This window comes from Choloepus didactylus, chromosome 19 (assembly GCF_015220235.1).
Source record: "Choloepus didactylus isolate mChoDid1 chromosome 19, mChoDid1.pri, whole genome shotgun sequence".
Lineage (NCBI taxonomy): Eukaryota > Metazoa > Chordata > Mammalia > Pilosa > Megalonychidae > Choloepus > Choloepus didactylus.
In genome coordinates, this window is record NC_051325.1 from 12,951,285 (window position 1) to 13,095,463 (window position 144,179).

General features: G+C 42.1%; 1 protein-coding gene across 4 annotated transcripts; it reads right to left on the reverse strand.

The window, feature by feature from the left end:
• Window positions 1-7,011: 7,011 nt before the first annotated feature.
• On the reverse strand, window positions 7,012-116,004 carry KIZ (kizuna centrosomal protein). 4 transcript variants are annotated; one of them, XM_037811476.1, is made up of 13 exons: window positions 115,810-116,004; window positions 111,359-111,421; window positions 110,560-110,722; window positions 97,399-97,491; window positions 87,480-88,125; window positions 86,731-87,046; window positions 45,186-45,327; window positions 34,656-34,821; window positions 33,705-33,770; window positions 23,355-23,459; window positions 20,068-20,164; window positions 9,098-9,141; window positions 7,012-7,169 (listed from the first exon to the last, which is right to left on the reverse strand). In XM_037811476.1, the coding sequence occupies exons 1-13, from the start codon at window positions 115,977-115,979 to the stop codon at window positions 7,066-7,068; spliced, it is 2,175 nt and encodes a 724-aa protein (XP_037667404.1). In that variant the 5' UTR covers window positions 115,980-116,004; the 3' UTR covers window positions 7,012-7,065. The 4 variants fall into 4 exon arrangements, 3 of the variants coding, with proteins under 3 accessions (XP_037667404.1, XP_037667406.1, XP_037667405.1); XM_037811478.1 differs by lacking the exon at window positions 97,399-97,491; XM_037811477.1 differs by lacking the exon at window positions 33,705-33,770.
• Window positions 116,005-144,179: the final 28,175 nt, after the last annotated feature.

The window sequence follows — 144,179 nt, forward strand, 5'->3', positions numbered from 1 at the left end:
CTCCCTTGGAATGAGCAAATTCTAATTGCTCACTTGTTTCCTAGAAGGATTACCTGGCCACGCACTTCCCTTAGCACAACTGTGGCCCATACCCAGAATGACTGAACTCCCAGCTGTCCACTTGCTGAACTTTTACTGGTCCTTTGAGACTGGCCCAAAGTTTACTTCCTTATCTAAGCCTAATGGGACCCTCATAGGCAGTGTGTTTCCATGCAATAGCAAATAATAATAATACTGTTAGCTAATATTTATCGAATATTTACTATGTGTGTATGACACTATGTTAAGTGCTGGGATTCAAATACAGGCTTGTCTGACTCCTGAACCTGAGTGTTTAACCCTTGCATGGCTCTGCCTCTTTGGGGAACGTTCCTCTGTCAATATTTAGCACATAGCATTGTGTGGTAAAAACTGCCAGTTTTCCATTAAAATCCATTTTCCACTTCTTCCTGGAAATACAGTTGCTAAGTTGGCAATTGTTTCCCAACCTACTCAATGGTTAAGTGTGGTCATGTAACTAAATTCTCACCAATGGAATGTGAGAAATTCCAGGACACTCCTTAAAAGGAAATCCCTTTCCTAGGATTTCCACTCCTTACTTCCTCCAGTGTCTGCAGACAAGGATGAAATCCTAGGGATGATGAAGGAACACAGTGGAAGGGACCTGGATTTCTGAACAACTGTATGGCGTGGAGCCTCCTGCCAAACTTGGGGCTGTTCATGAGAGCAAAATGAACTTCCGAATTCTCCAAGCCACTGTATTTTTGAGCCTATTTGTCACAGCAGCTGAAACATCACCCTAAGCAACTTGTATTGAGACTGACTTTTTCTTCCCCATTAGACAGAGAAATTCATCTGTGTATGTTCAGCCAGCACAGTGCCTGGAACATAGCAAATACTCCAGAATGAATTGTCTTATTTAGTGAATGATTGAATAAATTGCTGTATCTTATATGGTTGCAAAAATGCCTATGAAAAAGTTTGAGCTTTGAGACTGGACACAGGTTTATCTGAAAAGGGAGAAAGAACTGGCCTTTGGTAAGAATTGGATCCGGGATACAGGACTGACCGCATTCTCATTGGACCGGTGGGAGGGATACAGCCTGATTTTAGCCATACAGTTGCCATAGTGTGCTTGCAAGTGCTAGGAAGTCCTGGCCAGAGGACCCTACAAACACCATTTCGTGAATGTCCATGGTGATTAAACCACAGGATGCCACAGAGTGGCTTCTTAGCTCTTTTCTCTAGCACGTTCCCTCAGTCGAGTAGCATCGGGCTTTAAATTTGGGCAGGCAGGAGATGGCAGTCGTACTGTCCATCAGCATCATCTGTTGTCATCTTTGAGCTGCCAGCGTGACAGCTGGGGAAGAGCAGGATCAAGTTGACTGGCAGAATGTTTTACATCTAATGAGTCTGTGCACAATAATGGTATAATAAATAAGGCTCTAGAGAACTCAGTTATCACTTGCATTCCAAAAGTGAGATATGGCCTTACCAGAAGCTCACAGAGCCATCTGTCATCAAATATTAGTCTTCTTGTCAATGGCTGGACTGGCCTGAGGAAATGGAAAACATCAGCGGATAGAGGCAAACGACAACACCATGTTATTTAAAGAGATTTACAGGGAGCTACCTCAAGGAGCCAAAGATCTCAAGATGATGTTGAAATAAATATATAAAACCACTACCAAAAGCAGTTAGACTGGAAATCTTGGCTGCTGAATGCTAATGAGTATTTCAATGGATGAGTCCAGTTTCTGTCACTCGGGGTAAGTTCTTGAGTAATATAATCTTTATCTGCTTGGATTTGGGGCTCGAATTATTGCAATCTTCTTTAATGTGTTTTTGCCCAGTTTGATACATCAAAATCTGATCATCATCAAAGCACTCTGCTGATGACACAACGACTAGTGAGAGGAAAATTGAAAGTGAACGAAAGCTTGAAAACTGGATAAAAGCTGTCAGGATTTGTAGTTGTTTGGATTCCTCATTTTGGTTGAGGAAAAGGAAGAGGGAGCTCAAAAGCTGTCACAAATAGAGAACTAGGGCTAAACAAAATTTATCAGCCAATAACATTAAACTCTGGTATCAAACCACATGGTAATGGGAAAAGTCAGGGAGGAAAGAGTAGCATATTGACCAATTATAAAAAAAAAAAAGCACAATTAGAAAAGCAATTAATTGAAAGTTCAAGGATAAACAAGTCCCAGTGAGAACAAAGGAAGAGATTTTATGGGCTTTATCTGTGTTAGGTTTTCAGCCAAGACTTGCTCTGGTAGGGTTTATGCCAGGAGAATGTGTGATGGGACACCCAGGATTGGTCTTAGCTGGGAGTTACAGGATGGATCCCTAGGTACAGGATTCAGTGAGGTTGATTTTAGTGGTTCAAACTCACAGAATTTGCACCTCTAGACTTGGTTTCCCGGTTCAGATCTATCCCTCCTAAATGTATTCCAGGAGCAGTAATGGTAGATATTTACAATGGATACGGTAGAATAGTGTTTCAGGATCTAGAAACTAGAGAGCTAAAAAGTGACATTTCCTAGACTCCCTTGCAGCTCTCGACTCCATTTGAAATCTCTCAGCCACTGAAACTTTATTTTGTTTCATTTCGTTACCCCCTTTTGGTCAAGAACATGTTCTCAATCCCCGGATGTCGGGTCCAGGCTCATTTCCAGGAGTCATGGCCCATGTTGCCAGGGAGATCCACACCCCTGGAAGTCAAGTCCCATGTAGGGGGGAGGGCAGTGAGTTCATCTGTAAAAGACCTGGTTTTTTTTATTGTTGTTTTTCTCAGTGGGTATAAATTTTTTTAAAACTGGTTTAGAATTAAATCTAGAAATGTTTAGGGGAATAAAAGGATGTATGTATGTATGTATGTATGTATATGCAAAGAAAAAGTCTGAAAGGGTACCACTGAACTGTCAAATAACATTTATTGTTGGGAGGTTAGATTTTGTGTGTGTGGAATAATTTTAGATTTACAAGAAGTTGCAAAGATAACAGAGACAGTTCCTGAATCTCTCTCATCCAGTTTCAGTTTTTCCTCATGTTCTCATCTTATGCTACTGTGGAACATTTGTCAAAACTAAAAAACCACCACTGGTACATTACTATTAACTAAACTCTAGGCTTTATTTGGATTTCACCAGTTTTCCCATTAATGTCCCTTTCCTTTATTTGAAGAGGCTGCATTACATTTAGTGGTCAGGTCTCTGTCTCCTGTGGGCTGTGACTGTTTCTCAGTCGTTCATTGCTTTTCACGACCTGGACAGTTTTGAGGAGTACTGACCAGGTTTTGTCAAAAGAGCTCAATTTGAGTTTGTCTGATGTTTTTTTTGTTCATGATTAGACTGTGGTTATGAGACTTTGGAAAGCATACTACAGAGGCCTCATATCAGGGGGACCCAAGACCCCCACGAATGACCACTGGTGATGCTAATCTCAATCACTTGGTTAAGGTGGTGTCTACTGGAGTTCGCCACTGAGGTGTTCACTAATTTTTCCTCTCTGTGCCAGTCTGGATATATTATGTCTCCCAGAAAAAGTCATGTTCTTTGATGCAATCTTGTGGGGGCTGACACATTAGTGTTGATTAGATTGGAATCCTTTGATTGTTTCCATGGAGATGTGACTCAATCAACTGTGAGTAAAGCGTTTGATTGGATAATTTCCAGAGAGGTGTTACCCCGCCCATTCAGGGCGGGTGTTAATTGGATCACCGGAGTCATATAAAGGACCTCAGAGCAGCTAAGAGCGCACAGGAGCTGACAGAGAAGCTGCAGCTGAGAGACATTTTGAAGACAGCTGTTAAAGCTGACACTGATATTTTGAAGAATGCCATTTTGAAATGCAACCTGGGAACAAGTGGACACCAGCCACGTGCCTTTCCAGCTAACAGAAGTTTTCTGGATGCCATTGGCCATCCTTCAGCAAAGGTACCCTATTGTTGATGACTTAGCTTGGACACTATTTGTAACCAAATAAACCCTCTTTATAAAAGCCAATCCATTTCTGGTGTTTTGCAAAATGGCAGCATTAGCAAACTGGAACACTCTCCATACTCTGTTCTTTGGAGGTGAGTCACTAAATCCAGTCCACACTCAAGGGGAAGGGGAAAGAATTAAGTTCCACCTCCTGCAGTGGGGAGTATCTGCATAGGTTATTCGGAATTCTGTAAAAAGATTAGTCTCTTTGGAGGTTTGAATTTAAATGCATTTGCCTCTTCTTTCTACTTCTCTAGATTATTTTCCAACAAATATGCATGAATTGATTAATGAAAAGCAAGGCTAGAGATCTTCGTCTTCTGTTACTATTAGGGTTTTTTTTTTCTTTCACTCTTCAGAATTTGCTTTAATAAAATCCCAAACTCAAAGGTCCATTGGATGGGAAATGCAGTTCATCTGCCATTTTCCAGATGAGATATATACAAATACCCAGAGAAATGCAGCAGAAACTGTGCCTGCTGTCCTAGAACCCCACTGGGCCTCACAAGGGGGTGGGGTTACCTGGGGGATTTCCTTGCTAACCAACTCCTGTTGACTTCCATCCATTCTGTTCCATTGCTCAGCTCTGTAAACAAACCACCCCATCCGGGGCTTGGCAATTCTACTCGTCCCTCCCCATTCCCACCCCCCCAAATGCCAGCAGTCACATACACTTCATTTAGAAATAGTCCAAGTACATACTTGATGTTCTCAACTGGAAAAAAAATTTTTTTATTGAGGATGCAATTTAGGGTTTTTGTTTTTTTTTTTTTAAATTTCAAAGGCTTAATGTTTATTCAATGAGCATGTGGTAAGGGACAGTCCTGGTGTGGCCTGCCACCTTTCCCTGGAACCCACAAATATATCCTGTGCTCAGGACCGGGTGTGTCCACCTGGTGATAAGAGGACTGCCAGTACATTCCTTCCCCTATTGTCCTGAGCATTTGTAAATATTCACTGGAGACGGCCTGGTTCTTGTGGGCATGTTTCATGACATCCAGCTCACACCCTGATGGTGTTAACTGTCCCTGGTGGAGAGGGAGCGGGGCTCCTCCACGACAGCACACAAACACAAGAAGGGGGGGCTGCACTAGGATGTCTCTCTGCATCAACCATGGATTGAGACCCCTGGCTATGGGGAACCAGTGCCTGCTAGCGAAGCTGTCCTTGCTCTGTTTCTTCTCTCTGTGAGTCAATTTGTTCCACCCAGTGCTGTATGAATCGTGATTCTGTTGGTGACCCTGACACCTGTACTGGAGTGAGCTGACATCTCTTTAGGCATCTCTCCTTCTGACTGGCAGAGCATTTAGAAGAACCTGTGAGTTTCACCTCCCCAAAATTAAATCGCACATGGCATAGTGAGACTATCCATGATCCTTCTAAGTCATTACAATTCTGGAAAATCTGAGGATTCAAAGGAAGCCAGAGCAATCAGATGATTCTTCATGACCCCCAGGCTCCTGGGATACACGGCTAACTTTTGACACTGACTAATGACAGTGATCACTTAAAGGGAAGAGCGTGCTGCACCAAGAGTCACCCACAGTTCCTCTCGAGTAGCTAGATCCCAAAATTGTATGTGTCAATTTCCCTTTTATTGAAAACATTTTTTGATATAAAATTCACATACCATACAATTCACCTATTTAAAGTGTACATTTCAATGGATGTTGGTATATGCACAGTTGTGCAACCATCTCCACGATCAATTTTAGAACATTTTTATTATCCCCACAAAACAAAACTCTGTACCTATTAGCAGTCACTCCCCTTCCTTACTCTCCCTGACCCCACCCCTCACCCCACTCCTTCCAGGCCTAGGCAACAACTAATCTACTTTCTGTCTCTAAGGACTTTCCTATCTTGGACATTTCATATAAATGAATCATACAATATTTGGTCTTAGTGACTGGCTTCTTTTACTTAGCATCACATTTTCAAGGTGCATCTGTGTTGTAGCGTGTCTCAGTGCTCCATTTTTACTGAGGAATGATGTTCCATTGCATGTTATACCGCATTTCACATACTTATTCATAAGTTGATGGACAACTGGGTTGTTTCCACCTTTTGGCTATTATGAATAATGCTGCTATGAACATTTGTGTACAAGTTTTTATGCAGACATGTGTTTTCATGTCTCTTGGGAATACACCTAATAGTGGAATTGCCGAGTCACGTGGCAGCTCTATGTCTAACCTTTCAAGAAACCCCTAATCTGCCTTCTGAAGTGGCTGCACCATTTTACATTCCTACCAACAAAGTATGAGGGTTCCAACTTCCATACATCCTTCCCAACACTCTCTATTTTCAGTTTTTTTAAATATTGTTATAAGCATCCTGGTGGGTGTGAAGTGGTATCTTGTTGTGGTTTTGATTTGTATTTCCCTGATGGCCAATGAGATTGAGCATCTTTCCATTTGCTTATTGGTCATTTGTATAAATTATCTTTGGAGAAATGTCTATTCAACTTTGGCCCATTTTTTAATTGGGTTGTTTGCTTTTTTCTTGTTCAGTTATAAGAGCTCTTTATATATATTCTATATACAAAGCCCTTATTAGATATACGGATTACAAATATTTCTCCTATTCTGTGGTTTGTCTTTTCTTGATGGTGTTCTTTGCAGCACAAAAGTTTTAACTTTGATGAAGTCCAATTTATCCACTTTTTCTTTTGTTCTTAGTGCTTTTGGTGTCATTTCTAAGAAATCATTGGCTAATCCAAGGTCATGAAGAGCTGACTTTTAGGATTAGCTTGTCAATTTCTGCAAAGAAGTCAAATGGAATTTTGACGAGGATTGTGTTCATCACTTTACTTTAATAACACTTAAAAATGCAAATGCTAAATTAAATTTCACAATAAAAATGTATAAAAATAAAAGAATTAAATTTCACAATAAAAATGTCTTAAAAATGAATATGCTAGTTCATATTTATGCATGGAATTTCACCTGAACAGTAAGGTAGGTCCCAAGTTTTCATATTAAACAATTTAAAAGGACATGCTTATTTTGGACCTCACAAAGGGTTTCAATTTGTTTAAAGACTTTTTATTTTTCTTTCCAACAGATGTTACAGCTTATTAATCATAAAAATCATCAAAATCATCAGTGGATGTGTTATGGTTTTTAGGACGTAAAGCAGCTTCAATTTCTGAGTTACTGTCGTCAGACTCACCCCAGAAGGCTGCAAGACAAAACCAGACAGCTGTTTAACATCTTTGCACTCTGATGAGTTCAGTTTAAGAGTTTAGGGAAGAGCTCAGCAGGACTGATCAACTTGAACACTGGCCTGCACAAGGCCTGCCAGGGATTCCACATGACGTACCTGACCAGGCCACCTGGGTTGCCTGCCAGCACTGTACACCCACACACTTCACAATGCCTTCCACGCATTGTTTTGGGAAATACTTTGCTGAATACTTCCTTTTCAGGTCTGCTGTACCCAGCTCTTTACTGGAGGATGGGGGATTTAAAATCACGGGCCACATGGAAACAAGGTTACCTGGGGTGTTTTATCAGGCCCTGTCACCACCTCACCTCAGCCTCTCCTTCAATTTTATCTCCCTTGATTCTTTACAAGAGCAGAGAGGAGAAGGGAAAGGCACAGTGAGGGAATAAGTGATGATATCTACCCTGACACAGGACTTGGGCACATGTTGCTTATTTGGGAGGTGACCGCAGGAACCATGGGGAGGGCTGTGGGGAGAGGTGTGTAAGCAGGTGCAGGCAGTGGACACCTGGGGCTCAATCCTGCTGGGGACCCTCTGAGACAGTGTGTGGAACACACCTCAATGGCCCCACCCCCACCTCTTGTTGGCTGAGGATTGTTTGGGGCATCAGCTCCTTGGCACTCCAGGCTGCCCAGCGAGGGCTGGGCATGCACCAGTGGCCAGAGAAAGCCCCGAGCAGAGCTATGCAGCCATTTGATGTAGGGGCTGCAGGCATGGGCTTCATGAACTGTGGCCTCCAGGGTGGTTGGACAGGATGTGGTGGGGGCACCAGTAGCATCTGCCACCGTGACCATCTTCCATGACTACTAATGTCTGTATAGCACAATCATGGGCTGACTTCATTGTAAACCCATTAGTTCTTGCACCAACTTGGTAAGGCAAGTCTTAATATCCACTTTACTGAATAAACTGAGGCTTAGAGAGGATAAGTGGCCACAACCACAGTGTTAGTGGGTGGTCAAGCCAGGAAACTCTTCTCCCCCAGGTCATCTGACTCAAACCCATGCTCTCAATTACAACCCACTGGGGATGGAGTTTAAGGAGACAGGAGTAGAGAGGGCCCAAGCTCAGCCAGGGATATGCCACAGATAGGGAAGGAGGGATAGATTCCTCCCATGAGCTGGACCTGGAAGGATGAATAGGAGTTCACTGGGCTGAGGAGAAGGGAAAGGAAATTTACACAGAAGGAACAGCATGGGCAAAGGCACAGAGGCACGAGTGCGCTGTATCTGGAGAAAGCTGATTGTGGCTAGACCCAAAGAGGGCACTTGGGAGGAACTGAGCTGGAAAAGTGGGGATGGGGTCAGACCATAGATAAAGCTTAGATTCATCCTGCAGGTCGTGGGGAGGAATCAGCAATTCTGAAGTAGGAAGGAAAGAAGGTTAAGTCAGGTTTGGGATCCTGCTGGCCAGGTAGAGGACAGTGAGGAGTCAGGAAGGGGCTGATGTGAGGAAGCCAGTTCGAGTCTTCTGCAAGAGCCATGTTCATCAGGAGCAATAGGTATTTGGGGGGAACTGGCAGTGAGAATGGGGAGAGAGGCAAGAAGCATCTTCTAAGAGGAATATGCCGGTTTTGGTAATCAATTAGACATGCAGGATCTGCAACTTCATCCTTACAAATTAAAATGCTATGCAGTGTGGCCCACCACACACGTGCGCAGGTCCCAGATCTTTGCTACTGCAGAATGAGGTCGGAGGTTGTGAGAAGCAGAAAGCAGACCCCCTCAGAGAAGAAATCACCCCTGAATAGGGTTGCAAGAACTAGGCCATTAATCACAAACCCACTTCCCATTCCTTCACTATGGGCACAGAAAACAAATACACGTCACGTCTTTTGGTTAAAATACAAAATGAAAATCTGGTTTCTGTTTATTTCTCTTACCTTTAATCTTTAAATTAGCAGTTAGTTTCCTTTTGTTTTCATGTCTGTAAAACAAAGAAATAGCCTAAGTGTTACGGGGAAAAAAAGGCACTCAGACTAATATTTTCGCAACATATCCAGTGGAGTAGGAAGTACGTGCTAGTAGTCACTGAAAGGCCAGACACTTTTCATTGACTCCCACTGTTTCAAAAGCAAAAGGCAAGTGGCAAGCATCAGGACTAGCTAGCATCAAAGGACTTGCTGACACAAGAATCGGGAAGTCCCTATCGTGACGGTGGCCCCTGCCCCATTCACCCAGCAGACCCTGCGGAGACCTCGTTGGGACTCTACCACCGGGTCCCCAGCTGCCCAGAACTCATGGTGTCCTCAGCTCGTTCTGCTTCTCTGCAGACTGCATGTCCCCGGTTGTTGCCAGCAAATGGCACTATAGGGCAGGGAGGCAGAGGCCTGATTCCCAGTTAGGGATCCTCTGGAAAACATTAATGTATAAAGAGAAGCTAGACATGAGCTCTCTGAAGTAGGAAGTTCAAGATGTTTGAATACAAGGACAGGCTGGCTAGGAACTTAAAATATTTCTCACAGTCAAGCCATTGATACCAACACCAACCGTTTAGCAAAGGAGTTCCAAACAAACTCTCAATTTTCTTAATTAAAAATATTAACAGGAGGGAGAGAAAAAAGACAAGCATCATGGGCACCTGTGTTGAGGTTTCTGTGCACCAAATACATAAAATGCTAATGTCTACGGCATCTGGGACCCAGCAACGTCTTCACTAAAGCCAAGAAACAAGAAAGCGGTCTCTGGTAGATACGATTTCTCAGTGTGTCTTTTCAGGTTTTGCAATTTTAATTAATTTGAAAATTACTTCTGAAAACATCATTAGAATTTATTATACTTAAATTCTTTAAGGTTTATGCTGTATGGTCAAAGGAGATATTAAAAAAGAAACTCTCTGTATATAGCGCAACATTTTGATTTGTTTGTGGTTTTGCCAAAGCATTAGCTTGCAGTCATGTTTACAGATTATTTCATTAAAACAGAGTCCACGCTTTGAGATGAAGAATGCCTAAAAAAAGACACCCCCTACCCTCCACCACATGTGCTGTGACAGCTTTTCAACTCGGTGTGAGTAACCCCATGAACTTATCTTTTCCTTCCCTATTCCCCTAATTTGGTTAACCTATGGCTTAAAAATCTGCCATTTGCTAGAGTTGTCATAATTTACATTTTATTTTAAGCTTTTTTTTCCCAGTAAAATAAGCTTAAGATATCATTTTCTTGGTTCAATATCTGTCACAGCTCCTTTTAAACTCAGGTCCTGTTTATTTGCTGTGGTGGAGTAGAGAGTGGTCCACGGACATTTCACCACCAAGAGGGGAGGGTCCCTGGGATCGCATGAGAGAGTCCAGCACCAGATGACAGTCACAGAAGCTGCCAGTGAGGTGGACATGAACATCGGCCCACCGGAAACTATCTTACAAGTGCATACACACACACACACATGCACATGTGCACTCACAAAACAAACACAATCATGAGTTGGGTCTGTAAGAAAGGGTTAAGTTTAGCTTTCACATAAAGGCAACGTGGAGCAGGAAAAATGGAAACTAGACAAGACTGGCTCAAACAGGCTCCGAAGTTAAAGGGAAGGAGAGGGCTCCTGACGTAAGCCCAGAGTTGGCGCTAGCTATAATCAAAGGCAGGAACTCTCGGCGGAAAATTTAAACTGGATGAGCTCTCTCAGATAGGCTGTACCCTCTGGAGCATCCAGCCAATGGAGAAACAGGGGAGGGACTTGCATGTTAGGCATAGGATATAAATATTGCTGTGTGCCTGCCACGTTTTTGGTTGTGTGCCTGTTCTTGAAAGATCGTGAATAAATTCTTTTCTCCTCCACAATCGTGTGAGCGTTTGTTACAGCGTTCTTTCCAACAGGTCTGCTAGTCACCCTCCTCTTGTTACATGGGACACAGATCTGTGTTGGAGGAGAGAGGTGATCATAAAAATGCTGGGCCAAGAGAGGCCAACTTGCCAGCTGTGGTCCAAATAAGCAGAGCCACAGAATTTGGGGAGTAGGCACGATCCATGCTGGCTGGGATAAGTGGGAGTGTGGAGGTGGGTGATGGGGGTGGCTGCAGAAACCCTGAGAACTCTGCTTTGAAACACGGAGAGGATTTCACAGGCTGGAACTGAGGAGCAGGATGTGGAGGGATGTGACAGTGGGAGACCTAGATGTGACCAGAGGCACGGAGGCAGGTGAGTTCTGGACACGTCCCCATGCCTGGGTCACTCCTCTGAGCTCCAAAATCATGCCCAAAGCCCAGCGGACAGTTCCACTTGGCTGCCTCAAAGGCACCCCACAGTCAACCTGACCACCCACCACCAAACTCACGAACCGCTGCCTCCCACCAAAAGGCAAATGGCACTCTAGTCCCTCCCAGTCCCTGTCTCATTCCTCTCCCCTCCACCACCCAGTCAGCCAGCACCTGGGTCATGGTAGGTTTACCTCCCAACACCTCCCCGTGTCCTCTACTTTTACATATGCACTGTCACCACTCTGGTCAACAAAACCAGCATCTCTTGCCTCCTAATGAGTGACCCCACGTCCATCTTGCCCCTGCTACGATCTAGTTTCCATGTGGCAGCAAGAGTGAGCTTTTCAAAACATAAACCTGATCATTCCACTTCCTTGCTTAAAAATTTTCGATGCCTTCTCATTGCTTTTGGCACAAAAACCTAAATCCTGAACAGGACCTACAAGGTGGATTCCCCCCCCCCACCCTGGGTGGGCCCTCCTGCAGTAGCCCACCTTCCCCATTTCCTATCCCTGCCCCTCCCCTCACTCAGTCCTTATCAAAGTTGTCACACCTGTTTCAGCTCACCTGGGTAACCCACTGCTCAGCACTTAGTGCTCAATGAATATGTGTGGAATGGATGGACAAACCTCACGAAACAGGGCCTTGCTTAAAGGCACTCAATCAATAGTCAATGAGGGATTATTTGATTTACATATTTCTACTAAACATGTGGCTTTAGAATCAAGCTGTTCAACTTCTGACTTCCCTACTGGCAAAGAAAAAAAAGAAAAAAAACACCAAAAAGAAAAAGCCAAAGGAGGAGATTAAAAAAAAAAAAAAAAAAAAAAACAAAATCATAAATGATGCTGCAAACATTTTCATATGAAAACCACCTATGCAAGCGTTTGGCAGTCACACAACTTGTCAAGAGCAAGCCAGGCGGCGACGCTGAGTCCACTGTGGAGGTGACCTTCCGGGCTGCACCGGGCATGCTAGGCAAGAGCGAATTCCTGAGCCACATCTCCATGAGGCCACTTGAACTTGCTTCTGTTTGTCCTGTGGTTGCACAGCGTGCCTTTGAGAACATTTAAGCCACAGGAGTCAGTAAACATCCCACTGAAATGTGAATTAATTGTGTAATGGGTTCTTAATTGTCTGTTTACTAGTTTTCTTAAAGAAATGTGAGCTAAATGCAGGCAGTTCACCCACTGAGAAAGTGTTTCCTGCCCATCGCCTAACCCTTCCACATCTCAGGGTCAATTATTTTTCCCTTTGGAAACCATCTCTGAAACTCAAATGAAAGTCCATGTGACATTGCAATTCAAAACTGATTTTTATTACACACAATTCATCAGGTCACCATTTCTTTCTCTAGGTTAAACTAATGTGTAAAGAAAGCTAAGGCATAGCCAGAGATGGCGTGAAGACTTTTCTTGGAGAGCTGGATGTAACCAGCAAACTTGTTTAGCTGTTCTCATAAATGAGAGAAAAATAAAAACAAATACTCTTTTGAAAGTATAAGACAAGAAGAAGTTAAAGTTATAGGTCTATGGAATATGGCGACCATACTCTGTCAAATGTGTGTGAAATCTATGAGAGTGTGAAAATAACATTTCTATCTTGTAAAGCAGGGGTTGGCAAACTTTTTCTGTAAAGAATTAGCCAGTAAATATTTTAGATTTTTGTGGGTCAGATGGTTTCTGTCCCAACCATGCAACTCCGCCATCATAGTACAAAAGCAGCCGTGGACAATATGGAAACTGATGGACGTGGCTATACTCCAATTAAGCCTTTTTTTAATGGATACCTTAATTTGAAGTTCATATAACTTTCATATGTGATGAAACATTATTCTTGTTTGGATTTTTTCCTGACCACCTAAAAATGTAAAAACCATCCTTCACTCGTGAGTCTACAAACACGAGCAGTGGCTGGATTTGGCCTGTGTGCCACCCTGTTGTAAAGGCACGATGTGCTTGCAGCAAACCAAAGGGTTTGTCCCCTGCCTCGTCTTTTCCAGGTAACTCTTTGAACCCAAGTAGCAGACTTGGTATTTCTTTCCTCAAAGTTTACGATTAGACAGGACGTCCTACTTCAAACTAAATCATTTTCAGGGAAGATATCACAGACAACTGATTGAGTAAATTACATGCAGCCATTCTGCTGCTCTTATGACAATGAGACAATGATCTCTGCAGAATCTCCAGTTATATTTGGTAGGATTTTTCCTAACTATACCGTGAATTACCATGTACCCACCATGGAGAAGCTCAATTGTTAACACACTGGCTTTATCACATTTCTTCTCTCTGTCCACCAAGATACCTTATTTTTAGAGGCATGTTGGTAACTGTCTATAAGTTCTCCTGCTATTGATAAATCAGATTAAGATAATTCTTATCAAAGTCACTTCTGTTCTCATCTTTGTTAAACTTAAGACATGTTAAGGTTGGCCAAGCAGCATGTACATAATCATGATGTCACAGCAGAGCAACAACAACAGTAAATACTAGGAACGCCAACTAACTGTCCACTTTATATGAGCAAAAGGCCAATGCAGCCATAAATGGCCTCTTGTGAACTTTGCTTAGGTAGCAATTGCCGAATTTTGTTAATCAAGAGGGCATGGAACATTCATGAAGAACTCTTTATAAACAACAAAAAGCCAGGTAAGTACAAAACTAGGTGGGAAGGACTACTGCAAGTATTAAGTTTTGCTTTGTGAAGCCAGCAAATAGAGACAAAAATGAGACTCGGAAGACCTATAGCTAAGAAACCCATTATTAAATGATAGCAGAGAATCTATGGATTATCAATACAGTGCCTTCACTGAAAGGGTGGTAGAGCCCAGGGATGTTGAGGGATGTGTCCTAAGACACACAGGGCAGGCAGGTGGTGGAGCAGGGTGGGAGGAGATGCGTCTCCCGACACACTAACTTCTGAAATGCACATGCTGCAAATACCTGTCTCCACAGGGCCTTCTGAGAAGCGGTATATAGCGCAGGGGCAGGGAGAACCCAGGGTGAGAAGAATCAGGTCCCTAACGTAGCGTTTGCCTGGCTGGCCATGTGAGTTGGAGAAGAGATGGCTTTTAGAAGCTGAGACAGTATCAGTTTAGTGGGCAGACAGACCCTACTCCCAATGCCCAACTCTGCTCACTGGGTGGCCCTGGGCACATTTCCTCCCTTTATGAGCATCAGTTTTCTTGTCTGTAGGGTGGGGAGAGTACTGCCTTCCTTGAAGTGTTCTGAGGTGTCCAGAGATCATCTTGAGCGAGAGCCTGTACACAGCAGGCCTTTGGGGAGTGGTGGTGCTGCACTATCATCACATTTGGAGGGCAGCCTGAGAGCAGACACGGAACGGGTGATGAGAACTCAGGCAAAGGGGCCAAGGAACAGTGAGGTCTAGGGACAGACTGAGAGAAAACAGGCCTGGGATGCATGATGTGTCTTCCTCAAGGGGCAGCAGAGTCTGATGGGATGAGAGCACTCAGATCAGGGAAGAAACAGGGAAACAGGCTTAGCCAGGCTTCCCATGAGCGGGTGGTCAGAGCATCCAGTCTGAAGTGGCCCATTCATCCACACTCACATTCGTTCACTCACTCACTCACTCACTCAGCAAATAATATACAGGCAACACCATGAGTCAGACTTGGTGGTGGGGCTGCAGCAGCAACCAAGACAGACTGGATCTGCCCAGGAGGCACCCACATGCCAGTGGGGGACACAGACACCAAAATGGTAATGGTTACGTAAGGCATGCCAAAAAGTGCAACTGCAGGGTGGGCTGAGAACCGATCATAGTGGAATTGGGGGGATGACATCCAGACCCTCAACACGCAAGGGCCTGCACTCCCTCATCAAGTTCAGGGCCAGTAGCCAGAAACCCTTTCATTGACAGACAGGACAGCAGTCAGGAAAGGACCCCAATAAGACACTTTATAAAGTACTCACCCAGAGGCCTGCTTCCTGAAAACTGGGAATGCAGAGCGCATGAGCAGAGAGGACAGAATCTAAAATCTACTGTGAGACTCTCCCTTTGACCACATGCCAGAGTCTCCTCACCACAATGCACACAAACATGTGAGTAACTAAAGAAATGCACAATGCCTTGCAGCTCAGGTACAAAATGGCACGGAAAGGTGAGGACACCTGTGCAACTGACTTTTGTAAAGAAAAATGCTTGAGCGAATGGTGGGACTATATAAAGATGCTCACGCACTCAGCAAGTTCAACAATTATTTAGCACTGGTGATTAAGACACTGCCTCCCTTCCCAACCCCAGTGAGGAGCTAACGTGGGGTAGGAGACCCCTGTGAATGGCTTTCACCCCTGGGCTACAGATGAGGATGGAAGTAGCCTCAGGGGCCACAAAAGGGGCATCTTGTATAGCCAGATCCTCCACTTAGGACACTTCTAGGAGAGGGTGAGGAGTTAAGCCTTGAAAATCAGGTAGGAGCCAGCTGGCTGAAGGAGTGGGGCAGGAGCACGCCCAGAAGAGAAAAGAGAGGGAAGAAAAGTCAGGGGACATGAAACAGCATGTTGCATCTGGGAATGCCAAGCAGCTGGTGCTGCCCAGAGGGCTGAGGGAGCACAGGTTTGTGGGGGTGACGGCTGGCAGTGGGCACAGAGTGCGGGCCGTGGCCCACTCCAGGGCAGCCCTGGAGGATTTGCAGCAGCAGAGGTGAAGCAGTGGTCCTGGGTGGAGGTCAATTTGGAAAGACCAGACCTAGGGGATGTCTTTCCTGTTAGTAATACACTGACTCTCAACCTCATGAGCAAAATAATTTTTTTGAAAGAAAATATAGTCACAGCTCCGTATCAAACATATCCAAGTTGAGACTCTGAGGCCGCGTCAGTCGAATTGGCAAGGACCCTGAGGGTAGGGTCATGCCACAAGCTCAATCTAGGACTCCCGGCGACAAGTGTACTTCCAGGCCCAGGGCCGTACAATAAGCCCGAAAATAACTAACTTGTGAAAAGCTGTGGTCTCTAGAATCTGAATTCTATAATTTTTAATGATTTTGACTGCCAGTGGAAAGAAGTATTAAAATTCCTCAAACAGCACCTTCAACTAGAATTTTCCTCAAAACGGACATATGTGTCTGAGAAATAAAAGACAAGAAAATAATACAAAAAGAAAAAAAAAAACCCAATGAGTGTGCCAACAAATCTCTGAAAACACTAATTTTAATTTTTAAAGGCAAACCAGGCTGAAACGGTTTTAATTTGACAAAGTTTGAGCGCCCCCTGATGGTCAAGCAGGGACGCTACAAGCAGATGCCATTTTTAACTGCCTGGGATCAATTTGTTCAAATAATCAAGTAATTGTTCTTCCCTGCTCTGTAGAGAAAAAAATTAAGTATGTAGCTTTATGATAAGAAACATGTGGATTATTTAGAAAGCTGCTGATTCAGGAGCATTTAAGGGGAATGCAGATTTTGCTAAGCTAGAGACGGAGAAGACCTAAAAGGACTTCTGGGAACAATTCATTTTTATTTTACCGTACTGTTAATTTCTTATGATCTTTCTATTATTCTGGGGGAGAGTGGCACAGCAACCAGACTGGAAGACGCGATGTCACCATCTCCACCAGAACATCGGCTGCAGGCTGGAGCCCCCCGCTGGCCACTCTCGTAGCTGCAGGGCTGGCAGGGAATACCACCCACGGAGGGCGGGGGGCTGCCAGGGGGCCGGGGCTCGGTGACTTCTGCTACCTTTCCCTGGGCAAATTATGTTGCAAGCATACATTCTTTCCTCTTGGTAAAATGTTATCTCCATCCAACTAGTGAGCCGACATAACATGGCAAAAGCTGTTAAAATACACTCTCCATTGAACAAATGGATCCGGGAGAGTGAAAACCGCTTCCTGGGGAAGGTAAAGCGAGACAATGTTTGCAGAGAGAGGAAGCTCTGGCATGCACCCCCGAACAAAAGGGAACAAGTGGTCTTTACTCTGAGAACAGCTTCCTATTAGAACTCACTCCTTCGTACATTATGCCTTTCATCCCCACTCAACCACAAAATGATTTTGCTGAAGCAAATACAATGGTAGAAAAAGATTTACACTGAAAGAATCTTTAATAATAAACTGTTGCCGATCTGCCTACTTGCCCTTGATTTATAATACAATAAACATCGGATTCTATTACGGCTCATGCACTGAATCCGTTGCTCTGAAAAACAGAATATGAAAGCACGCAGACCCCACCACCATCACAATGAAATGAGCATGTATAAATGTGCTAAGAGTATCTCTTTGCATCTTTTATAGTTTGTGTGTATTAATCTGTAACGCTTATTAAGAAAGTCATTGCTATGCAAAGCAGCACCCAATCCCTTTCTCTGGCTTTTCAACAGAGTGCACTGTTTAGCCAATAGGACGGACCCTCTGGCCCTCATTCTGCATTCATCACAGGCAACATTTGCACAATGTATCTCTCAAAGGCGGCTGAAAAGAAGGCCTTAATACTCATGTAAACAACTGCAAACCAATTACTTAATGAATCAGGCCCACACATAATGAGGTGCAGACAAAGAGCTATAAATGCATTTTTGCGCCCAAGCCACTGCTTTAAAGTAAAATCCCTCAGCTGTAGTTTGGGCTTAACTAGCACATCATAATTACTGTCTCTAGGACATCAGAGGAAGCCATTTTTTTATTTTTTATTTTTTTATTTTTTTAGGTCCAGCGGGGTCTTTTTTTGAGGTTGCTCATCAGCTCACTGACAAAGTAGAGCAAAGAAGAATTTTTAAAAGTGCTACAGCAGCAGTGCACTGTTATGTTTATTCTCAAGTACTGGGTTTCGAGACCACTTGTAAAAGCAATAAAGCACAAGGAGTGACTGCAGTAAGTGGCTTCCTTAAATGTAAGCCTCTAAGAAATTTCAGTGAATCCAGGCACAAACAGCAAAATCACAGCTCTCCAAAGCCCAGGGTGGCGAACGAACACCACCAAACCCAGCCCAAGAACCAAACCCAAAAAACACTACCCCAGACCGTCTCGCTCAATGTCCAGACCTGTTCTTATCACTGAATTATTCTCAAGCACCTAGAACCCAGGGTTTCATGAAGACCTTTTTTTTTTTTCCCCAAAGAGGCATTGAAATTACTTGTGTTTTATTTAGGAAATTAATTTCATGAAGAAACAACAGTGGTAACAAAAGGCCCCTTCCTTAAATTGAAGGGGAAAAAAATGTTTCATTCTAGGTAGTGAAATACACAGTTGAAATCACCAGGCTGAGAAAATGTTCTGTAAGATCCAATTGCTTTCTGAATGTATTTTAAAATTGCCTGAAGAACATGCATAAAGAAAAAGTTAAGAAGAATTGGGCTTATTAATGTCTCTAAAATATAATAGAAACGGAACACTCCTAACAATCTTAGGGATGAACTAGGCCAAATGATAACACTAAACCTTATAGGATTTACTGTCTTTAAAAATTTCTTTTAGAAGACCTAGGAATTGAATTTGATTGAATATAATCATAAAAATATAATACTTTAAAACTCTTCCTGTCTTATAATTCATTACCTCCCACTTCCTTTAATAATATGGATGAAAACCCAGCCATTAAAGATAATTTCTGATAATTAAATGAGTACTTTCCTAAAATTGAAGTTGTTCGGTTTCTAAAAAGCAAGAATTTAGTTTAAAAAATCAATCCCACTTTAATGTATTTCCAGGTCTTAAAAATATTCTCATGTTTCTACAAAATATAAATGAAAATAGGATTTTTTTTTTTTTTTTAACAATACTACACTTTTGGATCAAATCATTTTATCTTATGGGACATTATTTGTGATGTTAGAAATGTTTCTGTTTTAAAATTTCATCCAATTTAAGCACTTAATCCAAATGTAACAAAGTCATCTTAAGGACATTTTTCTAATGAGAAATGCTATTACAAAAGGAAACTTGCTGTGGCGTTTAGACAATATTTAGACCAAAGCAAAAAGGCAGTTATTTCATCAGACAATTGCTTGTATTTCCATAAACTCCTTCTAAGGGATATGATGCTACTGCATGATTAGTACTTAATACTGATGACAAATTCAATACACAGCTCACTTGTCATTGCTCAAAAAACTTACAAAAAGTGCTACAGTTTAACAAATGCAAGAAGATAAATTTTGTTCTTTAGGGAAAAGCAGCACATTTCTTCAATGTGTTGGCTCTAAAAACAAGGATGGATTAGAAAAAGGAAAGAATTATCTAGCCTAAATCCTCGGTTAAAAAAAAAAAAAGAATAAAAAAATGAATATCCCTCAATTGCTAGTTTATATATCATCCGTTTCAGGAAGAAGAAACATGCCACTTTATTTCTTTTAAGGCCTGATGGTTTCTCTCTGCCCTTATCCTGACAACTTCCATTGTGTGGTCTCTAAGCAGTCCTGCTGTGAGCAGCTGTAGACGCTAATTTGTGGTTCACTGAGGTGTCAATTGAGTCTTAAACCAAGGAAACCACAGCTGCAAAACAATACTTGGCTCTGGTGCAAATATTTTCAAAGGTAGACCAAAGTTTCAACTGTTATTTTAGATAAACAAAAACCCAAACCATAGTCCTCCATCAAGTCACACAGCAAAATAACATGTAGCCAGAGTTTAATTCAGTGCAAAGTGACACTTCTCATCTTTGTTGCTGCCATTCAGAAAAGCTTTCACGACTTTACCTTGACAAAGGACTTCCTTCCCTAGATGAAAAACTCCCTTCCGACGTGATTTTGTTAGTTGTCTTTGTCTTGAACGCACCTTGGCCAATATCCAAACCTGCGATAAGCACAGACATGGAGAGTGAGCCCAAGATGCCACACAGCAATGAGACACAGGGAAGGAAGATGTGGTCTCACAGTAACTTTGGTCAAACAGAGGAAGATGCTATTCAAGCCACAGAAGGCAAAGGAGCTTCTGAGGCAAGGAGTGAGATGTCGGTAGAATACTGAAAGGAACTGGGGTGTACTGTGATACTGAAACAGAAGCCACGAAAAGTGGCTTACCCAAAGATCTCTACTGTAAATACCCCATGGGTCATCACACTGGTATGGCACACTGGCAGTGACAGATCACCAGGATAACAGGTTCCCAGAGCCAGATGACGGAAATAATTGACACCTGGATAACAGTTACCCACCTCACCCACCCTTAAGCCCCTCTGCCAAATCCCCTATTTTTCCATAATGCAGAGGAGACTGAATCCCCATGGAATCCCATCAAGACCACTCTTTAACCAGTCTGGAAAGGTCGGTGAGGCAGATACACAACACGCCTCTTTCCCTGGAGCTGGGGGGCAGCAGAGTGTCCCCAGAATGCTCTTAGCCTGCAGGGGAATCCCTGACCTCTGCTTCCTCAGCATCTTCAGCCTTGGTCATTTCCGCCACAATTTTGGTTCTTAACTGGCAGTTGCCTGAGATCACAAATAAAGAGTGCATGGCTATCTTTGCAAAAGGCATTTGCTGAATTTCTAACTCATCTGCTTGCCAGCATGTAACCTCTGCAGCAAAATGATTCTCTTAACTGTGTCTGTATTCAGCTCTAAAAGGGTCTCCATGAGTTTATCAGGACAAGGTCTTTACAGACGTGAAAACGAAGGCACAAGGTTTAAGTGGCCTTCCTTAGCATCAGGTCCAGAGACCCAGACCTAAGACATTGGATGCAGAAAGTAACTGAAAAATGCACTTCAATAGTTGGATTCGGGGGTGGGCTTCTGAGTTCAGAGCACACATCCCCAACAATATGCCTGGGATAGTGCTGTGAAGTTTAGCCTGGGGTATGTGCTACCATTTCCCTCTGCTCTCCCAGCCTGTTTTCTGCTTCTCCTGGGGGCTCAGAAGTCCCTGAGAGCAGAGAGAGAGTGGGGGTGAAAAAGCAATGTGTGCCCAGGTACAAGGCAATATCTAACTGCAGTGACAGCCAGCACTATCAGAAGCACTTCTATGATCCTAATGCAGGAAAATACGAATCTTGCAAAGCACACAGAGTGATTTTTTAAATTAAATTCAGTTTTATTGAGATATATTCACATACTATACAATCATCCATGGTGTACAATCAACTATTCATATTACCATCCTATAGGTGTATTCATCACCCCAATCTATTTTTGAACATTCTCCTTACACCAGAAAGAATAAAAAATAAAAGTAAAAAAGAACACCCAAATCATCCCCCACCACCCTATTTCTCATTTAGTTTTTGTCCCCATTTTTCTACTCATCCATCCATACACTGGTTAAGGGAGTGGGATCCACAAGGTTTTCACAATCACACTGTCACCCCTTGTAATCCACATTGCTATACAATCATCTTTAAGAGTCAAGCCTATTGGACTGGATTTTGATAGTTTCATGTATTTACTTCCAGCTATTCTAATACATTAAAACCTAAAAAGGGTTATCTATATAGTGATTAAGAATGTCCACCAGAGTGACCCCTTGACTCCATTTGAAATCTCTCAGCTAGTGAAACTTTATTTTGTTTCATTTCACATCCCCTTTTTGGTCAAGAAGATGTCCACACAGTGATTTTGAGTGTGGAGTGAGGGAACTGAATCTAGGGGGGTGCTTGATTACATAATCTCTAAATAGTCACTTCACTTATGAATAGATCAATCGGCAAACACATTAATTATTAGCATATTAATAGTATCATACTTTCTGATGCACATCCAAGAGAATACAACTTATGTCAAATTTACTTATCCCTGAACCTGTCCAATTAACTATGCAATATCTTCTTACCAGAACTAGATTTGTGGAGTTGCCTTCCAAACTACATGTGCCTACTAACCAGCTGCAATGCTCTAGGCACAGCATTACTCTCTTGGGACCTCATGTGTAAAATGAAGGGGTTCAATAAATATTTTCTAAGTTCCCTCTAGATTCTAATTCCGTGACTCAAATGTGAAGGTGATGAAATGCAAACAGTTAAGGTTTCACCAGTGTAATGTCTTTCCAAAGAGATGACAACGTCCATTAGGGCAGAGGGCCTGTTCTATGCCTCAACAAACTACAATGTCTTACATTTGCGGAGTTCAAGTTAACAACCACCACCTCAAGGGCCAACTCCTGGGGCTTCGATTTCCAGGCACTCACTGGGTACTTAACCCACAGTAGCTCACAGAATCCTCAGAACAACCCAAATAGCTGGATTTTGTAGAAACTAACTCTAACACCAATATTATCTGGGAAACAGCTCTCCAAAAGCAGGCAGCTAAGTCCGATGCACTGTAAGTATGTCCCTTTAATAAACGTCTATCTGAAGAAGACATCTTTGAGACTATTGGGAAATCTGAATACAGACTGGGCATTATGTGATATTTAGAAATCACTCTTAATTCTGATAGAAATTATGGCATGGTGGTTATATAAAAACATGAAAGTCATTAAAAATGTATTTAATCCATTTACTTCAAAAAGGGGGTTGAGTTGATTTATCTTAAAAAAAAAAACAAAAAAACCAGGTGTAACAGAATGAAAACTATGGAAAATAAAAAAATACAGTAATAAAATATTAAAAAACAAGGAAAGTTACAATTGAAATAAAGATTCTAGATTGAAAGAACTACATTTAAGCTTAAAATTTAGCTTTTTGGGGATTGATAGTCTTTTCACTTAAAGAATTCAAAACCCTCCAACATTCCAGTAAGGGAAGGAGGCCCAGCATGGTGCTCCCCATTTGGTGACTAAGAAACTGGGGGATGGGGAGAGGAGTTTGGGGTGTCTCCTGTGGCACCGAATGATAAGCTGCTATGGCAGCATGCCAGGCGGCCTCGAGGGGCTTGTATGGGCTGCCCGTCCTGCCTGGTGCCAGCAGACATCCAGGGGAGGCTCTTTCACACCCTGGTGTGTGAGTTAAGTGTGAGTTAATGCTCCCTCACTCAAACAGGGGCAGCTCCTTACAAAGCAAGCTCTAGAGAATGACCACTGGCCCGATGACCTGGGCCGCCTCTGCCCTTGCTTACCTGACAACTGGGATGCAGGAACATCTGTCTTTTGAAACCTGTCTTCGGTTTGATTTGTACTGTCCTGAAAGGCAGACTGCTTCAGCAACTGGTAGGCTTTTGTTTCTGCAGAGGAAAAAAAAGCATAGAAATTCTGAATTGTCTACTGCCAGAGAGAAGTTTCTTAAACTCTTCTTCTACTAGATTAACACTTTTCAAATGCATGCAGATTATTATTTTTTGAACTGTCAAATGTTAGAAATTGTGAAAACAAACAAAAAACAATTCAGTTGAACCCAGGCTTCAAGACTCAAAGACAAGTTGTACAAGTTCATGTGAGGTAGCCCAATTCTAGCCATTATCTCAAGTGGGTCTGCGGATAGGTTCAACATCACAAGGACTCCTGCCCTTGCAGAAGCAACTACAGAAATGAATCAGAAGAGGCAGCACCGATGCTGGAAATCTTGATCAGGTCACTCTGGACTGCTCCACGCTGGGACTCCTGTAGTGCTCGCATGTGCGGGCGGGGGCTCTGGGAGAGGGCTGGGTGAGTGGTGGAAGGTTTATGAAGAGTAGTGGCAGCAAAATGAACTTAGAATCTCCCAGCTGAGAAAACCTAAGCAAGGCTAGTGGTGGGGAGGAGAGAGAGAGTCTGCAGGGAGCAGAGCCAGGTGCCCAGAGGAATCGGCAGCAGCCTGAACCTGGCTCTGTTTCACAGTGCGTCCTTGGCCATGCAGGGCTTCCAGGAATGTCTGCTGTAAGCTGAATTGGGAAAGACTGTTGGGAAAAACAAGAGATAAAAAGTGCAAAAAGGGCCCAAGTTTCGAGGGCACTTGGATGAAACAGAGGACAGAGAATTAGAGCTCCAGCACAGACTTACTCCAACAGCTTCATGGGCTGCCCATGGCCCTCCAGGACCTACCATCCACATCTTCCACTCAGCTACAAAAGGATTCCTGCAGTCAGCTCAGGGGCTGGCAAATGGATTCATTCCTGCTTTTTGTTGGCTCAATTTAAGGACTTAACCATGAGTCCTTTATTACTGGATTAAAACTAACATCACACCAAAGAATAAAAATATAACTTATCTTGCCCTACTGAGAATCACTAAGATAAAAATGAGTACTTAAAATAAGCATCATAATTTGGAATATAATTAAAATATGTATAGATCAGGGACTCTTACTTTGGAAGATAACAGATCCTAAGGCAAGAGTTTTGTGTTGTTTTTTTTAAATGATTGCTGGATTGTGAAATCAGTTTGGTGGGATGGAACTAGTATTTTGAAAAATTTCGTAAAGAAAATATCAGATGCGGTGCACGCAGCAGGAGAAAGTATTGTTTTGTGTAACTTGTATACCAAGTACTGGACTGGGGAATCAAAAGTGTTTCCCACTATCCTAGGGTGGCTCCAATAGGATGGCATCATAGCACTCTCCAAATAACCTTAATGCCCATATTAATCAGATTTTCTTTATTCCAATGTTATCTGTTGTGTGGCAATTTCAGGAAGGGGAAGATGTTGATAAAATCAAAGACAGTTCTGAATTCTAAAAAGGTAAGAGATTAAGATGCCCTGTTATGCTTTTATTTTATAAAGATCAACCAAAAAGTCTTTCAGCTTTTAGGATACAAGTCCAGATCTTAATGACCATATGCTACTTCTACGTTCAATTAAATTTATTTGGTCAAGGAAAAGATAGCAAAGACAGAAAATTTTCTTAAAAAGGGGTAGGGGTGGGGGACAGCCCACTTCTTGATCAACAGACTCCTGGAGTAAGGGTTTTCAATTCTTCTGTTGTTTTAAGGTAAATCATTTGACTGCAATGAGCCAGCTCTCCTGCTTCTCAGAAACCAGAAAAAACATGCAGCATTTACTTTCAGGAGAGGATTTCTGTGAGAAATATCAAATTAGTAGTTGTGGGGTAATTCCAGAGTTGGGGGGATTAAGTATTCCACAAGACAGTACTGATATTATTACCTGCAGGAGTCTAGCAAGGGAAGAAATTACCAATGTGAAGCGGATTCACTCTTAGAAGCAAGGGACCATTTTAATCCTCTGTAAAAGACAGGCTAGTTCCCTGTTCAATACTCTACACTTTGGTTTCCTTCCCTTCACTCTGGAAGGACTTAGAATCCGGAATTGGGCTGTGTGCATGCCACAAGGCTGCCTTTGGCCGTATGAAGATTATAGACGGAGAAGACTCATGTCTTCTGTCCCCTTCAACCAGAGCCAAGTCCCCTCCCAACCATGGCTCCTCACTGGTGTTTGACCCCTCAGCCACTGTGGCCTTTTCCAAACATAGAGCCCCAGAAGCCCACCTGGATGGATTTTTAGGTGGGCAGCAGCTGCCCTAACCAGAGTAACAAAGGGCTGGCAAAATCAAGCTGAGGACTGCTAGGCACATCGCCTTCCCCGAGCCCCACCTGTGCTTCCTCCAATGGCTTGCAGCAAAGTGAAGCTTAAAAGGTAAAAGGGTTAAGTACATCCCCCTGGAGGAACAACCTAGGCAGGCCAAGAGACAGCAAACCGACCACGGGGTTGGAAGAGGCAGTGCATGCTGCTAACAGTGGTCTGTATCAGGGATCAGAATGCACCGCAACTGGGGCCATTCTCCCATGGTATGTATCACTCCTTATTTACCTTATTCTAGTCCAAGGGCTACATAAAACAACATACAGAGGGCTGGGAGGTGGTCCAAACAGGAGAAACAAAATCAGTAAAGTTTGGTTAAAATAATTAGGAAAAATTAGAGGATACACAGCTTGCACAGAAACAAGGCTGAAGAAGGGAATGTGTGGTTCCAGGATACAGACACTGAAAATAAAGACCAGCCAGGTTGGCAACTGTGAATGCAGAAACACTCTGGGGCTAAGCAGGTCCCACAAATAAGTGACTCCAGCTAGGTGGAGCCAGTGGAAGGGTGAGCCTGTAGCAGGCTGGAGAACACGTGTCCAGTCTTTATGGGACACCTGTTCCTTGACTACAGCCTATTGCCACTAGGTGGAATGTTTTTTTTGTTGTTGTTGTTAAATACAACACTGCACAGGCCAAACAGAATATACCTGCAACAGCAAAACTAGGTGGTGGTGGGTGTTTTTCTTCTGTGTTTACTAAAAGTGGCAAAAGAACACTTAAACAAGGGAGTAAAAGCAACACATCTAGAGGTTCAAGTTAGCCTGATATAAAGCAAAGTAGGGGCAAGATTCGTATCAGTCCAAGATGGAAAGAGTTGTCTTCTCAATTGTGAGTAAACCATAGTCTGAAAACTTGAGGACCAGGCTGTCCCTTAAGGCTTCACTTTGTAGCCTGTGACTTAATACTCTGAACTCCTGAGAAACGCTTCCTCCCATCAGTAATGCCAAACTCTCAGAAGATAATCAGATAAAACTGACATTTCTAAAGAATAACAATGTTTTCAATTGGAATGTTCTGATACATGCAGAAACAAATATGCAAGCATGCTCAAGCTTTCAGTTCTAGATTTTTCCGTCACTATATACTCAAATCTAAGTCAAGACTTAAGTTTAAAAAGTGGAAAATATTGCCATATACAACATAAAGCAAGGCACGGGGTCTCATCTCACACAATATCCAACTCCAAGGGGTTAAAATCTATCCCCGCCTATTAAATCCTGACTGATGACACGAGATGAATATATTTTTCCCTACTTTGTTACATAAGCAGCTAAATCATCTATTTTCCTGCAAAGTAGTGAAGGCTCACTGAGAGTGTTTTTTTCTTTTTTGATATACATTTTGGGTCTAGAAATTGGAAGAAGCTGGAGAAAAAAAGTGAAAACATGCTGAATAAAGGGAGGTAGAAGAGAGAGACGATGGTGAGGGGAGGAGAAGGAGAGAGCTTCAACTTCTTATCCTTTATTCTCTTTTATATGCAAATGTACACCTGCCAAAATACTTCTAAACCTACAAATAAAAAAGAAAAAGAAAATATCTGATGAACAAGTGCTTTTAACAACCCATTACAAGAGCCAGATGAACGCGGGGGTTCAGCAGGCCTCTCAGGGGCGGCTCAGAGGCAGAGGGTCTGTCCCCTGCTTTCTCAGAAATCCGGACTGAAAACAGAAGAGTTGAGCCCGGAAAGGGAATAACAAAGGGAGATGCAAACAATCCTATCACTACAGCTAAAAAAACGACCTTGAACTGACACAGAACTGGGAGTCTTCAGCCAAGGAAGGATAAGCACTATTCTCATAGGAAATATGTAGACATTTTAAAAATTAAATAAATTTGAGAAATATTTTCTCAGCAGTGAGTTTCCCTCAGTGCCATTACTTTTCATGTATTTCTACACCCATACAGTTTTTTTTTCCCACACTGCACAGGATGCACAGCTGATTCAGCAGACTCAGTCATTTTTGCGTAACAAAATAAAAATGATGGGGCATATTTCTTAAGCTAATTTGAAAGATAAATGTTGTCACTTCAAACCAAGAAATAATTTGTCCAGTAATCTGCTTACCTAAAAACGAGAAAATATTGGGATATGGACTCATTCATAATTCTGAAAATGCAGAAAACTGATGTGTTTAGGAATTTTTTTAAGGCCATGAGTCTAAGTGAATGTGAGATGCAGAGGTCTGGATCCACAATAAGAATCACTTCTATGTCCAAAAAACTACTTTACCAGTCATCCTGGGTCTGTACATTTATTGCCAACATTCTCACCCAGAGGGCAGAGACTGAGCAGAAAAACTCCTAATTTGCATGAGTTGCCTGGGGCTGTCTCAGGAAACAGGTATTTATATCACATGCTTAATTTCTTTGGAGCAGTCCAACAATTAAACTGAAAATAAATCCAAGGCTTGCAACAAGTTCCTAAATGGAACTGAAACTGTTTCGTCTGCCTCTCAATTGTGGGGGATGGATTTTCAACTGGCAAAGATCTGGAAACTTTAATGTGTCAAAGTTTTAGTAATCTTAATCAGGTATTTTACTGGTATAGTTAATCAGTTTTTTAAGAAAGGAATTTTTAGCAATTTGTACTCAGTGACATAAAATGAGAAGAATCAGAAATAATGACAGTAATAGTGATAACAGTAATATTATCATTCATCTATGGTAGGGCCAGGAATAATCACTGTATAATGTGAACTGAAGGCTAGAAACTCCCCAAGTTCATACCCATCCAGAACCTCTGAATATGACCTTATTTGGAAATAGGGTCTTTGCAGATGCAATCAGTTTAGGATCTCGAGGTGAAATCACCCTGGATTTAGGATGGGCCCTAACTCCAATGACTGGTGTTGAGGAGAGGACAGAGACCCAGACGAGGCCCCGGGAAGTCGGAGGCCTCTGCCATAAGCCACGGAACACCTGGAACCACCAGGAACTGGACAAGGCAAGGGCGGATTCTGCCCTAGAGTCTTCGGGGGGAGCACAGTCCTTCTGGCACCTGATCTTGGACTTCTGGCCTCTAGAGCAGTGAGAACACGAATTTCTGTTGCAGTCTTTTCTCCCAGGATAAATCCGGTCCCCACTGACAACCTGACCATTGTGTGCTTCCAGCCCTTTTCCAACTTGATGTAAAACTGAAGCAATAACGTTTAGGGAAGCACTGCCCAGAACCCCAAGTGGCCCCCTCAAAATCCATGCTAACCTCTCGGAAAGCTTCTAAATGTATGTACCTTAATCTGACCTTGAATATTCCAGCTGGCCAAAGAATATCAATGAGGAACGGCACAGTCAGGCAACCACTTTCAACACAGCTTGACCAAGAGAATTGGTGTCAAAAGAATGAGAGGCTGAATGGACATTCTCAGAGGCTTAATCCTCTTGAGATAAAAGCTGAGAGCCCTTTTCACATGGCGCTTAAGGAGATGAGCTTTGCCAGGATGGGCACGTGGGGTGGGAAAAGTGTTGGTAGAGTGAATGACTGAAAGAGATAGTATTCTGGCCTGAATCAATGAGCATTTAAGAAAACTCCTTACCTCCCACTTTTAGTCATTCATTTGATACACCGAGTGCCTACCATGTGCCAGAGACTGTTATTAGGTGCTAAGTTTTTAAGAAGTTTAGCATAAGCTGCCTCTTTACTAAACTAAAACTCAACGCTAAAAGGTAAATTTAGTGTGAATACAAATAAAATTGCCAATGTGAGAAACTTTGGGTGGGGGGTATGAAGTAGCTCTCCTTTCATCCTGGCCCAAGTGTTTCAGGGACACCCTGACCTGATTACTATACCACCTGCACGTAGCCCCAGAGCCGGGATGCACTCAGGTTTGCCCCATTTTATAGAGGGCACATCTCTCAGTGCAGTCCACACTCAGAAACCCTTACAAGCTGCCCAGCTCTCTTGGTTGCACTCAAAAGAACCGAAAGGTATGACTTTGTTCATCACTGCTCTCTAAAGAATCCTGTGGAGTCCACCTTTTGTTAATGATATCCACTGACATTTATTGACTCAGACATCCTGATGCAGCTGCTTTTCTGGTAAAATGAGAGAGACAAGTGGTGGAATGGAAAGAGTTCAGGGTTGAATGCTGAAGTTTGGGTTCTAGGCCCACCCCACTAGCTGTGCGGCCTTGAGCAGGACACGTAACCTTTCTAGACTCTGGGTAGAGTGAGAATCACAGTCTCTCAGCATTAGAGGAATGTCAGAGCTCCTAGAAATAAGAATTCCTTCCACAGTGCCCCTCTAGAGAGTGGGTTCTCTCCATGGTCCAAGACCCCAGCGCAGAACCTCACACCTGAAAGACACTAAGATAGGTGTTGTCCCAATGAATAGCTAAAAAGTTCTGTTACTTAGCTGTGACTACCTTCCCTAGAAGACTCACAAAAACAGGTTCCTTGAGTGGCTTTCTGTAGTTATGCTGGATAAATGTTCTTCCTTGTACATGGCAGCCCCTCAAATATCTAAAGCTAGCTTTGGTACCTTTCCGGGTTAAACGTCCCCAGGACCCCCATCATTTTGAACATGGAATGACTTCAAAGCTTCCCACCCATCCTGCCCAACCTGCCAGCTCTGCCCCTGGATTTGTCCTCGGCCTCCACCTCTACCACATCCCTTCTGAAATGGCTGCAAAGCAAATACATGCCCACAGAAGGACCCCACACTGAAGAAGAGTGCTTCTGGACTGTCAAAAGTCAGTATCATAACCTTCTGGTCTCCAATTAGAGGAACAACTTCAACAAGTTGCTTTCCATCATAACATCTGGGTTTAGCTACACTATAGTAGCCCAGAGGCTTATTATAAAATAATAACATCCATGAGGGAGGATACCACAAAAAAGAAACCACAGGGAAAGGTTGAAGATAATCTTAGCGTATTGAGAAAGCTGGTGCTCCCATTAGACCCATGGTTTTAAAAAGTGTTCCACATACATGCATACATATTTCCCAAAACATGGTCCACAGAACATTAATTCTGGCAGCTGTTAATAGCAAGGGTTCCATTTTCAACTAGATGACGTTTATTTGAAACTCTAGGCTCACACCTTTAAACAGTTCATTTGCTGAAAGTCTTTGAAAAGTCTTCAACATACTCTTGTGCACCATGAAAACTGCAGAGGGAAAGAGATCACTCAGGCTTTAGCCACAAAATGTTTTCCATGAAACATTTTCTGGGACAAGCATTGCACATAACACATTTTGAAAAATGCTACATCAGCCCATCGATATTTGTGAGGCAACGCCTCAAGGGAGGACTGCGGCCTGGTGATCAAGTGCCCTGCAGTGCCCTCAGCTGGGAGCACTATGAGTGATGGGCACCTAGGAACCCACGGGCAGAGACATCTGTACCTGGACCAACAAGATTCCCAGGAGCCACCTCATCAGCTTTTTAGGATTCTTCTTTGAGGTTTTCCTTATGGGACAAATTAGCAGTTATGAAAGTATCAGGAAGCTCTCCTCAAAATTCCTTTTCAGCAAGGTAAACATTCTTCCAGATTCAGACCATCACCTGTGCTTTTCAGTGGAAATGTCCTGCAGAAACCAATCAGCAGTCCTGCAGGGAAGTACGCTCTTTGAAGAACTACAGCGAGACAGCGCTTGGGTGGATCTTAGTTCCAAGATCCACCCAAGTTGTGTGGATCTCACAACTCAGGGAAGGTGAGCAGCTGCCAGAACAGCAGACTGGAGGTGACCAGGCACCGTTTCAGGGACTCGTCTCTGTATGTGACATGACACCTCATCCCCATTCCTCCCCTACTTCCTTTCCTCTTTGCTTTGTGAGGTTTCCTTTAACTAGATGTCACTGGTTTGCAAGTGCTGGAGACTGTTATTATAAATAACAGCTGCCATGCATTGAGTGCCTAGTATATGCTTGACATATTCACATATCCAACCTCATTTGTACTGACAATCCTACCAGGTATTATGCCTGCTTTTGCAACGAGAGAACAGAGATTCAGAGAGGTGGAGAAACAGAAGAGCAAGTGACCGGGCTGACAGTGGTGGCTGATGCCAAAGCCCAGGCTCAAGGGCCACACCCCTCAACCCCCAGGGGACAGCCTCTGGAACATTCCTTTGTTTGGGGATATTCTAGAAGAATGTAGCCCTTACAAACACGACCAGCACACACCTACACAAACAGAAAAGCCTCGACAATAACAAAAGGGGCAGGCCGATTCCATCTTAAGTCAAACTCTTTACTGGCCTTCCTCTACCAAATGCCAAATCTCTAAATAATTATGCCAAAAGATACAAAAATTTAATAAAGGGATGATGGTCAAGAACTTGGAGATCAAAGTAGCTGCAATAACAGACACCACAACAGGACTAAGCAGAGTCAAGTATCAGGTGCAGGAGGCATCAGCCAGCAGCATCCTGGGGGCCAGGTGGGGGGGGGGGGTTGGGGAGCAATGGGAGGGAGTGTAGTGGCAAGGACAGAGCCTCAGCCCTCCAACAAGGCAAATGGTTTTGAGGTTGTTTTCTCATATTTCCCAAGTTACTGTATATGTCTAACACACTGGCATACTCATAACAGGCACAAAGCATTTTTTTAACTGCCAACTACTGATGAACCAATGGGAGGTTGCTAGAATTACAGTTTCTTTTAAAATCTTACTGGTAAATAGCCCTTATTAATTCTAGGCACAATGCATCTCTTTCTGCATGAAAAGAAAAAGAATTTGAAACCCTGGTACTCACCTATGTCTTCTTTTATAAAGACAGTGCACAAGAAATGATTATAAAGAATACTTGAGAAGAATGGGCAGCTAGGTCATTTCCTGGTTTCTTCACAATAAGGCTTTTATAATTTTAACTGAAATAAATTCAAAGGCCATTAGATACTTTTTCATTCAAAGGTAAATGCAAGGGAAAAGCATCCGGATGACTTTTTGATTATCTACAGTTTGGGATCATCTATACTTGACCAATTAATGGAAATAATCAAGAAGGGACTCTACCATGTTTTCTAAAAATGAAGAATAAAAATCCAATGAAAATATCACTGTGACAAATGTTTAAAAGAAAAGAAAATCTCTGCATTTTGGAGTGAAATATTACCTGATGCAGAATACATACAGTAATTGCTCTACCATACACTCCTTTTTCAAAACCAGAGCTCATCACAGAAACATGGGTTTAAAAAATTAATCATCATGTCACAAATTGTGCTGCCATAAAAGAAAGCCATTCTCTTCTGCTTAGAAACAACAACAAAATAGCCTATATGCAGATGCATGCCTCGGCACCTCAGTGAGAGGGCGTATTTACTTGTATAAATATTTAATGTCAGACCTCTGAATTTCTAATGAAGTAGTACACCACTTTACAAAATAAGGTACTAGTAAATTTACATGTACAACAAACAGAACTCTGTTCAGAATACTAATGGCTGCTGTTGATATTCTAAAACTAAAAAAAGGAATAACATCTTTCAGATTCCATCTAAACAATTCTAATACGCCTGTTTCAAAGAAATCTTAACAGGCCTTGATGAAACCTTATTGCTAAAATTTTTGAATTATTAGACTGGCTTTGTAACTGAGGTGCTAGCAAGTTTCCTGTCTGGTACTTTTTTTTCCCTGCTCTCATTCTAATGATACACATTCAATAACTATAGGAAAGAAAAGAATCAAATCAGAAACATCTGTAGTTTGCCATATAATGACTGGGTGTTCCCCATGGAGACTGGCCTTTTCACACCGATGCGGGAGCTGAAAGGCTGTGTGGAGGAGGATGCACACGTGTGAATGGAGAACTCAACGGACATGGCCATTTTCCACCTTAGTTTATAGTAACATAAGCTCCGACCTTAGGATCTTACGATTAATCTGCTCTAGCATGAAGTGGTTGAACATACTTGCTCCTAGAGGGGCCCACAAACCAATGACGTAGAATGCTTGGATTCTAGAATAAGGTTGGATCTTGTGTTTGACACTTAGGCAACCATAACTTCTACCTATGATTGGAATCTCTGCTGCCACACTTTTTTCCTTGTTGTCATCTCCGCAGCTGCTTGAAACGTCTAAAAACCAAACACATGATAGTCAAATGGTATTTCAAAGTTCCACTGAAGAACAGGTCTCGGTTTTCTTGTAACCACCATTCCTTTTATTTTCACTGCCTCCCTCCCCTTTTTGGTTAGTTTATTTCTTTCTGAAATAGCACTGTTCCTAAAAAGGACACCAATTCTAAAACTAAGGTATCTTGGTGTTGCTTTCATACAAAATAATTTAGCCTGACATCTATTAAATTTGAGTGGGATTTAAAACAAGTGAGCCTCAAATACCGCACATGTGTCTCAACTTCTGAATCCATCCTGAGAAACTCATGGCTGTCTTGGAAATATGATAATAGTTTACTGGTATGTCTAACAGTAATGCTAAAATAATCACAATTTCTGAATACTAAAAATTGGTTATTAAATTTTGAGGTATAAATTTATTGCTTCTTAATCATCTGTTCAGATTTTGATGACACACTATTGTAATTATAATATAAAAATAAATGTAATGAAAAATATGAATAAATTCTATTAAGTGACATCAAAAACATCACAGGACTCTATGAGATCATCTTCATCTGTGTGGGAAGATCAAAATAATGCCAAGGGATTAGTTTTGTTAGGATTTCACAATTTATAAAAACCTCCCATTTTATTAGGAATTCAGCACAACTACAGACCTACAGACCTACAGTTAGGTTTCCCATTCCTGTAAGACTAAACAAGAACATACATATTTATTAGAAGGTGGTACCAAAAAATAACCTATTATGCATATTTTTATTTTTTAAAAATCAGAGGTCTTCTCTAGTCAGTTTTATTTTTTCGGTGGACTTTGAGAAACAGGATATCAGGGGTGACTCTGAATGCATTTTTGCTATGGAGTGACCCTTTAACAATACTTACCTTGTTCCCTTGTAAGAACACTGTTGAGCTGCAGCCAGGGTTTTGCTTCCTTTACTCCACTATTGTCATTCAGAATAGAGGGCAAGCGGCAGGATGATTCATTACTGTGAATGGATGACCTATCATCACACTCTTCTGGAAGGACCTTTTTCAATAATGCTGTTGCCTACAGGGTTTAAAAGAAAGCACAAAGAAATGAAAACAAACTGTAGCTATATTCCCCTTGGTCTCAAAGTCCCAGCCTTTAAACATAATTTTAGGTTAAGCTTTACTTAGGATTTAATTCGCTTCCCTGACATTTAATTGAAATTAAAATGTCTTCAAGATAAATTAACATCTGATTATTTCCCAACATCATTTATGACAATTTAGAGTCACGATACCTTTTTTTTTTTTTTTTTTTTTTTTGAAGGACTGAATCTTAGGGAATGCAGAAGTGTCCTTCTGCTTGTGAAGTATGTGCACGAGATGTAAACCCCTCAAAGTTTTCCACCTTAATCTGGGCTGGTTTATCCTCCCTGGTATGCAGACCAAAGTTAAGGGCCCTAGACCTCCTTTCTTAAGGAAAGATTTTACTCTTTTGCTGCATGAATGCTGTTTTCTAGGTTAATAACACAGAGTTGGTTTAGATTGAGAAAAACATCTGGGAAAATGTGATCCCATGGTAGCCCCTTCCTTCTAGTAAGGACCCTTGAACTTCCCCCAAATGGGGAAGATTGCAGAAAAACTTTGTGACTGAGGAGGATGAGCTGAGCAAAAAGATTATTCTAAAACGTAACCTTCAGTCAAGGATAAAGGTGGTCTGCACACTGCCTCCAAGTCTGCAGGTGAGCTTGGGGCACCCTCCCCAGGCACTGTCTCTCTTTGTCCAACAAGCACTAACTTGTCTTACCCATTTCACCTCATGTGTCCGGAGCAAGGAGGTGGGTAGAGATTTTGATCATAGCCAGCTTCAGAGGGGTTTAAAAAGTGGCAATTAATGGGACCTGGGTTAGCCCCTGTGTTTCTTTATTTCCAGGTCTGCACTCTTCCCTCAAAAAATAAAAACACGTAGGTGACAAGAGTTAAACTTTTAGTAGGCAACCAGCCATCACATCATCATGCTGTCAAGCACGTTCCTCTCTCACCTCCTGCTGGGAGCAGCACTGTGCCCAGGTGACTGGGAGAGGAAACCTGGGTGGGTGGGTGGGGGGGGTTGAACATTCACTGGTACCTGACAATGACGTGGATGTGGGGCTGGTCCAATCCAACCTGGGGGAAATGGACATGAGACTTCACAGGTTATTATGAAGAGTCGAATTGGACAAACCTCACTGGCCATCTTTAGCCAAGAGCTAAGAGGTAACAATATAATTATCCTTTGAAGGAGGGGAAAACAATAATCTTCCTTTGTGGTTTACATGAAAGAAGGTGAAGTGATCCCAGAGGGGGAATCCCTGAGGCATGGCACAGAGCCTGGGAAGTCCAGCCTAGCAGCCTTTGGCTCTGACACACTTCAAGGCCACTGCCTTTGGCCTCTGCATCCCTGCAGGGCTCTTGCCCTCTGCCCTCCCCAGGACTGGATGGCCTCCTGGACCCACCAGGAGCCACAGCCTACCCTAGGAGCTGGGGGAACTGAAGTTGGGGGGTGGTGGTGGTGTTTAAGGAGTTCTAATCTCCCTGACCAAAGGACTTGGCAACAAGTGAGTTTTGTAGCCAGGACATGTTTGTGTCTGGTTCTAGTAACCACGGATTTTTCCTCTCTTTGTACAAACTAGCTTCTGGATTTTATTCCAGTTGTGGTAACTCTCTGCTGGGATGCCTGCTCAGTCTCCCTGTTTCTACTGACTGAGGTTTAGGTACAGAATCTTGCCCTTAAAGCTCAGGTCAAGGCTGGTTCCCATCCTTGGTTCCACACTGCCCTACTCCCAGCTGCCTAAATGGAACATTGTGCCGCACCTGCTTCCAGAATCTGTCCAGGAAGAGAGTGACAAAATGTGGGGACCCAGGGCCCGGGCTCCCCCTCCATACTGGCAGTAAGCAACTGTACATAGCTGCCTACTTGACCGGGACAGATGTTAAAGGTCAACAGATCTCCTCAAGGAGGAAAGAATGTACAGATGGCATCATAAACCCACCTATCTTGTAAAACATTAAAACTCCTCTCTCCTGAGGTATATGTTGATAACAAATCTCCAGACCCCTGTGTCAGGATACTTTGCTGAAACTCTGTTCTCATAGCCTATGGAACATCTTTGTCCTCTGCAGAGCGCTACTTCCATTCTCTAGAAGGCCATCACCAGAGACACTCCTGTCTGTAAGTCCTAATAGAACTCATGTCTGACTCTGTGCCTGGCGTGTTCTCTGGTCTTGTGGCTGCCCTGATTTGAGCCCTCCAAGAGCTGGGCTGGAACACAAGGAGCGGACACCACTCCTTGAACTGCCTTCTTTCAACTGTCAGTATGCTTACTCACTGGACCATCCTAGGGTATCTCATTTCCAGGTCTTCAGCCCTCCTGATTTAGTCTGTCTGTAGCCATAGAGGGCTAAGCTCCTGTTCTGTGTGTCCAATACTCCTAGGTATATGATTTAAAAAAAGCATTTCAAAATATGAACAAGAAAAACTGGCCCAAATTCTGTAGTGAAAGCTATCATTTTCTCTTTCTGATATTTAAAATAATCCAGACATTCTGAGAAAGCCTCAAATATGTATTTCCACCTTATATTACCTTATACAACAGCTATAAATGAATAATTTCTTGGTATGATCTCATAATGGCCATTGTCCTAACATACTTTAAATATAAAACTGTTAAAGGACTCCTGAAGCTCCCTATACTTTCTACTATTTGTAGATAAGGGAAAGATTCATAGGTTTTTAGGCAATTTAAAATAAATTATGTCATTCCTCTCCTACCCTAAATGCTGAAACTGTTTTGCATTGTCAATTACTCAGATTGCTTCTCATTGGTCCCTCAATGATAACACACAATTCATCTCACTTTCATATTAAGAAGACCCTCTTTTGCTCTGGCTAGGTTCCAACTAGTGGCTTCAAAACAACACAGAGGGACTCCCAGGGGTGTAAATCTCCCTGGCAACATAGGACATGACTCCCGGGGATGAGCCTGGACCTGGCATCATGGGATTGAGAAAGCCTTCCTGACCAAAAGGGGGAAGAGAAATGAAACAAAATAAAGTTTTAGTGGCTGAGAGATTTCAAATGGAGTTGAGAGGTCATTCTGGAGGTTACTCTTATGTGTTATACATAAGAGTATATTTATATATTTATATATAATTATATTATATATAATAATTATAAATATATATAATTATAAATTATATATTATTTATTAATAATATTTAATATTAATATTAATAATATTTAATATTATTTAATATATATTATTATATATTATATATTAATATATTTAATAATATTTAATATTATTTGTATAATATAATTATATAAATATATATTTATATATTTAGTGTATTAGAATAGCTAGAGGGAAATACCTGAAACTGTTGAACTGCAACCCAGTAGCCTTGATTCTTAAAGATGATCATATAACTATAAAGCTTACATGGTACGACTGTGTGAATGTGAAAACCCTGTGGCTCACACTCCCTTTATCCAGTTTATGAACAGATGAGTAGAAAAATAGGGACAAAAATTAAACGAATAATAGGGAGGGATGGGATGTTTTCGGTGTTCTTTTTTACTTTAATTTTTATTCGTATTTTTATTTATTTATTTTTTGAGTAAAGAAAATGTTCAAAAATTGATTGTAGTGATGAATGCACAACTATATGATGGTACTAAGAACAACTGTACAATTTGGATGACTGTATGGTGTATGAATATATCTCAATAAAATTGAATAAAAAAAAAACACAGAAGAAAATGCTATAATATTGCAAACGTCTTTCCAGTAAGTCCTTGTAGGCTTGAAAAGAACACCACCATTATCCTGCTCTGCATAAAGCCCTCTTTTTTACAGGAAGGTAAGTAAATATAAATGATGTTTATGCTACAGAGTTTCATTTATTTAATATACTTTATCCCATTTACCTTCACTACTCAGCACTCATCTCAACTATTTCTTTTTAGATAGAGATGTTTACAAAAGGACTCATTCATCTTGTAAGATAATTCTAAAGACAATTTCTCAAAGATGAGTACCTTACATCTATAAGGATTTTGGTGGATGGTCAAATGACAACTTGAGAATGACTGGCTTGAGAGCTACGGATTTGCCCAGTGGGCCATTTGTAGAGGAATCTATAATATAAGTCCATAACCAGCACTCAATAATGATAAACACGGACAGAAACAAAAGTCAGCCTCAGTCAAGGGACAATCATCAGGTTTCTAGTCAAAAATAACTTCTGCAGAGTCAGGAAAAACATCTGAAATACATTCTCAAGATATACTGTTTGCAGACCTTTTAGAAAGGGGTATTTCCCAGGAAGCCCCCAATTTGAAGGAACTTGCAGTCTGAGAGTGACAACACTGACCCATACCTACAAAGGAACAAAAGCCCAGAGAAGATTTAACAATCTGCTTTATACATCTCATGCAGGGACTGAATGGACTCAGCAAACTGGAGCTCATTATCTGAAAAAATGCCACCAGAAAACAATTTTACCACGGGCCTTTCTAATAATGTTTATGAATGGGTTTCTACTTATCTGTTAGCTGCTAAAGGCTCCCTTTGAGTTACATACATTTGGGGCCCAGGAGGGAAGACTGAAAAGTCTTCCACTGTTTGGAGATGCCCAATAGCCTGAAGGCTAAGCCAGTAACAACCAGTTACTCCTTTACTTTTCTCTTTCCCAGGAACCAGGAGAAAGGGCTTGGAAATTACAAGCTGAGGCACACACTATTTGCCGAACAACTTATATTGATACCTCCATGTTTCAGATTTTAGAGAAGATAAAATCATCCTATGAATTACACTTGGCAGTATTCCTTTAATTTTGGCTCAGTTCTACTAGAATTTGTCAGGGTTCAGTTTAATTATGGATCTTGCTATGTCTAGAACCCCAAGAGTCATCTAGGCTGATGCTTAATTTATATCCAGAAAATTATCAATTATGATATTTATGGAAAATACATTCTGCCCAAAATACCATCAAGAAAATTGAAGGGCAAAAATCTAACTGCTCAAGATATTGCAACAAATTGTATACATTTATATAAAAAGAGTTCTTAAAAGTGAACAAGAAAAATATTAACTTAATATTAAAAATGAGCAAAGAACATAAACTGGCAAATTATAACAGAACAGAAATGGCTAACAAATGAGTAGGGAAAAGTCTGACCCCAATTTTAATAAAAAATCAAATAGACAAAAAAAAATGGATACCATTTTCACCTCTCAAATAGGCATTTAAAAAAAAAAAACACAAAAAAAACCAAAAACTTTGATAATCTCCAGTTTCTTAAAGAGTTTAGAAAAATGACATTTTCATTCATTACTGGTAAATCTGAAGACCCTTCCAGAGTGAGATCTGGCAATGCATAGCAAAAGCCTGAAAGATATATGAACCTTTTAACCTAATAATTTTACATCTAGGAATTCATTCTAAGGATATTTGTAAAAATTGAGCCCACAGATGGTCTCTGAAACTTTTTTACTATGGGAAAAATGAGAAACAACTTTAACATTCCAACAATAGGACACCAGTTCAAGAGATAATGGAGCATCCATATAGGGGACCACTGTGTAGCCATCTGAAATGACATAGAAGACCATGTACTAGTAGGGAAGGAGGTCCACTCTGTGACAATTGGGGAGAAAAGAGGTTATGTACACAAGCAGTACAACCCATGTTTGTAAATATATTAAATCAAAAACCATACCCCACAATGTCAATAGGATTATATATGGATAGTAAGATAATAGGCAATTTTTCTTTTCTTCTTTTTATTTTAATATTCCAAGTTTTCTTTCTGAAGGAATCTGAATTCTGTGATGGGTGGTACAAATACAAAGAGAAAATGAATGTGAAAGCACTTTGTAAAATTAAATTCCCTTCCATATGTAAACTAGCACATTTATTACAGATATAGAAAGCAAGGAAATTAATTACCATGGATGTGGCCAGCAGATGATATTTCCCCTAATAAACAGGTTTAACTGTCTCCTCAAGAACTTTCCTCTTTCCCCTACATGGGACATGACTCCCTGGATGAGCCTGGCCCTGGCATCGTGGAATTCAGAATGCCTCTTGACCAAAAGGGGGAAAAGAAATGGAACAAAATAAAGTCAGTGGCTAAGAGATTTCAAAGAGTCGAGAGGTCATTTTGAAGGTTACTCTTATGCAAACTTCAGCCAGATACTGCAAATTGCCACAGTATGCCAAGCCCCAACCAACAGTATTCCTAAAAACTCTAAAAAATACCCAGGGCTCTATCTAAGACTTCACAAATGTTTTACTCAGCAAGTTTATTTTTTCAGAAACTTAAGGCCTCCAGATTGTTCCTATGCCAGATAAGCCCTGAAACCCAGAGGAACCAGGCTCTCTAAGAACATCAACCTGTTCCAGCAAGAAGAAGTTAAAATGGCCATTGCCCAGATATGCCTGAAGATTGAGAGAATGCTCAAATGAGAGGAAGGAGGTGCAAATGAGAAATCGGGATTTGATAAATGATTATGACTATGTACTCATTATACAGATATTTCTTTTTTGTTTCCAATGTATTAGAATAGCCAAAAGGAAACACCTGAAATTGCTGAACTGTAATCCAGCAGACTTGATCTTTGATAATGTTTGTATAACTATATAGCTGTTATCATGTGACCACGTGATTGTAAAATCATTGTGACTGACACTCCCTTTATCCAGTGTATGGGGTAGATGAGCAATAAAATAAAGACACACATAAAAAAAAATAATAGGTTGGGAATACGGGGAAAAAATACCCCTACATAAACTATGGACAACAGTTATAGTATTACTTTAATAATCTTTCATTAATTGTAACAATGTGCTACTATTAAAAGGTAGAATTACAAAAAAAGTGTTATCAATTGTAACAAATCTTCCAAACCAATGCAAGTGTTGGTGGTGGGGTGGTGTATGGGAATCCTGTACTTTATGCATGATTGTTCTGGAAACCCACTTTTCTAATAAAAAATTAAAAAAAAAAAAAAAAGAACTTTCCTCTTGAACAGAAGTAATTTTTCAGAGAAATGCAAACATCATCACTTAAATTATACCTAAGTTATAGGAGAGGAAGGATTTTACATAGCAATTTAAAGAAAAAAGAAAGTACTCATGTGAACCAGCAAATGAGTATTCAAGAGATAAGAACAAGAAAACAGTCCATCATTTTAGGGAAAGAGGTGTAAAGGTTTCCATGATCAATCACAGTCTTTCTGATAAAAAAGGCTCGGGTGCATGTGGCGGGGAACAGAGTCCAAGCCACTCTATGGGCGACGGCAGCAGTGCGCTGCTCTGCCGGGCCAGGCTGAGGAAGTTCTCCTAGGGGGAAACAGACATCACTTGGGAGAAAAGGAAAATGAGGGCACTTTGTATTATAATGAAGCACTCAACTCATTTTTTCTCACCAAGTAATTACAAATTTTTCTGATTTAAAAGCATGCAGCTCAATTATGTAATTGCCTAATAGATTACGCAAACGCTGTGGATCTTATCTGGTTTTGAGGGGACATAATCTGAGTTTCTGCTGCTTTAATGGTGTGTTTACTCAAGAGACGGGATTGACTCGGCTGACAGCACAGGGACCCACAGGTAAACATCATTTACATGTGGCTGTTTAATTAGCCATTTACCCAAGAGATCAAGGCAAATATTTCTGAGCCTCATTAGACTCTTAACCAAGTAATTTCTAGTACGGCTTTCTTAAATTTTGAAAAATCACTTAGTTTTTAAGATTTTATCTGAAGAGAGATAATTAACCCTTAATAGACACTAAATGTGTATACTGTTTCAATACAAAGAAACAACTTGAAGACATTTTATTTTGCTAATTGTAAAAGGAAAGTGCATAAAACAGTCTTAGAACCCACAAAAGCACTTAGTCTTAAAGTTCAGAAGGCTTGCCTTGCCACTTTCACTTTGGTAACATTCTTTGGGGCTGTGTATTTCCGCGGTCACAACCTAACCATTTGGGAAACCTGCTTACTTCCATTTTTAAGGAATGATTTCATCATTAATTTATTGCTAATTTTTATAAGTCACTAAGATGAGATCACGATGATTTAAAAAGGAACAAAAACATCTGGGGGAGGCTATTCTTTGATTCATTAAGTTATTAGCTGCACAGTCCTCAATGAATAGTGGAGTCTCATTATTTGAAAAATTATGAGTGAGTTGGTTGTTTGGGACTTGGAATATGTTTTCTTACGTAAACCATAGCAATGGGCAGTCAACCTACACTTGGCTGCTCATTATCTGAAAAATAATGTTCACCCTGGACATGGCTGAGATGTGACATACTTGTGGTGAAAAACAATGGAAAACAATGTTATCACAAAATAGTACTTAAGAAAATGGAAAATAAAACCTAAAAACAAAAATCCTTCTTAAGATCTATATTTATCAACAGAGATGGATCTAAAGAACACAGGTTCTGTTTTTCTCAAAGCACACTGTTTTAAAAATCCACACAAATGGTATCCATCTCAAACAAAACAAAATAAAACTACAGGTTGTTTACTGAGCCACATATAATGCAATGAAATGAAAACGCGTGCAGGAAGGACATGCAAAGGTTCCCTCTGCAAAGAAGCATGGATCCGTGAGAGGCATGCAAGGGCTCTACCTGTATCTGTAACGATTTATTTCAGAAGAGGGAAGTGGATTGAGGAGGGAGGAGAGAAGGAGAAAAGGTAGGGGGAAGAGAAGGAGAGAAAGAGCAGGAGGAGGGAGGTGAGAGTGAAGTGGGTGAGGTGGGAGGGGAGAAAAGAGAGTGGGGTAGGGGAAGGGAGAGAAGGGGGTAGCAATGGCGGGGAGAGAAGGAAGAGGATGAGGAGGTGTTCTGAAACAAACATGGGGCAATGGGAACAACACGTGGGAACCTGGGTTGGTGGGAATGCGATTGGTGGCTTCATTATGTCACTGATGTATGCATGTTTAAAATGCTTTTTAAAAAGCCTTTCTACTCTCTTTTAATTGGAGGGGTGGGGAACAGGGGGCTTGAGATGGTCTTCAGGTGCTCTGAAAGGTTTGAGAGGTTCTGGATCACACAACAACACAGGTACATGAGAGGGCAAGGCACAGAGCTCTAGGAGGGGAGAATGAACTACATGCATCATAAAAATAAAAACTTAAAAAAAAAAATCAAAGGCGGAAAACCTGGCATTTAATATGCATAAGAATGAAAAATCAGTCTTTGGAACTAGACAAATTCACAACACATTAAACTTCAGAAGAAAGGTCAGGTGTCTGAACTTGGCTTTTCTAGAGAATGAACAGGAGAAGCTCTAAACCTGGGCTGCTGAGTCCTCCCCTCACGTTCTCCTTGGGAATCTGCACAATCCGTTTTCCACTTTCCATTCAGCACCTATCTTCAAGCTCTGCCTCTGTTCCACCTCCTAGGCCAGGCCTCTCCTTCCTCTTTCCTGAACCTTCCAGGGCTTCCTCCTCCACTGTCTCCCTCCCCATCCAAACAGATGGAATTCCCTGAGGCGCTGCAGAAATCACCTTTTGGCCCTGTTCAGAGAGCTCCAACAGCTTTCCAAAATCTATTAAATGAAACACAGACTCCCTAGCCTGGGGCGGAACACTCTGCACACCATGCCCCCTGCTACCTGTGGCCTTATTTCCACCATTCGCAAACGAGCCCCACCCTTTGGCCTCAGAGGAGGGCTCCCTGTTTCCCTGATATGCATTGGGTTTCTTTCGGCTTTCTGCTCACACCAGGTCTCTCCTGTCGCTGCTGCCCCCCACCCCGTACTCCTACAACCTGTCAAAATCCTGTCTACCTTTTAAGGGTCACCTTGAATGCCCCGTAGCTTCCCCTATCTTAAAGCCTATCCTCATTGCTCCTTCCAAAGGGCTGGCTCCTTTGCTAAAGGTCCAAATACTTTGACATTTTCTTATTACACTCATCCCTCTGTGCCAAATGATATTTAGCTATTTCCAGAAGGTGAGGGCCACATTTTATTAACTCTTTCCCCCCAGTGGATCTGGGCTGGTGCCTGTGTACAGCAATGGGTCAACAGATATTTCCCAAGTTGATATGAATGACTGTATAGTATTTTTGAAGTATGGAGTAGAGATAGAAAACTAGAATGTTACAAGATGCCACTAAGTTCCTTGAACCGTGATGTGGTAGATATGCTTAAATTTAGTTACCTCAGGGATCTGAATTAACATTAAATCGGGAGTTGGGATTCCTACAGGAAACACATTATACAAAGGGCCTGAGATCAGAAAAATAAAAAATAAAAACACTTCATTTATCATTATTTTTTTCTTTCAAATGTGTTAATCATTCTCAAGAACATAATTATTTCCCCAACTGAATAACTTGTACAACTTGAAATTTATTTTTTAAAAATAAAAATTACGAACCCTCATCCTCTGATCCATGTTTCTGACTGTGAAAACATCAAACAGCTTCTCTTCTTTGAGAGAATCATCTTGTTCCTTCAAGCTGGTACCACGCTGGCCCCACGGTGGCCTCAATAAGCCTGGCTCTGGTAGTTGAACAGATCTATCAAACAGAAACAGGGGATGCATCTCAAATTTGTAGTATTTGGTTACTTATAAGACCCCCACATTTTTGAAGGGCCCCATAATCAAGTTAGTAGAAAACAGTTGATCCAGAAATGTCTGGAATCTAACATTTTCTGCCCAAAGGGATTTTCAGTGTCCAGGTATCTTTTTTTTTTTCTTACTTTTATTTTGAAATAATTATAAATTCACAAGAAGTTACAAAAATAGTATAAAAGACACCACATTCTTAGCTTCTCCCACTAGAAACATCTTCAATGGCACATTATCAACACCTAGAAAGGGACACTGCCATGATACAATGAATTAGACTACACACCTTATTTGGGCTTCACCAGTTTTAACATGTACTCATTTGTGTGTGTGAATGTGTGTGTGTGTATACACAGTCCTATTAAATTTTATCATGAGTCTACTTATCTTAAACTAAAAGAACACAATGATTAAAATTAAGATTTGAGCCAGCCCCACCATATTCTGTATTCTCTGGGCTTTTATTTCTATTCTGTGGATTGAGAAATTTTTAATTTTAAATTCTTTTGGTTATATACCTAGAAGTGGAATTGCAGAGTCATATGGTAATTCTTTGTTTAACTTTTTAAGGAATCACCCAACTGCTGCACCATTTTACATTCCCACCAGCAATGCACAAGGGTTCCAGTTTTTTTACATCTTCACCAACATGTTATTTTCTTTTTTAAAAAATTTTATTATAGCTATCTTTGTGAATGCAAACTGGTATCTCTTTTGTGGATTTGATTTGCATTTCCCTAATGACTAATGATGTTATGCATCTTTTCATGTCCTTATTGGCCATTTGTATATCTTCTTTGGAGAAATGTTCATTCAAATCCTTTGCCCATTTTTTCATTGAGTTCTTTGTTGTTGCTTCTGGTTGCAAGAATTTTTAAATATTCTGGATATTCTTATACACACATATAATCTTTATATATTCTGGATATCAATAAGATATATGATTTACAAATATTTTCTCCCATTCTGTAGATTGTCTTTTCACTTTCTTGATAATGTCTTTTGATGCACAAAAGTTAATTTTGATGAAGTCCAATTTATTTATTTTTTCTTGTTCATTCTTTTGCTGTCATATTTGGCAATGGTGCCAAATATAAGGTCAAAAAGAATTATCTCTCCATTTTCTTCTAAAACTTTTATGGCTTTAGCTCTTTTGTTTAGGTCATTGATTTGTTTTAATTAAGTTTTGTGTGTGGTATAAAGTAGGTGTCTAATTTTATTCTCTTGCACATGGATATCCAGTTTTCCTAGAATCATCCGTTGAAAAGACTCTTCTTTCCCATATTAAATGGTTTTGACACCCTTGTTGAAAATCAATTAACCATATGCGCCGGTTTGAATGTATTGTGTCCCCCAAATGCCATTATCTTTGTGGTCTTGTGGGACAGACGTTTTGGTGCTGGTTAGATTTGCTTGGAATGTGCCCCACCCAGCTGTGGGTGGTGACTTTGGTGGGATACTCCCATGGAGGCATGACCCCACCCATTCAGGGTGGGCCTTGATCAGTGGAGCCATATAAAACATGCTGACTCAAAAAGACTGGATGGAGTGCAGCTGTGAGTGATGTTTTGAAGAAGAGCAAGCTTGCTAGAGAGGAATGTCCTGGGAGAAAGCCATTTTGAAACCAGAACTTTGGAGCAGACGCCAGCCACGTGCCTTCCCAGCTAACAGAGGTTTTCCGGACGCCATTTGCCATCCTCCAGTGAAGGTACTTGATTACTGATGTTTTACCTTGGACACTTTATGGCCTTAAGACTGTAACTGTAAAGCCAAATAAACCCCCTTTTTATAAAAGCCAGTCCATCTCTGGTGTTTTGCATTCTGCAGCATTAGCAAACTAGAACACCATAGATATGTGGGTTTATTTCTGGACTCCCAATTCTATTCTGTTAGTTTATATGTCTGTCCTTGTGTCAGTACCTGACTGTTTTGATTAGCATTGCTTTATAGTAAGTTTTGAAACCAGGAAGCATGAATCCTTCTACTATGTTCTTTTTCAAGATTGTTTTGGCTATTAGATATCTACTTTTTAAATAAGCATATTTTTCACCTAACCATCATTCTATGTCAGCTGTTGTGCTTCAATGATTAGTATAGCTAGCACCCAAAAGAATCCTTTTTATAGTTATTTGCTTTGCCATTAGAATTTCATGCCTTAAAGTAAGTGGCAATGTCTTGGTTATGACTTCATTGCCTGAGGAGCATTCTGAAGCTTGGCTGCATACTGGAACCTCCTGGGGAGCTTTGTAAAATCTGCCACCTGGTCCCATCTAAACAGGATCTGTAGGAATTGGTCTGGGATGTGGCATGGCCATTGGATTTTTGAAGGCTTACAGGGTGATTCTAATACTCAGCCATGGATGAGAATCACTGAATAGATAGCCAGGCTCCTCCTAAATGTGGTTGAGTGAAACAGATCACCTTTTCATCTCAACAACAGTTTCTTTGTTATATTTTTACTATGGCCTACTTACAACTTAAAAAGTAAAGATATCATTAAGAAAGAGATAAAGTAAACCTATACTATAGTCTAGACTGTGGTATCTAAATACAAAAAGGAACCAGGGCCCCTTAGAGAAATGCCCTATTCTAGGTCTGGGGCAAGAAATGTGCAAGATGAGGCTTTGTCATTCCAGAAAGTAAGGAAGCTATCAAAGATTACTGAGTCATGTCCAAAGAATTGAGGGGCCACCTTGGAAGGGCTTCCATTGGCTAAAGATGGGACAATTTGAGCACCAAAAAGAATAATGACTACAATAGATTGAAACAAGGAAAATATGTAAAAACCCATGAGCTCATTTTTAAAACAACAAATAAAAATATTTAAATAGATAAAATAAAATGAAAAATAAAGACACTGTCGGAGGTTGTTAGAGCATCAACTCATTATTCTGAATAATGGTAAATAAAGGGATAGAATCAAGCATTTATCCTGCCTTGTGATAAATAATGCATTTCGGAGTTACTAAGTAGTTGACGAGGAAAAGTTCTTCCAATTAATAAATGCAGATGAAATTATCAAATTAGAAAAGTGACCACTTTATAAGTCCAAATTAATGAATTAATCTGGGAAATGATCATAATTGTGTGACAACTGCATAACAGCAACCTTTATACTGGAGGCTTCAGTCTGACAACCCCTGAACACAGAGCTCAGTCTGGACATCACTAACAGTGGGATGACCAGACACCTCCTGCTTTCTGAGGAAGTTATCTTGCCAAAATAGCTGGCCTGGAATACAATCACTTATCTGGCTCTAACCACCAGTTTACAATAAATAAAGGCGACAGAGGAACAGGACCATGAGGATATAATAAGCCAAATCCAGAAATGTAAACTTTTCAGGTCAAATGATTGAATTTCATGAAAAAACGAAGAGAGGAAATGTTATAAAATTAAAAGAGATTTAAGAGGCATATGAACCAATTGTAACATGCAGACCTTATTTGGATCCCAATCCAAACAAAGAAAATGTAAAAAGACATTTTTGAGATAGGGAAAACAGACAAAGACTAGATATTAGCGAAGTACCACAAAAAACTTCAAGTTTTTTCCTCTTTTGTCTATTTTACAGTGGAAAACTTGATAACATCAATGCCACACAGGAAAAGAAAAACATAGTTTGATGACAGCTAATGTATACGTTCCTCTAATTAAAATTATAACAAATATACTTTAGTCTATAGTTAGTTTCATGTACTTTAAATGGCTTCTCATCAGAAAGCTGCAATTTAAACACATGTGCCAGCATTTCCTACCTATGACTTATCTACAACAGACTGTAATTTACCTGAAGTTTAAATTGCAAGGTAATAAAATACCCAAATGCTATTCTGAACATTGGCAGAATGAAAAAGCAAACAAGTTTTTACATACTGACATTCAAACAATATAAAGCTGACTCAATTTTTCAGCCTGAGTTTGAAAGCACAAACGGGTAATTGTATCTGCAAGTTGCCACTTACAGAGACAATTAATTGCACCCGGGAAAAAAAATACAATAAATAATAGATCATCTCATTATGGTTTTCATATAAAATAAAACTGCTTGGTATGTAATCATGTTTATGTTAAAATGTGCTTTTCACAAGGCAGCAATGAGCAAAAATTGTTTATCAATTACCCTAAATGACAAGAATCATTTTAAAAATTCACGATTGTTTAAAATAATGACTTCGCCCTCCACCTAACAACAATACACCTTTCAAATGAAGGTCTTTGGACACTTAATACATGTTACAACATACATCAATAATGTAAGCAGTGTTTCTTTAATTTTTTCTTTTAAGGTGCTTCCCGTTGTCCGTGGAACTTCAGAGCATATATTTTAGAATATGTTCTGGGGCAGATTCCCATTTTACAGATGAGGGGATGACAGAGACAGATGTTGACTGCATGGCTCTATTCAACAGGATCCAGGGATTCCATAACCCAGTAGAACCTTTCCACTCTGCCTGGCTCAGAATTCTGTGGCACAGAATCAGTAACAAAAGATGAATAAAAGTAGATGACCCTCTTCAAACCTGGGTTTCTAGAATGGTTTCTCCAAATCGGCCAGTTGACTGCTTGGGTCTGGGGAGATCACAAAGCAAACAGCAGCATTTCGATTAGGGCAGTAATTGTAAAACCCACTAGACCCCCCATCACGGTTTACTGAAGCGGGACAAGAAGGAAAGAGCGGCTTTCTTGTGATGGGGCAGCTTCAGACTTCAAAAGTGGTGGGGATATAGTTGCTTTCCTGTTTATATCCACTCATGGTCATCAGGAAGCTACTCGAGAGGTCAAACCCCATCTGTATTTCCAAGTGGGTGGAGCTCTTGATTTTGATACCTGTCCCAAATCCGCTTACTCCCTCAAAAATCCAGACCACAAGGGGGGAAAAAACAAACAAAACAAAACTCTACTGGGCTCTCTTCTACCCTGCTCTCATCTTTTCTCTTTCTCTTTTTTCTTTCTTTCTTTTTTTTTTTTTTTTTAACTCTTTAGAACCCAGTGAAAAATACCAGGGAACTGGGGTTGCAACCCTTTCTTAACATAGGTCATTAGTACTTTAAGCACTAATGCTTTGACTGCAGCTGTAGCAACCAGGAAAAAAAAAAAAAAAGTTCCCTGCAGACATGTAACTTTGCCATCAGTTTTGATGTGGAAACACTGTGATATATAACTGCTGTTGGACAGCAGTGGTTTTAAAAATAAAATACGAAAGGTTTAAAAAGTTCAAAAAAAGCTGGCTCTGTTCTTTACTTATTGAGATCCTTGAATTTTATCCTTTGTATTTGTATTAGATAAATAAATGTGAATATAAAATTGAAAAAACAACAAACAAACAAACAAAACACCCATTATAAAGAATATGAAGTCTCTCAAAGTTCATATAAAACTCTATACCTTTTCCAAGGTCAGAGAGCAAACAACTGATAATCAATGTGCACTAAACAGTCTACCCACAGTCACAACACACACAGCAATTCATTGAACTGTAACAGAACATAACACTGACATTAGTAACTATTCCTGACTTCTTTATCTGGCTTTAAAAAAATGAATGTGGTAAAGAAATAGTCTTGAAAGCTCCAGATATTAATTTTAAAATTTGTGTTAGTAATAAAGAAGGATCGTTTCTTATGGAAGGCTGATTTATACATAACTGTAGATCAAAAGTCACGTAAAACTCAACCTTTCACAATAGAAATCAATGCTCTACTATGAATGTTGAGAAACGATAACCGACATTAGTCTAGTAGATGTAGACAGCGTATCTTATCACCCACAATCAAGTTTGGCAGCCCAGGTTAACAGAGTCACACAATGAATCATTTAGTATTGTAAGATGGTTTACACAAAGAATTACAAATGCATAGATGTTTTCTATGCCATAAACCAAAACTGTAGTTTATTCCTAATTGTATATCAACAGATATAAAAGACAGGGATAAAAGAACAGGAGATTGGTTAAAGAGCTCTGCAACATATAATCCCCAAACGACCTAAGTGTTCGGAAAGACTCCTCCCAAGCCAGCTCCTTCCACCACTTGTAAAGAAGCATTTTAAGACTGCCATTTTTATTCCACATGATAAAAAAACATCAAAGAGGATTTTCTGGCATGCCCTTAGATTGAAAAACTACTGACTGGGAAGGTCATTTCCAGCATTTTCCATAGTTTGGTGCTCATGAGCACGGATGCACTCAGGACTTGTGAACCTCGTCTGGTGGTCTGTGAAACAGAACCACCTGAATGGTGAAGTTTTCTTGGGACAAGGTCCTTTTAGAGTCTGTTATCCTGACTTCTACCTCACTCCTCGACTGGATCCAAAATATACTAGATTTATGCAGCATTCTACTCTAAAGAAAATTACATCCTTCCTATTTATATATTTAACATAAAACAATCTAGGTCACACATTAAAGGTAGAGAAAATGATGTCAGATGTAAGTTAAACCAGATCCAAAACCACTCTTACTACTTCAGCCAAATAGTGTATCCTCTAGAAGAGCTTTCACAGATTTCCATCTACTTGCCATGCCTGTGTGAGACTTTGTTCCCTGACAGTAAGTGGTGGGGATATATTTTAATAAAAGGAAATAGAATCAGACCCCAAAATAAAAATCAGACATAGGACACTGGCAACATTTTTCAACATGAATTAGGCATCTACCAAATGCCAGCACTGGACAAACTATTATGTATATTCTATTAACTAAAAGCATAGTCCAAGTGCCACACAGCTTCTGAGGCCATGGAGACAGACATGGAATACCTAAAAGGTGGGCAGAGGCATGGAATAGATTCCTGATCCATTTATGAAGGATTTCCAAGAATTAAGGTTCATATATGCCAACTTCCCTGGAATCAACTAACCCTCTCTCATCCCAGCTTTATGACCATTTAAGCCATATCTGCGAGTGGTGGTTCTCAAGCATGACGGTGCATCAGCATACCCTTGAAGGCTTGTTAAAGCCCAGATGCCATGCCCCACCCAAAGAGTTCCTGATTCGGTGGATTTGGGGAGGGGCCTGAGAACATGAGTTTCTAACAAGATCCCAGGTGGTGTTGGTGTGCCTGCTCCAGGGACCTCACTTGGAGGACCAACTCTAGACTGGGGGCCTGTATCACTAGGATGGTCTGGGGAATTTAAGAACCATCTGGTTTTTAGCCAGTGGCTAAACTGGAATATATCCTGGGTTGTTCACCAAGACATGCTAATGTACCATCTGAAGGCTACCACCCCCCACCCAACCCCCAATTAATCCGTTACGTGCCCTTTAGTTCACGTAGAAACCCACTGCTACCAGCAGACATGGAGTGGATAAATTAGAAGTACTTTTACTAAAAAGTAGATACTGAAGCACATAACGTTAAATGGACTAAAAGTGCCCACCCCTGTGCTGACAGAGTGGATTCGTGTTTTGCAACTTTGCTAGCCTCTCCATTTCGAAGCAATTGGGAACAAGAATGGCTGTGGCACCACAGCATCCATTTCCTGACAGTAATATCTGACTCGCTTTTCATTGCTGCCACCCCCAGGAAAGAGTCTCTGAAGCTGGTGAAGGACAGCTGCTCCGCAGGCTTCAAGGTCTTCTTCTTTCAGAATGTCAATGTGATTACAGAGCCTATAAAATAAAACAGGTGCTGCAGGGGATGTTTATTCAAGCACAGAACGCCAGCTTCTAGAAGCTATGGTAGTTCTTCATGGTTTACTGAAATATATCTGTAATATAATCTAGACATAAAAATGCAGCAACTATACTATCTCTCGACAAAGATGTAAAATGGGGCAGTTTGAAAAACTTGCTTGTGTGCATGTGGCAGTTTAAAACCCATCAGAGGAAGTAACTTTTAACCCTTTGATGACTTTAATGATGTTCAAATCCACAGCTGTGCAATCTCATTCCACATTCCATCTGACTGATAGGAATGCTAGATAATCTTAACAGCAGAAAAGACTAATTTTACATTGTCAATCATGACAAAGTTAGATCTTCACAACTCATGAAATTTACTCAAATTGTCACTGCTAAGAAATTGAAAACTGCTAGCTGAAATATAGGTTATGTCCTCTATTTCTGAATACAGAAAAAATGACTATTATTTCTTTATTCAGTTCCCACTGCAGTAATATTTTCTTTATTCTTAATAAAACAGGAAGGCACAGAAGAAGGGATGTATCATTCATTATCTATTTACAGTTAACTGAGTGACTTGAAGAGCCTAACAATGTGGCCACTGTTTTAGTTGGGTCTATATCCGTATCACAGAAGCCTCCAGATTGGTTAGTTACTTCCCTTAAAAATAAAGTCTATTTTGGGGGAGGCATGATTCTAAAAAGCTGTGGAAAAAATATCAAAGACCATACTCTGTTTCTGCTTTAAAGGAACTTGCCACGTATGGAGTTGAGAATATCCAACACACATCCCCCAAAGAAAAAGAAGACAGGGGAGGGAGGAAGACTGCAGATTAGGAGAGACAGGATAAAAAAAAAAATACTAGATAAAAAACAAGAATGCGCTCCAGAATACCAGTTCCAGCGATGCACTGGCTGGACAAGGTCTGCTAAATCCACAGTGACCATGCATTTGGTGAAATCGAGAGTCTGCGTTCTGAAACGAGTGAGCCTGCTGGAGAACCGGCAGCCACGCCGTGATCAAGAGAAACCAGAGGTTGGTGTTTGGAGATGGATTAGTTTAAAAACCCAAAAGTGCCTGTGGATCTGGCGTAAGAGTAGCGCAGTCCAGTGCGGCAGGAAGTGCTTCCCACAACCTGTCCACACGCCTCAGTATCTGGCATGGACGACAGCCTTTCGCATACCCGCAGCCAACTGTCCTGAGCTATAGGAAGGCAGTGGCCTGCAAAAAGGGGGAAATTACCATGCCCCATACAGCCATCTATTCAGCGGGCTGGGAACGCCCCTGCACAGCCCCATGACCCAGAGCTTCCCTTGGGGACCGCGCTCACGTGTGATGTAGCACAGCCTTTTCTCAGCAGAGGCCCTAGGACATGGCTTGGAAGAGGGACCTGCACGGAAGTCCCAGGGACCCTACACCAGTACCAGGGACTTGTGGGTCCACGGCAGAGACAAACTGTGGCAAGACGGAACGAAAGGTCTGGACTCCTGCAACAGCTTTAAGTCTCCAGGAACACCTGGGAGATTTGATCATTAAAGCTGCCCTCCCTCCTAACCACTCAGACACACCCCCCACATTCAGGGCGGGCAGCACCAACTACACACGGAAATTTGGTGCACCAATTGGACCCCCACAAGATTCAGACCCCCACTCGCCACAAAGACAAAATTGGGGACAACTGGCTTGAGGGGAATAGGTGGCTCGCAGACGCTGGTTAGTCAGAGAAAGTGTACTCCACCAAGCTGTAGCTCTGACAAATTAGAGATAATTGTTTAAATAAGCCTGCATATCCTAAAAGAACTCTATCAAGAGAAGCAAATGCCAAGAGGCCAAAAACAACAGAAAATTTTAAAGCATATGAAGAAACCAGAAGATAAGGATAACCCAAATCCAAACACCCAAACCAAAAGATCAGAGGAGACACAGTACTTTGAGCAATTAATCAAAGAACTAAAGACAAACAATGAGATCATGGCACAGGATATAAAGGACATGAAGAAGACCCTAGAAGAGCATAAAGAAGAATTTGCAAGAGTAAATAAAAAAATCGACAATCTTATGGAAAGAAGATAATTTACAAAGCAATTTATAAAGCAATATGTTAACTAGCAAAGTACCATTACTTGGTAATTGGTGCTACAGTTTAGTTATACACTGGCCCTATTTGAGGGTCACATGTCAGATACCAGTGATACGAGGATGAAGGAGACATGGAAATACAAATGGGCCCGCTGGAATGAAGCTCTGTGGTTGATTTGTGCCCACTCTCTCATTCTCCAGGCTCCTTGCCAAGTCCAGATCTCTTGCCTAACTCTAAACCTGGATTCTTAATCCCTGGGGCCAAACCCTATATTGGGGCCTTCACACCTAAGCGCTGCTGCCCCAAACCTTCCGGACTGGCCTACCTGACTCGCAGCACCTATGGATACCTCTTTTTGCCAAGGCAAAGTCTGGGTCCTAATTCCTCCTGGACAGCTTTACCATGTAGCCACTCAATTCCCAGAATAGCATCCGCCCTTCAGAAGAGGAAGATAAACCCACTAGAGATGAACCTATCTCAGAGCAGCACAGGAGAGCACAAAATCAGTGGTAAGAGGGACGAAGCAGGTCAGACAGTAAGGAATTATAAGATGGTAAAGGGAGAGACCCCTAAGTCCCAGAGGCTTGACTAAGGAGGAGGAATTTCAGGCAGGCAGGATTCAGACATAGGGGGAGATGACATTGCAAGTTGAGGAGTGGCACAGGCAAAGGTGACAGGAAATGCAGACTAAGGGGGTATGGGGGCAGTGGCAGAGACAGGTTTGCTTGGGTGGGGCCTGCCAGTGGTGGTAATAGGATAGTAATGGGAAATAAAACTCAATGTGAAAGTTTGGAGAGAACCCAGTGATAAACCTTGTGAGTTTCTGAGCTGTGGTAGATTCAATCATGTCCCCCACAAAGGCATGTTCAAGTCCTAACCTCAGTCCTGTGGGTGTGGACCCATTTGCAAATAAGACCTTTGAAAACATTATCAGTTAAGGTGTAGCCACATTGAATGAAAGTGGTAGGCCTTAATCCCATATGGCTGAAGTCCTTATAAACAAAGGAAACTGGACACTGGAGAAGAAGCCAGAGAAGGAGAGAGGGATCACCATGTGACAGAGGAGGAAGAAGTGCATCTACAAGCCAAGGAATCCCAAGGACTGCGGCAAGCCAGCATCAGAACACCACAGACTCCTGGGAGAAGGTATGGCCTGGCGATACCTTGATCTTGGACTTCCAATCTCTGAAACTGTGGGACAATAAACTTCTGTTGTTTAAGGCAACAAGTCTGTGGTATTCGTCATAGCAGCCCTGGAAAATTAAGACACGAGCGATCACTGGTTTCTTGAAAGCAGTGTTTTCGGGAGGGTCACTCTGGCAGCCATGTATAGACAAAGTCAGTGATGACAGAGACCAGAGAACCTGAGACCAGGCAGGAGACTTGTGCCCCGGGAGGCAGGTAAAGAGCGTGTAAGTGTGAGGAGCAGTGGTGGGGACCCAACTCAAGTGCCGGGAGAGAAGCTGAGGGACAGTTCTGGCTGGCTACTGGTGGGCGGGGCTGCAGAGGGCCGAGATGCACCCCTTCAAATGTCCAGTCACTCCCTGGCTCCCATGGAGCAATGTGTGTCCCAGTGATGCTAGATTCCTCCATTTTTGAGAGAAGCCTGGAAATTCACAATTTCACATTTTATTTTTATGTGACATCTCCCAATTTTTAAAATACTGCAACCCATTCAAAAGAAGGTTAAACACTGTACTGGACAAAACCCATCTGTGGGCTATGCCAGGCCTGTGGGCCACTAGCCTGTGCTCTCCAGCTTAGCCTACCTCAGTCTCACTTCCCAGACAGTAAACCCTAAGCAAGGCCCATATCTTAATGTTCTTGGATGTCCTCTACAACACCAGTTCAGTAATGGAGCTTAGCAGACACTCAAAAACAGTGGTGTTCTGAGATGGGGTGGGGGTGAAGGGTGGGGAGTTTTGTGGTGGGGTATGTTATCACTAACATTTTTAAGAATCGTCATTAGAGAAAGACTGACTGTCAGTGGTTTTATTATTGTTTTCAAAGTCTCTACAGCAATGTACCCCTTTACTACCTGCACCTGGGGGGTCACTCCTCACACCCACCCCCACCCCCGTCTCCCACTACTACCTTGATATGCCCTTACTCAGTCCTGATTGTCCAGCCAGACAAATACCCAATCTGATCAGTCCGAAGGTCAGACTTCTTTGGATAAGCTCACACCATACCCCTCTAGAAACTTCCCTGACTACCCCATTTACAGTGACCTTTCTTATCCCTGAATCCCTTCAGCGCAATACAGACAATAGCCTACGTTGTATTGGTCTCTAGTGATGCCATGTACACTGAGCCCTCAACAAGACCAAAGGCCTGTTGAGAACAGCAATGGAACTTCAGAATTTTTATATTACTTTAAGTTTTGCAAAGCACTCAGCACAATGCCAAGCACACACTTAATGATACTATCTGTTGAATGACAGGTCAAGATTTAAACCTAGATTAAAGAAATTCACATGACATGCCTATTTTTACAGTATATTTTTGTATGGTTGTTGTCACACTGTACATACATTTTGCCAGTCCAAGGCTTCCCACTGGGTGAACAAGAAGACGGCTGCAGCCTCTGTCCTCACAGAGCAGAGGGTCTATTCTAGGTGAACTCAGAAGCTTCTGGGCTAAAAGACGAGTGGACCTGTGCTGAGGATTGATAACAACGATCTCAAGAGATACCAGACTGTAGTCTGTAAATATCCATTGCTGAAAATAGCTCTACTAAAGAATTCACACCCTGGAGCTAAAGATTAAAGATCATGTGTTATGAAAACACTATAAATATTTTAAAATTCAGGACCTCAATTTCTTTCCTTTCTCCTATTTACATCCCTACCAAAATAAGTTCAAGGGCCTGGCTCCCAGGGGTATAAATCTCCCTGGCAACGCAGGATATGACTCCCAGGGATGAATCTGGACCCGGCATCATGGGATTGAGAACATCTTCTTGACCAAAAGGAGGATGCAAAATGAAACAAAATAAATTTTCAGTGGCTGAGAGATTTCAAATGGAGTCGAGAGGTCACTCTGGTGGACATTCTTACATACTATATAGATAACACTTTTTAGGTTTTAATGCATTGGAATAGCTAGAAGTAAATACCTGAAACTACCAAATTCCAATCCAGTAGCCTTGACTCTAGAAGACGATTATATAACAATGTAGCTTACAAGGGGTAACAGTATGATTGTGAAAACCTTGTGGATCCCATTCCCTTTATCCAGTGTATGGATGGATGAGTAGAAAAATGGGGACAAAACCTAAATGAAAAATAGGGTGCGATGTGGGGGATGATTTGGGTATTCTTTTTTATTTTTTATTCTTATTCTGATTCTTTCTGGTGTAAGGAAAGTGTTCAAAAATAGATTGAGGTGATGAATGCACAACTATATGGTGGTACTCTGAACAGCTGATTGTACACCATGGATGACTGTATGGTATGTGAATATATTTGAATAAAACTGAATTTAATTAAAAAAAAATAAGTCCAAGGGGAAGGGCAGCAACCTGAGGAGCTGGGTCCAGTCTTCCCTAGAACATGGGAGGCCTGGCCCAGCACGAAGACACCAGGGTCTTACCTGTACCTTGACCTCCAGGGAGCCCAGAAGGTGGACAAAACTGCTGAGAGACAAGTAACCCCCAGAAACACAAATGGCATTTCATAGAGGCATATTTTATGTAACCAGAGTTAAGATGTACAATAAATAAATTGTTTGTGGGGAGGGGAACAAATTGAAAATAATTGCTTTCTAGCTTCATTTTCATTTTTCAGTCACACATGATTTAGGAGATAATTGAAAAGAAAACTCCACTCCAGGTTAATGTGAACACTCAAAATTAAGGTATGGTTTTTTTTTAAAGTGAGTAAGAGAGAAAAGGTGCTATATTTTTTTTCTTTCAGTATCACAAACTGAGAATTACTTCTTGGCAAAAATCACCCTGTAGGAGGGCTACAGAAAATAAACTTTCCCTCAACTCTGCCAGATGCCATTCACACATTGCTGTGAGCTTTAGTTTTGCACACACAGCTTTGGCTAACAGGCTCACTATCCTATAATTAGAACTCACTGCAGGCAAATGCTGAGCATCTGAACATCTGACATGTAGCTCCAGCTTTACATTAGTGAAAAGACAAGTTCATCTATTTGCAGTAGGGCAATGCTAAACATAAGACTTTGATCTTCAAACTAAGAACACATGGTCTGGACAGAAAAGATTGCTTTTAAAACCATCAGTTTATCGGGTATGTTTCTGGTCTTTCACCATTTAATTCCCAAGGAAATCTGGTGATTAGAATTAAGGTTCTTAAGTTTTTAACTGCTACAAATTATAACTAACAAACTGAAGTGGTTTGACTGTTGTCAGTCAAAACCTGGGCTGCTAATTCAATCTGTGTAGCCTACAGGTCATCCTGAAGCAATTTAGCATCACCTTAACCAGTAAGAGAAAACGGTGAGTGACCTCCCAGCGACAGGTACACAACTACAACTGAGAACCACACAGGTCTGTTGAAAGGCTTCCTCCATAAGGATGCAAATTAAGATTTATAAAAACAGTGTGGCAATGGGCTCCAGCTAATCCTTTTACAGAGGCATAAATGGCTACTGAGAACTGAATATTGAGGCTGCTAGTTAGCTTTTGTTAAGTCGCATTACAGACAAGTTTCACCCAAGAGCAACGCCAAGACACAAACTCTGAGGACTATTGCTAAAATAGTTTAATAAGGCCAGCATAATTTGTTTCCTTTGCTATCAAATCTCCTGATCATAAATCCAAGCATCGAGAATTAGAACTCTGGGAAAATAATCTAGAAGTGACTTATCTCGAGCCCAAGACCCAACGGCTGGAACAGCTGTACATGGGGCCACAGTGAAGTTTGTGTACAGGGGTTTTGTTTGCCACACAAAACAGTTGTAGAAAGGACAAACACATACATAGTTAAACAGCATTTTTCTTTTAACGGAGCTGTCTTACAAAACCTATGTTTTGGTGGCTACCTCGTCCCATTGTGTGGTTCCCTGGGTGGTCCCTTCCAGGGGGCCACTTGAAAGGAGCACAATGCCCAAAAGGGGGGAGGAAGGGACGGGACACAAAGGCAGGCTGAGCGGGCGGTCTGCAGCAGACTGCGGATCCGGGTCAGCAAACCGTGCTCCTTCTCTTTACCCAGGAAACAAGGGCTCCTTCTCTTTACCTGGAAACAGCGTGATTAAGCTGACAGCTTGAATTATGGTCTACATTTAGCAGGGTGCCGTCTGTCTGTGCTTAGGTCCTCTTCATTGTAGTGGACGTGGCACAAGCAAAAACCCTTGCCTTTTTCCCCCTTTGGCTTCAAAATAGACCTCATCATTCTGTTACATTTTAATTCTTGGAACTAACCCCAACCCAACCCACCACTTTTTTTTTTTCCCCAAAGTTCCTTAATGAGGCACTGGAAAGCCTGGGAGAATTTATAATAGGTGTTTCCCTCCACCCTTAAACAGAGATGAACGCACACAGGTCTTGAGCAGCAAAGCATCTTAGTGATGGCTGCAGATGCCCTTTAGGAAATGGATGTGTTCTCAGTCCATAACTCTATGGATTCTAAAACTCATGCCCCAGGTTGATAAAAATCCTCCCTGCTGGGAGGGAGAAAATTGAAAAAATGTATTCTTGCTTCCCTGGGTTTCTTTTAAAAAAGCAATGACATGTCAGCAGAGATCTCACAGTACAGACACTAGGCGCTAGCTCCATTCTCCAGTCCAAGATGGACAAAACTGATTCCCAGGGTTTATGGAGCCAGTCACCTAAGGTGACCTTGTTCTAAACACCTGCTGCAAAAAAGAATGTGAAAGGCAAATGTCTTATTATCATACAACATCAGGTCTTCTAAAAATTTAATAGCGCCAGATTACATTTTGGGAAGGTTTAAAAAATACTATGAACATACTAAAATTTTTAAAAATTATTAGACATTACTGTAATAAATTCTACAATTAAACTCTAGGAGGAGTTCTGGTAAAAGCATCTGAAATTGTCGTAGCAGATTCACCTTTGCTGGAGCTTAATGACTGATGTAGGACCTTAAAACAAACATCAGACTTTGCTGTGCTATTTCAGGTCTGTCTGTCTGTCTCTCCATACCCATATATATATGTGTGTGTTCACATATATGAGTGCGTCTGTGTGTGTTTGTGTGTGTGTGTGTGTAACAGAGAGGAGATAAGGGGGGTCATATTAGGCTTTTGCAAGCTACGCTAGGCGAGGAGATCCAGGGAGAAGGGAAACCAGAGGGCACGGCTTAGTGAGGGCCCAGGCAGCACTCGAACCCTGAGGTAAACTAGCAGGTCACTTCTCTAGGATAAGTGACTGTCCTCAGAGGCCAATTGAGATGAATGGGAATGGAGACCAGCGCAGAGTCACCCTCCACTGGGGCTCACGTGAAGAGGGAGGCCCCTCCTGGACTCTGACTCAGTTTCTAGGACCACCCCCACGATGGCAATGACATGGGAGTGGCAGTACTCCCCAGGGAGGGTACCTGTAGGACAAGGACTAAGCACTTGACTATCAACGTTTGCCTCCTGCCGTATGAGTACAGCAGAAATGAAACATACGCAGCTGTAAAGACTGAACAAGTTTGCTGCTGGGCCCTTTGGAGGTTAAATACTGTAGTAAAGTGAAGCAGCTGAATTACTTTATTATTCAAATACTCATTTATCTAAGAAGCAGCTAAAAGGAAGCTAAAGACAAAAAGAAGAAACAGGAAAGTGAGCAATAACAAATCATCATTATGAATGAATGGTTCTGATTAACTTGTGGAGAAAGGCAGGTGGGATATAGGTAAGACAATGATAAGACTAATGGCCCTCTGGTCAGGGTCAGAGTGCAGGGAATGTCAGACAAGCACATTCCCAATTCTGGGTAAGTCCACTTCTCAAAACAGTAGAAACCAGTTCCAAGCATGCTCATGATTACAGATATAATAAGGTTCTGGAAACAACCAGATCCTCTATGTGTCCATGTAATGTATAATGCAGCTGATCAGTAAAGACCGTTAGCCCTATGACCCAATACCAGAAATTCTTTTAGGGGCTGGTTGTCCTGGAAAATAATGGTTTCAATGTTTAAGGTAGCTGCAGAACTTTCTGCAAAATACTATGAAATACTGATATATTTTATTTCATTACACAAATTAGAAAAATTTTTACTAGCAGACCATAACTATATGCATACAATATACAAATCAAACCAACTTGTACATGTCCATGATAAAAACAATGTCAATGACTCCCAGGGGTGTAAGTTTCCCTGGCAACATGTGGGACATGATTCCCAGGGATGAGCCTGGCCCTGGCATCTAGGATTGAGAATGCCTTCTTCACCAAAGTGGGGGAAGAGAAATGAAACAAAATTAAGTTTCAGTAGCTAAGAGATTTCAAATACAGTTGAGAGGTCATTCTGGAGGTTATTCTTATGCATTATACAGACATTACTTTTTAGTTTCTTGTGTATTAGAATTGCTAGAAGGAAACACCTGAATCTGTACAACTGTAATGCAGTAGCCTTGATTCTAGATGATGACTGTATAACTATATAGCTTTTATCATGTGACTGTGTGTTTGTGAAAACCTTGTGACTAACACTCCCTTTAACCAGAGTATGGGAGGATGAGTAATAAAATAAAGACAAAATATATATAAATAATAGGGGGAAATAAGGGGTATGGGATGTTTTGGGTGTTCTTTTCTATTTTTAATGAAAATGTTCTAAAATTGATTGTGAGGATGAACGCACTATATAGCAATGCTCTGAACCACTGATTGTATACTTTGAATGGATTACAGAGTATGTGAATTTATCTCAATAAAACTGCATTTAAAAAAAACAATGTCAAAGTTAACAAGATTGGTTGCTTCCACATTTTTCATTATTATTCATGTAGTATTCTTTCATTATTTTGTTATCCTCTAGTTAGCTAGAGAAGATACCCAAGTTTTAGTAAATGATTTTGAGAAAGTTTGCAAAATTACAAAGATTCATTTTCCTACAAATTTGGAAAAGACCACCTTAGTCAACTACAAAATAATTCTACTGGGATATATCTGAGAATCACTGCAGTAAAGAAAGCAAACTCAAATATAGCATTGTTTTAAGCAGCAGATTCAGACACACTTTCAGTCCATAAAAATGACAAGCAAATAAAAATGAACTGACAGTGACAAAGGAAAATAGAAAAAAAGTTAGACAACTAACTGGAAGCCATAAGAGCCAGGGGATTCAGAATTGCCCCTCAGTCTCCCAAACAGGACTCAAAATAGTGAGATTCAGTATAAAATAAATATAAGAAAACATTTTAAGGCTCATTTTTTGCCTAAATTTCAAGTTTCAGCTGGAATTACCCCTTCATCAGCCTGCACATTCCCTACTGCTCCCAACCAAAAAAACAAAAAAACCCACAAAAGTTCTCATTGAATAGACGCTCTCCCACTCAGTTAGCAAGCTCAAATGTTCTTTTCCAAATCCTACCTTAAAACAAATTGGTTTTTTCCAGAAGCCTGACCAAGAGCTCAAAGACTTCTCAAAGACAAGGCACACAAGATAAAAAGAATAAAAGAAAAGATGAGCCATAAGGAACTGAAGGAGGAGGAATAAAATGGGCAATGAAAAGGAGAAGTGAAGTCAGGGATGGAGAGAAGGAAAGTGATGGGGTTTACTACCCAGCAACTGGTAACAGACTCTGATTTTCCTCTGATGAAACACCACTCCCCCCTCCTAATCCATAAACCGTGAGTGGGGCTCGAGGTGAAGCATGGGGTCCAGGGGTAAGACAGCAATGCTCTCCCCTTGCTACAGTGAGTGGGAGGGAGTGGGCACATGATGTCATCAGACCCTATAAGAGACTCGGATGCAGCATGCCAGGACAAAGACCTGAGATCTGAGCCAATCTAGGGGAAACAGAATCAAGGGAGAACTGGGAGCTCAAGAGCATCACCTCAGCCTTGGGTGTAGCCAGCCTGAAGACCATCTACCACTGGACTTCACTACCATGCACTAGCAGATGCCACTCTGACTTAAATCAGTTTAAATCAGGACCTCCATTGCTTATAACAGAAAGAGTACTAATGGGTAAGAAGATGTAAAAAAAAGAAAGAAAGAAAAATCCAGTAATTCCTACTTCTGCATCAGTTTTATTTTCATTGTAAGCATACCAAACATTTGATTACAAAATATAAGATATTTTGTACAGCATGAAGAATATTTACTATGAATGTAAAGAAAAAAAAAAGGGTCATTAAAAATATCCCCAGTAATAGAAAAATTTCCAAGGCCATCTATGAAAGCTGTGAAACCAGCGCCACACATTCAAAAGTACCCTTGCCTCCATAGGACAGCCACCAAAGAGCTGCAGTAAAAATGTTTTCAAAGCTCTGAAGTTCAGAAGATTTTGTTTTGTTTTGATAAAACAGCTTTATTGATATATAATTCACATATCGTAAAGTTCACTCATTTAAAGTATACAAGTCAGTGACTTCTATTAGCCTATTCACAGAAGAGTACAAACCATTATCACAATCTAATTCTAGAATATTTTTAAAAGATGGTTTTGAGGGTTTGTTTTCAGTTTACTTGTTTTTCTGATTATAAAAGTAATACCTATTCATTATGGAAAATGTGGATGTGGCATTTCACATGTCAGTACTCTTGCTGGGGTGGAGTTCAGTCTCCAAACATAGCTCCTGTGCTGTTTCTGCATCCACAAACTTTTCTTTCAACCAAACATAGCAATACTGCACTTGCCTATTCAATGTCCGTCTCCCTTCCTTTGAATGGAACCCCAATTTTGTTCAGGAATCAACCTCTCCTATGTGTGACTTGGGGAGAGGTAACCCCTTGCCTGATTCAGGAGTAGATCATGATTCATCTAAGTCAGGAGTCAGCAAACCATCACCCAAGAGCCAAATCCAGCCATGGTCTACTTGTGTACAGCCCTTGGGCTTAGATTTAAAGGGAGGAAAAGGAAGAAGGTGGATAGGGAGGAGTGGGAAGAGGGGCGTGAGGGAAGAGAAAAAGGAAAGGGAGGAGAAAGAGGGGGAGGTGGAGAGGAGACTGTATATAGCCTGCAAAGCCTAAAATATTTACTATCTGGTTCTTTGGAGAAGAAGTTTGCCAACCTCTTGTCCAAGACAAGTATAATAATCCTCCCCAATGATTAGCTGAAGAATAGGCTTGAGATTGAATTTCAGCCAATGAGATATAAGGAAAACTCTACTGAGGGCTTTCCTTGCTCCTAACAAAGAGACCCAAGGAGAGGATGTCTTTCGGTCTCTGAAGCTGTAGATTCTAGATGAGGCTCCTGGCACTGCTGCCGCCATCTTGCCCCTGGCCTTAGGAGGAGGCCGTCACTGAGCATAACAGAGCAGAAAAGGAAAGAACCTGAGTGTCTGATGACAAACGTGAAGGGCAGTATCAACCTACACAAGGGCTGCTCTATCTCTGGACTTCCAGAAATAAGAAACAACAAATATTCTTACTGTTTAAGCCAGTCTGAGACAGTTTTCTGTTATTTGCAGTCAGCAGCATCCTGATACTTCAAGATAATTAAGAGTTGAATGTTCTACAAGGTCAAAAAGCTAAGTTTGAATAAAGAACTCTGAGGGATGACTTTTCAGTAATTCAAATTCACATTTCATTGAAAAGAATTCAAGGAGGCATCTTAAAATGACAAACGTGCATCCAACTTCTGTCCTGCCTCTCCTCCATGTCTTTTCCTCTTTTTAAAAAACTGTTACCAGAGAATCCTTGTCCTTGGTGTAGCTGGGCCAGTACCAAGCAGGGCTGGTAACTGCTCACGTATGGACTGGAGAGAGGAAAAGACCCTGCGGCCCTCTCATGGTGACAGTAGCAATATATGCTGCCAGAGAAGCCACTACTTTGGGGGGAGTAGCCATGTCTTCACCAGAACAGCCCTCAGACATGGGCCAAGCTGGCTTGTCTCCAGTCCTCTGTAGTCAGGAACAACCAATCCCCTTCAACTAGCAAATAAATCATCATTGCTATTCTCGTTATCAATCGTGGGGTAAAAAATGAACCCAAATTTAGTCATGTGAAACAACCAACATGCCTTTTGTTAACATTTTACTACTATGCTCACGGCTTCTGGGGGTCAGGAATTTGGATGGGGCATATTGCAGATGGCTTGTCTCTACTCCACAATGGCAGTGCCTTAGCTTGGATGTCTGGAGATGACATGAAGGCTGGGGACTGGGATTATTTGGCAACTCCTACACTCCATGTCTGCTGCCTGGGCTGCGATAACTGCAGTCTCAGCTGGGATCACTGACTGAAGTCCCTGCACATGGCCCTTCCCTGAGGCTGTCTGCCCTTAGCCTGATTTCTTGGAAAATGGGCCATGCTCCAGTCTTCCTGACCTTCCCTGGGTCTTGAGTGACCAGAGTCTGATTTCCAGAGTTGCCTCTCCACATTCTGAAATTATAGGTAAACCCTGTTCCACTCAGAATAAACTACTAAGATCTCATATTTCTACTCAAGGAGTGAGTCTGTTGGTTCCCTCCCTGACAGAATTAGAAGTCTGCTCCACTTTCTCACTAGCTTTCCCAAGCCTTTCTCCCTGGCTCCACCACTTGTTGGTTTCCAGAGTGCTGGGGCAGGGCACCTTAACACTCCACTGGGACAGCTCCCCATAAATGTTTTAAATATTGAATATCAAATGGCAAAAGGAATTCCAGGAAAACAGCTACAGCATAGTTTTGTTTTGTTTTGTTTTTAAAAAAAAACAAAACAAAACACTTGCCTTATGAAAAAAGACAGAGCAACCAGGAGAATAAACCAAAACTCATGGATAATATCCATTAAAAACTCAGTGACAAAGTACAAGTGGGTGAGGACAACCCACTGATGGTGACCAGACTCCTGCTGTGTGCCTGTATAGAAGGAAGGAAACAGACGGCAAAAGGACACGTGCTTTCCCTGAGAGCGTGAGAACCTCCAAGTGGTACTCATCTGACAGGCTGCTGGGCCAAGGTGGGAGAAGCAGCCTAACTGGAAGGGGGTCTGCAGGTCCCCTGCAAGGGTGAGAACAAGGGGATTACAGCAGGATAGGCAATGCAAGAGCAATCTGGGCCCTACAAATCCAGAACCTTCCCCGACTAAGTGCCCTTCCAGCAGATAGGTCTGCACGGGGGAAAACCTACAGGGAGTAAACACTAAACTGAGTTGAACTGAGAAAATAAGGGCAGAAGAAAGAATCAGCTACAAGTGGAGAGGAAAAAAGCCAAAAGCTCTAAAGGAAGAAGCCACACTTTCAAACATTCTGTGAGAACAACAGAAGAGGGAGCTCTGGAGCCACAAAACCAGGAAAATTGGCTGGGCCCACAGTCCTCCTGAGCGCAGAACTCATCTCACTTGAACATGGCCCCAGAAAGGACTCCAGGGTCCCTCACCAGCAAAATGAAGATAATGACACTTCTACTGCCAAGGGTTATTAGAGTAAAGGAGATAATGCATGTACACACTCCCTGGCACAGCACTCAAAGACAACAGAAATTATCGTTATTGCAAATAATATTGCATATCAAGTTTACATAATAAACCTAACCCTAACAATATTAAAGATTTCATGTAGGCCAAGGTGAAGGCAGGCAAAACACCACTGTCCCACTACAGCTGTCCACCCCTGGACTCAGTGCCTCTCCCCCCAGAAGGGTACTAGCTATACTGACCCCACTTCTGGCCCTCTGGCTTTCCTTTCCTGGGCTGCATGCTGGCCTGGCTCCATCCACTCACACACTCTTCTTCAGAACAACTCTTCCAGTGGATTAATCTAAACATTTCCATTATGATCAGAGAAGCCAAGGTAAATGTTTAGCCCTGATTTTCTTGTTTCTGGAAAGTATCCCATTTTTTAGGAAAACTCCTGCTCACATTCATTTGGATGATGGTTTCTTAGTTGAAATCTCAGAATTCTGGGGTCTTACTGTTGACCTCATACACTGATGCAAAGTGTAAGCTATATTTACATTGCATCAAACACAAAAGTCCTCAATGAAAAAGTCTATGTAAAATAAAATGTCCATTTTGTGATGATTTTGATTCTTTGATGCTAGAAATTAAACTGACCAAATTGCCAAGAGTCAGAAGTAGGAGAGACAGAAGCCAAGTTCATTTCCGACTTAAAAAAAAATGGTTGGCCATTCTTGTTCTGCCCCATGTATGTCCCTGCATCTTTTTTTTTATTCTTTGTTTTATTTAATTCAGTTTTATTGAGATATATTCACATACCGTGCAATCATTTGTGGTGTACAATCAACTGTTCATAGTACCATCATACAGTTGTGCATTCATCACCCCAATCTATTTTTGGAACATTTTCTTCATACCAGAAAAAGTAAAAACAAGAATAAAAATTACAAGTAAAAAAGAACACCCAAATCATCCCCCTCATCCTATTTTTCATTTAGTTTTTGTCCTTATTTTTCTACTCATCCATCCTCACACTGGATAAAGGGAGTGTGATCCACAAGGTTTTCACAATCACACTGTCATTGCTTGTAAGCTACATTGTTATACAATCGTCTTCAAGAGTCAAGGCAACTGGGTTGGAGTTTGATAGTTGCAGGTATTTACTTCTAGCTATTCCAGTACATTAAAATCTAAAATTGGTTATCTATATAGTACATAAGAATGCCCACCCAAGTGACCTCTCAACTCCATTTGGAATCTTTCAGCCACTGAAACTTTATTTCGTTTCATTTTGCATCCCCCTTTTGATCAAGATGTTCTCAATCCCACGATGTTGGGTCCAGATTCATCCTCAGGAGCCATATTCTGCATTGCCAGGGAGATTTACACCCCTGGGAGTCAGGTCCCACATAGAGAGGAGGGCAGTGAGTTCACCTGCCAAGTAGGGTTAACTGGAGAGAGAGGGCCACATCTGAGCAACAAAGAGGTACTCAGGGGGAGACTCTTAGGCACAAGTATAAGCAGGTTTAGCCTCTCCTTTGCAGTAACAAGCTCCATGATGCCCCTGCATTTTGACTTCTAAAACCACCATATCAGAGTACCTTTAATTAATTAATTAATCAAACACCAACAGATGCCAGTTACTGTACCAGGGGCTAGAGCTGAAAAAATAGATGATGTAGGAGATAATGAGAACTTAGAAATCGAGTTCAATTGTGACACTAGTCAAAAGGAGATTCAAGACCATGATCACAAAAGGTCACGGCTCTGCCATTCTTCCTGTGATTTCACACTATGATCTACAGCAGGAAGAGGCCAAGAGAACATTCTAAACCAAACGAATACATTCTTGCTTTATTTCTTGCAATCATGTCTAGTTTAAGAAAGGGAGTTGGTGGCAGGCATAACCTGATATGAGAAGAAAAAATAATGGAACAGGGTTCATAATCTGGATAATTTTACACAAATGTCTATATAATACAACAATAACATTCTGAAGTAGCATTATCTACAGGTCAACAAACAGCATGAGCTTGGAAGTTTTCTAACAACTACACAGAGCAAAACAAAATATTGTGCATGATGAAAAGGGACAAATCCTTGAAAGCCTTGAGGGGACTGATCACAAGGGAAGAGAAATGAAAAGGAGGGGAAAGGGGAAAGCCATCCCTAGTGATTTAAAGATTTAAAGAGGAAAAGGCAAATCACAATAGAAATGATTTGGCCAAGGCCATGCATTTAATAATTAAAATGGAAAGGGGCCAAATGATATCTGGTTTCCTCAGTCTTCAGAAAGGAAGGATTATGGATGGGGTGGGCAGGAGAGACACGGGGCAGCCTCCTGGGATACTGACACTATTTCCTGACCAGTTGGGGGTTACTGGGTGTCTTCTCTCTATAGCGGTTAATCAAGTGGTAGACTCATGCTTTGTTTACTTTTCTGTATGTATGCTTTGCTTCAATCATAAAATTGATTTTTAAAAAAATGAATATGATGGGGACTTCTGCACTAAGACCAACAAAAAAAGCTGCACAAAGTATAAAAAAAATCAGTTTGAAAGCATTAGAGTGCTTATAAGACAGTGAAGAATTACAGGATCAAAGTTCAGAAGAAAAAGGAAACTCAGAGAGATGAGCCTAACATCTGGGGCAACTTTTCTTTGGGGCTCACATGTCAATTCCAGAAAAGGCAGCTGAGAGTCTGAGAAGCTGAGCAGAGCTCTGGACAACCCCACAGGGTTGGGGAATAAAAACTGAAGTCCAGGCCTACCAAGAAAAGGGAACATAATAAATCACCCACATTTTGAGGTAGAACCTCAAAGGTCTACTCCCTACAGATAAGAGCGAAACAGAAATAGTCCAGCCTTTAAGGGATCAAAGCCTAGCTTCCAATCATCTCGATCCTCATAAGTGCATAAAGATGTCCATGACTGCTTTGTCCTTAGGAGGAGCCTGCCAGAAGCAAATGTAAATCCTCTTTACAGGGGGATAACTTTCTTTGGAGGCTTCAAATCACTTCTAAAATGCTTCTATACAATTTCCATTCAAAATTTACCAGAGACATGAGAAAAACAAGAGCAAGCCATTAAGAATCAAGAGAAACAAAAGAAAATAGAAATAGACCTGCAGGGAGTAAACAGAGATAGAGTATCTAAGGTACTTACATTGTTCAGGAAAAATGTAAAAATAGTAATTAACAATGGATTTTGAAAATTCAGGAGCTTATAGCTCAACCAAACCAAAATTAGCAAAGATAAATGTGACTTTAACTATACAAGTAACAAGTTTGAATGAACAGAGACATATAGAAACCCACATCCAACAAAGAATGAATACATATTCTTTTCAAGCATACTGTGGGCATTTATAAAAACTGGTTACTCAATAAAGATCAATCAACAAAGACCAAAGAACAGATATTGTTTCAAGAACATTCCTGGCAAAAAAAAAAAAAAAAAAAGTAACTAAATTAGAAATCTGTAATTATAAGATAGGTATTTCCCCCCAACATGTTTAGCAACTAAAAAATTTCATTTCTAAATAAGTCATTTATCAAAAAAGAAAGTATAAAATTATAAACAAATAATCAAAATATTTTAAACTAAATTATAGTGATAGTGTTGATGAAACCAGAGGTGCAACAAAGGGAAATTTAAAGCCTCAAAAGCATGTTAGACAAAAAAAAAGACTGAAAATTAATGAAGTAGGCATTCAACTCAAGTTAGAGAAAGAACCACATTGTAAAACTAAGGAAAGGAAAAAGAAGGGAATAATAAAGGTAATAACAGAAACTAATGAAATTTTTAAAAGTACAATAGGAGCAAATCTGATTATTTGAAGAAATAAATCTCATGCAGAATTGATTAATGAAAAAATATGGCAGACATAAATATTACGAATAAAAGTGGGAATATATATATTGGCACAGTAGAAATTCTAAAAAAATGCCCACAAATCTGGACATACAGAAAACGGATCTTTTTCTAGAACACTATACATTTTCAAAATTGACTCAAGATGAACAAAAACCTGCATATATAAGAGCATTTAAGAATTGGAATAAATCATCAAATACCTCACCACAAAAAATGTTCCATATGGTTTTACAAGTGAACATTAGGGAATAGATAACCTCTATCTTTTATGAACTCTTTTACAGAATACAAGTAAGGGAAGTTCTTCATCTATTGATTCAGGCATATATAAACTAATAAAAGAGATAGCAATGTTGACGTATACAAGATCAATCTATTAAAAAATGAATAGCAATCCTATATATCAGCAACAAACAAAAAGAAAATATTCCCTTTACAAGAACCATAAGATGGTAAGAATAAATGTAGCAAAATATTTAATTACATAAAATAAGATGAAAATAAATAACGAGATATGCCATGTTAATGAATAGGAAGACTCAACATTGTAAGGATGACAATTTCTCCCAAATTAATCTATAAATTGCATGCAAATCCAATCAATATCCCAACAGGGATTTTCATCTTGATTCTTAATTTTATATGGAAGAGAAAAGGACCAAGAAGAGCAAAGTCAGTTCTAAAGACTAAGGAAAAAGACCTTGCTCTACCAGACATCCGGGTTCCTTGCTAAAATAATTAAAACAGTATGGTATTGATGCAAAGATGACAAAGGGTCCAGTGCAAGAAAGCGAGAGGTCAGACCGAGACCTATTCCCATATGGAGACCTGAGGTGATGGGCAGAGCAATGCAGGGGAAAGGGAGAGAAATGACTGTTCAACAAGACTGCTAGAACAATAGCCAGAACCTAAGGAAACTGATACCATTGAAAGCCTACATCTCACCTAACACAAAAGTATTTTCTCATTTAGGTTCTTACTCAGATGAGAAGAAAACTATTTAAAATTATTAGAGGAAAGGTTAGAATATACTCTACCTTTAGGAAATGAGGGTAAGGGTAGGTTTTCTTAAATATCACCAAAAAAGCACATCCATGAAAGAAAAAAAATGGTACATTTTGCTACATTAAAATAACCCCAAAGTTATCAAACAAGCCAACCATCTAGGAAAAGATAGTTGCAATTCATATAACTGAGTTAGTATTTGGAAAATATTAACAATTCTTACAAATTAGAAAGAAAATAGAAATAATGTAAGTTTTTTATATGGGCAAAGGATATGAACAAACGTGTCACAGAAGAGAAAAACCCAGTAGTCAACAAAAATACAGAAATAATCTGGGGACTGCAAATCCATGGAGATACCCTGAAGTGCCCACCAGGACTGGCAAACAATGAACGTATCTGACATGAATAATGAATGTCAGCAGAAGTGTAGTGACATGGGAATTCTCACACACTGATGGTCAGGGTATAAACCAATGAAAGAGCATGGGAGAGCAACAGGACCATAACTGGGAAAATGCCAGGCCTAGCGATATCCTAGGGGAGAGGAAATGGATAGCAGGATGGTGTTGTGATACTGATGGCCCCACCTGGAGCCTTAGCAAGGTCTGTGCTGGTCACCTCACTGTGCAGTCCACTCACCCCACTGTGCCCAGACAACACAGCCATATGCTGTGTGTGCTCAGATATGAAAGGCACAGGATATATAAGTAAGCATTTTCATAGCGTGGAGGTCGAGGAGGAGCTCTCGGAGGATGGGACCTGCTGCTGAGACTAGAATGAAGAGAGGAGGGGAAGGGTTAATCCAGGCGAGTCTTCTCTCCTTGAGATCCTTAAGAACTGCAGACATGTGCATTTGCCTTTCATTGTTTCTTGCATTTTCATGTTTCTGTCTTGAATGATTTACCTTCTGCCAGAAGTACCTTTATTATTTATTTTAGTTCAGGTCCACTGGTACAAATACCCTCTCTTTAAGCTCCTATTTATTTCATCTTTATTTTTGAAGGAAATTTTTGCTGGGTAAAGAATTCTGAACTGTTTTAGCAAGAGACTCAGCTTCTCATACACTGGTCCTAAGGACATATGCCACAATTGAATGATTTTGCTTTGGCCCTGTGAGAAGTATAACATGGTGCTGCACACTAATCTGCTGTTGAAATCAGTGTGTCAGACAGTTACGTCTACACAGTAAAGGGGAATAATTGTTTCTAAATTTCTTTGAGGTGATGCAAAAAGGACGGATTTTTTTTTTTTTCACTCTGATCTGATTATATAGTTTACCACTGTTGGGTATTTTGGATAATTCTTGGTTTAATTCCTTAACTTCTTGAAGGTTAATTTGCAAGACTTCTAGTAACCTTAAAAAATTTTAAGTTTCAAAAATTATCAACATTAGGGTATGGCAATGGGGGTGAGCAATGGGGGCAGAAGGAGGCAGTCACGTTTATATTGCAGGTGAAATTTTCCCTACTTTTAGAAGGAAAAGCATCCCTAAATTTATCATTTTTTAGCAAAACTAGACATCCTTGATTAGGTACACAAAAATTCACCTTTAACTGTTTGAGAAAAGCACAATACAAATCTGTATAGAAGAATCATCATTTCTTGGTGATAAAAATTCTGGGTATGTCTTCAGAATTCCTCTTTCTCTGTGAAATAAAAGAATCACTAAAGGAAAAGGTAGTTGAATTCAAGGAAATTCCTATGCAATGACAGATGCTGCAAAATTTATATTTGTTACAGAATATTCACAAAAGAAATATTAGCACAAGCCTTGAGAGGTAGCCAAGTGAATTCTTTTGGAAGCCTACAGTACTACTTCAATGTGTTAACAATGTCTTGTTGTAAAGTAGTATTTTAAGTCTAGAATTCATGATTTTACTGATATTTTTCATTATGACATATACTTGTGTACTGTTGTATTAATTTCATTAAATGCTTGCATGTTAATCAAAAAAAAAAAAAAAAAAAAAAAAAAAAAGAAAGGCACAGGAGGCCTTGGAGGAAGTCCTATGCCTGCACACAGAGTGGCTTGGCTAAGACACTCCCTGTCAAATTATTTGTAATAGGCATGATTTATAAATAACCTACATAGCTGTTCTAGTTTGCTAATGCTGCTGGAATGCAAAACACCAAAAATGGACTGGCTTTTATAAAGGGGGCTTATTTGGTTACACAGTTACAGTCTTAAGGCCAAAAAGTGTCCAAGGTAACACATCAGCAATCGGGTACCTTCACTGGAGGATGGCCAATGGTGTCCAGAAAATCTCTGTTAGCTGGGAAGGCATGTGGCTGGCATCTGCTCCAAAGTTCTGGTTTCAAAATGGCTTTCTTCCAGGACGCTCCTCTCTAGGCCGCAGTTCCTCAAAAATGTCACTCTTAGTTGCTCTTGGGGCGTTTTTCCTCTCTCAGCTTCTCCGGAGCAAAAGTCTGCTTTCGATGGCTGTCTTCAAACTGTCCCATCATCTGCAGCTCCTCTCTCAGTTGCTGTGCATTCTTCAAAGTGTCCCTCTTGGCTGTAGCTCCTTTTCAAAATGTCACTCACAGCTGCACTGAATTCTCTCTGCCCCTCAGCTCATTTATATGGCTCCACTGATCAAGGCCCACCCTGAATGGGTGGGGCCATGCCTCCATGGAAATATCTCATCAGAGTTATCACCTACAGTTGGGTGGGGCACATTTCCATGCAAATCTAATCAGCACCAAAACGTCTGCCCCACAAGACTGCATCAAAGAATATGGCTTTTTCTGGGGGATATAATACATTCAAACCAGCACAATAGCTATCAGAGAAAGGGACAAAGAGTCCACAATATGTACACAGAATTGAAAATAACATCCTAGATAATACTTTGTGGATAAATGCTCAAAATATGGTATATGAAAAGAGCAAGTTGTGGAATGAGATACATGGCATATCTGTGAAAATTTTTAGAACACGCAAAACAATACCACATATTGTTTATAGATACATATAAATATAGCAGAAGGTTAAAAACATAGCAGAGGGGAACTACGCAAAGGTCCATCAATAGGTGAATGGATAAACATATGCTATATCCATACAAAAGAATATACTTGGCAATAAAAAGGAAGGAACTACTTATACATGGAAAAGTGGAGAATCTCAAAAACACTTTGCTGAGCAAACGAAGTTAGAGACACAAAAAACTGCATATGGTATTGTGATGTCTTGGAGTTAGGCACTCCAGAAAAAAAAAATGTTTACTCTTAATCCATTCCTGTGGTGGTGAACCATTGTAAATAGGGCCTTTTGATGAATTTACTTCAGTTAAGGTGTGGCCCAACTGACTCAGGATGGGTCTCAAGCCTATTACTGGAGGCCTTATAAAAAAGGCCTTGGAGAGAAGAGCCACGGGGAGCAGCCAGAAGCTGGAAGTCAAGGGAACCCAGAGAAGAAAGAAGTTTCTGCATTGTCATGTGCCAGAAAAGCCAAGGACCAGAATCACCAGCAGCCAGCTCCAGAATGCTATGCTCTTTGTAGAGAAAACATAACCTTGCTGACTCCTCTATTTTGGACGTCTCCTAGCCTCAAAACTGTGGAGCCAATAAATTCCCATTGTTTAAGCCAACCCACTATATGGTATTTGTTTTAGCATCTGGGAAACTAAAACAAGTTATGATTCTATTTACATGAGATTCTAGAAAAAATAAATCTAACATACGACAAAGCAGATCAGTGATGTCTAGGGCCAGGGGTTGGTTGGGTGTAGAATGTTGGGGAGCCTTGACTGCAATAGAAACTTTTCAGGGGTTGGAAAAAAAGAGAAAGAAACAGACTAAAGCTCCCAGCCTATTACTCTTGACCTCTTTCAGAAGGAATGGATGAATATGTGAATGATGTCAGTGCCACAATTCTGGGCTGTGACAGATGCTCCTCAGCCTCTGGATGACTAATACTCAACACCTTCATTCAACAGTTATTGCATTTCATTATTCAGGAGGACAGTTTTGCCTGAAGTCTTTAGGGACACACTGAAATAGATCTGCTCAAAATTAGAGATGGCACAATTTATGGCTGAGTCAGAAGAATGTTGATTCCTGCCTTCAAAGTCATTTCCCTCATGTTTTATGGCCCTGAACTCAAAGTACGTTTTGGTTGAAGAGCCCCCAAGCCGCTGTTTGTGAGGGGACGCTGAGCCTAGAGGGCTGTCCTGTGACACACACATTCAGACAGACATTCTTCCTTTGGATTAAGGACCTGCCCATCAGGCCCTCACAGGAGATCTCATGGTTGAATCTTCCACTGATCTACTTCTGCTTCTGGATTCCCAACTAGACAGTAACTATTAAATGATAAAGTTATGTGATCAATACATACCAGCAAGTCATCAAGCTATGGCCAGAACCCTGAGACAATTAATAATGGAGAGGGACAGTCCAAGGACGTGTCACTCAAAGAGAGGCCTGTGGTAGGGTTCCTGATTCTAACCAGGCTGCCAGGCAGTAAGTAGAAAAAGTGAGAGCAGCATTTAGAAACTTTTGTAGCAATTTAACAGAGTAATTTTATGTCTATTGAATCCAATAATAAAAGAAGTCTTGCATTTTCTTATCTTTTTGTAAATTTCATTTTTCTAGCAGTTCATTTTTGTTGAATTTTACAAAAGTCATCCAGTGTGTGATGGATTGAAAATATAAAACCCAGTTCTATGGTACAGGAGGTATGAAAAGCATAAGGGAATGCTTTGGTCATTCTCTTGGTTCAGAGCTCATGAACAATGAATGGGACATTAGCTTAGATCATTGATAGGGACATACCCAGGTGCAAATATTACTCTGGCCAGGCCCCCACACCAGCATTTATTAAACTACAACCCAATGCAGTGTCCACAGACTTTTTCCTATGAAAATTTCAAATGCAGAAAATGCCTGCATCTAAATATTACTAAATCATGCAGTCAGCGATAAATACTGAACACATCATGCCAATAAATGCTCCTTAAATAAATAAATTCCTCTCAGAGTGCAACGGTACAAAAAAGTACTTGCCTCCTGATGAACTGGCATATATTCCTTTTAATTAGATAATGAGTCAGACACTACTGCATGTTTCTTTCATTGTTTTTTTCTTCCACTTTGGCTACCAAGAAATTAAGAAATGAATTGTGTGCTACAATTTGGCTTAGCCAACATTTTCTGGCCTAAATTCTCCCTATTCCTTCTCACTTCAAGAGCACCTTCTGGAGAGGTTTCAAATTCTTTCTGAGTAAATATAAATATTGAAAATTGAAACCCCTCAAAATTGGGAGACGGAAAGATGTTTGACAGGGAAAAGTATCTGCTTACATGTAGTCAACATCTATATGGACCATTTCAACATTTCAACTTGTAGAGAAAACAAAAAATCAAACTCGATGAGCTAGAAAAGCCACAGAAGGATCCCCATTTTAGAGGTGAAGGAGCCGCCCTCAGTCACAGTGAGAGGCAGGGGCTGAACAAGACCACAGCTACTCCCTCCAGGAAAACACACTTCTATGAAGCCACCCATATGTGGTGCCACCCGGAGAGACTTCCACTTGGGATCGACAGCCCGTGCTTGCAGCAGACTGAGCGGTGGTGACTGATGAGAGCTGTTCCATTCCACGCCAACACAGGGCAGAGTAGAAGCTCCTGGAGAAGGCCTGCTCCAGGTCACCATGCACTTCTGACTGGGGCCAGCAGCATACAGCTGGCACAGGCTGGGGAACTGAGTTCAAGGTGGCCAATGGAGACATTAATTAATGCCTCCTATAGAAAGTCTGGGGAGCCAGACTTATAGAAAGTTCAAGGTGGTCAATGGGAATGTCTATTAAAGCCCCTTGTACAGAAATGCTGGGGAATCGAGTTCAAGGTGGCCAGTGGGGGCATCTGCTAACACCTCCTGTATAGAAACCAAGTGACACTGACTGTGACTACCACCTACTTGGCTGCCGACCAGGTCTCAGGACCACTGTCCTCTTGAGAACCTGCTCTAGACATTTGAAAATTTAAGCTAAAATGAAGATAAGAAGTCTTCTAGTTTTTGGATGAAAACAGGGGAGCTACCAGGAAAGGTACAGGCAAACCTGGGGAATGCCAGGAAGAACATGAAGGGGAGTCCACCTGCCAGCACTAGGTTGTTTTTCCAGAAGCAAAATGCACAAACTTACTTTGGGAACAAAGGATAGAATCGGTGGGGTGGCAGGATAAGGCTCAGGGGGCCACCTGTGTTGAAGGGACAGAGGCCATGTCCAGGAAAAACGAGTGAGCTGAGAGAACAGGCAACCAAGGACAGATAGTGGAAGGAATCATCACATCTGAAGGAACGCCGAATCGATAAAAATGCTTCCAGCAACTCTTAAAGTGAATTTAGGGCTGTATATCATAAGACAGTAAATTCTAAAAGGACACATTTCTAACCAATTATTCTAGGCAATATAATTTCCAGCAGCAAATCTTTCTCAGATGCAAGAACTTCATTCCTGTGTTTAACTTTGAAGTGGGGCTAAATTAAAATCACTGGTTAGGATTCAATCTGTGGGATCACATTTTTATGACCTTGAGAAACCAAGGCTTTCATTTGACTCAGCTTAAAAGGCGGCATTACATTCTGCTTTCAGTCACACTGCAGGGGAACAGGGAACAAAGCAACTTTGCAAGTACTTTGTTCAAGCTTGAAGAAAGGCACCTAGCACTTGCATCGGCTTATTTGAGGCTGGAATGCACAAAAATCAATATGGACAGAGCAAAAGGTCAAACTGCCACTGCTTCTTTTTCCTTTCTTTTTTTCTTTTTCTGATTAAAGAATCTAATTTGCTTCTTGTGCTTCCTTTTTCAATCTTATAAAATATTCTCCTTGACAATAAAGATTCCAGTTGTTTACGCAATACGGAGTTGTTGGGGGGCAGCAGAGGATACCAGTTAAGAGAGCAGTGTCTGGAACAAGACAGCTGAGCTCAAAGTGTACTGAGCCACTGCGTGACTTTGAACACATTCCTTAACCTCTCCGTGCCTCAGTTTCCTCACCTGTAAAATGGTGATGATAACTGAATTAAACCAATTATTACAAGCAGCGCTCTTCTGACAGTGCCCCGGCCGGGGTCAGTGCTACGGAAGGTGCGCTGCCATCATGACTGTGACTTGGGTGGCAGGGTACAGAAGTTAAGAGCATGACTGCTGGTGTCAGGCTGGTGGTTTGGATTCTAGCTCCACCTCTGACCAGCTCTGTGACCTGGGAATGTTACTTAATCTTCCTGAACTCCATCTGAAACACTCCTTGGCACCTGCAGCACAATTTCCTGTTCTCTTTGCTCTTCCCTGAGGCTGCTTCTCAGGCTCCTTGCAGGTTTCTCCTCATCTTCCTGACTTGGAAGGTGGAGGTCAGGGCTGGGGCCTCTTTCCTAGTTACACTCACTCCGTAGAGATCTTTCCATGCTTTACAGGGCATTTGTCCTCTGATGATTTCCAAATTTAATTCTCTAGTCTTGACCTCTATTCTGAATCTCAGGTTCATAAATCCATCTGCCTACTCCATAGTTCCCCCTAAACTGTCTAAAAGGCATCTCAAAAACAAGATATCCAGAACTTTCTTCTTCATTTTCCTTCCTTCAAACCTGTATCGACTAATACTCCCCACCTCCCCAACTCTTCTAGTACCCTATCCCCAAACCTTGGAGTCATCCTTCTCCCTTTCTCTCACACCCTGCATCCAATCTGTTACTAATCTTGTTGGAATGTGACCACTTCTCACCACCTACTGCTGCCAGCCTAGTCCAAGACACTGACCCATCTCCCCTGATCACCACGATATCCTCCATGCAGCTCTCCCTGCTCCCACCCTTCCCCCCACTGGTTCATTTTTCCTTTAGGCAGACAGAGTGGTTCTTCATCCCCAAGCCTACAAGACCCTTTGTGATGTGGCCCATTGATACCTCTCTCATTCCATCTCCTTCCTTCTCCCCTCACCCACTCTGCCCCAGCTGCAATGGTCTCTTTGCTGGTCCCAGAAACACCAAGAAGGTTCCCACTGCAGGGCCTCTGCATGTGCTGTCCTTCTTTCCCCAGGCACACCCCACACTCTCCCAGACAGGGAGGGAGAGAGAAGAATCATAAACCAGTAAACAAACAAATATACCAGGATGCGAAGTACAGTGACAGGGTGCAAGGATTAAGTGAAGAGAGAAGCCATGAGTGCATTTTAACACAGCTCACTCACTTACTTGCTTCCTGCAGGTCTCTACTCAGATGTTCATCTTACCTGAAAGACCTCCCCTGACTATCTTATATTAAATTGCATCCATGCCTTCTCTATCCACTTAACCTGCTCTGTTGTTTGTCATAGCTCTTTTCACACTAGTAGAATATTTATTGCTTTATGTTTCCTCCCTCTCCTCCACATGCCTGATCATAAATATTACAAGAGCAAGAACATTATACGTTTTGTTTAATTGCCATATTCCCAGCACACAGTGGGCACTCAATAAATATTTGACATTAAATGAACATGCTTCTGTTCCAGCTATTTATAAATATATAATTAACTACCTCAAAATTTAGCAGCTTGACACAACACCATTTGCTTGTAACTCATGATTCTGTGGATGAGGAATCAGGCAGAGCTAGGCTGGGTGATTCTCATGTTCCATGTGTTATAAGCAGGTGTTTAGCTGGTGGGTGGACTTGTCAGTCTGGGGGATCCAAGGAGGCTTCGCTTACTGGGAAGGCATCTACATGTCTGACACCTTGGTGGGCATGGCTGGAAGCATGGGCTCAGCAGGGCCCACTGATTAGAGCACCTACACAGAACCTCTTCAGCATGGCAGCCTCAGAGTAGCCACACTTCTTACATAGTGGCTCAGAGCCCCGAGAGTACGTGTTCTAGCCAACAAGGGAGACACTGCAAGGCCTTTTATAATTCTACCTCAGAAGTCATAAAGCATCAGTTCTGTTCTGCACTATTTGCAGCAGTCATAAGCCCACCCAGATTCAAGGGAAGGGGACATAGACACATTTTTTAAGAAGAGGAGTGTTATAGAATATGTGGCCATATATTAAATTGCCGCAACTCCATAGCTCTAGTACAGAGCTTTGGGCCTAGAATGAATTCAGGAAATTTTGGTTGAACCAAATGGAATTATAGAATGGTATTTTCAAGTAGGGTACTATAATTGGAAGGTAATGGATTGATTGTTCAATTCAGGGGCTTAGAAAGAAAAAATAATTTTAAATCACCTACATAACTTCAAAGCCAAAAAAAGCAAACATCAAAACTTAATCAAAACAAAATGTGGTGTGTGTACACACACACACACACATACACATAATGGAATATTATTCCGCAGTAAGAAGGAATGAAGTTCTGATGCATGTGACAACATGGAAGAACCTTGAGGACATTATGCTGCGTGAAATAAACCAGACACAAAAGGACAAATATTGCATGATCTTAACAATATGAACTAATTATAATATGTAAACAAATAGCGATAAAATGTAGAGTACAGGTTACCAGGAGATAAAATGACGCAAGAGAATGGGAGCAGATGCTTAATATGCGCAGAATTTTTAACTAGGTTGAATTTAAATGTTTGGAAATGGACAGAGGTGATAAGTAGTACATTATGCTGAGGGTAATTAACAGCACTGAATTATGTGTGTGATTGTGGCTGAAAGGGGAAGTTTAGAGTCAGGTATGTCACTACTAGAAGGGACTGTATAACACAGTGAACACTGTGGTGGATGATGACTGTGATTACCAGCACAAATACAAAAAAGTTCGCTTATGAACTAGAACAAATGTACGTCACTATTACAAGGAGTTAATAATACAGTGATATATGGGACAAATGCACCTATTGCAAACTATGGACAATAGTTAACAGTGATACCTTAATATTCTTTCATCAACAGTAACAAATGTACCACACTAATGCTAGGGGTCAATAATAAGGGGGGATAAGGAGTATGGGATGGTTATGGGTTTTTTTTGTTTTGTTTTTGGTTTTGGTTTTTTGGAGTAATGAAAATGTTCTAAAATTGATTGTAGAGGTGAATGCACAACTACGTGATCATACTGTTATCCACTGATTGTACATTTTGGATGGACTGCATGGTGTGTGAATATACCTCAATAAAAATGCATTAAAAAAACAACTCAATCCATGGCTACATTCACTGGAGAAAGAACCAGAGAAATGTTTCCATGAGACGCTGCCTGTTGGTTCGGGGAGATGTGCATACCTACATTTCTGGGTCCCTCCCAGCCTCCAAGTCCCATCAGTGTGAGAATGCACCGGCTTAGATAGTGGGGTGCAGAGTGAGGGAAACAGAGGCTCTCCTGGCTGCTCCTTTGGCCACCCTGTCACCACGAGTTCCCACACTGAACCCTGGATACGTCTGATTTTGCCTGCTCTGGCCACTATGGGTAGAGACTTCCAAGGATACTTTCGATTCTCTAACTGCTTTGTATTAACTTTCCATTGCTGTATAATAATTTACCACAGATTTTGTATTTAATACACATTTATTATCTCACAGGTCCCATGGGGCAGGGGTGGGTTAGCAGGGTCCTCTGCTCAGGCTCTCCACCAGGCAGCCATCTCTCCTGAGGCTCAGGGTCTCTTCCTAGCTCCCAGCTTGTCAGGTGGCTTCACTCCCCTGTGGCTGTGTGACTGACGCCCTCAGATTCTCCACAACATGGCAGTCAGCTGCTTCAGGGCGATCAGGGGAGTGTCTCAGCTGCTTTTCATCTCTCTGCCTTTACTAACGGCCTGGTTTCTTTTAAAGGCCCCTCTGATTTGTTCAGGCCAATCCAGGATAACGTCCCTTTTGAAGAACTCACAGTCAACTGATTTGGGACTTTCACAACACACCTGAAAATCTCTTCACCTTTTGTAATAAAACAGCCTAATCACAGGAGTGAAATCCATCAAATCCCCAGGCCTGCCCCAACTCAAGGGCAGGGATTACAAAGGGCATGTACACCAGGGGGTGGGGAGGGAGCAGAAAAGTTGGGGGCCATCTCAGAATTCTCCCTACCACATGGAAAATTTATGCTGAAGAAACTACTGCTGCCAGATTAATGCTCCTAAATCAAGCCACTCATCATATTGCCCTTTTCTTAAAATAACCTCCTATAGCTTGGCAAAACAGAGAGAATGAATTCTACGTTCGTTAACCAAAATTTCAAGTCTTTCTCAACCTTGCCCTCAACCTCAACCCTAACCCTAACCCTAACCCGAACCCTCAACTCTAAAAAATCTTTCTAAACTCCCAGTAACACTGGCCCATTTGCTCTGCTCCCCCAGGCCCTCTATGTTTTTCCTGTATCTGCATCGTTTCTTGCACTCTTCTTCCAGACCCAATTTGCCCTTTCCCTCCTCCTCCTTATTCAAAACCTATACAGCCTGCAAGATGCTGCATCAATACCTACATAAAACCTTTCCTGATCATTTGGACTCACACTGAGCTTACCTTCCTTTGAATTTGTCCTGAAGTACCATGGTGGGTTGCAAAAATTACCATAAATTTCCCTTTCCTATATGTACACCCATTTGCAATGCAACTTTGACACTCATCCCAATCTGAGATGAAGTGCATTTCCCTACCTTGACTTTCTTTAGCCAATGGGCTGTTGGCAAGTGCGACCCAAGCAGACTCTTGAAAAGCACTTGTGTACTAGGGCTTGTCCTCTTGCCACCTTAGGAACCTTGTTACCACCACCCGGTGACTGAGACTGAAACTAGTTGCCTGAATGACAGGACATGTGGCCAAGTCAACCATGTGGTCCCAACTGACATCAGACCACCCATAATCAGGTAAGTGAGGCCATCTCAGACTCTCCTCCCACAGCTGAGCCAACCAGAAGAATCAATCACCAACCCAAAGAATCATGAAAAATAACACGTTTGTTGTTTTAAGTCGTGGAGTTTTGTAGCAACATTTGCAGCAAATTATTTACTCTTCAAGAATAAATTTTTAAAAGATTCAAGGTCACCCTTTTCAACAATTCTTTTACTAAGTTTCATTCTAGTACGCCTTCTTATAAGAAGAGTTAATTTTAACTTGTGATGGAGGAATTGTATATAAATAACAGCCTGGTTTTCAAAATCTGGAAGCATCCATGGGAGTGTGTCATGAAGCATCTCAAAAATACTTGAGTTCACTCTTCTCCTTAAATGAGAACAATCCAGTCTACTGCATTTCACTCTCCACCTCACTGCCAGGAAGCTCAGGACCAAGATCTATGTGCAAGCACAACGACTCAGCTGGCACAGTGTGCGCTAAAACATAACAGCTATCATCAATGCGACATCAAAACAAAGGTTCCAGTTTCCCTTTCATATCCTCTCTAAGGATATGATTCCTTTCTTCCCAGAGGAGGCTCTTCATCTTTGTTAACTGAAATCCATTCAAGTAATGGCTTTTTCAGGCCCTCAACAGACCCTAAAGTAAACTGAGACCCGGAACATTTGGGGTCATATTATTAGCTCTGTATATATGATGCTATAGCCTCAGACTAATGATTTAGCCCTCGGAGCAAAGGTGGAGAGCTCATACTAAACAGAACGTTAGAGAAAGTGGAGCCTCTGAGGCAGTGGGGACACCAGCACCATCTAAAACCACCTTAGACCTATTTCTGGCGAGTGCTTTCACCACAGAAAATCAATAGGCTCAAATATGGTAACACAGGCATAAAAAACAACTATCACTGACATCTCTTCATTCTGGGGGCATTTAATTAAGACAAATATTCAGAGATTACCCAAATGCCCATATTTTCCAATAAATATTAGAGAATTATATCCCCAAATTCCAAGGAGCTTAGCTTTACGGTCACAGGAAAAGGTCATTTACATACGGGACACGAGAGAGAACATTCCTGACTTCTACAGAAATGTTAAGCAGTAATTCCCCACACACACTCAACTCTTTTTATCTCAGAAAAAGTCTGAATCCTGGGTAAGTACACTAGTCCCCCAGTTAACATGGCAAAGTACTAACTTATTCAATGAGTTGCTATAAAAAGAAACCTACGATTACAAAACTCAAACTTTTAAAAAGATATTCTATCTCTAGTAATAAACTTTCCAACAATGTAGTACATCATATCTGCACCTCTTTGATGAGAGAGGTATTATTACTAGAAAAACCCATTATCTTGCTTCACCAATAAATCAAATTCCCCAAGGACAGGAACCACGTCTGTTCTTCCATCCGCAGTGCACGCACCCTTGTACTTGGAGACGCTCTTAATAAATATTACTTGAACACCAGTTTGGGGTCTATCAGACTATCAACTTGTCACCATAAGTAGACAACGAACAACGAGAGGTACAATGGTGCTCTAAAGAGAGCACGTGCCTTCACAGACGAGCATGCCCACATGGCTTTCACTGCCGCCAGGACTGTGGGAATGACATGGTGACCCGCATCACAGTGTAACTAGAAGTTCTGGGGCGGGGTCAAGAGAAGCTGTGAGGGTTCTGCCCCAACGGTCCACGTGGCACTCCTCTGCCCTTGGCCTTGGTCTCCTCACTTGTGAAAGGCGAGATCTATCTTAGGCTGTTCAATAAGTTTCCTTCTATTCCTAAAAGAAATTTGACGCTACTACTGTTCCTAGAGCATTTTTTCATTGCAGAATCAGTTTTCAGTAGTTCCAGGTTTTCCACACAATTGCACCTGGTATCTCCAATCAAAAGCAACAAAAGCATATATAAGCTTTTATGAGTTGGACATGATAATAAGTGCTCAAAATGTATACCTCTGATTGCGTTCCTATGTCACATTAGAAATTCTAATATCCTAATACTTACATTCATAAAAGGAAAGCTGTCTTTCATATACATTTAGAAGAACCTATTAGCATATTTAATAATATGACAAAAATGACACTGTGGCAAAGAATATAAAGATTAAACAAATAAATTAGATACAAAATTCTTAGTCTTTAAAGCTGAATTCCTAGCGAGTTTAACTATTTCCACCTTCTATATCACCATGGCTTCAACATGGATTTATTTTCTAAAAGACTAGAGGGTAGAGGATGGAGGAATGACTTATCAATTGACCAGGGATCATTTGGATAGAATTATAAACTATCCATCACCACAATTCAATGAAATTAAGACTTTTAGAATTATTTCATTCAAAAAAATTAAAAAAAGGAAATTAGACTTTATCTAAAGGCTACTTATGAGATTTGAGGAACTTACACATTCATGGCTGAATGTCCAATAATACATTTTCAGTGGCATGGTCTCTAAAAATGTCTACAATTAAATTCAGAGCAGTAAAAAAAAATTGAATGGCTTACTCTCTTGGTGAGTTAATAGAGGATTCCTTTTCTGAATCAGGACAGCTTAGAGTTTGCAAAATACAATTATTTTTTTCAGTGGGTAGGGCATCTCTTTCACGCTCAGTGTGGATTAGTTTTAAGGCCTCTATTCCGTCTTCTCCATCCATCTTGTCACCTGGATTTGGCTGTGGTTCTGGACTCTCGAATATCAGATCATCTTCACTCACAGAAACAGTGAGGTCGCTGCTGCTGCTGCTCAAACTTTCCTCTCCCTGCTCTTCCTGTATTTTTCTGAAGGGCCTCTGTGACTTCAGGTCCCCCTGTGGAAGATGATCTGTAAGAGGGGTACACATGGATTACTGATCACCAACTTCAGGAGAAGCAAGGAAAGACATCCCACCTCACAGGGTGGAATTAATTGTTAAAAACATGTAAAACAATGCACAACTATATGATGGTACTGTGAACAACTGACTGTATACTTTGTATAATTGTATGGTATGTAAATATATCTCAATAAAATTGAATTTAAAAAACGCAAAACAATCTATGACTAATAATAGTATTTAATAACTCATTAAAATATTTTTAAAATATTACAGTGGGTTTGAAAGTCAGGAAATTCACTTGCAAAAAATATTTCCACTTGTACATGTAAGAATTCACTACAATGAAATTTAGCGTATTTTTGCCCTTACATAAAACTATCAGCCCACCCAGAAAAACTGAATACTAATTATATCAGGAAACTCAGCCTCTCATCCCACCTGAGAAATCTTCCCAAGCAGATTGGTTCTCTGGAGGACACTTATTTTCAGATGCACAGTATTCAGAAACTGATACGGGGGAGACTGGAGGTCTGGCTCTTTCTTCCATGACTTCGATATGTTCCTGTGTCAGTATTACTTCCTCTGATCTCTCTGATCTGCTGGCACCCTCACCCTTTAAATCAGTGGTTCTGTTCTCTGGACTTAATCTCTCCCGTGGCGGGGAACGGGGCTCAGCAGACTTTCTGCTCTCAGATAAATTACTCTTGCCATGACATGTGATGCTTCCTCTCTCCCAGCCATGAGTCTGTTCCTCCTCAGACAATGCACTGGCTGTGACTGGCGTCTTCTCACCAATCTGAAGAGACGTCTTTCCATCTATTCTGTCAGACTTATTTAAGCACTGTGTGTCACTGTTAGTTTGTACTACACAGCTGTCTGTCACATCACTGCCCTGGGCTGTCTGTCGGTATGAATGTGGGACAGGAAATGAAAAGTTCTTTGTGGGTTGGGGAGATTTCTGCTCTGTATTGAAATCTCCAAGGCTTGAGATGGCTGACATTTTGCGGCCCATAAAGATTGTTGCTGGTTGATACAATCCTCTTGACATGGCTGTCCCCAAGTTAATTCCTGCCTGCATGGCAACCTGCAGCACCAAAAGAGATGTACATTAAACATATTGTGCATGAACAATTAGGTTGTTTTCAGAAATGAAATGAGGTGAAGAAAGCATGACTGCTGAACTCAGAACCTGCAAATTTTATAAAACTCATAGCTTCTTACACAATAAATGAGCAAAAAACAGTATAGTAGATATTATTTAAGGAACTATGGGGTATACATTTTTCAAAATGAGATGCATATGAATGCCTATTGGGGTTTTTTTAACTCTATATTTGGTATTATGTGTAATATAAAACAATTTTTAATACCTTCAAAACTGCACAAAAACATAATCTATCATGTGCATAATAATCATAATTTCCAGTAAAATTTCAAATAACAACACTGATATTTCCTGAACATCTTCAAGTAATTTATTTACCATATTTTTTATTGTGGAATATAACATATAAACATAGAAGTGATAACGTTCCAAGTGCAATTTAACAAGTAGTTAGAAAGCAAATTTCAAAGAATGTTATGGGCTTTAGTTCCACAGATTGTTATTTCCTTATTGTGAAATATAACATATATGCAAAAAGGTAATAACTTTCAAAGTACAATTTAAGAAGCAGTTATATAGGAAATTTCCAAAAATGTTATGAGTTACAGCACCACAGTTTGTTATTTCCTTATTGTGAAATATATATACAAAAAAGTTATAAATTTCGAATTACAATTTAACAAGTAGCTATAGAGCAAATTTCAAAGGATGCTATGGGTTACAGTTCCACAATTTTAATTCTTTCTTTCTAGCTATTCTAGTACCCTAGCAACTAAGAAAAAGAAAATTATATAAAGATTCAGTATTCATAATCATTTTTTGAAGTCCATCTTGTCGTTGCTACCCCTTTCTCTTGTTTAATCACTTTCCTGATCTTCAGGGATGTCTAGGTAGTGACCACCCTAACCTGTTCATGTTGAAAAGGGGTGCTGACATAATGGGAAAAAGGGACACATCTGACTGATGTTCCTGAAAAGGCTATTGCTTTTGGGACTTAGCTGGCATAGGAATTCTCTGGAGGATTTAAGTCTCTGAAGAATAAATTTAGTGAGTGAAACTTCTATAGAGGTTCAGATAGGGATCTGGGTATTTTTTAGGGTTTTCAGGGCTACTGTTGGCTTGGGTTTATCATACTGGGGCCATTTGGCATATCCAGCTGAAGCTTGCATAGGAGTACTCTCCATGACGCCTTCTTGACTCTATCTGAATTCTCTTAGCCACTGAGACCTTATTTTGTTGCCTTTCTTTCCTCCCTTTTGGTTCAAGTAATTTTAAGACATTTAAAGTAACCTTAATCAAACAGCATGTCTATGGGGAGAATGAACACTGTCTCCTCTTTAAAAAAAAAAAAGAAAGAAAAATAGAGGTAACTGGTTCAGTGGCTTATCAAGGTCACAGAGCAAGAAACAGAACAGGAAGTAATAATCACAAAGCCTTCAGGAAGTTAAGTGCTTTTCTTCCAAAGGGACCAAGAACTGCCAGACACATAATAGCATCTATTTCACAAAGGCTTATGGAATAGTTGGGGATTTACAGTTGCACACCTACTCTGCATTCCTGTGCGTGTGAACCCATCTGTAAAGAAGACTTCTGAAGATGTTTAGTTAAGGTGTGGCTTAATCCAACATGGCGGAAGTCCCTAGAAGCAAACAATTGTACACAAAAGTAAAATCCAGAAAGAAGCCAGAAAATGAGGCAGATCACCAAGTGACAGAGGCAGAGATGTAAGCCAAGGAACCCCATGCTGGCAAGATACCACCAGAATGCTACGGACTCCAGGAGAAAGCATGGCCTGTCAAGACCTTTACTTTAGACTTTAAGTCTTCAAAACCAAGAGACAATAGATTCTTATTGGCTAAGCCAAGCCATTGTGTGGTATTTGTCATAGCAGCCCTGGCAAACCAAGTTAAAAAATAAAAGGGATTATAAGAGGATGCTATGAACAATTGTACACCAACAAATTAGATAACCTAGATGAAAAGGACAAGTTCCTAGAAAAATGCAAATTACCTAAACTGTTTCAAGAAGAAATTAAAAGTCTCAACAGACCAAGAAAAACTAAGAGATTAAATCAGTAATCAACCTTAAAAAAAAAAAAAGAAAAGAAAAAATAAATGGTTTCACCGGTGAATTTTACCAAAGAACAATTAATATCATCCCTTCTCAAAGTCTCCCCAAAAAATAAGGAGGAGCAGACACTTCCTAAGTCATTCTATGAGGCCCACATTACCCTAAAACCAAAGCCAGATAAAGGCATCACAAGAAAAGAAAATTACAGACCAATATCTCTTATAAATCTAGATGCAAAAATCCTCAACAGAATACTAGCAAACTAAATCCAAGAGCACATTAAAAGGATTATAAACCACAACCCAGCGAGATTTATCCCAGGAATGAAAGAGTGATTCAACATGAGAAAATCAATATAATACACCACATTAATAGAATGAAGGAAAAATCCAACATGATCATCTCAAATGACACAGAAGAGGCATTTGACAAAACCCAGCACCTTTTCTTTATGAAAACACTCAGAAAACTAAGAAGAAAGGGAACTTTCTTAACATGATAAAGGCCATTTATGAAAAACCCACAGCTCAAATCATACTCAATGATAAAAGACTGAAAGCTTTCCCCCTAAGATCAGGAATGAGAAAGGATGCCCACTTTCACCACTATCATTCAACACTGTACTAGATGTTCTTGCCAGAGCAGTTAGGTAAGAAAAAGTAATAAAAGACATCCAAATTAGAAAGCAAGAAGTAAAACTATCTCTATTACAGACGAGCTGATCCCAAAGAATTCACAAGAGGTCCTAGAACTAATAAACAAATTCAGCAAAGTGGTAGGGTATAAGATCAACACACACAAAAAAACAACTGTGTTTCTATACATCAGCAATGAACAATCCAAAATGTTTAGCAATTTTTTTCTTAATATACTATTTTTTTTCATGGACAAGCAAACAGAGAAGTAACAAGGTGAATGAAGAATGTCACTGGAACTGTCAGATTGAATTTTCAGCTTTTCACACAATACCAGTGTCATTTTTAGTTTTTATGTGGGAGAGTCCTTAGGTAATACAGAACATTTCAAATATCCCTTAGCAGTTATTTGCATATAACAATCCTGAAGGAACTATTTTGCTTTCAGGCACCAATGTGATTTCTCACTCTTCTTTCTTTTGGCCACCATGATCGATTATAGTCACTGCCAAATTCTCAAAATTGAGACCAAAAAGAGATGTCTCTGACCATTAAAGCCAAATTGCTGGAACTATCTAAATTTTAAAATGGACCCATTAAATTTGAGTTTCAATGGTGTGTTCTGTAAATTATTTTGTAGGGTAAATCACTATAAAATCAACCTATTACTATTTGGTATCCCCCAGGTGGAAGAAACTGTATTATCTTCCATCTCTTTAATTTGTATGTAGCCTTTCTGTGCTCACAGCTGGCCTCCCCACTCTCAGATAAGTGGTGAGCACAAAGATGGTGAAGGTGGTGAGAAAGGGAAGGTGGTGACGTGGGGATGGTGGTGAGAAGGGGACGGTAGTGAGAAGGGGATGGTGGCGACATGGGGATGGTGGTGAGAAAGGGACTGTGGTAATGATGGGAATGACTGTCATGATACGGATGATGGCGAGATGAGGACAGCGGTGGTGATTATGATGTTGGTGAGAAGGGGATGGTGGTGATACACGGACAGTGGTGAGTGTGGCAAATCAGCAACTACTTACCAAGCACTTACAGGTGCCAAGCATAAGCTAAGAGATCTATACTTATCTTTTATAATTCCTCAGACACCCATTATTATTACCCCCGCTATTATGAGGCCTGGAGAGGCTGGGCAATTTACTGGACATCACTTTTTCTTACCTAACTGCTCTGGCAAGAACATCTAGTACAATGTTGAATGATAGTGGTGAAAGTGGGCATCCTTTCTCATTCCTGATCTTAGGGGGAAAGCTTTCAGTCTTTTATCATTGAGTATTCAAACCCAGACACCAGGACTCCAATGTCCACTCTCTTATGCTATAATATTCAAAACTGAATCAAATTAAGCTTGAATTGTGTTACTGAGCCACAGCTTTTTAAATATTTACATATATCCCTAAAAACGAAACCGAAGCCTGTGCCTAATTTCTTTTCAACCAGTACAAAATCAGAACTCATTAAAACAGCCTCTGAATGGAATGTGTATGTGACAAATAAAACTAAGTCTAATGAAGGATAAGTGGAAGAGATAGGAGAAAAGCAAATAGAAGCTTCAAGAGAAATTCAACATTCCTCAGTCATACAAGTAGGTGATTTTCAAAAAATAAATACACACACCCCAGAAACAACCTTTCCCCCAATACCCGCTAGGCCTAAGTAACTGCCTTGGTCAAAGTAATACAAAGCTAAATCATAGTTTTCAAATGAAGCTTAACAAGTGTCTCCAAAAATCAAGGTAACATACTCTTCTTTCATAGTATAATTTGAATGTGCTCTGCATATGCTCTGAGATTTCTATTCCAGTTTGCTAATGCTGCCGTTATGCAAAACACCAGAAATGGATTGGCTTTTATAAAGGGGGTTTATTTGGTTACACAGTTAAGTCTAAAGGCCATAAAGTTTCCTTGGTAAGGCATCAAGATCAGGTACCTTCACTGGAGGATGGCCAATGGGCATCTAGAAAACCTCTGTTAGATGGGAGGGCACGTGGCTGGCATACATTTGCTCCCAGGTTGCATTTCAAAATGGCGTTCTCCAAAATGTTGCTCTTGGGTGGTTTTTGTCCTCCTTTAGCTGCAGCTCTCTCCAAAATGTCACTCTCAGTTGCTCTGAGGTCCTTTATAAGGCTCCAGTGATCCAATTAACACCCACCCTGAATGGGCAGGGTAACACCTCCATGGAAATTATCCAATTAAACCTTTCACTCCCAGTTGATTGATTCACATCTCCATGGAAACACTCAATCAAAGGATTCCAATCTAATCAACACTAACACATCTGCCCCCACACGACTGCCTCAAAGAACATGGCATTTTGGTGGACATAATACATCCAAACTGGCACAATTCCCAATAGGGTGACTCAGGATATAACAGTGTCCTTTAGACCTCCCTGTTCATGAAAGAACCATGCAAAGCTGAATAAGACAGACAGAACATCAAATCCATTTTCTATTCAGGGATTGGAGTAAGGATATAGAATATAAGCCGCCCTCTCTGTCTGGTACCCGAATCCCAGTGGGGCTGACTCATGGTGATGGCTCTACCAACCCTCCAGACATCACTCAAATTCAGAGCTGACACCCCTCAACCCCAAACACACACACCCAATCCCTGTACACTAGGCACACATCTGATTCCTGTAGCTGTTCAGGCTCTCCCTTGAGGTTCTTCTTCAATCGAGCTGTAAGGTATTTATTCTGCCCAACAAAGCGAACTCAAATGCATGCTCCTTTAATTGCAAACATGAACAGTTTAGAGACTGGCACTCTGCTTGCCAGGGCTCACCAATTCAGATGGAATATTACAGCACCAAGGAGATCATTTCACTCTCTCCCAATATTAGATAAAAATACGGCACCTAAGTGGATAATTTAAGTATTTTGCATGATGGGTCTAGGCTGTTTTAATTTCACCAGGAATTCCTCCCACCTTTTGAAGAGTATCTCACCCATATATTTTAGAAGACAGTGCAGCAAGATGGCTAAGAGTGTGGGCATGAAGCCAGATGGTCTGGGCTTGAATTTTGGCTCTGCCCAGCTGTACAGTCCTGGGCAAGTTAACTAACCTCTCTGAGCTTTGTTACCCTATAAAATGGGATAGCAATCATATCTACTTCCAGGTTGCTGAGAGGATTAAATGAATTGATGCACATAAAATGCTTCATCAACACCCAGCCCAAAGTAGGCATGCAATGATGATTCCCCACTGTTGCTGTTGGCAAAGAAAGTGGGAGAGACAACCTGCATAATGGGCCTCCGCATGGTCCTTGCAGGCAGGGCTCCCCAGTAAAGTCCATGGTCCCCCATGGTGCCCTAGCCCTGGTGGTGTATAATCTTGCTCTGACGTAGCCAGCTCACTTCTGCTTTTAGTAGGATATACTTAACATTATAGTAGTCCAAAGAAACTTCATAACCCACCTCACCCAAAATATATACTCTCAGTCATACATGCCATCCCTATCTCTCTTAGGTACACACATTTTAATGTGTTTTCATATATATATTCTCTAACCACTACTTATACCAAAAAACTGAGCAACTAGAAGAACATGCCTAGAAACAACCAGAATTACCCCAAAATAGAAAACAACAATGTATTATAGAGAAGAAGGATTATTCAATTATAATAAAATTTGTGAGGATTCAAGCAGGGCCTGAACTTTGCCTTTCTGTCATCTATGTTAATTTTTTTTTCCTAAATAAATTAGGAAACAAGCTGGGGAATGAGTAGACCAATTATTAATCCTCTTAAGAAAACATGACTATGAAGAGCAACCACTAGATGCATGAAAACAATGGATGTCTTCCAAAACTGAGCCAGAGTTTTACACTGAAAAAATGGACAACCACGACTTGATAACTTTTCTTAGTAGAGCCTTAAAGTTGCTGCTTATGGTTGAAAGCTATACAACTACTTTTTAAAAATATTTTTTCTAATTCAAAATTATTAATTTGATGGATCCTCTCCCCTTTAGCAGTGCCTTTCATTTCAATGGTCACCATCCAATTCAGGTCCTTGGTTAATTTCTCCTCTCTGAACTGACCCTGACTTTACTGGCTCCATGTTCTCCTTCCTCCAGCCCATCTTGCACAGACGACTGGACTCATCTTCCTACAACTGCACACTTGTGAGAGCACTGGTCTGCTCACAAGTCCTTCTCAATCAGCCCCAACACACACACACATATGCACACGCACAGTGTGATGTGATTCAAGGAGGAAATCTCAATTCTTGAGCCTAGGACTAAGAAGTACCATTATGTAGTCTCAACCCACCTTTCCGAGCTCATTTTTCCACTGCTCCCACACAAGAACTTAAGACTTTGGCCAGAAGGGATAACTACCCACTGGGCTTTCCTGTTTCTACTCACTTACTCATAACATCTCCTAACCTTAGGATGTCTATACATCTCCATTGACATCTCCCATCCTATTTCTTTCAGAGGAAGAAGTACCTTTTTTCTCATATAGCTCTTGCCTGTCCCATGTAACTGGTAACTAACACACACTAACCTGTGCTTTGGAGACTGTCAATTTGTGGTAAGCATTTCGAGGGCAGGAATTGTGTCATCCATAGAGGGGCCTTACTGTAGCTTCTCAAAGAGAACTAGTTACTCAACAACTATCTACTGAATTCAACCAGGGAGACTGTACTGTGCTTGCAGGCCAGCTCCTTGTCACGGACAACTCTGGGCATGGAGACTAATTTATATGGCCTCCCAAAGAGGAGGAACATACATTTCCACTGAAAAATAAAGCATAACTCATATGATAAGGAATTGTTCTGGAATTAACTAATTCATGATTTTGTGGAAATATATTTACCTTTTAATTGCTCAAACATCAATGGAAAACTGGAAAAGGCAAGATATGAATTTCTCAAAATATTACCTATTGGTTCTTCCACATAGTCAACTGTCAAAATTTTTAAGGAAATGACACTTTACAGCATAAACGACTACACTTCTCTACTAATTACAATTTGTAAAATTCTAAGGGGTTGACAGTTGTATGTCTCTTGCCCTAATTTGAAATATGACTTAAACAGAGAATACATATCCATGTAACTTATATAAGGTAAACAATCAGCAGTGCAAACAGGAAAAAAAGGTCTTCCCTTTGACTTAAGTATCACTGACACTACTGTACTTAGAAGTGTCTATCAGGAATGGAATAGAAAGAACAAACTGGTTTACAGATTTAAAACATGTCAATTATTTCATGACCAAATGTCAAACAGAAAAACCGACTGGACAATTCAGAAGTCTATCACATCAGACCACACTGGGTATACATCTAATGGCATATAAATCATTTATCATTAATGGCCTTTTTGCATAGGTCAAAGTTGCTGAGGTTTAGTGTTTTGTATCTTACAGTTTAAAGAATGCTTTAAAAATCTAGGTTTTTTAACTTTTTAATCTGTGGGGAGGGAAAACTAAACTTCCTATAAACTCAGATTAATGCCTGCTAATGCACAGAAGAAAGAAAAACTAAAACCTTCCTCCTACTATAAAAACAAAATAGTGTGGCCTCTGTTTCTTTCCTGATAAGAGTCTTAAATACCAAACAGTTAACTGCATAATAACATTTACTGGCAGCCAGGCAGCCTGCTTAGCAGATATATAAAGCAGGTAAAAGGAGAAAAAGTTAATTTCTTGGCTGAATGATTCCATCGGTAGCTATAGGGCAAACCTGAAAGTCTTTTAGTAAAGTAGCAGTTGATTCTTCTATCAATCTGTAGCACACATACTCTTCCAAGGAAAGCATTAAATATGAAAATCATATCCCGTTATCATCTGTTTCCAGCTTTCAGCCCAGTAAGCTTTTCTTAATGAATGCTGCAGCCTAAGGAACAAGCACACTGTTGGCTTTTCTGAATAATGGAGTGATGCTACCATTTTTGCTTATTACAATATCGACTGGCTGAGGGGGTTTCACACGTAGTCACAAGTGACTACTCTTGCCAGCATGCTCCAAGTTATTACAAGATGTTTTTAGACATTTCATCTAAAAGAGCTTTACTGCTTTTAGTGAAGAAAACATCTACGGTCTTGAACAGAATCATTTACATGGAGATAGGCGGGGGATTAGAAGCCTGCATTATGGCAGATACATAGCAGAATTTGTTTAAGTATTCTTTGCCAGTCTTTTTGTCTGTTGCTTAGATATGCAATCTTTTCTGTCCATTTTCTCTGCGGAAAGGTTAAAATGTACAAAATTATATATACGAAGTAGAGAATCAAAACACATTTTGTTTCCTTGTCGTTTAAAATGTTCTCCAACTAAAAACAAAAACAGCACCTACAAATAATTAGAAAAACACAATTTTACCTACTAATGACTACTGCTCAGCAAATTTAATCATGCTGGACATTAAAGCAATATTCTATAAGGCAAAGTCTTTAAATAATCACTTATGGCTTAATTGAAAAGATCTTTGCAATAAGATGATTTTATTCAAAGCAAGATTTTAAAAGATGAACACTCCAGAAATCCTCTGTTAACATAAAGTTCTTCATTTTAATTTATTACCTTTTCTCTGTCTTCATCTTTCAGTTCACCTTTTATTCCCAGGCTATCTTTTGAGAGTAGCTGCATCTTCTTAATTTGAGTCTTGTATTCAATCTAAATATAAGCAAAGGTTCACTTTGGGCTGGAAATTGTTACAACTAATACCTAACTATATCTTACGATCTTTATAACATAAAGGTAACAATGAAGTTGAAAGTAAAAGTTGATATTGCCAAGAAATTCAACTTATTCTAGAAATAGACAATTTCACAAAAAAACATACACAAAAAGTTGAATTCTATAAAATGTTACAGAAGACTTTTAAATAAAATAAGATTTGATGGGTTTTTACTTAGTCTTTCAATTTAGGGAATAAAACCTTGATTATAGATAACAATATGTTGATATAGGTAACAATATGTTTCATTTGTTATGAAGGTAACACATTCAACAACATTTTCTTTGAAAAGTTTTGCCCTAGGAAAGGAGAAAAGCCTATTCTACGACTACATAATAGCAAGCTCCTAGTAGTCACAGAGATGGAGAACAGTATTTGCTTGATCAACTTTAAATGAATTCCACTTCCTAAGAATAAAAACGTAGCACAGGCATCATGATCAGCGCCATAAAAGTCCAGTCTGCTCTGGCACTAATAACTACATGAAGATGCTGGCATTATCAGCACACTATAATTGATCAAGTAATTCAATCATGAAATGACTTTTTCTTAAAAGCAAGGCATAAAAAGCACTTTGATTCAGCAGGTTGGTTTAATTAAAGCTTTGAAAAAGTCACTGAGTGTGGACCATTGCAGATAAGTATCTGAATTTTCTAAATTAGGCAGTGAGGCACCCCAATTAGAAACATACCTATGAGATAATCAAATTACAAAGCTGTTTCCTTCGTATGAGCATAACATAGGACTGAGCTTTATTTTAACATAGGACACAAAAATTGAACAGGCAATGACAACCAAAATTGATGTGTTTTCCTCAAAACATTTAAAAAGGTATTACAAGCTGCCTTGTCTTTAATAACAATCAGGAATTTTTTTTTCTTTAGCAGAATGGTATTACCATGATAGATGGCAGTGATGATTCAAATAGATACCTAATTAAAGAAAAGTTTTATAAGGCCAGTACAAATGATAAAATAACAAAATAAACCAAGAAAGATAAAAGACATAAAGCAATTAAGAAAATATAATTTACATCTCTCTGTTCTATAGCTGCTCATTGAACTCATGGATATTTAATTTTTAACCCCCAAATCTTTAAACAGGCACACTTTACAGATTCCAAGGGAAAGTATCTTTAAAAAGGAATGGGGGTCGATTACAAAATAAACATAACTAAAAATTATCTTTTCCTGAGGCTGCAAGTGCTACCTTATGCTTTTTGAGATCAGTTGTAAACATGGAACAAGCATTGTGACTGATTTCCTCATTATAGGATCATTTCAGACCCATAACTTCCAAAAACAGAGCATTTTCTCATGGAAGCATGAGAGTTCAACTCATTTTGCAAGAGCAAAAAGGAAGTAGTAACTGCATAAGGACTTCATAAAGAAAAGAAAAATATCTTCAAGAGTCTAATTTAGATTGCTCTTAATACATCTGAAACTTTTACTGAACTGCAGGTACTGTTTTCTAAATTAATGATGCAAAATAACAATTGTAAAATGTATTTCAAAATCAGAAATTTTCTATGATTAATTACATGATTGATACAAACTATTCTTGTATTTTCCAGCACCATGCATCCCCTAGTCCCATTCCTCTTCTCTCCACATTTAAACAGAGTTCTACGACTTATTAAAGTGTTTTTTGTTGTTTTGTTTTGTTTAATTTGGAAAACATTGTGTAGATTAATCTTTCCAAGTCCTTCCAGCTAAAAATATCTGGTACATCAGTGGGTATGTCCTCATTGGCACTGATTTCTCTGACAGTCAGTCTTTCAAGTTTTATTCCTGCTTTCCTCTATTTCTACAATCTATCAGGTATCCCTATATTGTCCCAATATGTCAGAATGCTTGCAGTGCATCCCTTCAAAGGCCTAGACTCCTCACCTTCAGACATGCTGCTTCAGGGGCCAAACTATTCATGCCCCAGTAGCATCTCCTGGTCTGGAACCCCTATAAGGATAACCCCCTCATCCCCTCCTTGGGAAATCTGTTTCAATAAACCCAAAAGCATCAAATTAGCCTGACAAGTAACTTGTTCTAGGGCATTACTGTATAGCTCCATGACACTGGGCTTGATACTACCCACCTACATTTAAGAAGACCTTCCCAATCACTTCCTTACCAGGCAAAGCAATTTATTTCAGCTCAATTACTGAAATCTGTTGGTGACGTGTGGGGTCATGGGAAGAAGACAGCAAGGTTATGGCAGGTCTTTCAGTTCTTTAGAGATGTCTCTCTTCATGCTAACAACACATCCCACTTTCCATATATTTCCTTCTCTTTTGTACTATCACTTATATTCCTTCAATTTCCCCTCATCATATACCATTTGCCTGAAAGGGCCACCACTACCTTTTTTTCACAGACTTTCTTTCATTCATTGGTCTTCAGGACTGTGCTCCTAATTCTCAGCTATAGAATAAGTGAGTAATTGAACCAAATACACATTTAAGACAACCTGACCCAGCTACCTCATATTAGAGTCGAAGAAATGGGTACAGAGGATTACGTAAATTGTCTGCTCTGACTCTCAGGTACACATGAGAGATGAAACTAACATTCACAGTCTTTTGTTTCCTCCTCCACTATTTTTTCCAAGATATGTGCTTTCTCTTAGCTGCAAACTTACCCAAAGATATGGAGATACATTTATTTACTCCACTAATACATATTAATAGGCAAGACACTCTGGTCGGAAAAATGGAAACTGCTTCAAACTTTGTCCTCCAGGAGCCTGAAGGTATGTGAGGAAAGGGGTACCTGCCCTGCCCACAGTGGCTATCTCAATGCTTAGCAGAAATTGAATGAGAGCTAAAATGATTTGTCCCCCTTAAATTTTATCCCTATAAACACATGTAACCTAATGACTGAATTTGCAGTGGAAGTCATATTTTTAAATAATGACATTATATCTTCAGAATACCTCTGCTATTAAAAAATGATTCCTGGGAAGGTAGAACACAGGGTATAATTAGCATTGTATTAGTTCTAACACAGTTGCCCATAGTCCATAAGAGAACCAGAAAAAAAAAATATGAGGAATTTGCGGGTGACTGAGCTTGTACCTCGGCTTACCAGGCCTGGGCCAGGGGACCTGATATCACCCCCTGGGGAGGGTAGTAGGTACGGGCGTTAGTGCCCTCTGCAGCCCCCCCGAGCCTGGGGAGCGAGGTCGAGGCAGCTCCCTTTTCCTCACCCAAAATGCCACTGGCAGGGGAGGCTTGCCGGAGGGAACCGCCTTTCTCCCAACCGCCCTTTCCCCACTTCCTTATCTTGCCCGCACACTCCCCTGTGCCAAGGCAACTCCTGCCACCGCCAGCGCGCATGCACCGTGGCCAGAACAACTCCCGCCCGCTGCAACGGCTCCTGCGTCCTCTCAGAACCAATCCTAGCCCCTCTCCCTTCAGTATTGCCATTTAAGGCTACTTCACCTCCTTTCCAGCCCTGCCCTTCTTACCAGCTATATAACCTGTAATCACCCCTAAATAAACTCTCTCTCTTTGGCGCATACTCCTACTGGATGAAGAGTGTCTTGTCCTTATCGCCGCCCTCCACACCTTGTACGCCCCCCGCCGAGGACCTGGCCAAGTCCTCCGCCTCGCCCTCGCCTCCGGGAAAGAGCCCCCGCCGCCGGTACCCTTTAAACAGCCCCGAGAGCTGAGGGCTCCGCTACCGGCCGCCACTCCCCCCAGAAGCAGTAACCGCGACCGCAACTGGTGCCCCGTGTGAGGAAGCGTCTCCACACAACAGTTCGGCAGGTCGCCCGCTCGCCCGGACGCCTCTCCAGCTTCCCGTTTCCTCGCCTGCAAGGTAAGGGCCGCCTCTCCTTCGCCGCTTCCGGAGCCGTGTGAGGTTCATTGCTCCGAAGCCGCTCCTCCCTTCCCCCACGCTCTCTTCGTCCTCTTGTATGCGCACTTCTATGACCCCCGTTCCTCCTAACGCTCTCCCTCTTCCCCTCCATTACTTTGCTGTGGTTCTTTGTATCTTTGTTTCCTCATTTGGCGCCGTGTGCCTCTTTGCAACCGCCCCCCCCCCCCGACTGCTCCCGTTGCCAAAGGGCACTGCTTTCCGCTCTCGCCGTCTCCTTCGGCCTCGCGGCCACGGTTTATCTCATTCTCTCTGCTCGGTAAACAACCCCCCCTCCTCCCCCCTCAGCTATGGGTAATCATCTATCTACGTGCCAGGCACCTCAAGTTCGTGCTCTAGCGGGTCTCCTAGACACGCATCGCTGTAAAGTGTCTGTTCGGCAACTGCAGGTATACTGGGACCTCCTGCTGCCCTTTAACCCATGGCTCACCACTTGCCATCTTTGGGACCCTGTTACTTATGATCGTCTTATTGATCGAGTCACTAACGCCATGGAACATGAGAGCAAGCGCTTCCCTCCCGGCTTGCTCCCCACCTTGATAACCATCCGCTCCTGCCTTCAAGGCTCCCTCCCCCCTGATCGAGGCCCCGTTAAATCCAAGGAGGCCCTATCAACCCAGCCAACAGATTCAGATAGCGATATTAATTCAAATCATGACTCAGACACGGAGTCCTTAGTCGAGCAGATTAACAACGCGCTCGAGGTGACTCCCAAAAAGCAAAATAACACTGCGCCACGCCAAGATGGCGAACTTCCTCCTTCTTTTTCCATCGAGGGGAGGAAATGCTCCGGCGATGACATCAGCCCTAAGCTGGGCCGGAAACCGCATGCGCTTTACCCCGCCCTTTCACAGGGCGGAGTTAGTCCGCCATCTTATGCCTTGGGCCCCGCCCTTCCACAGGGCGGAGCTAGTCCGTCATCTTGTGCCTTGAACCCCGCCCTTTCACAGGGCGGGGCTAATCCACCATCTTGTGTCTTAGCCACGCCCACCGCGCCGCCATCTTGCGACGCTTGGGGCCTCCCACTCCCACCTCCCCCTTCGGCGAGCTCCCCCTCGGAGCCGCTACCGGCAGCTGCCACCGCTCCTCCCACCCCACCGGCTAACAACCCCTGGCTGCCTTCTACACCTCAAGGCAACCCTTGGGACAACGCTCCCCCTACCCCCACTCCCGCGCCAAGTCCTCTGCAAGCGCGTCCTCCTTTCTCTCGTGCTTTTCGCTGCTTTCCTCTTAACCTTGCCCCCACCCCACAGAAACCGTATGACTGGTATCCCATTGACTCAGATACTATCAAGCAGCTTCGCAGGGCCGTCAAGGAGGACGGGTTAGGTAGCCCATACGCTTCCCAAATACTGCAGGATCTCGGCATGGACTTTTGCATCCCCCAAGACTGGGCCTCGCTTGCCCGTTCCATTCTTAACCCCGGCCAGTTTGTTGACTGGCGTGCTCACTTCCAGGCGGAAGCAGCTAAGCAAAGTGAACAAGACGCAGCCATTGGAGTCTATCATCACCCCGAAGCCTATCTAGGCACGGGAGCGTTTCTAAATGCGTCTGCTTATATTAATGCACCTGCCACCTTTTGGCCTATCCTTTGGGGAATCGCCTTACGAGCATTTGCCAACTGCTCTGCCTGTCGGCCTAATAAATTCACCAAGCTCTTCCAGGACCCGAGTAAGCCTTTCACCACCTTTGTCTCCAGAGTCGAAGAAACCTGCGCTCAAAAGGTAAGTAACCCCCAGGCCCAATATTACATGTGCCCATCCTCAAATCCTAAAAAATCGCACTACAATTCCCCCAACGAGTACTACTGTGCATACTGGAGGTATGAGACATTAGCCAATAATTGGAAGCCTCCTGTTCCTGATCATTACCTTACCCTAAAGTGGGCCCCTACAGGGTGCAAACTCCCTACTGTTAACTGGCTCGGCCAAGAAGGTAAGGGATCCTGCACACATCTTAATCTTACAGTGCAGCTCCCCACTAATCCCTCCTGGTTACTCGGTCAAACTTGGGGCTTCAGAATCTATGAGAAAGGAACCGACCGAGGATCACTTATTCTAATAAAAAAGGAGGCTGTAAACCAACCAGGCCAAAATACTGCATTAAAAACACCCTCTAGCATAGGTTCCAATAAAGTCATTAACCCCCTTTTTCCACAGCCCTCCAGCCGCACTTCAAGTACAAGCAGCGCATCCGGAGGCCGCACCTCAGCTGCAAACAACGCATCGCCAACCCCACCACCCCAGCTTCCTCTGCCCCCTTCTCGTTATTCCTCTCCCCTCCTCAGCCTCATCCAAGCCGCCTTTGCCTCAGTGAACTCCTCCAACCCCAATTTTACCTCATCCTGCTGGCTCTGCCTCTCCACCTCTTCCTCACTGTACGAGCCCGTTGCCTCCAACCTCTCCTTTTCAGAAAGCACAGAAAACAGCCCCTTGGAATGCAATTGGAATACCTCTGCCGTCCCCCTAACCTTTCATTCAGTCTCCTATACGGGAAAGTGCGTCCGCCCTCGCTCCAGTAACTCTCCCGACCTCACTGCCTGTGCCAGCTACTCATCTCCCAGCAGCTCGGCAAAATTTCTCATTCCTCATAACTCCTCCCAATGGCTCTGCTCCTCTACAGGACTTACCCCCTGTCTCAGCACAAATATCATCAGTGAATATAAAGAAACTTGCCTCCTAATTGTCCTTATCCCTAGGGTCTTATACCACAGCGAAGAAGACTTCTTCCTCCGTCTGGAAAGAACTGCAGCTCCTGCCCTTCTGCAAAAGCGAGAGCCCATCACCGCCCTCACAATTGCCTCCCTCCTAGGTCTTGCCGGCACTGGCACCGGAATCGCTGCACTAGCCAGTCAAGGCTCCGCCCTAACTCACCTCAGGGCGGCTGTTGACGAAGACATTCATCACTTACAAAACGCTATTTCCCATCTTAAAAATTCTGTCAATTCCCTCTCTGAGGTCGTGCTCCAAAACCGCCGAGGTCTTGACCTTCTCCTCCTCAAAGAAGGAGGCCTCTGCGCCGCCCTAGGAGAAGAGTGCTATGTATATGCCAATTCCACAGGTCTCGTCGAGGACAGCCTGAAAAGGGTCCAAGAGGGACTGGAAAAGCGTAAAAGAGATCATGAAGCCACCAGTTATTGGTCCAGTTTTTTCACTCCCATCCTCCCATACATCCTTCCTTTTCTTGGCCCCTTATTAATAATTATTCTAGCTCTCATCTTAGGACCCTGCCTCATCCGCAAAATTGTCCAGCTTGTAAGAAAACAAACAGATGCCATTTTTTCCTCGTTCGTGCAAATCCAGTATCAGCGACTCGCCACCTCTGACGCCCCCCACTCTAAGATGACAGCCAACCCTCCGCGACCTCAACGCCACCGGTCGACTCGCCAACCGCGAGGCCCTTCTCAATCACCTGAACATCGCTCTCGCCTCGAGTTCCAGCTTCTCTAAACCCCTGAACTTTAAACCCCTCACCTTCGCCCAGCCCACTACAGCAAAACCATTGTCAAGCGCCCGGACACCACACCAACACTGAGCTCCAACCTCGCTGAGCCACCGTCAACCCCTTTTTCCCTTCCCTGACCTCCCCCTTCCCTCACCCTTAGCGGGCCTCTCCGGTAAAGCCTCTTCCTCTAATTAGAAAAGAAAGGGGAATTGCGGGTGACTGAGCTTGTACCTCGGCTTACCAGGCCTGGGCCAGGGGACCTGATATCACCCCCTGGGGAGGGTAGTAGGTACGGGCGTTAGTGCCCTCTGCAGCCCCCCCGAGCCTGGGGAGCGAGGTCGAGGCAGCTCCCTTTTCCTCACCCAAAATGCCACTGGCAGGGGAGGCTTGCCGGAGGGAACCGCCTTTCTCCCAACCGCCCTTTCCCCACTTCCTTATCTTGCCCGCACACTCCCCTGTGCCAAGGCAACTCCTGCCACCGCCAGCGCGCATGCACCGTGGCCAGAACAACTCCCGCCCGCTGCAACGGCTCCTGCGTCCTCTCAGAACCAATCCTAGCCCCTCTCCCTTCAGTATTGCCATTTAAGGCTACTTCACCTCCTTTCCAGCCCTGCCCTTCTTACCAGCTATATAACCTGTAATCACCCCTAAATAAACTCTCTCTCTTTGGCGCATACTCCTACTGGATGAAGAGTGTCTTGTCCTTATCGCCGCCCTCCACACCTTGTACGCCCCCCGCCGAGGACCTGGCCAAGTCCTCCGCCTCGCCCTCACCTCCGGGAAAGAGCCCCCGCCGCCGGTACCCTTTAAACAGCCCCGAGAGCTGAGGGCTCCGCTACCGGCCGCCACTCCCCCCAGAAGCAGTAACCGCGACCGCAGAATTAATTCTCAGTTGGGGGGGGTGTGTCTCAATGCTTAGTGAGCACGTACAGTTAAGGGGAGCGATTTCAGTGCTTTCTAAATACTTATTACGTGCCACATTCTGGGCCACATACAGAGAGCACTGAAATAATGAGACAAGAGACAGTGGGAAGATAAGGGATGGAAGAAATAGACGGGAAGAGATGCAGGGTATGGGGGAGACAGGGATGGGGTGATTTGGGGATGGGAAGAGACAGGGAGACAGGAATAGGAGAGGAGAGAGACAAGGGAGAGAATGGAGTGGAAGAAAAAGGTGGGGGCAGGTGGGAAAGAGACGAGGAGGGGGCGAGAGAGAATGTGCACATCGATGTGTCTGTGTAAGAAACACAGTGAGGGTGAACATATGTGTGTGTTGCATGGGTGAATACAGGGTTGAAGGGCTTGGGGGTGGTATGCAGGCAGACATCAGAACTCCATAAACCCTGCAGGCAGACGAGAGACATGACAAGATAGAGATGATGGCTCTCGCCTGGAGTGGGGACCCTCCCTGAATGCCCTGATGTGTCAGCCCCATGCCTGGCAAAGCTGAAGCAGATGCTGGCAGTGCTCTACCATGTCACTGGGGGCTTTCTGGTCCCTAAGTTCTAGTAGGTGTGCCTCTGGACCTCAGGCTCCCTGAGAACCCGGATTACTGCCCCCTGCCCTGTAGCCAACAGTCCCCATCAGTGGCACTCAGGGCCATGTACGTGGATCCCAAATGTTTGGAGCCATTGGCCAGAGTTCTCCACAGCAGCCACCTGTCATGGGTGGCTCACTAATGCACCCTGTTCCAGCTACCTGCCCTTTGCCATCTCACTTCCCGATTTCCCTACTGATGCTCCCTTCACTTCCCAAAGAAGTTTGAATCTTTGTCTTGGGGTCTGCTTTGGGGATAACACAAACTAAGACAAAAGCAAAGAGCACTGAGTAAAACTGCCTGAAGTTAGGACCACCTGGGGCTCCTTAAGCAAATTCAGTGAAGAGGAGGGATGCAAAAAGAGGGAGAGAAGGTCACAGTTCTCACAGCACTACCAATACTAACATCTACATCCATGAACTGAGTTTATTCAGCTACTTTATCCATCCGGAAAGTAGCAACATAGCCACAACGCTGTATTTTCAAAACTACATGATCATAGCAGTGTGTAGCAATGCACATGACCCATAATAAATACATGGCCAGAATTAACAGTACATTTTATAATATTAGAAATTTAATTTTAATTAACTGCATTGAAGATACCACATTAACGCCAGCTAGGAACATGATGCTGAGGAAGAACAGTTACTTTATGTTATTACGTTATTTGTTTTTTGTAATCATTTGCTTTGTTTTGTTTGAAATATCGTGTTTATTTTTTGTTTGTGTGATGTTTTTAATTTTTCAATAAAGTTAAAATTAAAATTAAAAAAAAACTATATGATCAATCAACAGCCTTAGAAAGTCCTGAAAATGAGTCTAGGCCCCCAAATAAAAGATAATGATTCATAAAAACAGTTGAAAGTTTTTGGTTTTTTTTTGTTTTTTTTTAGGTTTTTAGTCCATTTTAAAAGATTTTATAATAAGGTGGACCCAGGATTACAAGGAGGGATAAAGTCACTTTGCATAATTTGGGCAAAATCCCCACTTCTCCCATGCTGTTTTGCTTTGTCTCGCTTTCTGGAATTTTACCAATTAGAAGCGCATATGCATTAACAGTACTCTATTCAAGGGGGGAAAGCCCTGACACTTTGGATAATACCTGTGAGCAAGCTCAATCGGAATCTCTTTCTCATAAGACTTATACCTGAGGTCAGTCAATAAAGAAGGTAAAGATTTGACACCTGAAAGTGGCAGGATTGAAAAGACACAAATGGTCCTAGCAAATCTAAGGTCACACCGGGCACTGGCACCAAAGGAAGACGCAGAAAGATATGGGGAGATAAACACTGCCTACTTTGAACCTGTGCTCAGTACAAGGCCTGCTGACACCACTGGTTGGTTTGCTGGGTTTGCTGACATCACTGGTTGGTTTCGTGGGTGCACAAAAAGCATTTGGCTTTGGATGTGGGTGAACAAAGTACAGTTCTTCCAGGAACTCACATCCTTCTCACCTGTGGCTACCTGGTCTGCTCTCTTATGCCATCAACAGAATAAAAAGAAAAGCCATTCTTTATCCAAGATTCAAAAGGAACACCTACATAAATTTTTGAACACTGTGTACAAATAAAGCTTTTCATATTCCTATAAATATAGTTTGTCATTCTTTAAAATGGTTTGCTATGTGGATATTCTTTAGCAGCCCATGATACAAATTTATTTTTCTTTTTACATATCCTATTATATACAACTAATGTTCTCAATATAAAAATATTCACAAAAGATTCTTATTTTCAAATTCCTTCCTCCCACACTTGTTTATAAAAAGAAATCAACAATAAAGCAGCTATATAGGAATAAGAGGGAAACTTCTATTGTTTCATTTGTTCTGCTACAAAGGTTATATTCCTTGAAAAGAAAAGTGGTTTACAATGTTGATAATGACAACTGCTTTTTGAACTTTATTCTACTTGCATACTAAGAGAAAAAAAGTGGAATGCTGTAGGTAAAACCTGTTACTGCTTGAGCACATCAAACCTCCAGATTTTGATCTCCAGCCACCCCTTGCGACTAAAAGGAACCACAGCTCCTTGGATAAAAGGCTAATTCCATGTCTGAGGCAGGGGAAGTCTCAGGTAAATGCGGAACACCTTGTCGTGCTCAACGACAAAGAAGGCTCAGAATGAATGGAGCATGTGAAAAAGAGGAGCCGAGTTAAAGAGACTCCCACTGGCCAAATTAGGGACAATATGACCAACAAAAAGAATAACCGATATGACAGTATGAATAACAAAAAGTAATTGATAACATACTAAATAAAAATTCACAGTGATATTTAAAAAGAGAGAGGAAGAAAGAGGAGAGGGAGAATGAAAGTGCTTGTTTATAGAAGAATGCTAGTTAATAAATGTACAAGAAAAGATGAAACTAGAAAATCACCATTTCACAACCTCCACTATAATAACTGATTCAGGTAAGGTTTATTGACAGATTCCTAAAACCATTAGGTAAAAGGTTCTTGAGGAACAATATGATGACAACTAATTTTCAAAAGGAAAAAAGCTACCTTATAGTCAAGAGATCTAGAGATCACCACCTTAACTGAGACAAACAGCCTCTCTCAGGTGGGACCCTAAACTCATGTGACTCCTGAGGGGATGCAGGAGGAAGTATATTAACCTTTCCTGTGACTACATACATGTAAATGAATTAAAATTAGCAACATAAAAAATTCAGTCCTCAATGTCGCAAGCCACATTTTAAGGGCTCATAGCCATTTATGGTTAGTGGCTACTGAATCGGACAGCAGAGATAGAGAACATTTCCATCGCTGCAGAAAGCTCTAATAGGTTGTGCTGGTCTAAACAAATGTCCAGTTTGCAGGAAGCACAGGGAGATGCTGTATAAGTTAAACAATACCACAAAGAAGGAACCAGTTGGATTCAGAACATGGGTCATTCTACAAGCAACTAGCCTGCCTTCTTAAAAAAGCCAATGTCATGAAAATAAAAAAGGAGGAATGGCAGGAGACTAAAATTAGATCGAAAGGGACTAAAAAAGACAACAACCAACAAACGTAGTATGTGAACCCTCATTGGTTCCAGGTCTGGAAAATAAGAGACTTCTGGGAGAACTGGGGAGATATGAATATGGGCTGGATACTAAATGATATTACAGAATCATTATTAATTTTCTTACACGTGACAATGGTATTATGGTTACATAGGAGACTGTCCTTGTTCTTAGGAGACCATGCTCAAGAGTTTAGGGGGGAAGTGTCACAATGTCTACAGCTTATTTGCAATGGCTCCGGAAAATACACACACACATACACACACACACCCCAAAGCAAATACAGCAAAACATTTACAACTGTTGCATCTAGGTAGAAAGTATATGAGTGTTCACTGTGTTCATTAAGCTGTTCTTACAATATAATGAATCTTTCAAATTGTTCTTTCAATTTTCCTGAATAGTTGGAAATTTTACAATAAAAGGCTCGGTGCTAGAGCTAAAAAACAAAAGGGCGGGGGGCAAGGAGGAGCCATTGAAGCCAGCTCCTCCTGCAACCCTGAGCAGTGCAAACAGTGAGAAGAAAGGCCTGGCTCCAGGTCCCACATGTTGGCATAGTTAGGGAGCAGCCAGGAGCCTGGCACTTTGAGGGGATGGGGCCCAGCATCAGAGAGGGCTGTGGAGGACAGTGCTCTGGGTCATCAACCCAGAGCACGAAGGCAAACTCCTTGGGGCCAGTCCCACTGCTCAGCCCTCCCCCGACTTACTACCTGACCAGAGCCAAGGAGCCCAAGCAACAGAAAAACGGCCACGTAAAGACGGCAGCTTCTAGAGGGAACTATCATGCTGTGTGAATTCAATCGTCCAGCCAACAAATATGGAAGTGCCAACATGCACTAGGGCCTGTGCCAGGGACTGGCTGTGACCTGACCTCTGCTAAGTTAAACATCTGTGTAGTACATGACACATTATAAATATCCCATTAATTTCTCAACTGAAGTAAGAATCTTAGAAAAATGTACCTTCAAGTTCTCTCGTCAAAAATTGGCCACACAGTTATTCAGAGAGAAAATTGATCTTTAATACTATGTATGAACAACCAAACATTAGTGGCTGCCACTAATTGGGAACTTACTGCTCATTATTCTCAATGTAGCAAAAAGGAGAAAAAAGCAAAATGCAAAACAAGGTATCACCTTCAGTTTTTGAAGCCTCTCCGTGTTTGTGGGAAACTGTTCAATATGAGCCTGGACACGCCCAAGTTGCTTTAAATATTCTTGGTTTCGAGTATGAGCCCTCTTTTCTGATTCACATATTTCCTTCAGGTATTTCTTTAGTTTTACATACTTCAGTTTAACTCTAGAGAAACAAAAGTAGATTTTTAAATAACGGAGTTAGACTTTGACAAACCTAAGGAGGAGCATTTCCTCTAACGAAATCTGTTAATGAGATAATGTATTCCAAGGTATCCTACCCAAAACACTGAAACCCAAAGGATAGGACATAATATATTTTTAGAGAGAAAAAATTAATATAGTATCACTGAGGTAACACACTTGCTAGGTCAAGGCATAACTCTCCTGAATGCGTACAAGGCCACATTATAACATTCACACAGAAAAGGTCTACGTGGATTTATTTCTCAAAATTAAATGTGATTTCAAGAGCAGTGTCTCTGGCCACATGCAGATGAACAGCCCCTTCACATTCCTGTACACGCAGACACATTCAAAACTATCTGTTCATCTGGAAGTAGAATCAAACTATATAGCATAACCAATAAACAAATTTTGAAATTCAAAATACCAAAAAAGTTCTCCTTTAGATAATGTGAAAAATATTTGTTAGAAATTGCAACATATTAATAAAATCGTTCATAATAATACATGGAAGGTAACTCAAACTGTGGGGAAAAAAAAATCCTTTAGAGACTCTCATCCCAAAGAGGTAACACGAGAAATTGATTTAAAAACTGTTACCACTGTCATACCTTACCTGTATGTATCAGACTGGTTATATTCATAAAGTTTCCTTTCCAGGTCCAATCTCTTCTCTTCACTATAATACCGAAAGAAACATTTTAAAAATAATTACAAATGTAGAACATGATCACCTTCTGAAATCACGCTTTTGTGAAAATGCTTCTCCAGTCTCTCTAAGAAGCAGAAAATGCCAACTGTGCTTGAAATTTAAGACAGAGAGAAATACTTAGACAAGGAAGTCTAGGAAGCAAAAAGGGTATCAAAGTGAGGCAAAAAGAACAAGATTCTCAGTGTAAATAAGGAAATACAATAGAAAAAGGCGGGAAAGCAGGTTTACTCATCCACACATTCAGTAAATAACTTAAGTGCCTTTGATGAGCCGGGCTCTGTTATAGGTCTGGAAACTACTATGGTGAACAAGCCAGCCAAGGCCCCTGCCCTCGGCAGCTGGCATTTCAGGGAGGAGGACAGATGACAAACAAACAAGCATGTAAAACAGAAAATGGCCAGACTGGTCTGAGAAGTGACATTTGAGTGGTGGGGGCCGCCCCACATCTGGAGGCAATGCTTCCACATCTACCTTGGCCGAAAGACTGGAGGCTTGCTCTGCTCCTAAGCAGCCAAGGCTGGGCAGAGCCAAGTGGGTGAGCCAGGAAGAGGCCTCTGAAAAGCAGACCAGGTCTCACATTTAATGAAGAGCAGGTTCCCTGGCACCATGATTTCGAGTTTGGGGGAATTTCCTTTTATAACTTCACCATGTCACCATTGTTTTCCCCTGACTGCTGTTTCCAAATACAGACTTAACAGCCTGCAATGTTCAATGAGGGCTGGCAGTAAGCAAGAGGAGAAAAGCCTGTCTTACCCCACACCCAGCCTGGGCAAGAGGGATGGGAAACTGGGCAGCAGAGGAGGCCACAGCAGCCAAAACCAAGGGGGAAGAAGGGTGTGTGTGTGTGAAAATGCTGAGCTGGAAGCCACCCCAGTCCCAAAATGAGCCCTTAGGAAGTCAAACCACAGTGGGTTCCGTTTGACCATCACCGAAGTACTAGACTTAATCCCCCTAACTGCAGCCAAATTGCTAATCTCAGTTAATGTTCAGTAATGACTGAAAGAGAAATCACGAATAAAAGAAATCACTATAACACAAAGAGAAGGACTCCAACAGAAGGTGAGCAAGGCTGAAGAAACACTGCAGCTTCCTGAGGGAAAGGGGCTGACCCCATGTTCCACTTGTTTCTGTTTTCCTTCTGAGATTATTTTTCCTTTTTCCTTTTTTTTTTAGTTATCTCCAAAGTCACTCTGTTAGCCACATTATAGGTTAAATAAATGTCTTTGCTTACGATAATCTAAGATGGGAACAAGCATGTAGCCAAAATTCTTTTACTGGGAAAATGGGATCCAGAATCCAAGTAGGGTATTTGCTTGGGGAAAACAACCTATTCCTTAGTTGGGGTCCGCCTGTACTAAAAAGGAAAAAAAAAAAATTAAAAGGAAACAAACACTGCTTGACTTTCTTCTATTCCAGGCTAAATGGTGCTAATCTTGTTAACTATCACCAGCCCATTTTCTAACCTTCTCCTTATCAGTGAGGCAGGGCCTCTGAATGCTATGCCATTCATATCTGCTTTAAATTTAAGACTTAAAACCAGATATTTATCCCAATAAAAAGCCAGAGAAAGGCTTATTAGAAAGATCAACCTGAAATTCCTACCTATTAAATCTTTATTTTGGGATCTCTGAAACCCCCAGACCTGGGATTCCCTAGTTTCAGTCACCTGCACCTCTCACCTGGACACCTGGAAATTTTACATGGCTGAGGAGGTCGTAAAGTATAGCCACATGGCTTAGTTTTCTCCTTTTAAGCAACCTATTATTCTGGTTTTGTCTCAGTACCACAACTCTCCACCATGCCCACCTTTACTCAACTTAACATCTCAGTGTCAATTTCTGGAGTACTATGATATATCACCCTGAATCAATATTGGCACTGAAAATACTGCACTGGTTAATGGGCCTTTTAAAGGATGTTTTTATGTAATTGTAAGAGTCAATTCCACTTATATGTTTCTAGCATGCTTGCGGCACTATACACACTGTAACAAGTCAGTCCATTAGGCTATTTTAGGTTCAATTACTGACTTTCAAGACAATGTAGGAAAACATAGTATATACAAAGGAAAAAAAATCAGCATATAACTTGATTATAACTTGGGCTAGACATAATCCACTTATAAGGTAAAGGCCCTAATTATTAGACCAGCTAACATTGCAATGACCCATCTCTAAAAGGGTCAATAAGAGATGAGTTGGTTTTTATCCCCCACTCCCCAAGAATTTCTGAATTGATAAAGTAGCTGGGAGTACTCAGGACTGCAGCCTTTGAAATGACTCTGGAATTTTAGGAGATAATGAATTTTAGGAGATATTGTTCCCTGTGGACACTGAGGAACTGAGTTTCAGAGGGCTAAATGGCCTGCTCAAGGCCACACAACTGTTTGTATACTAGAACCCAGTTTTCTGCGTGGTACTGAAGCTTTCTCTGTATCTAAAGCTAGTCACCCCATGCTTGTTAACTATGCATTAAGCTGAGTTAGTTATGAATTCTAAAATGAAAAATGAATACACACAGCAGCATTTATACTGACTTAAACAAACCTCCAAATGCAGAACCATGAATAGGCTATAAAATTTGACTTTCGATAATTTCAACAGTCACCTTGCTTAATAGTTAAAGCAGTAAGTGTTAAACATAAAGTCAGTAATAATCATTACAGTTATTATACAATAAGGACTATAAACAGCCAGGTGTTCCAAGCACAGGAAGCAAAAACGATAGCTCACAATTAACTTAGTTCAAAAAGAATGCCATTTAAACCAGGAACATTTTAAAATTAGGACTTGGCTACCATAGGCAAATAAACTAAAGGCCGGGGGTAACTAAGCTACTCTTTTAACAGAACAGATGCTGAGCCAAAAAGCACGTTATGTGTACTGAAGCACAGAGCAATGGCTTGCCTTTAATTATCAAGTATGTGCAGAAACTTAATGAAGTCTTGGAAATATCACACTATCCACTTGTCCTGGCTGACTGAAAAATGGTCATTATTTCATGACTGTTGGGGCCTGTACAAGACCTCCCAAACTGCTGGACACTATCCTGTTGACTCTCGGATCCTGCCCATTCTTTCAACAAACATTTATCAAGCACCTCCTCCACCTCAGGTACTCTATTCAGAGCTAAAGAGCCAACTGGATAAGGTTCCTGCTGTCCTGGAATTTTCGGTCTAGGCTGGGAGCAAGTCACTGAAGCAGTCACCTAAAGTGCTGCAAGAATGCTGAGGTCTCAATACTTCGGACAGGGGAGGCTCTGTGGGAAGCGATTTTTTTAAAGTTGGAGGTGTGGAGGTCACTGGAGTGGGTGAGAGAATACATAAAAGGAAAACACAGCATGTAGGAAAGGATTAAGGAGTGAAATAAAGTGAGGACAATTATGGAGGCCTTTTGTCGGTGCTCTATAAATATTTAACAAGAATTAAATCTAACATAAGATTCATATAATGCCTTTTCAGAACCACTTGTTTCTACCTTTACCTTACATTTAATTATCACTTTAGAACTGTCACAGACAGCTCTCCTGCTCATTTTAACGGTTGTTGTAACTTTTAACACTCATTAAATGTTGTATTTAACAAGAGATCCAAAAATCTATTTCCTTCCTTGCCAACTAAGGAGATTTTTCTACTCCAATTAATTTAGCAGCTAAATAAGAGTTCCAACAACTCATCTATTTTGTGGTTATTTATGGTAAATTGCTTCATAATTCTCTCCCTTAATGTACTCTAATATCTACCTGTTTTCAGTGGTTTCCATTGTTCATGTCCTTATCAAAGGAACCCTCTGGAAACTGGACTTTTCTCACTGGAAATTTCGTCCGTTTAATGGAAATCTGGCTAGCAAGCCCCTCCCTCAAAAAAGGCTCCTGCATTTCAATAGACCATACATAGGTTTATGCACGCGCGCGCGCGCGCTCCTACCTGCATCCCTGGACCTGTCATCGTTGATGCAGTGCAGCTGTTAGGGTGGGATGACAATTTGAAGAGACACTGGGGAGAGGGCGTGCAGAGGGGACTAGAGAAATTCACAAGGCTTGATGGAGAGTGACAGGCGGGAGAACTCCCACTCTCATTTAAGGACAAAATCAGTGTCGCAGACCCATTCTCGAGCAGGAAAGTGGGCTCCAGTTGTTGTTGGGGGTCTTCACCTCTCTCTGTGCCCAACTCCAATGCAGGGCGCGTCTGTGGCAAACTTTGTCCTCCAAGCCCACTGGGAGCTTGGGGGCGTCGTGGGCGGATTCGGCCCGGGGGAACCACAGACCCGGGTAGTGGGGAGAAGCAAAGGGCAGGGCACCCAGAAGACCCTCCGCTCAGGCCCAAGCCCCCGCTCCCGCCCCCCAGCCGGCCGTACCTGTCTCGCAGCCCGTGCTGGAGGCGGCCCAGATTCTCGTAGTAGTCGGAGCTCGCCAAGGGCGCAGACGGTGCAGAGGCCTGGCGCATGGCGCCGCCGCCTCCCGGCTGGCTCCGTGCGGCCTGGGGCGGCCAAGGGACCCGGGTTGTCCGAGGCGACGCACCCACCATGCACCGCGGGTAAACACCACTCCAGGCCGCCGTGCAGGGGCGGGGCGCAGGCCATGGAGGGGCGGGGCGGAGGCTGCGCAGGAGGCGGGGCGGTGTCGGGGACTGGGTGGAAGCCGTGGAGGAGGCGGGGCGAAGGCCGTACGAAGTTGGCGGGCGGCCGCACAGGCTAAGAGCAGAGGCCGTGCAGGGGGCGGGGCGGGCATCCCTAGAGGGGCGGGGCCAGTCTCAGAAGGGGCGAGCCGAGGCTCCAGTAGGGGGCGGGGCGGACTGCCGTGTAGGGCTGGGTGTTGCGGCCTCCGAGCCCGGAGACTGGCATCTCCTTTCTCCCGACCTTTTACAATTCGCACTAGAGATACCCTCTGAGCGCTAAGCCTGTCTTGTCCGGTGTCAGTCAGAGGCTGGCTCTCAATCCCCGCTGGATAGAGGATGGGGGGTGGTGGGAACAATTCACTTGATCATTTTTGTCTTTGGCATCAAGTTGCTTTGATTTTATAAGGTGCATTCTCTGCCTCCCTCCCGCCTTCTCAGGATTTGCTGAGTGCCAGGCTGTGCTAAGCATATTTGCCTATCAGCACTTAAAAGCAAAGAAAAACACCACAAAAAGACAAAACCCCCAAATGCCGAACACCTGTGCTCAGTTCTGATATCACAACTCCTTGAAAATCCGTGCTGACTCTAAGCATGCGCAACTAAAAGGAACATCCCTCCAGGGCGGGTTACTGTTGCAGGTGACATCACGAATTGGTGGAGATGGAAAAGTTGCTTCGGAAGTTCGGAGGGACCATGCTCCAAAAGTCCTGTAGAGCCCAGGAACGGGGACTCTGGAGCCACACTGCTGGGGCTAAACTACCCTCTTCCTCCAGCCAGCTGTGTGACCTTGTTCAAGTCCCCAGTGCTTGTGAAGCCAGGTTTTCTAGTTTGCTAATGCTGCTGGAATGCAAAACACAAGAAATGGATAGGCTTTTATAAAAGGGGGTTTATTTGGTTACACAGTTACAGTCTTAAGACCATCAAATGTCCAAGGTAACGGCATCAACAATCGGGTACCTTCACTGAAGGATGACCAATGGTGTCTGGAAAACCTCTGTTAGCTGGGAAGGCACGTGCCTGGCGTCTGCTCTAAAGTTCTGGTTTCAAAATGGCTTTCTCCCAGGACGTTCCTCTCTAGGCTGCAGTTCCTCAAAAATGTCACTCTTAGTTGCGCTTGGCATATTTGTCCTCTCTTAGCTTCTCCAGAGCAAGAGTCGCCTTTCAGCAGCCATCTTCAAACTGTCTCTCATCTGCAGCTCCTGTGCTTTCTTCAAAGTGTCCCTCTTGGCTGTAGCTCCTCTTCAAAATGTCACTCACAGCTGCACTGAGTTCCTTCTGTTTGTCAGCTCATTTATGTGGCTCCACTGATCAAGGCCCACCCTGAATGGGTGGTGCCATGCCTCCATGGAAATATCTCATCAGAGCTATCACCTACAGTTGGGTGGGGTGCATTTCCATGCAAACAACCTAATCCAAATGTTCCAACTTAATCCCCAGTAATATGTCTGCCCCACAAGACTACATCAAAGAATATGGCTTTTTCTGGGGGACATAATACATTCAAACTAGCACATTTCACCCTCTGGACTCCAGAAAAGTATATTCTTCCCAAATATAAAATACATTCATCCCATCAAAATCAATTATAGGTGTGGTCAGTCCTAAGGCATAACTCTCCTTTGGCTCTGTACCTGTGAAACTCAGAACAAGTTATGTGCTTCCAATATACAAAGGAGGGACTTCATAGGATAAACATTCCCAATGCCATAAGGAGAAACTGAAAGGAAAACAGGGTTCACAGGACCAAAACATTTCCTAAAACCCACAGGACAAACTCCATTAGATTTCAAAGTCTGAGAGTCATTTACAGAACGACATTGCATCCTTGGGGCTTGCGAGAGCGGGAGTCTAACCCTCCTAAGGGCCTTTTCGGCAGCCCTTTCCTCTCCAAATGCTGGGGTGACTTCTCCAACATATTCATACATTGGGGAGATGACTTTCTTTGCCCCACCCTCCTCAAACATCGGGGCAGCACCCAGATTCCCTTCCATCTCCTGGGCACATGCTCAACCCCTTCAGAACAGTGTGGTGGCAGCCAGGATCTCCACAGTTCCCTGGGAATGTGCTCTACCCTCTTTGGGGCTTGGGGTGGCAGAACATTTCCTGAGCATTGAGGTGGAAGGCCCACCCTCGACCTCTGGGGCAAATTCACCCTTTCCATGTGTGTGGGCCACTCTGCTCTCTGAGCCCAAGGCTTCTTGACTCTAGACCTCAACCTCCATGGCTCTGTCTTTGAAGACGTTTTTCCTTCAATTTGTTCCTTGTTTGTCCCCTTCAGTCCAGACCAGCAGCGGCTCCGTCTATAAAGATCTCACAAAAATTCCATTGGCTTCGCATGAAGCACACAGGGGTCAAAGCCATCAGATGACAGGACTTTCCACAAATCCTTTCTGTTTAACTCCTTCTCCAATCTTGGCTTGTTCTGAAATGGCCGTCGGGTTCCATGTTTGGTTAAATCCTCACGTTGGGCTGTAGCTTCTGGGATTCCACCCCCTGGAAGCCCATAATTTTCCAAGCCATCAGCTTCTGGTTTCTTTGAAACCAAGAGTTCAGTTCTAAGTTTATCTCTTCCTGCTCACATTTTACTATAAGCTGCAAGGAGAAGCCAGGGTACATCCTCCACACGTAGTCTGGAGATCTCCTCAGCTAAGTATTCCAGGTTGTTGCTTTCAAATTCTTCCTTCCATCTGACACCAGGACTCAATTTTGCCAAATTCTCTGCCACTTTAAAACAAGGATCGCCTTTCTTCCAGTTTGCAATGACACATTCATCGTTTCTGTTCAAGACCTCTTCAGAAGTATCTTTAGAGTCCATATTTCCACAAACAGTCTCTTCAAAGCAGTTTAGGCCTTTTCTATCAAGCTTATCACAATTCTTCCAGAATCTTCCCCTTATCCATTTAAAAAGCCACTCCAACATGTTTGGTATTTGCAAACTCAGCAGCAAAAGCACCCCACTCCTGGTACCAAAATCTTTTCTAGTTTGCTAATGCAGCTGGAATGCAAAACACAAGAAATGGATAGGCTTTTGTAAAAGGGGGTTTATTTTGTTACACAGTTACAGTCTTAAGGCCATAAAGTGTCCAAGGTAACACATCAGCAATTGGGTACCTTCACTGGAGGATGGCCAATGGTGTCCGGAAAACCTCTGTTAGCTGGGAAGGACATGGCTGGCATCTGCTCCAAAGTTTGGGTTTCAAAATGACTTTCTCACAGGATGTTCCTCTCTAGGCTGCAGTTCCTCAAAAATGTCACTCTTAGTTGCACTTGGCATATTTGTCCTCTCTTAGCTTCTCCGGAGCAAGAGTCTGCTTTCAACAGCCGTCTTCAAACTGTCTCTCATCTGCAGCTCCTGTGCTTTCTTCAAAGTGTTCCTCTTGGCTGTAGCTCCCCTTCGACACGTCACTCACAGCTGCACTGAGTTCCCTCTGCCTGTCAGCTCATTTATATGGCTCCACTGATCAAGGCCCACCCTGAATGGGTGGGGCCATGCCTCCATGGAAATATCTCATCAGAGTTATCACCTACAGTTGGATGGGGCGCATTTCCATGCAAACAACCTAATCCAAACGTTCCAACTTAATCCCCACTAATATGTCTGCCCCACAAGATTGCATCAAAGAATATGGCTTTTTCTGGAGGACATAATACATTAAAACCAGCATACCAGGTTTCCTCAAATATAAGCTATTGCTGCAGAACCCAGTTATGTCATTATAAGGATTAGGTTAGTTGATGTGTGTAAAGTGTCTTTAAAGGGAGCCAGCACATAGTGTCAGCTTTAGCCTTCATTGGCTGCTTCATCATCATCATCATCATCACCGTGGGAAAAGCCTCCTGAAGAAAGACAACCAATATTCCAAGATCCACAAGTCAGAAGCAAAAAGAAACAAAAACATTTCTTTAGTCACTTATTCTCCACTCCTTTTGGTTTCTTTTCTCAGTTATTACTTTCATTGAAAGTCATGAAATCATAAACTGGTGATTAGTAAAAGATATGGAAGACTCTCAGGTGGACAATAAAAAATTAAAATGTCTTCAGCCTTCCCTTCACATTTGCCAGGCCCAGGCAAGAGTCCAAATGGAGTCCCTCATAGCATCTGCTAAATATTAAAAAGTTATAAATCAAGATCAGCTCTTGATAAAATATGTTCTCTTCTCCTGCCTCAGCCAATATGCCTTCACAGCAACTGACTCCTTTCCCAGAACACCCCATTATTTCCCAGCCAGGCTCTGTCCTGCACCATTAGGGGCCTCACAAACAGGGTGGGATGTCTGTGGACCCCACCCCTTTCTCACAAGTCCCAGCTTTGTCCATATCCCCACTGTTGCTGCCCTTTGGCCTAAGGTCCTATGGATGAGGGTGCAACAGTGATGGTGAATCTTGGGATGAAGGTCCCAGGAAAAAAGACTCTCAAGGCTTTGGAAAGGAGCTTGGGCCCATTTGAGCAGGGATGTCAGGATGCTGGGTACCCAGAGTATGTTCTAGAAGTGGGGAGGCAGGGAGGGGTATGGAGGGGCATGGCCAGAGAAGGACTAAGGGTGGTATTGATGTTACCTTTTTTTTAGTTTGTTCTATCAAATCATTATACCAAATTGATTCAGTGATAGTGTACAAAAGTTTCCTCTGTTGATTTTAGCATATTTTATTACAACCCTGGCAAAAAAAAAATGCATTACATGTTTAGCATATTGTATTTAGGTCCACCTCCACCCAGATTAGTTTTGTAAGGGGAAACCCCCCTCCCCCAAATTTAATATAACTAATCATTTTCAGATAATAACACAGAGTAAGCAAATGGGACAGACATTCAGCATCCCGAATTTTTATTAGGCCATTTTAGGAGAGTCTAAAAATTAAATATAATTAAACAATAGATAGATAACTCAGAATAATTATAATTTGCATTCCATTGTTGATTCATTAGTGACATGACAAATGTAGATGCAGGACCCTCTTTAGTAACATTATACATAGCAAGCAAAATGAATATTTCTGGAGTATTTATGCTAAAATTATGCATTCAAAAATGGTTACAGACTTTTAATAAATTCAAGGTTCTTCACTTAGAATATTTAATTTGCTGGAGAACTTGCCCTTAATATTTTGAAGTCCCTTTATATTAGCAGAGCTGATTTCTGTAAGCAGCTCTGCTTTTAGTTATTCTTGGACTGCAGGTCATCAGGAATCTGCCTAGATGTCCAAGGTTTCCTTATAAGTCACAGAATGTCTTAGCTGGAAGTTAGAGGGTGTCCAGCTTTACCCCCTCATTTTAAAGAACAGGAAAAGGTTTGGGGCAGGTAAGTTTCTTGGCCAAGGTCACACAGCTGGTATTCTATGTAATCTTAATAAATCTGGTTCAAACCAAGGGTCCCTAAATAGTCTCATCAAGCAAACACAAAGGAAAAGTCACTGTGTATGCCCAGTAGTCATATGGCTTCTAACGTGAACCCAGATGAAAGTGCTGTTTTTGTACTTGAATCAATGAATGGAAAATTGATTTTGAAAATATGTTAAAATTAGAATTTTGCATTTCAAAACATAAACTGTAATTTTTAAATGAAATCCTGTATATTTGAGTAAAAAATTGTTTGGATGTGAATATGGAAAGTATTTTTTTTTTAATTAAACAGTTTTATTCACATACCATACAATCCATCCTAAGTGTACAATCAGTGGTTCCTGGTATAATCACATAGTTATGCATTCACCACCACAGTCTATATGAGGACATTCCCTTTTCTTCCGAAAAGAAAAAAAGAGGAAAAAAAAGATCCTATACCCTTCCCTTATATCCCCCTATAATTGACATTTAGTTTTAGTATATTGTCTTCATTATAATTAATGAAAGAATATTACATTGTTACTGTTAACTATAGACCTTAGTTTGTATTAACTGTATTTTATCCATATACCATCCAATTTTTAATACCTTGTAATAGTGACATACATTTGTTCTCATTCACGTAAAAGCTGTCTTATATTTGTACAATTACCCACCATTATTGTCCCATCCACTCTAGGTTTCACTAAGTTATACATTCCAAATTTTTATCCCCTAGCTTGCCTTTTGGTGACATACACAACTCTAAATTTCCTCTTTCAGCCATACTCACACTCAGCTTTGTTAATTACACTTACACTTTTGTTGCACCATCACAAATTAGTGTGCTATCCATCTCCAAACCTTTAGGAAAGTATTTTGTTTTGCGATCACTATGCAGAGATATTAGCCATTGCATCCTATAACATTAGAAAATTCTGTTTGAAAGTAGAGAAGAATCAAACATAGAAAGTATGGGAAATGCTATAAAGCTGTGATGCTACACATATGTATGCCTGCAACTGAACACTTATATTCTTCTAAACATTTATTGCCTCATTTAAACATCACAAATGTAAGCATCTTGCCCAAGTGTTTTTTGGCAAGCTACTAGTAGCCCTGGGATTCAAACACAGGCAAGTTCTGATTTAAAAGCCATCTGCTTTTATCCTCCATTCTATATGGCCTTGAAACTCGACTTTGACACCTACTGATATTTTTTATTTTCATTGTATGAGATGTGTAAAATTTATACAGTGTGACCCAGAGAGGCTTTTACATATACATGGTTCACTGTTTGGGGAATTGTGTGCATTTACATAGGATGCATTTTTCTACATGCTGTGATATGACACCATGTGATCACAGTTCTGTTTGATTTTCCTCCTTGGAACTCAGAAAGGCTACATTTCCCATTCTTTCGAGCAGTAGGTGGGTCTATATAACTAAGTTCTGGCGAAAAGAAATGTGAGCAGAAGAGACACTTCTAGGCCTGACCCCCAAAACATCCTGTATCCTCTTCTGCAGCTTTTGCTAGTTGACCAGCTGGGTACAGAAGATCCAGTGGAGAACTCTGAGGCCCTAGAAGAAGACTGAATGACTGCAAAGAACTCTGGGCTATGACTTGAACAAGAAAAAACCTTTATTGTTTTGAGATACTGATATTTTAGGGTTGTTTGTTTCAGTGGCTGGCACTGCTTATCCTGACTAATAGACAAGCATCCCGTGCAGGGAGTATATAGATGTATCAACACATCTTTCCAGAAAATTCTCGATAAGGATTTATGTGACTGTCCAGGTGGTAAGGGAGACTGCAAACCTGGAACTCTGAGATTAAGATTCAGTGCCCATATATATATTTTTTTGGAGTAATGAAAATGTTCAAAAATTGATTGTGATGATGAATGCACAACTATATGATGCTACTGTAAGCCATTGATTGTATACTTTGGGTGGATTATATGGTGTGTGAACATATCTCAATAAAATTGCATTAAAAAAAAAAAGAGCCAGTGCCCAAAAAGAGAGACCTACATAATGAAGGCAGGGCTATAATGAAGAACTACCTAGAGCAGCTCTGTCCAAAGGAACTTTCTGCAGTGATGGGAATTGTTCTAGACTTTGCTGTCCAATGTGGTAGCCACTAGCCACATGTGGCTATTGGGCAACTGAATGTGGCTGGTGCAACTGAGAGATTGAATTCTTAACTTCAATTTTAACTAAAATTGAAATTTAAGAGGCCACAGGCAGCTATTGCATTGGACAGTTGCAGATCTTGAGATAAAATAGAAAGATGGATAAACAGAGAGGGCCATAAGTCACTGGGAAGTAGAAACACAGGAACCAGAAGGTGAGATGCCATCCTTGATGGGAGATGATGGTTCAAGGGGGCTGGGGACAGGGCGGGTCATGAGGTCACTAAGAGAATTGTGTCCAAAGACATTTGTGAAAGCTAATTTAAAACAATAAGAATCAGATGCAAATTCCAATAAACAAAATTAAAACAGATTTCCTAGTTTTATGTCATATCACATAAACCAACAAGTAATGTATGGGTCTCTAAAACACGCAAGTTCTTAGGAGGTTAAATAATAGCCAAAAAAAAAAAAGAAAGAAAGAAAGAAAGAAAAGCAAAGAATAAGAAGTAACATAGTTAAATAGGTCTAGCTGGAGAGTAGCTTCTTAAATGAGATGGGCTCACTCTGTATCAAAGCTCTTTCAATTTGTGCTTCCCTAAGGTCTCCAGGATTATCCTTTAGTTGACACAGAGGAATCCTTGGAAGCAATAAACTTGTGCCAAATCCTGGTACTCTTTTCTCTCTGCAAGACTGGACTGCTGTCTCTCAGCCCTGCCAGGTGTGGACTTTTCCGCTGCCCTGAATCCCTGGGTACATGAGCAGCAGGCTCTAGGTTGGTAATATCACATGTGAACAATCTTCGAATGCTGAGAATCTTCTCCAAAGTCATTTGGTGGATTTCATAATTGTTTGCCACTTGGATACACTTCTCATTAAGGTTCAACAAGTACTCCTAACTACAAGGGTTGGAAACAAAGAGATGCTCTAGTCCTGCTCTTACAACTCACAGGCAGCTTGAAACCAGAGGGTTTTGCAGAATAAATACCAGTTAATTTGATGGCTATATGTTTATATTTACAGGATGACAGGGCACCGGGTGCAGAATGTTCTGCTTCTCGTTGTAATTACCCACAGAACCTGTCTTTTGTGGAAATGTTGGCTTCATTCATTCCTGGGTACCCTTAAGGGTATCGTCACACAGAACACCCTCCTGGCTTCAACAAATGCTTGCCATTGTGTCCTGCTGCTAGAGATGCAGGAGAGTATGGGGGTTGAGAATTTTAGCTCTGCTGCCCTCTCTGTGTGATACACTATCGCCTCCTCTTGCATGCTGTGTGACCTTAGGCAGATTACTTAACCTTGCTGGCCTCTGTTGTGGTTTGCTAATGCTGCTAGAATGCAAAATACCAAAAATGGATTGGCTTTTACAAAGGGGGTTTATTTGGTTACAAAGTTGCAGTCTTAAGGCCATAAAGTGTCCAAGATAAGGCATCAGCAACAGTGTACCTTCACTGGAGGATGGCCGATGGCATCTGCTTGCTCCCAGGATGGGTTACAAAATGGCATTCTCCAAAAATGTCAGTGTCAGCTTCCAAAGGCCGTCTTCAAAATGTGTCTCTCAGCTGCAGCAAACATCTGGGCCTATGTGGCTCTTTTTAAAGTACTCCAGTGATTTAATTAAGACCCATGCTGAATGGGCAGGGTCATACCTCCATGGAAACATTCAATCAGAGGTCAAACCCTAACCAAAGGTGTCACTCACAGTTGGGTGGGTCACATCTCCATGGAAACAACCTAATCCCAATATCCCAAGAGATTGGATTAAAAGATCATGGCTTTTTCTTGGGGGACATAATACATCCAAACTGGCACAGCCTCCAAATCCTCACCTGGAAATGGTGACAGTAGCAGCTCCTTCCTCACCAGGCAGTGGAGACAGTTAACTGTGTTTAGCTGTGTAATGCACTTAGAATCATACCCGGTAGAGTAAACCTTCAATAAACATTAGCTAGCATCTCTTCTACAGAAGGCAAAAGCGATATGCCTTTGGGAGGCAGTGAGGGTTGTCAGAGGTAAGAGCCCGAGTTGTGCTTCTTACGATTTTCACCTACCTTTTAAAGGCACTTCCCAAGCCTCCTCTTTGTCCTTCTTTGCCAAACCTGCTGCCCAATAGGGTCAGGTTCAGGACACCTGAACTCATTGCTGATGACTCAATGGACAACATTCAGTTGGGAACCTCAACCCGTGATCCAGTTTCACTTCTTTTAGGTCAGCCCCAGCATTCAGAGGGATCCCAGCCCATCAAAATTAATGGCATGGGGGCAGCATCATGTTGTCAAACAATCATGTGCTTTGAAATCAGAAGACCTGAGTTCAAATCCTGGCTCTGCTTTGTATCAGTTGTGTGGCTGTGAGCACATTTCTTAACATTTTGAATGCCTCATTTTGCTCAACTCTACAATGAGGGCAATGATGTCTTCATCTACAGAGTTGTAGAAAGGAGTAAAAGAAGCAGCATTTGAGGAAGTCTTAGCACAGGCGTGGCCCATAGAAACACTCTATGAGCAAATGTCTCCAATTTCCCCTTGAGGACAAAGAAGCATTCCTAATTTCCTAGGACTTCTAAATGTGGCATAAAGTAACCAAAGAGGAATGAAAATTGGTTTGTGTTTTTATTGGTTGTGTGTAAGTGCATGCAGACATGCACCAAAAATATTATCAAATAGCTAATATTAGGTGCAACTTACTTTGTGTCTAGATCTTTTTCTTCCCTATATTAAAGAAGTTGTAGGTTTACAGAACAATCATGCATAAGATACAGGATTCCCATATACCACTCTATTATTAACACCTTACATTGGTGTGCAACATTTGTTATAATTGATGATAGCACATTTTTATAATTGTTATCATTGTCCTATCAACTACAGCCCATCATTTACAATAGGGTTCCCTGTTTGTGTTGCATAGTTCCATGGATTTTTTAAAACTTTTTATTCTATTACCATATATACAATCTAACATTTTTCCCTTTAATCACATTCAGATATACATTTCAGTGTGTTGATTATGTCCACAATGTTGTGTTATCATCATCACCGTCCATTACCAAACCATTTCCATCATTCCAGATAGGAACCCAAGACATTTTAAGCCTTCACCTCCTATTTCCTATCCCTACCTCCTTCCCTGGTAACCTATATCCTAGATTCTGATTCTACGGCATATGCTTATTCTAATTGTTTCATATCAGTCCTTTAGTGACTGGCTTATTTCACTTAACATGATGTCATCAATTTTCATCCATGTTTTTGCATATGTATCAGGACTTAATTCCTTTTTATGACTGAATACTATTCCGTTGTGTGGGTAGACCACATTTTGTTTATCCATTCATCGGCTGATGGACACTTGGGTTGCTTCCGTCTTTTGGCAATTGTATGCCTAGCTCTTTACAATGATTACCCCCATTTCCAGATGAGGAATTTGGGGCACAGCAAGATTAAGTAACCTGACCAAAGTCACACAGCTCCTAGGAGAAGGAGTGGTATTATAACCCACACAATGTGCCACACAATGGCAAGGGTTTGTTGGCCAGGGAAACTGAAGCACGAGAGGCAATTTCATGTACAAAGTGGGCATTGCAGAGAAAATTGGGGTGGCCTGTAGAACCATTATAGAGGCACCGCTTCTCCCCCATGGTGGACTTTTTTGGGTTGGACCCTGTTTGGGATCTTTTCAGTTATTTAAATAATGCCTTGTGAGTATTTTTAAGTCATGTTCCATTTCCACAATTCCCTGTAAGACTTACTCAGGGAGGAAGACTGTAATGTAGTTCTTTGATGCCCCTCAGCCCAACTCTGAGACAAGTATCCAGCCCAGAAAACCACCCTAAGATACTGCATAATGGGCAGATGTGACAACAGGAAGTCATTATTTTAATTGATATATAATTCACATACCATAAAATTCAACCCTTTAACAATTCAGTGGTTTTTATTATATTCATAAAGTTGTGTAACCATCACTACTATCTAATTCTAGAACACTTTCATCATCCCACAAAGAAACCCTATACCTATTAGCTGTCACTCCCCATTCCCCCATCTCCTCAGTCTCTGAAAACCAATAGTCTACTTTCAGTCCTATGGATTACTTTTTCTTGACATATAAATGGGATTGCACAGTTGTGGCTTTTTGTGTCTGAAGAAGCCATTATTTTTAATGTAATAGGATGGTCAGTATGGAAACCAGCCTTCACAATGGCTCCTGATGGTCACTTCCTCCTAGAATTCCAAATGGACTCCTTGTGGAGTCCCCTCCAACAATGAGTCAGGGCTGACATGGTGACACTTCGAACATGGCAGAAGTGACAGCGTGTGACTCCCAAGGATGGCTCACTTTGAGGGAAGCCAGTCACCATATTGAGAGGACACCTGAACAGAAATGAGGAAAGGTCAATTTGAAGTGTAAACTAAAGCTACCTGCTAACAGCCAGCTCAACATACCAGCCATGTGAGTGAGTGGAAGTGGATTCCCCAGCCTTGTCAAACCTTCAGACAACTGTAGCTCTGGTAGCATCTGAATGCACATTCACGAGAGACCTCAGGAGAGAACTTGCCAGCCAAGCTGCTCTTGAATTCTGACTCACAGAAATTACGAGATGATGAGTGAACATTGTTATTTTAAGTCATTAAGTTTGGGGAAGCTTTGTTACACAGCATTAGATAGCTAATACAGTTAGAGTGGGATGGTAGTTGTTAAAAAAATCAATGATTACTATTTATCTACCTATGTTTCAGTCACTGAATCATCTCTGGGAATCATCTTCAAGCCTCACAGAGCTTTGTAAAATGTGTGGTACTATCCCCATTTTGCTGAGGCTCGGGAGATTAAGGAACTTGCCCAGGATTTAAATCTAGGTCAGCCTTTCTCCAAGATCTGTATGGTTTCTACAGTAGCCCAGGCTTCCTGCTATAGGATGTCATCTAGCAGGACTGGGGTTGTGTACACAGTTAACTACTTGCTATCACTTAGCAGCAACAAGAGTGTACCAAAATGTGCCTTATACTTACCTTGGAATTCTACTTTGGAAAAGTCACCCTTTTGCTTTCAACATTTTCTTCTTTCTTTTTCTCTCACATATTTTTACCTTTCTTTCTTTTTTCCTTTTCTTTTCTTTCTTCTTCTTTTTTTTTAGTGTGTGTGTGCATATGTTTGTGTGTGCTTTCATGTCATAAAACAAAATGATGTACTATTTCTCATGAAGCTGTGGATTGGCTGGGCTCAGCTGGGTGGTTCTTCTGCTCCATGTTGTTGGTTTGGGCTATATATTAGGCTGCATCCAACAAGGAGCCTGGCTGAGGCTGGAATGTCCAACATGACCTCACTCTTATATCTGAGCCTTGGTATAACTGCTGGTCTGAACTCTCTTTCCACATGGCCCTACATCAAGTGGTCTAGCCCAAGCTTCTTTCTATGGCAGCTGGCTTCCAAGAGAATTCTCGTTTATGTCTTCATTTTTGAAGCAATGCATCATGCAAAATTAAATTGTGAAAAAGATACACTGTGAAAATTTTCCCTCTCATCCCTACCGCTAACCCTCCAGTTTTCTTTCCAAGAGGTGATCAGTTACCATTTTCTTTCATAGCCTTCCTGAGTTATTCTACACACATATCTATGTCTATATGTATGTGTATATTTATATCTCTACGTTTCCATATCTATTATATCATTTAAAATGTAGAAATGGTAGCATTCTTTACATACTGTTCTGCATCTTGTGTTTTCAATTCACATATTTTGGAGACCTTTCTATAACAGTATACGGAGAGCTATAGTTCTACCTCATTCTCTTTAACAGCTATATAATATTTCACTTATGGATATTATGTGGAATAATTTATTTAATCAGTCCCCTCTTGATGGACATGTCTTCATCTTATATACTATGACATTGACAGTGGTTGCATTTAACGCAGTAACTTCGATTTAATTTTTAAAAATTGACTTTAAAAGGTCATGAGGTGAGGTGGGCATCTTTCTGATTCACCACAGTGCCACCTCACTGTCCCACTACTAATGGGTCCCTTGTCAAATGTACACATGTGCCACGCTTCTGGAAACACGTGATCCAGGAAACGCTGCCAAACTATACCTCTGGATTTTTAAAAATATGGTCATTTAGTCTCACTTGCAGATGTGTTCCACTTTTTTTAAGCCCCCTCCATTAGTTTTTTTAATAACCTGTGACACTTCTATCCCACTATCTTAGAGAAATTATTCCTCCTTGGTTTCAGCGTCCAGCACCTGAACTTCCCCTTCAATCGTTAGCTGTTCATGAAAACACAGAGAGTCAGATCTGTAATATGTGACACCAGCCTTAGGAGATAAGCATGGCAAGATCCCAATACTGCACTGTTGTTTAGTTAGATACTGCTGGGTGTCACGTTAGCATTGTTTCAAGTATATTACTCCCATGTCCAGTAAGACAAAATGACATAGCAAAGAGCCAGAAGAATTGAATCCCATTTCTAGCTCTGCCACTAAGTAGTTTGCTCACTTGTCAAGTGATCCTGAGTCAGGGTTTTGAAAACATGTAGTTTATATATACAATGATCCCAGGAAGTAGGTTGAGAGGAAGGGGACATAAGATAGGGAAGGAAAGAAAGCAGCTTTAGGATGCCTTAAAGAACAGGTCATCACTCAATTCACCTGGGGACCTTTAAGGGAACACGTAGAAGAGAATAGAATCATCCTGTTGGAGAGGAGAGAAAGTAGGGGTATTTAGCTACTAACTCCTGTCACTTAAAGCTGGAGGGGTGCTCCTGGGGCATTAACTCCCCTGTATTTCCAGTATTTCATGAGCTCTCCCAAGCTTGCCCATACCAGAGAACAGCCTCAGACTAAGAGATACAGGATGCCCTTGTCTATATATAAAAGATGCAAGTAAGCTCCAGGGTGGGCCAAGGGGAAATGGATTCTGACAACATTTGCTATGTTTAGAAACAGCAAATACAGTGGAATATTTCATGACCAATCAACAAATAAGGAGTTTTAAAGCACTTACTATGGGTCTTAAAGTGCTTACTATGGGGGGCACAAACGGGTTTCCAAAGGGAGCTCAGAACGTGACATGTGCTGAGTGTTTGCTACCATTCAGGCCCTAGCTGGGACTTTAACATACAGGATTTCTTCAATCCTACTAAACATTATTATCTTGAGGCTCAGAGAAGTTGATTCTCTTGTTCACGGTCCCACAGCAGACAGAAAAATAGAGGTCAACCTATAATTCATCTATCTGACACATGGCCTCTCCACTGGCCAAAGAGGAGCAGGGAAACCAGGCTGTGTCAGTATGTTCTCTACTGCCTTTCTTAGAACTAATATGTGAGTTTACCAAGCTTGTAGGATAAAAGATCAATCCATAAAAAAATTGTTGTATTTCTATATACCAGCAATGAGCAATTGGAAATTTAAATTTTAAAATATTATTTACAATAACATAAAAAAATTGCAATATTTAGGGATAAATCCAACAAAAGATGTGAAGGATCTGTACACTGAAAACTGCAACATATTGCTGAGATAAATTAAACAAGACCTAAATAGAGAGATATACCTTGTTCATGGGTTGGAAGACTCATTATTGTTAAGAAACAAATTTTCCCCAAGTTGGTCTATAGATTGAAAGCCATCACAATCAAAATTCCAGTGGGACTTTTTGTAGAAATTTACAAGCTGATTCTAAAATTCCAAAAAAGGAAAAAATGGAGGACTAACCCTGATTTCCAGACTTACTATAGGGTTCCAATAATCTACTACCTTGCACTAAAGGAAACTCTGTTCAACTGCCCTCCTATGACCAAGAGTCAGTTTGAATAACTCAATGTTTACACTCAGAAGCTTCCTTGGTCTCTGTGGGTCCACAGCCAGAGGAGTAGAAAGGAGAGTGGGACTGGGCATGGGCAGATGGTCCCATCCTGAGCCTGTTTTCTGTACTACCAGGATCAGAAACAGTACGGTTGTGTGGGTCCACAGATGGTCTCCTCCAATGAGTGACGAAAGAGCTTCTCCTAAAGTCAGAAAAAGCAATTTCCATGTATTAGCACTGACAATGTCCTTGGAAGGAATGCATCATTTTGACTTTGATAGGGTGTCCTTTGCAAGGATTCTCTCTTGGTGTCTCTCAAAATTATGTATTGGTCCTATACAGAAGGAAAATACTGGGAGTAAGAATGATACAAATTGTTTTTACTAAAATCTTGATAAAGTATCAGTTACTGTGTGATATCCTTTGAAGAAGTATAACATGAAAGAGGGAGACAGGCCATGTCCCCCAAACTGTCCCAAACCATCTGGCTGCAGACTTACCAAGTTTATTGATTTGTATTAAAGAGTCAGCTTTTAGTTTCATTGTCTTTTCTCTATTGCTTTTTCTCTTTTCAGTGTCCCTGTCTTCTGCTCTTATCTTTATTATTTCCTTCCTTCTGCTTGGTCTGAGAATATACTTTGTGGGATCTCTATTCTTTTAAATTAGTTAAGGTTTGTTTTCAGAATACGATCTGCCCCACCTGCACTTGTGAAGAACATGTATTCTACTGTTGTTGGGTGGATTGTTCTATAAAACTCAATTAGATCAAGTTGGTTGATGATACTGCCCAAGTCAACTACATCTTTCCTAATTTTCTGCCTTCCTCTCCTACCAATTACTGAGAGAGGAATACTGATGATTGTGAGTTATTTCTCCTTTCAGTTAGTTCTATGAATTTTTGCTTCATGTATGTTGAAGCTCTGTGGTTAGGTACATACACATTTAGGATTGTTTTGTCTTTGAGAATTGACTCCCTTATCATCATGTAATGTCCCTTTTATCATTGATAGTTCTTGTTCTAATGGCTACTTTGTAGGATATTAATACAGCTATTCCAGCTTTCTTTTGGCTAATGTTTACATGGTCTGTCTTTCTCTGTCCTTCTATTTTGGTGTGTTTTTGTAGACAGTATAGTTAGGCCTTGCTTTTTATCCAGTCTGACAATTTCTGTCTTTTAACTGCAGTGTTTAGACCAGTCAGGTTTAGTGTGATTAGTCATTGGATTAAAATCTACCACCTTGCTAGCTTTATTTGTTCCATCTGTTCTTGGTTTCCTTTTTCCTCTTTTCCTGCTTTCTTTTGGATTAACTGAGCATTTTTGTGATTCCATTTTATCTCTTTTATCAATTTACTATTCATGCCTCTTTTAAAACATTTTTAATTGTTGCCCTAGAACTTACAATGCACATCTTTAATTAATCAGAATCTCCTTTCAAATAATATCATGCTACTTCACATGTGGTATAATGACCTTATTGGGATGGTATACTCCCAGTTCTGTTATTCTGATAAAGCCTTGGTTTTAGGCATGCACCATGTCCCCGAGTCTCAAGCACGTGGTCTTCTCAGTGCCCTGCCCCTTCTCTATTACAGTTCTGAGCTCAGCAAGTAATCCTGCTTCAAATAGGGGGAGATAGGGGTGAAGAGTCCGTGTGGAATTTTGTGCTACTCAGTTTCTGCACTGGTAGATTGAATGATGTGCCCTAACAAAGACATGTTCTTTATCTTATTCCTCATTCTTGCAGGTGTGAATTTATGCACACCATAAATAGTCTTTACCACTTGACCCTCCCTAGCCAAACTCTTCTTACTAGGGTCCAGCTTCATCCTACCCAGGTAAGCTGGTGCTCAGGTGTCCTCGGTTCTTGCAGGTTATCATCTCTTTTTATATTTTGGGGTCAGTTTGTTGCCTTGTGACACTGGTACTTCAAAGAGTTCAGGAAAAACATATTACTACTGTTTATCTGGCTTTCGTTGTTGCTATAAGGTTGGGGGCAATGCTCTTCCCAGCTCTCTATATCCCTGGGTGGAAACCATAAGCTGATGCAATGAATTTTAAATAAACATTAGAGGGGATGCAATGATTCAGTGGTCTAAGAGAGACATTGTAAAATGAAGAGAGCCTCAGACTAACTGGACGTTGAAAGGTATGTAGGGCAACTAAAGTTCCAGGAAGTCTCAGAGCCATAAGTCAAAATTTCCCATCATGTATCTATTTTTAACACTCCTCAGGATTCATTCTCCAACAGTCTCTAAATTGCTTCCTTTTCTTAAGCCTCCTTGAGTATTTTGGAGTGGAATTTTTCTATAGGAATACATTTCTAATGAACATGTTGCAAACTGTGACATCATCATCGTTGGGCAATAAAAGGAGAGAAAAGCAGAGTTAGCTGCTATGGGGGAAGACAAAAACAAAGATTTCCTATGACCCGTTACATCTCACAGGATGCACCTGGGCATTCCAAGAGGATAACTGGACCTCATGCGTTTTCCATTAAGATATTCAACTACATCTCCAGAATATTTTGGTTACATCATTGAAGAAAATTATTACCTTGTTCTATAGAAAGCCTGCAGACAAGACTAATGTCATTACGTTTTACAAAAACATCAGATGAAAGCTCCCTTGTCATAAAATCACAGAAATATTTTAAGGTTTATTTGTGCAACTTTACAGAGGAAGCAGAATAAAGTCTCTGTTGCCTTAGCCTGCCAACTATTTAATTAAATATATAACTTCTTTGGGTCCTTTGATTTTTATAATTTAGTAACCTGACCATATTTATCTTATTTCATTTTTTTCATTCAGTGTCTCATATTTGCTTGCCTTCACATTAACAAAATATACATTATTAGTTTAATCACAGCAAAATATTTCATATCATTAATGAGTCATGGGAATTTGAGATCAAGCATGTTTGAAAAGACCTAAAAGATCAGTATGGATAAGATAGCATAGAGGTCCAGAGAATCAGAAGATAGTAGACAATGTCAGTTCCTGTTCTGGTACTGATAACTATTGCTGCATGACAAACAGCCATTTTAAAATTACCTCTTCTGGTTCTGTGGATTGACTGGGCTCAGCTGGGTGGTTCTTGCTTGGGGTGTCTCATGAGGTTACAGTCTGGCCGCAGTCTTCTGAAAGCTCACTGCACTGGATGTCCAAGATGGCTCACTCCCATGGCTGGTGGTTGATGCTGGCCATCAGCTGGGAGCTAAACGGGCTGTTGACCAGAGCGCCCATGTGCCCTCTCCACGTGGCATGCATTTTCTCAGCATGGTGGTGGGGATCTGCAAGCTCCAAGAAACAGGAAATGGAGCCACCATGCCAGCTAAGGCCTATGCCTGGGGCGAGCACAGTGTTGCTTCTACTGTGTTTTCTCGCTCACAGCAGTTAAGAGACCCAATCAGATTCAAGGGGGTAGAGAAACAGACTTTACCTCCTGATGGCAGAGTGGTGAGGTCACACTGCAGAAGACCTTGGGAGATACAGTTGTGGCCATTTTTGGAAAATACAATGGCACTCTGCATTTCCATGCACACTGGCCGGCCATCCAACTGCCAGCACCCGTGACCCAAGGGCCACGTGTGGAAAATGCCCGAAGTGATGGGAAATTAACACCCCACCCCTGGGAGTCCTCAATCAATGACTGCCAAGAGTTGGATTCTACAAATCCCTCACTCCTGCCAGTGACTACACTACCCCCCTGAGTTCCTGTGGCAGAATTAAGCTCCTATTGCATTCAGTGGTAACTTGCTTGATAATTTGCTGTTTATTGCTGTCTTCCTGTCCATGTTTTTCTTCCCTGCTTCCCAACTGTGTTGCTTCTTGCCATCACTTCCTGAAAAATCTACTTGCATTCAAATCTTTGTCTCAAGGTCAGCTTCTAAGGTAATTCAACTCAGTTTATTCTGTGACCTGTCCAAGGCCGCAGAGTTAGAACTAAAGGCTAAGCTGATCCGTAAGAGTATTCTCCGTATTTGTTATATTCCAAAAGAAATTCAGAATACTAAAGTGTTTAAATGTATTGAGTGTTTGGGCAGGGATGGCTTACAAAAGAAAACAAAGTTGAAGAGTATATGTTAGCTTTCTTTGGGAAGAGCACTGGACAAGGAGTCAAGAAATGTGGGTTCTCGTGTTTTAGTTCTGTGAGTCACGAACAAGTCACATAAGTTCACCCAGCCCCAGCAGGAGAGGCTAAATTCTCATCCATATTTATACCTCCACCATCCCTGACAGTCAAACAGTATGATATGTGCAAACGGGGAAAATGAATAGAAGGAATTAATTCTTCCTATTTTTGGTGGCAACATTCAACAAAACATTGTGTTTTGATTTTTTTTTTGCAAGCTTCTCATGTAGTCTAGCTCCACATTCCATATTTCATATGTAGACAAGAGCCAGATCCACCAATTTCTTGATAATTCAGCTTATGTCAATATTTTTAAAACAACATTTTTTAACATTTTAAAAATGTCTCCAGTTTTTAAACCAAGTCTTCAGAGATGATTTTTAGCAGGCAGTTGCCAATGATCCATTTTAACTAGAGAGTGCTCTGAGGACAGAAAGCAGTCTTTCAGTCCCTGCCAAAAATGTCATTGTCATTGCAGAACATACATAGGCATGAACTGCTTAGATAAAGATAATCAGGATATTTTTTTCTCCACTGGCTTACATAAAAAAAAATCACACCATATTATGGCTTTTCTTCCCCCTACACTAGCTTCTTTAGGATTTATGAATTTCACCTAATAGAATGTGTGTGTGAGTTGAGTTTTTGATACTTATCTCTTTGTGTGTTGGTGAACAGGGTAGAAAAATGCAGCCAACAGATAAACAGGAGACAAAACATCACAAGAATGGTCTTGGACACGTTTAATGTTATCAACAATATTTTGTGATAAAAGGCAAGGGGGTTAGGATTTATGGGCTTATTTGCTTATTACATTGATCACGCTTTCTGGTAGAAATGGTAAAATACAATGTAGCTACTAAGGAATTTGAACAGGCCCTGGGTTGACATTTGTTTTCATTTTATATTTTAAAAGAGGGAAACAACTTGATTTGGTCTACCATTTGTTTAGAAAATGTTGCTTGCCAACTTAGCTAAATTCACAGCCACTTCCTACAGGAGCTGGCTTTCCCGTTACTCATTAGGCTTGGCTGATGTGGAGCTAGGAAAAGGCTTAATTTGGGAAAATTGCATTTCTTCCAAAGACTAATTTCAAACTGGATATTTAAAAAAATACATTGGTCAACAGAGTCATAGCTACCACACCCCTTCCAGAGGTCTCCCTTTTGTTTATTTTTCTACTAGTGTGTTAGATTCTGAATGCTCCTCTGTACCAGAAAGACTACTTTTTATGGGCACTTGTGTCTTCTATTGAATGGAATCAAATCCTATATGAACTTTATTTAATTGGTTATCCATTTAAAAATATCCACCTCGTAGAAATAGGGAAAGGAAAGGGGGGAAAAATCCTAGAAAATAAAACCAGCTGCAGAAGGCTTTGAAGGGAAACATGGATTATTTTTTAAAAAGAAAACCCCCAATTAAGGATTTAAAATTTTAAAATATCCCTTTATTTTCCTTTCTCTACATGGTGTAGTATGAAAAAGGTAAGAGAGTCCCTTGGAGTTTGGGGGAAAGTTGTCCTTTGAAATGATTTGAGTGATAAGACTCCATCTGTATTTCAAACCCATTGCCTTGCACACCGTCCACAGTGGGTAATGAAAATGCAGATTCGGTTCAAATTCACCCTTCCGAAAAATCACAAATTAGAATGCTGTTGATTGACAGGCCGCCGGATGTCTTAATCGTCGTGATCCAAATCCAAATATTAAGGAAAAGGGCCCAGGAGGGACGCATTTGGGCTTTCGACAAACCCTCCACCAAACTCAGAAGCCCAGCCTGCGCTTTTCCAAATATTTTTCCAAGCAAGAGGCCCTATCAGCCCCAGTGGGACTCGCTGTATTTCTCAAGAGTGGTTAGACACCCCCTCTCCCCTCCCCCAAACCCAGACACACCCCGATCCCCAGCGAGCCGGTCTGGGCTGTCAAAACGCTCCGCGGCGTGTTCAGTCCCAATAACTCGCGTGATGGTTAATGAGCGGCTTGATAATTTAGTATCTCGTGTGATTAAATTAAAGGCGTGGGGGAGGGGAGCTCTGCGTTCTCTCGGATGCTCCCGCCACCACCCACGAGCCAGCGGGTCTTCGCTGCGCGCCAAGCCGCGCTCTTCCTGCGCACCGTGCCTGGCGAGGCTCGGCCAGCGGCGGTTCGGCGCCTTCCCGAGGTCAGTGGGTCTCTGCAGGGGAGGGCGACAGGGCTGGCGGTGGGAAGAAAGAGGTGGCGAGTGGGGAGGTAGGGGCACCGGACAGCTTGTGTGTGAACTAAAGAACCCGGCGAGCCGCTGGCTCTTCCCGGGCAAAAGGCGCGGAGGGGGCCGGGGAATGGTACCAGGCGCGGGAAGAGCTGCTCCTTAAAATACCCCCTCTGTCCGCCACAGAGGCTTAGAGAGTCCCTGGGACCCCGAGATACCCGGGAAGAAGGGGCGCCAGGCCTAGACCCGCCGGGTCTCCTCCCCGCCCCCTGCGCGCCTTGACTTTGAGTCTTGCAGGCGGGGCCAAGGGTGGCGATCAGGTTGGACCACCCAAGCACCTTCTTTCCCCCAGCCTGCGGACCCCGGCCCTGTCCGGTGCCCAGTAGGGTCCACGACCCGCCCGGGGTTCAGGGCTGTCCGGGCGGGGCGGGGAGATGTATAAAGCCGTGCCAGAGCCTGAAGACTCCGAGAGCCGAAAGACGCTAACAGAACTCCCGGCGTAAAGTCTCCGGGGTCTCCAGCGTTGATTTATTGGGGAGGAGGTACGGAAATCCAATCCAAATCCCTTTAAGGTTACTTGCTGTCACTTTTCTTCTTAAGGAGCCGAATACAGTATCGGAAGTGGCCACCCCTTCCCCCCAGGGAGAAGTCTGAGCGGTAGGTTTGGAGACAGCCGCCGCGCGTTTGTCTGCGCCGGGTAGAGGGGCCGACTGCCCTCTCACCGTCCCCGCCACCAGGGCTCAGTTTCGCCCCGAGCGAGGTAGGTGGCAGCTTTCGCTGCTGTGCAGAGCGCCGGGTCTGCGCGGGGGGACCGCAGCCTCTGAGGGGGACCCTGAGAAGCCACTCGCCGGCCAGAGGAAGCTCGTTTTTTATTTCTTTTTCGCCTCGAAGGGCTTACCATTCGGCGGGAAGACAGGCCACCGAGAGGCAGGGATGTCCCCAAAAGACTCTACGAAACTGCACCCTTGAGCTGTTCAGATGGCGAGCGGGAGGGCGAGATTAAGGCTCCAGTACCAGGGTTCCGAGGGGCCGGCGTCCAGGCCATGCCCGGGACCTGGCGGGAGGTCTGCTGCTGGTTTTTCAGCCGAGAAATGGCATCCTGGAGGGGGCCGCGGGCTGAACCCAGGCTGTCCGCTTTTCTTCAGCAAGAGAGGCCGTGGAGCGCCAGGAACCGCGCGACTGGTGTGCGGTGCCTTGGGCTGATCCACGTGGGGTGGCCGAGCCTCCCTCGGAGAAAGGGATGGATGCTTCCTAGGCTGGCCTTCTAGGATGGACAGGAATGACCAGTTCTTCCCCAGCTTCCCCAGATATTTGGAAGTAGTGTCAAAAACAACCAAATGGGCTTGTAATATATATATAGTAATACGCAATCTCAAAACACCCAAAGAGAATATAAAAATAAGCCTGCCCAGCTAGAGCAGAAACAAGGCCCAGATTCTAGGAGGCCCAGCCTGAAATGCCCCAAATTAACAGAAGTATAGGCTGTGCCTAAAATTCCAGGAATTTGCGAACCCACAAAACCCTTCTTGGGGGAAAAAAGGCCTGAAGGCGGGGGAAGTGGTGCGAGGGAGCTCGGGTTAATGGGGCAGGACCCAGAAGTCGCGTCGCTTCCTTGGCTGAGGGGTAGCTAAAAACCTGGATGCGCCTATCCCCCACCCTGTCGCAGCCCCTTCCGCTCCCGCCGCAGGCTCCAAAGCGGAGGCCGCTTCTTTTAAGGAATAAGTAAAGACGGTTCCTGGGCAAGGCTGCTACCTGCAGCCCGGAATAATTCTGCGGAGAGAGAGCTACGGGTATCGCCCGTGTGCGCTCTGGCGCTCGACCCCGGGGGCCCCAAGGCAAGACGCGCAGGTCACGGTGCTCCCCCTTAGTCCCTGCTATTAAAATTATTCCTTAAATTTTCTCCTCTTCTATGCTTCTCTCAGATACGAGCATATATGTGGTTTCCACTAAAAACAGTGACCGAGTCTGTGGAGGACAGTTTAAAAGCCCAGGGCCAACCGATTCCAACAAGTGCCACATATTATAACACCTATAAATACCTCGTGGACAAAATCTCTTTTCCAGAAATTAATTTTGGGTTCAGCAGGAAACTGGCCTGGGAAGGTCTTGCAAAAAAGTGCGACATTAGGAGGAAAGAGTCCAGCTCTCAGTAGTAACATGGGGGGACGGGGTGGGGGCGGCTCCAGGCTGGGTTTTATTTCCCAGATTATAGTCAATCTGCTGTCTGAAAAATTGGACGAGATTAGAAGACCGTGAGAGCGACGACAGTCTCCAATTTCTAACGACTTCTCGAATTTGCATTAGGAGGAAGGGTTCTCTTATCCGCAAGATCTCTCAAGTCTAATGGTTTCGGACACCTGCAAAATGACGTCGAGATAGGTGGCGCATTGGGTGGCATTTTCCCCCTCAGCGTGCCAGGCTGCGAGCTATACTGCCTTTTCCTGCCGCCTGAGCGCGAGTTCGCGCGCATTGATTTCACCTCTCGCTCTCGGCCCCGCCGCCCAACACCATTTAGGCCAAGATCGGGTATAATGGGAAACACCATCAGCAGACAATTACCCTTTCAGAGGATTCACTTCTCCTCACCGACACTGTTATTTGAGAAACAGGATCATTTGATTTCATATTGCACTAAATAACACCCAGCCGGTTCAAATTGCCAGCTTCTTAAAAACCGCCCATTGGAATAAATTGCAGCGGCCCCCTTTGCTTTTCAGGGCAATATGATGGGCGCTGGGCAGAACTTTTAAAAAATAACCACGAAGCCAGCCCCGAACCCTAGCTATTTGTGGGAGCAGCTCTGCCACCCCGGAGGCCAACACATTCAGCCCCCGGGTTCTCCGCCACCGCCCCTTCCGCCCTCCAACTTGGAGATAGTTCAACCACTTTGGCTTTGCAAGTACCCTACTCAGCCTCAGTCACCCCAAGAATGCGCCTTAGGTCACAAGACGCGTAAGTGTTGAGCGGAGAAAGATGGGCGGGGGCGCGAGGCACAGCGTATTTCACGGGTTTGGAGACCGCCGAGGGTCTGGGGCTCCGCGGCCGGGACATTAGCCCTTCAAGTTCGCGGGTCTCCGGCTCCGAACGTAGAGCGTGCAGCCGCGGCGCGCTGCTTACGGGTGCGCCCTCCAGGCCTGCACCGACGCCAAGCCGGGAGCCAAGCCCGGAGCCATGGCACGCGGTTCGGCTTGGGGCAGAAGCAGCAGGAAGCCGCGCTGAGGCTTCAGCGTACAGTCGGGAGAGAGAGGGAGGACCAAGGAGAAACGGAGAAGGGCGAGCCAGAACTCGCTGCACACTCGCTGCCGGGGACATTTAGGAAAGCGCTAAGCTTTCTGAAGTCCGCCAGGCCCAGCGGTTTGTTGACACTCCGAACAGTTCGTCCCGATGGGGGTGATCCACGCCTCACTTTTTAAAATGTATTTTTATAAAACATGATTTGACTCCTTGATGCTTGGTTCATTTGTGCCAAGGGGCAGCAGTCTTTAAGACAACGGGACTTGGGAGAATCTCTCCGTTGAAGTCTTTATTACATTTTGTGTTAAGGAATTTCAGGAAGGCCGAAATAGATTCCTCCTCCCCCAGGTAAATTGAAAGTCGGATCCCAGTGGCTCACCCGTGCACCCCGATCTGAGATCTGGAGTGAGTTAGCCTGGGCCTTTCCCCTTCCCAGACACTGGGAGGAGCCAAGGCGCAGGGGATTGTGGGTATGCACCCGGAGGGACGGTTCCAGGGTCGTCGGGCATGGAAAACTTAAGTTCCCCTTTTTGGGGTGGGTGCCAGTTTGGGCTCGGAGGCCGTGTGGGGGCAGCGGAGAAACGTGGGTGCCCACCCAAGATGGGGTGATAGGGGCCTCCTGGGCAAGGAGACTCGGCATGTCCCGGTGCTGCGCTTGGCCTTGCCCTGCCAATTCTGAGCCCCGCCGCCCGTTAGTGTTCTCCCAGTCACTCTTCTTTTAGTCCACGAGGTTCGAATGTGCCCAAACCAAACCATGGGCCGCGTTGGGCCACAGGCCTCCAGTGCTATTTTCCGGGCCTGGGGAGGCGGCCGTGATGAGTAGCTTCTCATGCCGCCACGAAGACATCTGGCCCTGAGTATTCCAATTCATAGATACAAGGAAGCCTTGGGGCTGCCCACCGAAGTCCAGAAAAAGCCCCGGGGCCTGCTTCAGCCGGGCGCCTACCCAAGGCCTTTGTGCCTTCACCTCGCGCGGCACTCTGTCCGCGACCCCTGCGCGCCCCTGTGAGCCTGTAGTCCCCAACACGCAGTTAGTACGCTCCCTAGGCTCAACTCCCCACATCCTCCCCGTGGGGGCGCAGCCAAACGCCAAGCCCAAAGGCGACGGCTTTTCCAAGAGGTTAAATTCGGAGAAGCCGGAAACCACGTCTTTCCGGATTCCAATCTTCGCTGCTTGCGCGTCAGGAACCGCAGAGCTCCGAATGGAACGGCCGCGCCGGCGTCGATACTCTGGCGTGGGGATGACCGAGCCTGCTGCAGTAGCCGGGCTGCACACCCGGGGGCACCGCAGGGTCATTGGGGACGGCGTTGGTGGGCCATTCCCTCCGCCCCCGCCTCCCTCGCTCTTTCGGAGCCAGGACCGCGAAAACGCGTTAAGGTCGACCGCAAGCACGGGGTGGGGGAATCCAGTATCTCTCCGGTCCCAGCCTGGAAGTCCTAGGAGAGGGCGATGAGAACCAGTTGTCCGGGTTCTGTCTGCTCTGGCCTTGGGCTTTGGTGGAGGCTGGGAGGTCAGCCCCTTTGCTCACTGTGCCCGCCTCCCACCCGCGTTCCTGGCTCGGTCGTGCCGGCCCCCGAGCTACCCGCCCTCGCTCGCTTTCGCCCCCCACGTCGCCGCGTTTACCAGCCCATTTTGTTCCCCTGTCGGATTCCGGGCGGAGAGGTTGTAACCGTGTTCTCCTCCGATGGGCGCTAATCAAGTAATTTCCCCATCCCAGCCCCATCAAATTGCTCTTTAGCTGTTGAACCGCGGAGTTTTGCTCGCCTTTTCACATGCTAATCACGCCCATTCAGCGGCTCTCCGTGGGGCTGTTTGTCGCGGGATAAATCTCCTTGTTTGCCGGCTGCATGATTAATTGATATTGTTGTCTGGCTTTTGTGGGAGCCGCGAGGAGCTGAAAGGCGGCGCGTCGTGGCTGTGCCAGGGGCCGCTGGCGACATCATCGGGCTGCCGAGGTCCCGGCGAGGTCGGGCCCGGGCCGACGACATTATGCGCCCGATTTGGTTTTCCTTCTTAGAAAGATGATGAAAGACTCGGAGAACCCCAGTCTTCCAATCCACCACCCGGGCGCAGAAACTGCTTAGCGTTTAAGCCAAACTAGAGCAGACAAAGCCCGGGGCGTTTGCTCAGTTCCGGGGAAAGAGTGGGTGTTCCTTCACGCAGGAGATAAATCGCATTTCGGCCCACCCGGGTTTTGAGTGGGTCATGCGCGCGCGTAGCTTAGTTGCTGGGGTTTTCAAAGAACAAAATCTTTTGTTAATGTTGCTGTCAGAGGTTGCAATGTACTCAGAAGATAAGGATAAGGGAACCAGAACGCACAGTCCCTTTTGTGCAGCGGTTAAGGAAAACGGCGCCTGCAAAGCTGCCGCACAAACGTGCATCCACGCGCGACTCCCAGCGATTGGGTTTGCGGAAGCGCGCGGTAACTTATACGGAATCGGCTGCTGCGGTAAAGTGGGTCGCTAGCGGTGAACTTGCGCGGACACTAAGGGCCGCTACCGCCTGCAGGTCAAAGTTTTATTTGCGGTCTCAGGTCCCTGCTCGCTGCTGTGTTTGCCCGTGGCTCACAGCTATGCTGGCAAAACAACAAATTCCTCCGCACCCCTCCCGCCCTCTCCCCTGTGCCCTGGGGCTTTATCCTCTACGGACATCCCTGAAAACTTGGAAATTCAATTAAATAATTCCAATTATGCGGTGCTCCCACCTCCTGATTATTGCAAATATTTCCTTTTTCGAGTTCTTAAAAAAAAAAAAAAAAGCAAAGGGAAGAAAGAAACTGGCTCCTTCGCTTTCGCCGCGCGAGGGGTAATTGATAGGCGTCATCGGAGGTCAAAATTTGCATGAGAATTAAGAGCAGTAAATTAATTTAATATTCCGTGCACATCTCCAATTATTCCTGGAGACCTTTGTCTCCGCGGCTGCCAGAGAGGGGATTCAGCTGCTCTTCAGCCAAACAACATCTGTGCTGTTAATAATTTGATAAACAGCTCATACAAATAGTTTCTGAATTATCTGGCAGCCCAATGACTATTCAGTTTGGAAACGTTTTGTCAGGGTCCCGGCGTCCTCCGAGGGCCTCAGGCGCCCGCCCTGACAAATGTCTTCTTATCTTTTAAACATCAGCAGACAATGTGTAAAATAAGTCATTATCATTAAGTAATAACCCTGCCCCTTAAAAAAAAAATAAAACCGCTTGGGTCACCACGGTGTCCTCAGGTCGTCTATTGAAGAACCCGCCGAGATGAATAAACTTGCCAGGGAGAGATGCTGTGGGGGA

What these genes read in the sequence shown, in the direction of transcription:
- KIZ (XM_037811476.1), bottom strand. Translation starts at nt 115,979, where the DNA reads ATGGTGGGTGCGTCGCCTCGGACAACCCGGGTCCCTTGGCCGCCCCAG. An exon ending in AAGATGAAGACAGAGAAAAG is followed by an intron (nt 88,126 to 97,398) that starts GTAATAAATTAA and finishes TTGGTGCTGCAG; the next exon opens with GTTGCCATGCAGGCAGGAAT. An exon ending in ACATGGATCAGAGGATGAGG is followed by an intron (nt 34,822 to 45,185) that starts GTTCGTAATTTT and finishes TAAACCCTGTAG; the next exon opens with GCAACAGCATTATTGAAAAA.